Source organism: Plecotus auritus (genome assembly GCF_963455305.1).
Source record: "Plecotus auritus genome assembly, chromosome: 6".
Lineage (NCBI taxonomy): Eukaryota > Metazoa > Chordata > Mammalia > Chiroptera > Vespertilionidae > Plecotus > Plecotus auritus.
Window position 1 is genome coordinate 86,076,307 of NC_137773.1, and position 108,120 is coordinate 86,184,426.

The 108,120-nt window shown below is 51.5% G+C and overlaps 7 protein-coding genes across 12 annotated transcripts in view; 4 read left to right on the forward strand and 3 right to left on the reverse strand.

Annotated features, from left to right (window-relative positions):
- The first annotated feature begins 221 nt into the window (after positions 1–221).
- On the forward strand, positions 222–3,589 carry HSD11B1L (hydroxysteroid 11-beta dehydrogenase 1 like). Of its 2 annotated transcripts, none has more exons than XM_080674465.1 (5): positions 222–521; positions 2,045–2,136; positions 2,486–2,563; positions 2,663–2,856; positions 2,939–3,246. In XM_080674465.1, the coding sequence occupies exons 1-5, from the start codon at positions 350–352 to the stop codon at positions 3,114–3,116; spliced, it is 714 nt and encodes a 237-aa protein (XP_080530591.1). In that variant the 5' UTR covers positions 222–349; the 3' UTR covers positions 3,117–3,246. The 2 variants fall into 2 exon arrangements, with proteins under 2 accessions (XP_080530591.1, XP_080530590.1); XM_080674464.1 differs by lacking the exons at positions 222–521; positions 2,486–2,563 and adding exons at positions 631–739; positions 1,393–1,452 and having other exon boundaries at positions 2,771–2,856; positions 3,065–3,589.
- A 471-nt stretch (positions 3,590–4,060) lies between these two features.
- Positions 4,061–6,142, forward strand: RPL36 (ribosomal protein L36). 2 transcript variants are annotated; one of them, XM_080674462.1, is made up of 4 exons: positions 4,061–4,397; positions 4,576–4,670; positions 5,751–5,885; positions 6,010–6,142. In XM_080674462.1, the coding sequence occupies exons 2-4, from the start codon at positions 4,578–4,580 to the stop codon at positions 6,097–6,099; spliced, it is 318 nt and encodes a 105-aa protein (XP_080530588.1). In that variant the 5' UTR covers positions 4,061–4,397; positions 4,576–4,577; the 3' UTR covers positions 6,100–6,142. The 2 variants fall into 2 exon arrangements, with proteins under 2 accessions (XP_080530588.1, XP_080530589.1); XM_080674463.1 differs by having other exon boundaries at positions 4,391–4,453.
- A 62-nt stretch (positions 6,143–6,204) lies between these two features.
- Positions 6,205–26,387, reverse strand: LONP1 (lon peptidase 1, mitochondrial). Its single transcript, XM_080674460.1, has 18 exons — positions 25,923–26,387; positions 23,546–23,634; positions 22,778–22,897; positions 20,848–21,076; positions 18,786–18,847; positions 18,121–18,250; positions 17,568–17,651; positions 17,058–17,278; positions 15,701–15,839; positions 14,723–14,901; positions 12,729–12,816; positions 12,237–12,359; positions 12,048–12,164; positions 9,262–9,402; positions 8,728–8,893; positions 7,651–7,862; positions 7,407–7,571; positions 6,205–6,573 (listed from the first exon to the last, which is right to left on the reverse strand). The coding sequence occupies exons 1-18, from the start codon at positions 26,355–26,357 to the stop codon at positions 6,397–6,399; spliced, it is 2,877 nt and encodes a 958-aa protein (XP_080530586.1). The 5' UTR covers positions 26,358–26,387; the 3' UTR covers positions 6,205–6,396.
- On the forward strand, positions 26,356–77,747 carry CATSPERD (cation channel sperm associated auxiliary subunit delta; the record flags this gene model as incomplete). The annotated part of the gene is made up of 24 exons (XM_080675425.1): positions 26,356–26,372; positions 26,564–26,692; positions 27,135–27,189; positions 30,586–30,662; positions 34,006–34,078; positions 35,381–35,495; positions 37,575–37,642; positions 38,788–38,901; positions 43,529–43,612; positions 48,696–48,846; positions 50,108–50,203; positions 52,314–52,396; positions 56,044–56,220; positions 61,780–61,893; positions 63,042–63,131; positions 63,863–63,921; positions 66,999–67,077; positions 68,642–68,694; positions 71,817–71,891; positions 72,658–72,786; positions 74,609–74,789; positions 76,385–76,542; positions 77,510–77,690; positions 77,736–77,747. The coding sequence occupies 24 exons, from the start codon at positions 26,356–26,358 to the stop codon at positions 77,745–77,747; spliced, it is 2,370 nt and encodes a 789-aa protein (XP_080531551.1).
- A 5,148-nt stretch (positions 77,748–82,895) lies between these two features.
- Positions 82,896–84,933, reverse strand: PRR22 (proline rich 22). 2 transcript variants are annotated; one of them, XM_080671734.1, is made up of 3 exons: positions 84,504–84,933; positions 84,339–84,401; positions 82,896–84,035 (listed from the first exon to the last, which is right to left on the reverse strand). In XM_080671734.1, the coding sequence occupies exons 1-3, from the start codon at positions 84,631–84,633 to the stop codon at positions 82,924–82,926; spliced, it is 1,305 nt and encodes a 434-aa protein (XP_080527860.1). In that variant the 5' UTR covers positions 84,634–84,933; the 3' UTR covers positions 82,896–82,923. The 2 variants fall into 2 exon arrangements, with proteins under 2 accessions (XP_080527860.1, XP_080527859.1); XM_080671733.1 differs by having other exon boundaries at positions 84,339–84,756.
- A 240-nt stretch (positions 84,934–85,173) lies between these two features.
- On the reverse strand, positions 85,174–90,443 carry DUS3L (dihydrouridine synthase 3 like). The gene is made up of 13 exons (XM_080671732.1): positions 90,234–90,443; positions 88,987–89,275; positions 88,230–88,742; positions 87,839–87,880; positions 87,518–87,670; positions 87,130–87,246; positions 86,868–86,933; positions 86,688–86,798; positions 86,363–86,459; positions 86,159–86,234; positions 85,619–85,807; positions 85,413–85,541; positions 85,174–85,327 (listed from the first exon to the last, which is right to left on the reverse strand). The coding sequence occupies exons 1-13, from the start codon at positions 90,404–90,406 to the stop codon at positions 85,255–85,257; spliced, it is 2,028 nt and encodes a 675-aa protein (XP_080527858.1). The 5' UTR covers positions 90,407–90,443; the 3' UTR covers positions 85,174–85,254.
- Positions 90,444–98,334: 7,891 nt separating this feature from the next.
- NRTN (neurturin) overlaps positions 98,335–108,120 on the forward strand; it is a 12,996-nt gene continuing 3,210 nt past the window's right edge. Inside the window, exons 1-3 of one of the 3 annotated variants that reach the window (XM_080672356.1) lie at positions 98,335–98,422; positions 98,687–98,725; positions 107,868–108,043. In XM_080672356.1, the coding sequence (XP_080528482.1) occupies positions 107,875–108,043 (169 nt within the window). In that variant the 5' untranslated portion in view covers positions 98,335–98,422; positions 98,687–98,725; positions 107,868–107,874. Of the gene's footprint in view, positions 98,423–98,600; positions 98,726–104,187; positions 104,370–107,831; positions 108,044–108,120 lie in introns of those variants that run through there. The other 2 variants (XM_080672355.1, XM_080672357.1) reach the window with 2 other exon arrangements.

Below are 108,120 nucleotides of genomic sequence, written 5' to 3' on the forward strand. Positions count from 1 at the left end.
GGATTATCTGCAAAGAGCATTTAGGACAGAGGGAACAGCCAGTGCAAAGGCCCTGAGACAGATAGTGACTGGCTGGTTCTCAGGAACAGCAAAGAGGCTGGTGTGGCAAAAAGCAGAGTGAGCAAGAGGGGCTGGTGTGTGAAGGGCCTTTTTGGTCATCAAGGAGTGTGACTTTTGTCCTAAATGAATCTGGGAAAATTTTCAGCCTAGGGAGGCAAGATGTGATTCTGCTGTTGCCTGGAAGGAGAAAGCCCCAAAGACTGGTAGAGTGGTTCAGGTGACCTGTATGGTGACCTGGACCAAGTGGTAGCTGTTGTGATGGAGAAGAGGCGCAAGTCTAGGGGCCAAGATGATCTTCAAACAAAGGAGCAGTTGGGGAAACAGGTGTGGCTGTGGCCCAGGACCCTGCTGGCCACCCTTCTCTCTCACTGCAGACCCAGGGCAAGCCATGAAGGTACTGCTCCTCACTGGGCTGGGATCCCTATTCTTCGCCTATTATTGGACTGACAACTTTGACCCAGGTGAGTGCCTGAGGTGAGCCAGGGAGGAATCTGGCCAGCTGCTCTGTACACGCTCTGTCTAGGCTGACCACCCCTGCTCGCAGCCAGCTAGCCTCCAGGGAGCCCGTGTGCTGCTGACAGGAGCCAGTGCTGGCGTTGGGGAGGAACTGGCATATCACTATGCCTGCCTGGGCTCCCACCTGGTGCTCACTGCCCACACGGAGGCTTTCCTGTAGAAGGTGAGACACCCATTTCCAGTGTAATGGTGGGGGTGCGAGTGGGGTGGAAAATGGGGCCTGGGTTTGAATCTCTGCAAAGATCCCAGGTTTCCCATGTGACCTTGGGCAAGTTGCTTAACCTCTGTGAGCCTTAATTTCCTCATTTGCAAAACGGAAAACAAAGTACCTTCTTGTGGGCTGTGGTATTGGGTGGATGCAGTCAGACAGTGAGTGGAAAGCAGGAGTGTTCCTCAATAAATGGCAGTATTGGTCGGGTCCAAAGGCTGTGATGATAGACAGGGTTCCCAAACTGAAAAGGGGGTGGGTGGACTTTTCTTAGCAACAGAACATTCCGAGGAAATGCACAGCTCTTGGACACAAACCTTCCAGAATTTCAAGGGGGGCCAGAAACCTTGAGATTTATTTGATATCCCCTGAGTTTTAAATCGTGATGATTGATCAAATGAAACAGATGCCAGTTTACGACCCGGTGGTAAAGCTTTGGGAACTGAACAGGAGGCTCAGAGTAGGGGAGGGGCCTTCAGGTTGGGGCCCCAATGCGTCTGGCAGGTAGAGGGAGCCTACGGGGTAGAGGGGCCCACGGGCAGCTCTGGCCCCCCAGGTGGTAGGGAACTGCCGGAAGCTGGGCGCTCCCAAGGTCTTCTTCATTGCAGCGGACATGGCCTCCCTCGAGGTGCCCGAGCGCGTGGTGCAGTTTGCGTTGGACAAGCTGGGTGAGGGGCGGGGCCTGGAGTCTGGGACCTTGGCTTAGACTTTAGGGGCAGGACCCCAGTTGGCGTGGGGGTGTGGTAGTAATGGGTGTCTGTGGGAAGAAATTTATAAGGTTTTGGAGCGTAACTAGGGGTGGAGCCTTATTGCATCCAGGGAGCTCCATTGGATTAGGGACGTAGCCTAGCCTGTCAGGATCCGGGGAGTAGGGCTGGGTCTCTTTCATCTCAGGGTAGAAGGGGCTCTACCCAGGGCGGAACTCATTGGTTCTACGCTCTGGGTCAGTGGTCGGCAAACTCATTAGTCAACAGAACCAAATATCAACAGTACAACGATTGAAATTTCTTTTGAGAGCCAAATTTTTTAAACTTAAACTTCTTCTAACGCCACTTCTTCAAAATAGACTCGCCCAGGCCATGGTATTTTGTGGAAGAGCCACACTCAAGGGGCCAAAGAGCCACATGTGGCTCGCGAGCCTCAGTTTGCCAACCACAGCTCCGGGTGAAGTTTGAGAGTTTAAGAGGCGGGGCTAGGGAGGAGTCCAGGGGGGTGGAGCCTCAAGGACTAGCTCCTCGCTGATGGGCTTCTCCTGGACAGGTGGGCTGGACTACCTCGTGCTGAACCACCTTGGTGCTGCCCCAGCAGGCACACGGGCCCACAGTGCCCAAGGAACTAGCTGGCTCATGCAGGTGCTCTGCCCCTTCTCGACCCAGCCTCCCGGGCGGGTGCTCCATCCCTCCTATCCCCAGGTCCCACCTCTAAGTTTGCTAGATTTCACCCCGTTTTCCGACTGTGGCTCCTCACACTGCTGGCACTCCAGCCCTTCCTTCCCAGGCTCCATCCTCTCCCCCATCCCTCTTTGGGCTCCTGCCCCAGCCCCTGCCCTCCTGCTTCTAGGCCCCACCTCTCCAGGCCTTGGCTCTGCCCTGGTCCTAGTTTCTGCCCATCCCTAACCAGCCCCTCCCCCAAGATTTATAGGTTCCGCCCCCTGCCTCTACCCTCTGGGCCTGCTGCTTGACTCCCAGTCACCGCCTCCAGGTGAACTTCCTGAGTTACCTGCAACTGACTTCATTGGCCCTGCCCAGTCTGACTGACAGCAAGGGCTCCCTGGTGGTGGTGTCCTCGCCGGGAGTGGGGAAGCCACAGGCCTGATGCAGGAGAGCCTGGATGGGGCTAGAAGGTTACCTCAAGGAGGGGGAGAGCAGCGTGTGGCAGCTCAGCTGCTACCCTCCTGCACCCCCAGGCCGTGTGCCCACATCCTTCTCCAGCCCCTATTCTGCGGCCAAGTTCGCACTGGACAGTTTCTTTGGTTTCCTGCAGCAGGAGCTGGATGTGCAGGATGTGAATGTGGCCATCACCATATGCGTTCTGGGCCTCCAGGATCGGGCCTCAGCTAAGGAGGGAGTCAGGTAAGACCAGGGGCAAGAACCAGGGGTAGTGGGGGGCCACCCAGCCCCAGCCACAGTCCACACCAAGCACTGCTGTCCCCAGGGGTGTCACAAGGCCCAAGGCAGCCCTGGCTGTGATTCGGGGCGGTGCCATGCGGGTCTCCCACATCTTCTACCCATGGCACTTCCACGTACTCTGCCTTCTTCGGGCCTGGCTGCCTCACCCAAGGGCCTGGTTCACCCGCCAGGAGCTCAATGTCACTGCCACTGCTGCTGCCTGAGCTCCTTCATCTTCTCAGAGAGGACCCTCATCCAGCCATCCTGAAGGTGGGACACAGAGGGTGGCCATGACCCAAGATAGCATCATCAATACAGGAAAGGAAAACCGAAAAACTATTAGCACCTGGAAACAATGAAATCTCTGGGTGTGAGAGCAGTGTCTGTGTGCTAGTACCTTGTCAGGGGCCTGGAAGGCATTACCTCAGTCTTCTCCTTCGTCATTGTTGACGTGATTGCTGCTTCTATTTCGCTGATGGGGAAACTAAGGCTAGAGAGGTAATGTGGAAAGCCAGCTCTAGGGGCTCCCTTGGATCCTTCTGTCTCGCAAGTGGAACCACCTGATTGGTTCTTTCCACTCCTTGCCCTAAGCAAAGGAGAGCCACAAATGGCAGGGTCCAAGGAGGGGAGAAGGAAAGGAATGTGTTTTGCTCTGTACCCAGCCTCCCTTTTCATAATAAAAATCCTTTTTCCCTTGCACATCTGTTGTTCAAATTTCTTGGTCCTTCCAGCAGGCAGGGAAGAGTGTGTGTACTAGAGCTCTCAGCCCCATTTCACAGGCTGGGAGAGAGGTGGGCTCACCCAGCAAGTCCGGGACAGAAAGAAGGATACTGATTGTAGACCAAAGGTATTATTTGCCACACAGAATACATGGTTTGTGCATGGATAATACTAATGTGCATCAAGGACTACACACTTGACCTTAGGATTGAAAGAGAAAAAACAGAAAAAAATTATTTTTGTTCTTATACTTCTCATTTCTGCATCACCTAAAATAAAATTGATTCACACCAAATGCCACCAACGGGCACTATACCACATCGCCTTCCTTAGCCCTAACTCAGAGGTTGGCCTCATATAAAATGCCTCCGTTTATGGAAGTTTTATTTTGCGTCAGGTACCATTATATCTGTTCAAAGAGTTTGGAATATGTCCTATTATTGCCCTTATTTTATAAATGGAGAAATTCAGGTATTGAGGTTGAAGTCCCTGGCGCCAGCTAGCGGCTGAGATGGGATTTCACCCAGCAGAGGTGAGATTCGAACTTTTCCATCCCCCAGGAATAGGGAGACACCATAACCATAAGCATGCCCACCAACTCCGACCCCTCGCTAGGGCCGGCTAGGATAAATGCGCATGCTTACGAGACCGCAGGAAATCCTCCAGCCGCCAGGGGGGGCTCGCAGCATCCTTGTCTCTGGACCGCGCAACCCGTGAGGAATAGATATCCCAGAGTTCCGCGCTGCACCAGCCCTTCCGCCGCGGCAGCCATTGAGGAGCAGCAGGTTAGTTCATCTCGGCGTTGGTGGGATCTACCGCCATCCGTACCCCAGGGCCTCCGGTGCGGCTTGGGGTCATGGCTGGGTGTGGTGAACGACTGCGAGGGGGTCGGGACGCTGCGTTCTGGGCAGCAATGGCCGAGCCGGGACTTACTCTCCCCCCTCTCCCCACCCTTGTCCGCAGCCATGGCTCTGCGCTACCCCATGGCCGTGGGCCTCAACAAGGGCCACAAGGTGACCAAGAACGTGAGCAAGCCGAGGCACAGCCGCCGCCGCGGGGTGAGTTCCGAGTCGCGCGCTCGGGTTGCTTCTGGTAGGGCGGTGGGAAGGGCTTTCCGGGCGGAGGGCATGGCCAGGGCACAGGCTCCAGGCTACCGAGAGTAGTGGGGAGTCCTGCGGTGGGCTGAGCGGCAGAAAGTGGGTGCCGGGCCGGCCAGAGCAGTGAGTGAAATACCTAATATGTCTGCCCGGCGAACGCCCAGCCGGGCCATACACCACCACCCTCCCGCCCGCGGGATGGAAGCAGGGCAGGTGGAGCGAGTTTGGGAGTGGGTTTTGACAAGCATTTTGCCCACTAGAATAGGCGTCGGGTGGAGGTTGGCCAGCTGATTCTTTTGAGTATCAGATTGAGGCGTTTCAGGCAGGTCAGGATTTATGGGCTTCTGATTACCTAAGAAACGTCCACACCTGTAGAGAATTTTCATTAGTTTATTTGAGCCAAACTGACAATTGCCTGGAAGCAAGATCTAAAATTTTCCCCGAGGTTAACAGTTCTGCAGCTTCTTAATGCATTTGAAATTAAGGAGTGAATTTAAGGAAGAAAGCAAGGCGGGGATTGGATTGCAGGATAGTTAAGATTATGTGCTCTTGAGGGTGGTCACACCCTCGAGGGGAGGGGTATGGATTACTCTGGCATTATCATCAAAGGTGTTAACCTAGATCCCCAAGAACAGGGGGCAGGGTTTGCTTTTTTTTTTTTTTTTTTTTTGGGGGGGGGGCAGGGTTTGCTTGAAAACCTTTCACCAAAGCAGTTACAGGCCTGGATCATGACTACCCACAAAGACTTGCTCATAATTAAAGACTTTGCTGAGCAAGACGTGTTACAAGACCCCTTTTTTATCCACTTTATTAAGTAGCCCCAACTCTGCATGGCAGCCTGTGTCCGATGGGAAGAGATTCCTGGCCCAGCCACAGCCTGTGGAAAGTACCAGGCATGACTTGCTGTGTTGCCACTGGGGGGATTGGGAGGATTCCTGCTTCCATTGTACCAGACAGAATACTCCCCCCGGAGGCCCAGACATGACCCTAAGGGTCTGGGTTTGGAGCTCTTCATCTTGATGGCCTCCCTTCACCCCCCAGCGCCTCACCAAGCACACCAAGTTCGTGCGGGACATGATCCGAGAGGTGTGTGGCTTTGCCCCCTATGAGCGTCGTGCCATGGAGCTGCTCAAGGTCTCTAAGGACAAAAGGGCCCTGAAATTCATCAAGAAAAGGGTAGGTGGGCAGCTGGTGGGGTGGGATTGGGTGGAAGCATTTGGCCTCTTGCCAGGCAGGTGGAAACACATCTGTGCCCAGAGGGTGGGATGGGGCCCAGGCTGATGGCCCGCCTTGATTGCAGGTGGGGACACACATTCGCGCCAAGAGGAAGAGAGAGGAGCTGAGCAATGTCCTTGCAGCCATGAGGAAGGCAGCAGCCAAGAAGGACTGAGCCCCACCCCCTGTCTGTATAATAAAACCTGTTCAGAAACCTGGGGCTCCTGTGCTGGCATTGCAGCTGGTCCATATGGTAGGCACAGAAAGACGACACAGGTAGTACTAGAAATGGTCTTTAATCATAATTAAATAGTTCATATGTGTCAGATTCCGTGATTAAGCCGTAATTTGAGGTCCTTGGGTTCCGGGCCACTTGCCGAGTCCTGGTGTCTCAACTGCCCAGAGCCCCTTCCCCCCAGTGCAGTTTCAGCTCAGAATGGGCCTATCAGCACCAGCAGTGCCTAGGCCAGCATCACCGCTCCACAGCCAGGGCCTCTGCCTGCTCCTTGGGGAAGGCAATGTCAAAGATCTCACAATAGTGCTCCACAAAGTGGACCTCCAGACCTTCAGTGATGAAAGCAGCTAGATCCCAGAAGTCCTTCTTGTTTTCTGCTGGCAGGATGATGCATGTCACTCCAGCACGCTTAGCCTAAGATGGGTTAGTCATGAGTTAGTCCAGGAAGGCTGCAGGAACCCAGTATGCTCCAGGAGGGGGAAGACTTGGTGGGGCTCCTGTTTGTAGTGACCCAGAGCCAGTGCTCAGATAAGGGCACTAGCTTCTGAAGAAGCCTAGGGCTGGTCTTAGGGGAGTGGCTCCTTCAGACTCCACCACAAATTACTGCCTAGCACCGGTGTGTGAATCAATCAGCATCCATTGCTTTACCTTTAGAACGGGTGGGGAATGTGAGGCCAAGGCCCAAGAAATCATGTGGTCTGGCCCTGCCAAGGCATTAGGGTTGAATTAATTAGATGTTTGACCAAGTGTAGCAGGTTAATTTTTAAGTTGATAATTTTATATGGCCCACAAAGGAAGCTATAAATAGCCAAATGAACCTTGCCAGAACAAAGGTTCCCCACCTCTGCTTTAGAGGTGGGGCACCTAAAAAGGCAATGAAAGAAAAACATCATTTTGAAAATGTAGCCAACACTTCAAATTTCTTGAGTCTTACTGACCATCCTGCCCAATCTGAGTATACTAGTCAGAGGGCAGTGGAGGCTCAGGAGACAGTGGGGTTCTGCCAGGAGTTGGACACATAGGGGAGCAGATCAAGGATCTACTCAGTGCCAGGCCAAGTGGGCAATGAAGCTGAAGACCTCATTCCTCAAGGAGCCCACAAAGCCACAGAGGAGTTCATTTTGGGGAGGGTGGGGTTCCAGGTCCAAATCCCATGCTCACTAAAGTGGGCCATTAGATGGTCTGCTGTGCCTTACCTGTCAGAGGACTATATGGCAGTGGAGGGTGGGGAAGGGAACAGCACTCACCGCAATGGTCTTCTCTTTGATGCCGCCCACTGGCAGGATCTTGCCTGTGAGGGAGACCTCACCCGTCATGGCCAGGTTCTGCCGCACCGGCCTGTCCATGGCCAGTGATAGCAGCGCTGTGACGATGGTGCAGCCAGCGCTGGGCCCATCCTTGGGAGTGGCACCCTGGTGGGGAAAGGCAGGTGGGTGGTAGACAGGCCCAATGCAAGGCTGCTTGGGTGGGTGGGTGGGCACTGTGACTCACCTCTGGCACATGCAGGTGGATGTGTGAAGTCACCAGGTACTCATTAGTGGGGTCATGCCGCATCAGGAAGGCCCTAGCAAAAGTGTAGGCAATGCGGGCACTCTCCTTCATCACCTCCCCCAGCTGGCCTGTCACCTCCAGGCTCCCGTCCTTGTCCTTGCTGTGCTCCTGAGGCCGCCTTGGGGATGTCTCGACAAACAGCGTGGAGCCTCCTGGAAGACACCAGTGTGTAGGGCTTGTGAGCTCTGAGACAGTTCAGATTCCCAGGGTAGCCACTCTCCTCAATGCTGGGCCACCGTCTGCAACACTTCCTCACCCTCCTCAGCCTAGCACCTTCTCTTTCACGTGTCAGCGCCCATGCCACCTAAGGGAGCCACTGTGCACTGGCCCTACATTGTGTACCTTCACACAGGCTGCCAACACCAAGTTCTTACACAATAGCTTTAAATATAATCCAAATAAGCAAACTTTTTGTCAACCAGAGCTCACTTCCTTTACAAACACCCCAAAACCGTACACAACCCCTGCCAACCACTGACAGAGCAACCCCTGGGTTCTAAAAGACGCTGAACCCCGCCGAAACCGGTTTGGCTCAGTGGATAGAGTGTCAGCCTGTGGACTGAAGGGTCCCGGGTTCGATTCCGGTCAATGGCATGTACCTTGGTTGCGGGCACATCCCCAGTGGGAGGTGTGCAGGAGGCAGCTGATCGATGTTTCTCTCTCACCGATGTTTCTAGCTCTCTATCCCTCTCCCTTCCTCTCTGTGAAATATCAATAAAATATATTTTTAAAAAATAAAAGACCCTGAACCCCAATCGGAGCAAAGTCACCTAGACAGTCCCTCTCACTCCTCCCCCTGCTGGGTGGTGTCCCAGGGTCTCATGCTGTGAAGGACTGTCCCACATGCAAACCTTTTAAAGCATCACCTAAATAAAGCTCAGGGAGTACACCGGACACCTCTCCAACAGCCCCATTCCCTTGGCCTCATTGTGCGCCACCAGTCAGCCAGAGGGCGGTTCAGAGCAACGAAGTACAAACTTGTCCCAGAGGACAAACGGAAGGACATGTAGCACTCACCCATGGCGGTCCAGGCCAGCCCCATGACCACACCAGGCGGCGTCACTTCATACATGCGTTCCACAGTGAACACCGGCTTCCCCACAAAGTCCTGCAGGTTCTCAGGTGTCACCTCCACGGACTCAGCCTGACCACTGACAATCTTGTAGGCGGACTTCCTTAAGACCTGGGGCAGGTGTGGTAGGATGATGGGACAGCAGGGCCACAGGCCCCCACTCACCACCTCCATCTCCTCCTTTTGCTTTAATTTTTAAATTGTGTAAAATGCACATCACATAAAAAATGTACCATTGTAGCCATTTCTAATAGTGCAGCTCAGTGGCATTAAGTACATTCACGCTGCTGTGCAACCATCCCCACTGTCCATCTCCAGAACTTTCTCAGCTTTCCAAACAAAAACTCCCCAGCCCCTGGCACCCACCATTCTAGTTTTATATCTGTGAGTCTGACTGCTCGGGACCTCACAGGAGTGGGGTCAAACAGCATCTGCCCTGTGTCTGGCTCCCTTCTGTCACATCACACCCTCTAGCTCACCTTCTCCACCTGCTTCTGCAGGTTGCGCACTCCGCTCTCCCGGCAGTACTGCTTAATAAGGACAGTCAGCACGTCCGAGGACAGCTTGGCCTTGCTTTCATCCAGGCCGCACAGGGCACGGGCTTGAGGCACCAGGTACCGCTGGCAGAGAGAACTCTGTCAGGACCCTCCTGGGACCCTGCCAACCCCCAGGTCTCAGGATCCAGGGCCCACCACCCAGCCACAGATCCCTAGCTGGTAAAGACAGGACTGAGGTGGACCCTGCCTTCATGGAACTCTGGTCCCTGAGGAAGCTGGGGTCGTCCAATGAACACAGGGTGTCACTGATGGTGAAAGTAACCAGTAAGCTTGGAGGGATGGTAACAGAGTATCTGGGCAGAGCTCAGCGGGTGCCAGGACCCACAGCCTACAGACCCCCAGCCAGCCACCCCTGCTCCTACTACATCCTCTGCCCAGATCCAATTGCTATCCTCTCTCCAGATGTCATCTTAGATGTCACTTCCTTCAGGAAGGCCTCGCTGATTCCTGGGCTCACCCCACATGCAGACAAGGTTATGTAGCTGCTGCCTTGAACAGACAGAGGCTCCATGGTCACCCATAGCCCAGCACAACTCCTGCCGTACAGCAGTCTCTGGACAGACAGTCTTGAGCACTAGGTAGGGGACAGAGCCGACTGACACTGCAAGTTGGTCCTGGAGCTCCCAGAAGTCCTTGTGTCCCTTCTGTCATCCCTTCAGGAGTTTGAAGGAAGCCCCCACCCAGACCCTGAATCAGCCCATCCTTCACCAGGTTGAGTCCTGTGGCTGGAGGACAGACATGGCAGGGAGTCCCAGCACCCCTGCCACCCAAGCTCCTTGTTCCCTCCCTCCCCCTGGGCCCTGAAATCTGGGGCCCAGTGCCCCTCTCCAGGCTGCAAAGGCAGGGAGGGGGAGAAACCCCTTTCCAAATAGTAAACACTGTGATGGAAAATAAAAGACTCCCCTCTGCAGCCCTTCCCTACGCCTCATCCTGTGTCACTCTTTTTGGGCTGTTCCCAAGGTTTCCTATCTAATAAAAGAGTAATATGCAAATTAACCATCATTCCGCTACACCCACAAGCCACGCCCACAAGCCATTCAGGAGCGAGTATGCAAATTAACCCAACCAAGATGGCTGTGACCATGGAGTGAGCAAGCGGCTTGGGTTTCCCCGGCAATGGAGGAAGCCAAGCTTTCGGCACACCCTGGCAGGCCTAGACCTCCACTCAAGGCTACAAAGTTTCAATTATGGAAGATAAAAAAATCCCAACAGAAATGGCTGCGGCCACAGAGCAAGCAGGAAGCTTGGCTCTGTTCAAGGCTACAAAGTTTCAATTATAGAAGATAAATAAATCCGAGATACCAGGACCTCCGCTTGGGTCACCGGGGGGCGTGGCCAGCCTGCAAACTACCACAGGCCCCTCGCCCAGGACGCCCCATGCCCCAAGGGAACCCCCACCCTGATCCGGGACACCCTTCAGTGCAAACCAGCTGGCCCCCACCTGTGCACCAGGCCTCTATCCTATCTAATAAAAGAGTAATACACAAACTGACCATCACTCCAACACACAAGATGGCTGCCCCCCATGTGGACACAAGATGGCCGCCACAAGATGGCCAGCAGGGAAGGGCAGTTGGGAGGGACCAGGTCTGCAAGGGAGGGCAGTTATGGGTGATAAGGCCAGCAGGGGAGGCCTGCAAGGGAGGGCAGTTGGGAGTGATCAAGCCTGCAGGGGAGGGCAGTTATGGGTGACTAGGCTGGCAGAGGAGGTAAGTTGGGGGCAACCGAGCCTGCAGGGAAGGGCAGTTGCGGGGGCGGGGGGGGGGACAACCCAGGCCTGCAGGAGAGAGCAGTTGGGAGGGACCAGGCCTGCAGGGGAGGGCAGTTAGGGGTGACCAGGCCTGCAGGGGAGGGCAGTTAGGGGCAAACAGGCTGGCAGGGGAGCAGTTAGGCATCAATCAGGCTGGCAGGGGAGTAGTTAGGGGGTGATCAGGCTGGCAGGCAGAATCGGTTAGGGGCAATCAGGTGAGCAGTTGGGAGCCAGCAGTCCTGGATTGAGAGGGATGTCCGACTGCCCGTTTAGGCCCGGTCTTACCGGGATCGGGCCTAAACGGGCAGCTGGACATCCCTCAAGGGGTCCCAGATTGGAGAGGGTCCAGGCTGGACTGAGGGACACCCCCTACCCCCCGTTCACGAATTTCATGCACCGGGCCTCTAGTATCCTATATAATAAACCAGTAAACTAAACTGTTTTCCTGAGTTCTGTAAGCTGCTCTAGTCAACTATGAAACCTGAAGAAGAGGTTGTAAGAACCCAGCTTATAGCTGGTCAGTCAGAGGAGAGGTCGGGACTTGTGAGTGGCTCCTGAAGTTGGGGCAGTTCTGTGGGATGAGCCCGGAACCTGTAAGTTCTGCTGCTAACCCTGGATAGTGTCACTGAAATGCAGGACACCCAGCCAGAAAACTGGCTGGTGGGGGCAAACACTCCACACCTGGTGTCAGAGGTGTGACATTATACAGTTTACAACATGCCTCATGTTTCTTTTGGTCATACATACATGACACAAGGGATCAAGTATCCTGTCTCCCTCCTCCTCAGGTTTAATAGTTGACTAGAACAGGACTGGGACCTCCGAGAGCAGGGGCACTGTGGACTGTACCCCCAACTCTAAGTGCCCAGTACTTAGTGTGCACTCAGATGTTCCTTAAGCCTGAACACAGTGGGGCACCCCCTCCCTAGGGCTTGACAGATGGGATACCTAGCCTCACCTCTGCAATGGCAAGCTTCTCCTGGGCCACATAGCCCGACACGTTGATCATCTCCATCCGGTCCCTCAGCGGCTCTGGGATGGTCTCAATGACGTTGGCCGTGCAGATGAACAGCACCTAGGCGAGCTAGTGTGAGGTGCTGGAGGACTGGCCACCCTACCTCTCCCAGCCCCCAGGCAGGACACACACCTTGGATAAGTCCACGGGCACATCCAGGTAGTGGTCCAGGAAGTTGGCATTCTGCTCAGGATCCAGCAACTCAAGCAACGCTGACGAGGGGTCCCCCTGGTAACCCCGGCCAATCTTATCCACCTGGAAGGGCATCAGAGGGCAGATGGTGTTGGCACCTTGTCCTGCCCCTTGCACCTGTTCACCAGATACTAAGGCAGGGGAACCAAGAACTGGGGAAGCCCTGAGAAGGGACAAGAGGTGCCAGCGTGACTGGGCAGACATGGGTGCTCTGGGGCAGGAGAGGGGTCATGTCATGAGATGGCCTTGCTGCAGTGAGGCCGCCCATGGTGACTCAGGGACCATCAAATCCACAGGGGCCATGGGTGTCATTTTGAACACAGACTGCCTGGTTAGGGTTGCCCGGAGCTCTGGGTTAGGAGGGCCCAGGAGATGGGGTTTGAACCTCAGGGAAGCACAGCCACAGCTCAGCCCTCCGGGGCCCACACACACCTCGTCTATCAGGATCAGGGGATTCTCGGTCTTGGTCTTCTTCAGGCACTGTATGATCTTTCCTGGCATGGCACCCACGTATGTCCGCCTGGGGAAGAGGGCACGCTGGGCGGTCAGTGCCTGCTTCATCCACTGGGGGCCACATGAGCACTCACAGGCCCAGCTCCCTTGGAGATCCAGGACCTCAGTGTGCCATGTGCCCTCTGGGGGGAAATGCTGGCCGCTTCTGGCCAGGCCAATCTGCAGAGCACTCAGTCACCCCAACCTCCTTTCCCAGCTCAGATTCAGGGCAGGGACAGATTCATAGCCAGGTCTCACTCAGACCCATCCCCCCAGTCAGCACCTCATATCCAGTGAAACCCAACAGAACCAGAAGGCTGGGAGCAGCCAGAAACCGGCACCAGGAACATCCCCAACACCTGGGGCAGGAACAGAGTGAGAGCTGGGAGAGGAAGAAGGTGAGGGCAGCGAGAGGACAGGGGTGGGCCATGTGGGCCGAGGGGAGCTTGGCAGTTTTCAATATGACAACAGCAGTCAGTTAGTTCCCTGTCCTTGTCCTTGTTTGGAACCCCCAACTAGCATCAGTAAAGAGCGCCCACCTGCCCATCCTGGGCACCTCTACCCAATGACCTCCCAACGTCAGACTGCACTTGTGCAGAAACTCAGCCAATGCTTCTCACCCTGGGGAGTGGTCCTTGCCGCAGCTCCTAGGCAGTTCCCAACTAGGGCACAGGGGGTGCTAGGGTCCCCTCTGCCTTCCTTCAGGTCCATCCCTAACTTTCAGCCTCCTGCTCACCCAGCTCAGAGGTCAGTACTCAGGCAAGAACCTTCCCAGCCTCTCAGGTCAGCTCCCTGTACCCCTCCACCCTCAGAGTAGGTCTCCCAGGAATATCTGCACCATCTCAGCCTGGAGGCCTCCAATACTGTATGGGCCCTGTCCCTTCTTGACCCGTCCTGGAGCTCACACGAGGCTCTGTGCCAGGAAGCGGAGAGACTGCCCACCTCCCTACAGGTTCGAGACAGTGAAGGGTGGAGGGTACACCCAACTTGCTCTGCCCAGTGGGCGGCCAAAATATCCATGTTTTTAGAGACAACAAAAAAGGAACTTTTAATATGGACTCAAATCATCCTTGAACACTAGTTTGCCAGAGCTTGGGGGCAGGTAGAAGGTCATGTGGCCAGGTACAAGGGAAAAGAGGAAAACCTGTGGGTGGTCCACAGAGATCACCCATCTATTAGTCATTAGGGAGAAGCACCAAGAATAGCATATGACAGTGCTACCTTCTCCCCAACCGGCCTCCCCACCCCACCTTTGAACACTGTGGCAAACTGAAAACAGATACTAGTAGTGTATCTGCTACACTTGTGTCTCAAGCAGTTTACACTTTTCCAAGAACCAACCTGTGTGGAGGGCAGAATGGCAGGAAGCCCCAGGAGAACGCAATATCCTGACTGCTCCCCGGAAGGGTGCCAGGCACAGGACCAGGTAGCTTTAACCAGTTAACTGCCACGATGTTTTGAATTTAATTAAAGAAGGTCCCCTGCTTGCGTCTATAGACGCTTATGGTGTACAAATGGTTAAGACCCAGGACACAGAAGATACCAGCCCCTGCTCTGGGTCTAATGAGGGAGGAAAGAATCAAGACAGGTGCTCAGGCCTCACAGGTGTGGGCTGGCCCATTCTCACTGGGGAGACCACCTTGCCCCTCACTCTAGTTCAGTCACTAGTCAGACGGCCCAGGCAGAATGGCAAGCACCAGCCCTGGAACTCTGGTGGGGCTGCGGGGGAGTTGCTGGTGGGAACTAAGCTGGAAATGCTGACAAAGCCCTCCCTAAGAGGTCAAGATTTGGATCCAATGTTTAAGCACCTGGATTCAGCCAGGCCTAGACACCTGAACTTTTCAGTTACTACCTCCAGTGTGAGTGGAGTTTACTCCTTTGCCACCCCATTCACTTTAACCAAGGCAGGAGCAGATCCAGGAGGCTGGGCCTACCTGTGCCCCTTTATCTCGGCCACATCCGTCATGCCACCAACACTGAAGCGGAAGTACTCTCGGTTCAGGGCTCGAGCGATGGAACGGGCGATGCTGGTCTTGCCCACACCAGGGGGGCCATAGAAGCAGAGGATCTTGCCCTGGGTTGAGCCTCGGAGCTGGCTGACGGCAATGAACTCCTATGGGCAGAGGTAGGCTCCCATGAGACAATCAATCACTCGCCACTCATGGCCTTTGTGCAGAGTAAGGGCTGTGCCTGACATGAGTCTGGCCACCTTCTGGTACTTTCTAGGTTTCTGGGTGGTGGGAAGGGACAAGGCCTGTCCTGGAGGAGCCAATCTGACTGCAGGTGTCACCTGCCACAGGGTGGGACAGCCTGTGGCACCAATGGGACAAGTAGATGCCAGGAGAACATGTGTGACTGACAATCAACTATGGATGACCACAGTACAGGCCCGTCAGCCAGCTCCCCCACTTAACAGGCTTTCTTCCATATCGTGGGTCACAATGGCCTCCTCCTTTCTCCTGGTCTGTCCACGCCCCAATGCCCTCAGCCAGGCCTGTTTTCTTCCCCTTGTAAATCTGTGAGCCCCTTGAGCACGGCAGGCTAGCTCTGGCAGCCCCTGACATTTCTGAGCCAATCCAACACCTCTGGCCAGGGCCCTCTACCCCTTACCTTCCTGAACCCCTCCGTACCCCTCCAGACCCCCACATTCACCAGGGGGCTCCTCTGGGTCTCCCCAACAGCACAGAGGCCCGGGGGAGGGGGGACAGGGGGAGGAGATCCTGGGCCCCAGACCCTGAGGCATCCAGACCCACATATGCAAATCCAGACCATTACAGACCATGCCTCTCAGCATCCACCCTAGGTGCAACGACTAAGTGCATGGGATGTGGGAGTATGGTGCCCAGCGGAGGGTCAGGCTGGTCTGTGCCCAGGACCCCGGGGCCCACAGAAGAGGGTACAGGCGGCCTCACCAGGATGCGCTTCTTGACGTCCTCCATCCCATAGTGGTCCTCCTCCAGCACTGCCTGGGCACGGGCCAGATCCAGGTTCTCGTCACTGTACTTGCCCCATGGGATGGACGTCAGCCAGTCCAGATAGTTGCGGGTGACGCTGCCACAGGACAGACCAGAGTGGTGAGTGGGGCCCAGAGAGGCACCTGATCCCTGCTGTTGCAAATCCACATGGCTGGTACCCATGAGCCCAAAGCGTGAACTACACCATCGGCTTCCAGCACTATGGAAAGCGATCTCAGTGAGGGCCACACCTGGGAAGTATCCTGGTTCCCGCCACAAGTGCCAGGCCCCTTTCCCAGACCAGAGACACAGCGAGCATGGGGACTGCTTAGGGTCTAACACCATGGAAAGGACAGTGGTTAGAATGGAGGGGACAACCTAACCCAGGGCTAGTGAGGAGACTGAAGCCTGAATGGTGGCAGATCAGCATTACCAAGAGAGTAACCTGTGCCTGGGAGTTGTGTGTCATTGACAGGGGCCTAGAAGAGGCCCCCTCACTAGGGTCCTAATAAGAGACTGTATCATTAGTTCATGTTTTAAGGCTCTAGTTTATGAACACTTGCGACAGCAGCATGAAAGCTCATTAGCTGCCTGAAGAAGAAAAGCTGGGGCGCCTCTAGAATGGAGGCATCAGCATCTTCCAGGGTCCTGTGGAAAGAGTGCTGCCTCCCCAGACATCTTGAGCCAGGGAGGGGCCTGGTGCTTGGGTCCTCCCTTCAGAAGGGCCGTTCCAGGACCAGCCATTCCACAAACTGCCCAGGAGCAACACCCAAGTCCCTGGAATCTGACACCACAGGCTCTGAGCCTCCCTGCCCAAACCCTGGGCAGCCATCCTGACTCACAGCCAGTGTGGGAGGGACAAAGACCACTGGTCAAGGCTGAGTCCCCAACAAAATACGCTTACTTCCTGGCTGACTCTCAAAGCAGCAAGAGGGAGGTCAGAGGACCGAAGCCAGGGGAAGATGGTGACCTCAGGGTGATGGCTCAGGGACTCCTGGTTCCGGCTGGAAGCACTGGCTTAGAGCCATATGTCCTTGGGTTCAAATCCCTGTCCCCAACCATCAGCTTAGAGGCCCTGGTCACTGACTTGACTTTCCTGAACCCTGATTTCTTCATCTGAGAAATGGGGGTGACAAAGGCAGGTCCCGCACAGGGTGGTATGAGAGGACCGATGCATGTCACGGCTGTTTAAGACAAGTGCCTGTGCCCGTGCCGGTGGCTTTCTGGGTCAACATCCCAGACCCTGCCAGCTCACAGGCTTTTCTGAGAGCCAGATGGGACCGAGGAACCAGCACCACTGCCCCCAGGCACTCACTTGAACTCCGAGGAGTGGTTGTCTAACAGGCCCAGCTTGCTCAGCTCCTCATCCACAACATCCATGACGTGCTTGGGGACGACAAGCTCCTTCAGCCGCTCACGGAACTTCTCCTCAATGGCGTCCTTGTCCTCCTTCTCCAGACCTAGTTCCTTCTTGATGATCTTCAGCTGCTCTTGCAGGAGGTACTTGCGATGTGTCTGCTTGATTTTCTCCTCCACCTGCAGGGCCGAGAAGCTGCCCTCAGACCCGAGAGTACATAGTCCAGTCTTGGAAAAAAGCTTTGCAACTTTCCCAATCTGGTTCCCATTTTGAACATTTTCCCCAGGACTCTGAATGCAGAGAGCTCCTCCCCCTCAAAGGGGGATGGTCAGATGGAGACCTCTTTCTCTGGGTTCAGGCACTAGGATCAGTTGTAAGTTTTAACCTAATGAGTTTCACAGCCCAAGTGCACGCAGCCCTCGGAGCACAGAAGCCTTCTCAGCTCAAGGCTGTCCCCACCCCACTTACTTCCCGCCCCAGGCGCTGCTGCAGCTTGCTCAACTCAAACTCCTTCTTGAGGAGGGACAGGGCCTTATACAGTCGCTTGGGAATCTGCCAAAAAAGGAGAGATCAATCAGAATGGTTGTCCATTTCTGCAGAGATTGGGGGGGAGGGGAACTCAGCAAGCTGTTGCTAGAGGGAGCCTAAACTGTGACAGACCACCAACCACACTTTAACAAAAAGAGGCATGCACCCGTTTCAACAAGCCAGGTTCTGGAAACACCTTCTACAGATAAATTCCAGCAGGTCTACAAGCTGTGTGGATCAGGATGTTTGTACAGATGTTGGTTGTTTGTAACAGCAAAAGACTGGTGACAACTCAAATATGCCACCACTAAATCATGGACACCACCTGATGGAATACTATGCAGCAGTTAAAAAGAATGAGGGAGCTGGATGTGCATGAAGGACATGTGTTGGTGTGAAATCATCTCATAAGGGAGCTGAGGACACCAGCCAGCCTGGGAAGCGGCCCAGCACGCAGAACAGGACCAGCACAGGGCATGTGCGGACAACTCACATTGGTCTCCTCCAGGACATCCTGCAGCTCGTGGGACTCTGCTCCAGTCAGTGCAGCACCCATGTCGCTCAGGTAGATGGGGTTGTCCACCACCCTCTGTCCGGCCTGCATCATCTGCAGCACAGACTCTCTGGAAGGGACAGAGGGACACTGTCATGGGACATGAGGACCATGGCAGCAGCTGGGACTTCACTCCTGCTGGCCCTCAGTCTCATGGTCCCTAGCAGCACTGAGAGCCAGCATTGCATATGGGCCTCCCCAGCTTCAGGACCAGTAGGGCTTCCTTGTCCTAGAGTCATGAGAGTAACACCTCCAGCCCAGATAGAGCCCCCTCCAGCAGCCACATGGTAACCTCATGAGATCCCCCTTCACCCCAGCTAATGACAACAAAGGCTTCCAGGCAAATCCAGATCCTTGTTAGCAGGAAGAAGGCAAAGAACCTGGGCCAGGTCAGCCATCCCACCCCAAGATGTCCCTGTTAGAAGGGAAGAGGCTCCACCTGCACAGGACTGGGCCTAGGTGTCAAATTCCTGCCCCCAAAAGGTTTTCTACCAGGACACTCTTGAGAAAAATTTCTGCCAACCCAGGTGCCACAGAGAGAGCCCACCCTGGCCTCAGGAAGGGCTAGCCACACATTCCGGTTGGGGAGGGTGCAGGACACCAACCTGTAGAGTGGGTTCAAGGCAATGATGTCCCGGATGGTCTTCACAATCTCAGCTGTCAGGGCCTGGCAAGTGAGAAGACTAGCATGGAACCCATGGAGCCAGTGTGTGTGTGGGGGGGGGGGGCACTGCGGCCCTAGGGAGCCCCTCCCACCTGGTCCTGGCCAAGGATGGCCTTAGAGACCCAGGAGCAGAGTCAGAATTCACCAGTCATGGGGACACCGAACCAACTGAGCAAATACTAAAACCAACTCCGTCTCTTTACACCATTCTAATCTTAGAATGAGGCGTTTGGGGGGGGGGGGGATGGATTTTTTTTTTTTAATATATTTTATTGATTTTTTACAGAGAGGGAGAGGGAGAGAGAGTTAGAAACATCGATGAGAGAGAAACATCGATCAGCTGCCTCCTGTACACCCTCTACTGGGGATGTGCCCACAACCAAGGTACATGCCCTTGACTGGAATCGAACCTGGAACACTTGAGTCCACAGGCCAACGCTCTATCCATTGAGCCAAATCGGTTAGGGCTCCTTTTATTGATATTACAGAGGGAGTGGAGGTTTTCTTTACTCTTTTATCATTATCCTCACAACTGATACTCCTCAACCTTGGCCACAAAACATACAGGCTGTGACTTCTTTGTCTGAAATCTGCCTGAGTCACTAAGGCTCTCAGCCTGTTCCGCCTGGAACCTTGCCACCAGTCCCTTTAGAGGTGGGGCCCCAGGCTGTGGACCCATGGGTACTGCGTTCCTTCTTCCCTCTGTTCCCTGCCACAGTGAAGCTAGTCTTGTTCTGGCAGGACCACCAAGCAGTTTATGACACACATACCCACACCTCATTTGTTTCCAGAAGGCCCGGTTTGCAGCATATTGTACTCCAATGAGGGCACCAGTGGGCACAAAGCAAGCAGCCACAATGGCTGGGGTTTTCTAGTGTACTCTCGTGCTATCTAGTTATTGGATTTGTCCCTGAATTGCCCAAGTTGATCTTTATAGAAGGAAGCCAGCTGAAGGTCCATCACCCTTGCGTGAACAAGGATGAGTGCGCTGTCTTCTCCAAGGTCCTCGATTCTTTTTTCTTTTCCTTTTTTATTCAAGTCCTTGTGTTGAGGGCTGACTTTCAATAAATCGCAATGTGGGAGCTGCTCTACTACATACAGGTCGTCTACAAATGGTTTAGCACCAGGTTTCCCATGAACGTGCACTGCATGACAGGCGAAGGGGCGGCCCCCCTTTCCAGCCCACTCTGTTTGCCAACACAAGGGGCTCTCCGCACCAGACCCCCAGCCTGGTCCTTGATTCTTTTCATAACACCATCTATGTCTTTGCCTTTCCTCCACCCACTACACAATCCTCGTAGGAAATTCTGAAGCTGTGCTGTTTATGACATACAAACCCACACCTCAGTTCGGCAGCCACTGGTAGCTATCACTTAAGTAAAACGGGCGTTCCGTTGCTCAGTCACAGCAGCCATAGGTAGAGTGCTTAATAGCCACAGGTGGGTAACGGCACCAAATTGCAGAATATTTCCACCACCATGGAAGGTTCTCCCAAACAGCGCTGCTCTCAAGGGCCTGGGCGGCCCTGGACTGCTGGTACAGGCCAGTGGCAAATGCAGCCAAGCCCCTTCCAGCACCCAAGGCTGACATCGCCAACCAATCATAGCACTCTTTCCCTCGGAACTCAGAAGCTGCCCCAGAATCCTTCTCAACACAGTGCCTGGGGGACCTGGCTGGGTAGCTCAATTGGTTAGACCAGTGGTCGGCAAACTGTGGCTCGCGAGCCACGGTTTGCTGCTCTGTTGACTAATGAGTTTGCCGACCACTGGGTTAGACTCATTAGTCAACAGAGCCAAATATCAACAGTACAACAACTTAAATTTCTTTTGAGAGCAAAATTTTTTAAACTTAAACTTCTAACACCACTTCTTCAAAATAGACTCTCCCAGGCCGTGGTATTTTGTGGAAGTGCCACACTCAAGGGGCCAAAGAGCCGCATGTGGCTCGCGAGCCGCAGTTTGCCGACCACGGGGCTAGCCCCTTACTCAGGAGTGCTGACTCACCTTCACTTCCTCTGTGACCTGGAAGTCCTCATGGACAACATTCTCGACTTCCACCATGAGCACCTCACTGGGGGTGCCTGAGTTAGGCTCCACCACCACCTCTATCTGGCGCCTGACACCCAGATCCTCCTCCGCCTCCTTCTTGCTCCGCTTGGGCTTCCGGCGGGGCTTCTGCTTCTCAGCCTCGGCCTCCTCCGGCTCCACCTCCAGCTGTCTGCTGATGTGAATCCTGCAGCCGGGAGCAAGGCAGAGATGGAGCCGCTGAGGTTGGGAGGGGCCCTGCCCTAATGAGGCCCCCAGAGCAGGGTAACTACAAACTCTGGAGCTGAAGACTGAGCTACTTTCTCAGAACCCCAAGACCAGTGTCCCCCTCTGCCCTTAGACTCATCCATTCCATTCCCACACCAATACCCTACTGTCCTCCACAAACTCATGGATGAGCCAGTGAAAACCAGTTTTGGGGACCATTATGAGCTGCCACCTCGGCAGAGCCCATCTCTGGGACTCTGCCTGCCTCTCTCACCCTGGAGCTCACTCCTTCGTGTTGTTCAGGTCTCGATTCAAGGGCACCTCCTCAAGGAGGCCAGATCCCGTCACCCTGCCCATTTTCATCTTCCCTCCTCCCTAAAGCACCCACACCACCATTTGATTTCAGCTTGTGACCTGTTTTCATGCCTCTGGTGTCCTCCCACTATGGGTGCTCCCCAAGGTGGCCCCGTCCTGTCTCTCCATCCAGGTGTTAAATGACGTGTTCCATTTCCCCTCTGTCACACAGGTAACTAACAATGGTGCCTTCCTCAGAGGAAGGGCCTGTCAACCACCACAGATGCCGACTCGGTGCCCAGCTCTCATCAGCAAGGTGCACAGAGAAAAGGAGGCTGGGCCTCGGTAAGTCCTAGGTAGGCCTGGCCTCAGGAGAGCGGGCTCATTCTATAGGGCACCTCATTCTGTAAGGCAGGGCAGTTAGCAACCACCACTGTTTATTAATTCTGACTGAATCTTATTCTCTTCCCTCTGGCTCATGAGTCCTTTCAGGACGGAGAGGAACAGCCTCTTCCCTAAAACAGACTAGCGGGAACAGGTGGAGGCTCAGTGCAGGGAGTGCCACCACGACTTTCACAGAATCAGGGCCCGGCATAGGCCCTTTCCCCAGAGTGTATTCTGGGATGCTGCCCAACTGACACAAGAAAAAGGCTAGATCAGAAAAACGGATGGAAGACTCTGAATTCAATAAATGCTGTCAAGTGTCTCCTATGAGGGGCTTTTCAGAACATTCACTATATCTTCACTACATGTTAACAGCTTGTACTCTGACATGTTCTCATGTGTATTTGGTCACAGGACTCTTGTGAAGCATCTCACAGGACCAATGTTCCTTGGAACACATGTGAAAAGCTGGTTAGTTCCTCTATTGAGAGCTTCAACCCTAAGCTGACCTTGCAGATTTTTTAAATCGTGATATTTACAAGGGCTTAAACTGGACTTATAAACATATGCAGTCCTTTCACAGTTAAAAATTCCATGGACTGACAAAGAAGTGTGTCTGAGTGAAAAACTGCAAACTGCAGAATGACAATACAGCATTATCTGCAGGCAGATGCCGACACAAGTCCTTGGAGGAAAAGCAAGCCCAGCTGTGAACAGCGGACACCTAGACATGAGGCAACTTGCTACTTTCTGTTTTTGTGATGCTTTTTTAAATAACGTGCATTAAAGAAACGACTTCTCACTGACCACCCATGCTGCCACTTTAACAAAGGAACTCTGAGAAGGGAGATTCCAGAGGGGACGTGTCTTAGCCTCCATCTCCAGCTTTGGTGTGGTCACTGTAGTGAACAGGCTGCAGGGATGACTGAGAAGGGTGGGTCAGTGCTGGGACCTGGGGGTACTCAGAACCACCCTCCCCACAGTGTCCCACAGACCCCCGAACCTTCTGTGTCCCATGACAATCATGCGCAGCTTGTCCCCAAGGTCCTGCATCTCATGGATCTGGACAAATGTTCCTGTGTGGTAGATCTCGTCCAAGCTCTCGACCACGTCGGACTCGTTACTGAGGGAGAGAGACACAAAGGAACATCGGCACAGGCTCTCTTAATTCCCATGGAGTGTCTCAGGCTAGGTTGGAGGAAGGAGAGACGAAAAACTCAACTGGCCTGGACTGAAAACCAACAGTGACCTCCTTGCTCCCACAGGGGCTCTGGAGCCCAGTAAGTACCTGCCAGCTAAGGAATACCAGCGGTAACTGCACAGGCGAGTAGCTCCTGGCCATGAGGCATCCTGGGTTTCATTCCATTCCAAAATCCCAGGACAGAGCCTACTCAGGACACCCTAGACTTCTCACTTGGAAGTGGAACTAATTTCTGCCTGGAGTCAAGGTGGAAATATCCAAAGCAGTGATATCTGCCCCCTTCGCTCTGTGCTGAAGCGGCCTTGCAGGTGTGCGTGTTTTAACACCAAGGGTCCTCGAGGTTAATCCCCCCACCCCCATATCTTGACAAGGCATGAAGCCCAGCGCTGCAAGCCGAGCCTTCAGTCCAGGCTATACAGGAATGCTTGGCTCTTCGCTGAGTACCCTGCAGGCTCTACTTGGTTTCTTTCAGGTCAAGGGTCAGAGGTCCAGGCTACTTTAGGGAGAACTGGTGGTGAGCTACACTCCAGGGCAACTTCAGCAAAGGAGTGAAGGAAAAATTACACTTACGTGTCATCTCTCTTTAGAAAGACGCCGGCATATGGCTGGGCAAGACGGACTTTCCTTCTTAGCAGCTCAACCAACTTCTTATTTTTAACCTAGCATGACAATGACCCCAAAGTGAAATGCAGGGTAGGTTTTCTAGCTAACATTTTGATAGCAGCTCTAACATTTTCTATATTATTCTCTGGGGACATGCTAATCTGATCCAGGTCACTAACCAACTTAGTCCAGGAACCCCTGAACAAAAAACAAACAAAAGACAGATATATGAAGAAGAGAGTGGTACAGGGTTGAACAACTGCACTCCTCAGTGGTTCTCCCCCTTTTTAAAGAAAATTCAAAGTAGACAAATGGCCAGAACTAAGCAACTGATTCAATTTCAAGAGCTGTTTCAGTCTAAACTTTACTGATTTCATCAGTGTTAGAAGAACTACACTAGATGTGTGTAATTCAAATGTGGCCCACCCCATAGGATGATAACTTCCTCTAATTTTCACTGAAAGTATTTCCCAATCATATCTTTACCCTATTTATTGATCATTGAAACCCCCAAGATCACAGCACATTCTCTTGATGTCATTTCGGCAACAGGTAGAGGGCTAATGATGTCTCCTAGGAACAGTTGATGGGGGGTGGTGCACAAATGTCTTTTATGGTTCAAATGATTTCTTTCAAGCCTGCGTTAATTCCCAGACCAGAATGCCTAAACTTAATGGCTCTCAATCTTTAGTATACATAGTTTCTGATGCAGGAAATCTAAAGAGGACCTGAGAATTTGCATTCTAAACAAGCTCCCAGGTGATGCTGCTGGTCCAAGCACCAAAATTTGAGAACAAATGTTTTAACTCTAACAGCAGCTCTTAACTTAGGGTCCTGGCCCCAAAGGCCTGGTAGGGTGGAGAGGACTGCTGATGGTGGGTCAAAGACGGGAAAGAGGTCTCCAAGGCAGGCTTCTGAAATGTCTGAAGAGCCCCAGAAAAACAACAACAGGTAAAGCTGCTTACTATTGAGGCATACTAAGCACCAGGCACCATTCTGGATCCTTTACATGACCTCACTTATTTCTCACAACATCTCTAAGACAGAAGATACTATTATGTCCATTTCACAGATGAGAAAATGAAGGCCCAGAGGAACCACTTGCCCAATGTTACAGAACTAGGGATGGTGGTCAGCTACAGGGTCTTACCCTGGGACCTCCAAATAACCACTACTCAACATCAAGGAAGGCCCTTGGGAGAGCAGCTCAGGCAAACATTATCAGCAGTGCAAAACAGGAGGTGGAGGGGGCCTCTTCTGTCCCCTCCTCGCTGGCTGGCTGCTGCCCCTGTTTTGTTCCTTTCCAAGGCATCCCTGAGATTTACTTAGCAGAAACTGGGGTGAGGGGGCGAAGTTGGAGGGTGAATACAGAGGTTGACTCATTGTATGACCTTGCTTAGACAGTTAAAGATAACCTTTCTCCTCCATGGACTCGTTTCCACATCATTAAAAAAGGGTGGGGTGGGGGAGGGAGGTATTTGTGTCCTTCCTACTCTAAAAATGCATGTTCCTTGCACTCACAATGTTTTCTCTCTATTACATCACCCTAGTTCCCCACCCAACCCTCCGTTTAGGTTTCTTAGTCTGAAACGACCTTGTTTCCTGCCTCTTTCCATTACAACCTCAGTTCCTTAGGCACAGGGACTGTTTGATTTGTTTGCTGCTGTACCTCAGTGCTGGCGACATGGTAGGGGGTTAAGAAGACTCTGCTGAGTGAAAAAAACCATAGCTGTACCCCTCGGAGATTCCTCTCCCACCTTCCTCCTCAGCCCCTTGCTCTATTACTCCCTGTAGGACTTATTATCTTCCAGCATATAACTTTACTTAATAATCTTGTTAATTACTTCTTGCTTCTCACTAAAATGTGAGCTCCAAAGGCAGGAATTTTTGTCTTGTTCACTGCTGTACCCCTAACAGCTAGAACTGATCTTGGCACATATCTAGAAATACTTGTTTAAGAAAGGAATTAATCCTGATCCCAAAGGGGCTCATAACCAGAAAGGAGGCCACTCTGGGGAGACAGGGTTACAAAACATTTACCAACACCTGCAAAGAAACTGGTCGCAAGACTGCTTTTCTGGTTATTCTCGAAGCCGGATTTCTATGATTACACGCTAAGTGCACAGTCCTAAGCTCGTTGGGTTCAACTCCCCTTAAGAGATCCTAGAGGAGGAATTTGGCTCCAGTTCACCAAGCTAGTGATAAGCAGACAAAATTCCAACTCCTGCCTTTGATAAACTTCGTGTCTGAAAAACTTTCGAGAAATGAGGGTGCTAAACTTTCTCTCGGCCCAACTCGCTGCTTGCAGAGGTGGGGAAACGGAGGTCAACGTAGAAGATCTTACCTCGATAATCTTGATAAAGCGCGGGAACACCGGATTGCGGGTGACGGCGATGAGTGGCAAGTGAGGGAACACGTCCGGGATGGTCATAGGTGTCAGCGCCGTTATAACGGGGCCTTCCCCGCCGCCCGCGCTGCCCCCCGCGCCCGCGGCGCCATCCTCCACGCCGCCCTCAGGGGCATCCTCGCCACCCGAGAATCCGCTGCTGCCGCTGCCGCGGCTGTTAGCCTCCCAAAGCCCCCGCCACTGGCCCGCAGCCGTGGGGCCACGGCCCCAAAGCGCCCATGGAGGAGAAGTGTCGCAGGCCCGCCGACCTCTGGGCAACCACGCTCCGGCCGCAGTTTGGACCCGCCCCCCGGCGACAGCCAGCAGTGGCCGCCGTAGCGCCCAACACCGCGCAGCGCCCCACAGCCGCACGTATCCTGTGCCCGCCGCCATGGCCCGGCCATCCTGGTGGCGCACAGGGCTTGCGTCATTTCCGCTCACAGGACTGCAGTACACGTGACGTCGGGAGCGTGCTCCGGTGCCTGCGGGGCGGAGTCCCGGAAAGAAGAATTGAGGGGACTGAGGCTTGGAAGAAAGTGGAGGCGGGGCCTGAAGAGGGGGCGTGGTTCAAGCTCCCTCAACAAATCCACCTCTTCCAGCCAACCAGCTGGCACCTCCCAGGCCTCTTCGGGTCACGTGGAGGTGAGCACGCGCTTTAACCCGCAGGAAAATGACCAGCTGTTGCTGAAAGTGAACCTTCGGGAACGTGTGGAGAGCCTTGTGCACACGTGGGCGCTTAGGGCGTGCGAGTGATAGGCGCATGCTCAGGCTCCTGGTTGGTGAATTTGAACTTCCTCGGGAGAAACTGCGCTCAAGCTGAAGTTGTCAACGCGCACCAGCAACCCCGTGCTCGTGCTCATGCCCAAGCTCTAGGGGCCGGTTCGGGGGACAACGCGCGCATACTCAGACTCCAGTGAGAGCATGCGCGTGTCCAGGTTCTGGAAGGGGGCGTGTTGAGATGGGTGAATTTAGACTTCCCAGGAGCCGAGGCGCGCATGCTCAGGATCCGTGGCGACACCAGACGCGGTGCTCAGGCTCTCTTCTGCGCATGCCCAGACTGTGAAGCAACACTGCGGCGGTTGAGGACAGTGGTGGTGGTAGCGGCGGCTGAGGACGGTGGTGGTGGTAGCGGCGGCGGTGCCTCTAACTAGATGCTGGTGTTGATGCTAGTCGCCATAGCGTCCTTGCGGCTATGCTCGCTGGCCAGAGCTCAGCCGCTGTGCCGGTGCGGCCGCCCTTCCGGGTTTGGGGTGCTGCCAGGGGTCGGGAAGGAAGGTTGGCTCCTCTGAGTGGAGGCCTGGGCGGAATCCCGGAAAGATTGAGGTTTCCCAGTTTACTCTTCTAGAAATCAAACGTGATACCTCCCCTTCTCTTACCCCATTCTAACCGATCCAGTCCATCACCAAGTCCTCTTGTTGCCACTTCAAAACTTTGGACTGTTCCAACCCTTCAAGCCACTTCCACTGCCACCACCCTAGGCTGTGCCTTCCTATCCATCCCTCACGCAGGCAGCCAGAGGAATTGATAAACTAATTTGATCTCGTCATTCCCCTTCTCTGGTTCTCTGTGGCACCCAGAACAGAATAAAACCCGAGTTCCTTGAGCAGCCTGCATTTCCTCGCATGATCTGGTCCCAGGTTTCTCAACAGCAGCGCAGCTGACATGTAGGGCCTGATCATTCTCTGGGGTGGGGCCGTCCTGTGCACTGTTGGATGTTGAGCAGCATCCCTGGCCTCCGCCCACTAGATGCCAGGTGTACCTACTTCCCCAGGCTTTACCCATCAATAAAAAATGTCTCTAGGTATTGCCAAGTGTTCCTAGGGATTTTACAACCACCAATCTGGTCCCTGCCCATGAAGTCACTGCTCTGGGCACACTGTCCCTGAATACGCCAAACCAGATCCAGCTTTGGGGATGGGAGAGACTTGGTGCATACTATTTCCTCCGATGGTACGCTTTGCTTCCAGGTTTCTCCATGGCTTTTTTCTCATCAATCAGATCTCAATCCTGACTTAAATAATACTTCCTCATTTAAGACCCCCCCTCCTCATATCTGCCTTTTACTATCAATCACTAACTTGTTATTTTCTGTTGACAATTTTTTCTTCTGTTGCTGTCACTAGAAATAATAGCTCCATGAGAGTGTAGAATGTTTATTTTATTCGCTCAATACCTAGAACATTATTAGATTTCAGTAACTGTTATATTAGTGAAGGCTATGCAAGGTGCCATACGAGCTAGACAGAAGCTATAAAGCCCAGTTCCTGTCCTCAGGGAGCTCTTGCCAGAAGTGAGCTGTCACATTTAGCAGGGCCTTGTTTGATGATGAAATACTGAATGTGTGCTTTGATGCTTGGCCTCATTTCATCTTTACTAATGATTCATTAACCTTGTAGGGTTGTGAAAACAGACCCAGCAAAATGAAAGACACACAGGTCTAAAGACACATAGCTAGTCCATGTGGAGTAGGGTTTTCCAGTAAGATTTACTAGGAGGATTTGTTTCAAAGTCTGTAAAGATTTCATCTAATTCTCCCATTTCCCCATACGAGTTCTCAAAATGTGGTCCTGGGTCAGCAGGAACAGCATGACCTGGGAATTCGTTACAACTGCAGTTCCCTGGATCTACAGGTGAGGCCTAGCCTTATAAAGTTTATCAAGCCCTCCAGGTGCTTCTGGCGCACATCCAAGATTGAGAACCTCTGCTGTAAACTATACCAACATACTTCCAGCCACCAACACTCCACATACACAAAAAGAAGAAAAAGAAAACGTTGAAGTAGGAATTCTTAATCTTCCTAAACTGGGGTCTGCAAATGGACCTTTATGAGCACTTGGAAATATCTCCATTTTGGGGTATCCATGTCTCTCTTTGTGGGAGAGGAGGACCCCCAGTTTAATTAAATTTTCCAGAGGCTCCATAACCTGAAACGCATCAAGAATAGGTACTTCAGAGTTAACCCAGAGACAATCTGGTGGGAGTCATGCTGAACATTCAATAAACATTGACAGAAGGTCTCTCTTGTTGCTTACCTCTAGTGTTCACACAGTGAGGACAGGAAAGATAATTCATGGTGGCCATGAAACTCGAGGGGTATGTGACTCCATATTTAATATTCATTCTTTGCTTTTATCTAATAACTAGATCAGAATATTTCCCAGTATTTTTTGTGGTGCCCGTGTTGTGTTAGATATACAACATTAATCTTTACCATTGCACTTTGAAATAAAGGATTTATCTTTCCCATTTCACTAAAAAAAGTAGAGATCAAGTAACCTGGACAAAGCCAGGAGACAGAAGTGGGTTTAGAAATCAGATCACCAGTGTTCTTCTATTTGATAGGAGATCTGCAATAACATGGGAAGCAAATTTGTTTATATTTGTTTATATGATACTAGAGGCCCGATGCACAAAATTCGTGCATGGGGCGGGGTCCCCTCAGCCCAGCCTGCACCCTCTTCAATCCGGAACCCCTCAGGGGATGTCCGACTGCTGGTTTAGGCCCAATCCCGGGGATTGGTTATTGGGCCTAAACCGGCAGTCGGACATCCCTCTCACAATCTGGGACCACTGGCTCCTAACTGCTCACTTGCCTGCCTGCCTGATCACCCTTAACTGTCGCCCCACCAGCCTGATCACCCCTAACTGCCTCTGCCTGCCAGCCTGATTGCCCCTAACTGCCCCTGCCCCGCCAGCCTGATCACTCCTAACTTCCCCACCACCACCAGCCTGGTCGTCCCTAATTGCCCCACCGCCTGCCAGCCTGGTCACCCCTTACTTCCCCCCTCTGCCGGCCTAGTCACCCCCAACTGTCCCCCTGCAGGCCCAGTCACCTCACACAGCCTGCTGTTTAGTCATTTGATCATCCCTCACTAACCCCCCTGCCGGCCTGGTTGCCCCATGCAGGCTGCTGTTCAGTTGTTACTGTGACAGCATCTGGGACAATTTGCATATTCTTCTATTATTAGTATAGATAGTACAACAGGAAACTTCCTTTCCCCCCACGTGTACCTAAAACGCATGAAGAAATTGGGGTAATGAGATCACAATGCAATATACAGATGATGTATTATAGAATTACACATCTGAAAGCTATAAATTTTATTAACCAATGTCATCCTAATAAATTCATTTAAAAAATAAAATGTATGAAGAAAAAAATATTTCACTTGTTAAAATAAATTACCTATTGACATTACATCATTTGTGAAGAGGTGACAGCATTTCTAAATAATCTCAAAGTGGCTGGTTTCTAACCTGTTAGCTTTACAATTCTTTGTCCTCTCGCCTCTCTAATAACTAACAATCTGGACATAAAAAAATAACATGTGGAATGAGATGTGTTATGAATTAGCTTAAGAATCTTTTTTCACTCTTTATTTTGAAATAATAGATTCATCGTAGGTTGCAGAAATAGTTTTAAAATATCCCAGGCACCCTATACTCAGTGGTGACATCTGACATAACCAGAGTTTAATATCAAAACAGGAAAATGATATTGATACAGTGCACCTGCTTAATTCAGAGTTCACCTTTACATTTTCAATATTGCACATTAGGACACTGTTTTCATGAAGTGTTTATTATTATTGATATTAAGATTTTGCAACTATCTGCCCAGGATATCCTGTATTTTTCATCTATGACAACACGCTTGATTAAACATCCTTGCAAGAAAAACATAGCCCTGTATCTAGGGTAAGTAACCATTTTATGGATTGTTACCATCATTTTTATTAAAATGTTTTCCCTCGTTGATTCATTCAACGAAGGTTAAGGAAGATGGGTCTGTCCTGTGTTGCTAGTTACTAGCCTTCAAGGAGTCCACAGTTGGGGTGGAAGTCAGAGGAAGAGAGATGAAGAGACCAGAAAGTACTTAATTCCAGGGCACTTTGCCCAATAAAAGTCATGTTTAGCCTGGCTGGCATGGCTCAGTGGTTGAACATTGACTTATGAACCAGGAGGTTGAGGTCAGGGCACATGCCCAGTTTGCGGGCCCAATCCCCAGTTTGGGGGGGTGCAGGAGGCAGCCGGTCAATGATTCTCTCTCATCATTGATGTTTCTATCTCTCTCTCTCCCTCTCCCTTCCTCTCTGAAATCAATTAAAAAATACATATATTTTTAAAGTCATGTTTACCATCTGAACATTTTCTTGTCCCTGTGGGTCAGCGTCAGTGTGCTTTCAATAGGCCAGATAGATCCTTTCTAAAAACTCAGAATAGTCTTCATTTGTTCTCTACTGAATGGCCAGTATCCTAATCAGATTCTTGTGTTTAGGCACTCTTTCTTAAGCCCTTTCAATGGTCCCTGCCATTTGGGTCCCAGTTGGGCTCTGTAAAGGGAATTGCCCCAGTGTTATCTATAACTAACCACTTTTCATTGGCAATTAGCAGGATGTTCAAGATAGCCTGTAAGTATGCCCAGTTTGGATGGTGAATGGAAAAAATGGAGGTGATAAGATCTGCCATTTTCTGAGGATCCTACCCATATGAGGGGTTGGAATTCTTCAAATTCAGTACATCTGAAGTGGAAAATTGAGTATGGGACAGCAGTGGCCAACAGGCTTGCCTCCCTAGTTTATTCTTCTTCAAAGGGAATTGTCCTGCTCCAGATAGGGATGCTCCCTGGCCACATTGGGTGCCCTGCCTGGTCTTCCAGGGGAGACCATTCCTTCATCAGACACGGTTGGAGCTGTTGCTCCTCTGGGCTCTATTTCAGCGGTATCTAGCAGCAGTGATGGTGGTGGGGGAAATCTTCCTGCTGCTATTCCAAGGTCCCCCAGGTTCAGGGCATTAAAGAGGCTCATCTCATTTTCTTTTTATTCCTGTGTCTTACTATTAGGGGGAAGTTTTGAAGCCAGTTCTCTTCTCTGCACCATTAGTTTGGTTCCCTTTTCTTTTTTCTTTTTGCTGAATCCTCATTGTATAAAGGTATAAACACCTGGACATTTCCCTGGCCATTGGCAAAACAATTCCAACTGTATGATGGTGTAGTAATTTAAGGAACCATTTAGAAGTCATTTATTTTTTCCTTGCACAGGCCAAGCAGTGTTACAATAGAAAACCAATCCCTTCTTAGTCATTGGATCATAGCTGTACATAGATCAATCTACTAAAATCTGGCCCAGTGGGCTCCCTTCAGGAGACAACAAAAGAACATCCTCTGGTGGCACAAAAGTACAAACCCAAAACCATAAACATAGAAAGACTCCAGACAAAGTGGGAACATGTGAAAAAAACTTGGATCTATAATTCTATTCGTTCAAATGAGCACTCACAAGCAGGTCCTCGCTGCTTATCTCCTGCCAACCAATACGACAAGTGGTTCTAACTGGATCCAAGTGGCATGAAGCCCAAGCACAGGGAAAGAGGACCCCCCTGCCCCGGTATGCATGCCAGTTCAACTTACTCAGTCGTGGAGTCCATCTGCTTAGACACCCATTACATTTCACTAGCCAAACATTTCAGGCAGCTGATGCCTTGAAAAGGAGTGCAGCAAACTTCCATGAGAAAAACTCTTGGCAGCTGCTGGGAAGCCCCCACAGTCCTGCTCCCAGGGTCAGCCTACCACAGGCAGCTGGGACCTTAGCCCAGGCCCTCCAGGACTTACTGAGGTCCATGCTACCCCATCTGGGTCACCAAAACTATAACTGAAACACAGGTTTGGTTGCCTGCCACAATGAAAGACAACCTCATGAGACAGGTGCTGTTGCAAAAGGAAAGAGGTTTATTCAGGTGCTATGATCTGGAAGAATGATTGACTCCCATCTCAAAGATGATCCCCCCTACCTGTTCAAGCCCACTATTTTTGTAGGAAGAGGGAGGGGAAGGCTTTTTCCCCCCTATCCAATTATCTTCCTAGCTTTTGGCACACTCGGGTCCTATCCATTCATCTTTCTAGCTTTTTTTGTTGTTAATCCTCACCCGAGAATATTTCTTCCATTGATTTTTTTAGAGAGACTGGAAAAGAAGGGAGAGACACAGAGAAACATCAATGTGAGAGAGACACATTGACCGGTTTCCTCCCCCATGCGCCCCAACTGGGGTCCTGGGTTGAGCCTGCAACTAAGGCATGTGCCCTTGACTGGAATTGAACCCGTGAATCATCAGTCCACAGGCTGACGCTCTAACCACTGAGTAAACAAGCTAGGGCCATCTTTCTATCTTTTGGTGCATTCGGGCCCTGTCTTTCTAGCTTTTGGCATGTTCAGGCCCTATCCATTTATCTTTATAGATCTTGGCGCATTAGTGCGCCATCTTGACCAATGGGGAAGACTCCCTGGCACTCTCTGTCTATAGTATCAGAGTTAGTGGAGAGTGGAGTGGGGGAGGGGCTGCAGGACCCACCATTAGGCCCATCTCCCTACACTGGACACAGCATTTTCACATCACAGGGAGCCCACTGGAGTCCACAGGGTGCCCCTGGATGCCAGCATGCCTGCATCCTCCACACAGCCCCCATACAGCCTGGCCCTCCAAAGTGGCCAGTCAACCCACACTCACCCTGCCACTGGCTGCCTGTACTTTGACTAACTGTCTATGGTAACAATGTGGTCACATTTATTTATTAATTCTCACATGAGGATATTTTTACAATGATTTTTAGAGAGAGTAGAAGGGAGGGGGAGAGACAGAGAGAGAGAAACATTGATGTGAGAGGGACACATCAATCCGTTGCCTCCCACAACGCCCTGACCAGGGCCAGAGATCAAGCATGCAACGTAGCTATGTGTCCTTGACCAGAATCAAACCCGGGAAAGCCAAACCGGTAGGGCTGGTCACACTTTTAAAATATTGTTATTTCAAGAAGTTCAATACCCAGGTTTTACAAATTTACTCATGCAAAAATAGATAGATGGATGGATGGATGGATAGATAGATAGATAGATAGATAGATAGATAGATAGATGGGCAGAATCTAAATTGTTCCTTATTTTTAAAGGAATTTTGGTATGTGTAACATTTTTAGAGTGACTGCCATTGTCTTTTTTTTCCCTTGTGTAAAATTCTCCTAATTTAACTGTTTTATTATTTATTTCAGACGACAACTTTTTTTCACGAGAAATAACTTTCAGAGTAGTCTTCCTCCATTTTCCATCCCTCCATCAATGCAGGTAGTTATTATATGGAACAATCTGAAGGATGCTTGAAATACATAATACTCAGGGTAAAGGTATAATTTGGAAGTGTCACATTAGTTTGTTTTTGTTCATTTGAAGTTTATTTTATTAAAAAAATGTATCTCTTTAAGACATTGAGAGTAGTTTCTAAGCCAAAAAAGAGGGTTGATTCCATTCTGTCCTTACTACCAAAATGGTACCCTTTTTTCCTGAAAAAGGAAGCAGAATTGTTGCCAATGCTTCCTACAATTGGTTGTGTGTTGGGAATAGATAGATTACATGCACTAATTCCAGGGCCTCCCTAAATTGTCCTAAACCAAAACAGAAAAACCTTTACCCTCTTAGTAACTATCTTGAGAAATTCTACCATTAGCACCTATGCTAAAGAAGTTTTGCCATCTATCAAGATACAGAGCAATAGTTATGCTCATCATTTATGCTCCTCATTTATCATTTATCTTTAGGCTTTATCCTTGGAGAAGGGTTTGTTGTTGTTATTTTGTTTTTATTTTTCCGGAGAGAGAAACATGGATTTGTTGTTCCACTTATATGCATTCATTGGTTGATTCCTGTATGTGCCCTGACTGGGATCTAATGTGCAACCTTGGCATATTGGGATGATCGCTCTAACCAAGTGAGCTACCTGGCCAGGGCCTCCTCAGAAAAGGTTTGTTTTTTGTATTTTGGGGTTTTTGTTTTGTCATTAATTCTCACCCAAGGATATTTTTTTCCATTGATTTTTTTAAGAGAGAGTAGAAGGAAGAGAGGAAGGAAGGGAGGGAAGGAGGGAGGGAGGGAGGGAGGGAGGAAGGGAGGGAGGGAGGGAGGGAGGGAGGGGAGAGAGAGAGAGAGAGAGAGAGAGAGAGAGAGAGAGAGAGAGAGAGAGAGAGAGAGAAACATCTATGTGAGACACATCAATTGGTTGTCTTCTGCACACTCCCCAACTAGGGCCGGGGACCGAACCTGCAACCCAGGTATGTGCACTTGACTGGGAATCGAACGTCTCATGACCCCTTGAGGTGCAGACTGACACTCTAACCCCTGAGCTATACCAGCCAGGGCTCAGAGAAGGTTTTGATGAGGGAGTGAATTTAGCTGTCTGAGGCCACCAAACACCGATTTCAACCTCCCAGTTTTGGTTCCAGCTTACCCCAGGATACATAGTCCCCAATATCTAGGAACCGAACAGCTCCTATTGGCACAAATGTTTCTTGGATGTGTGTCTAGAAGTATTGCTTCCCAAATTGATATCCAAAAAGAGGTGTTTATTGATGTTATGTATGTCATTATTTATAGGTTGGCATACCAGAAGTAACATCAGCACATTTTGCTGGTTCAGTATTGCTGTTAGTAGTGAATAAAAAAGTCTATATTTATAATATTAAAACCAGTTCCTGGACTGCATCGACAGGTATATATTCTTTTTATGTGTTTTTTTGTTTTTTTGTTTTGTTTTGTTTTGTTTTTTTACTTAAATGATTTGAGAGAGAGGGGGGAAGGGAGGGAGAGAGGAGGAAAAAAACATCAATCGGTGGCCTCCACATGCGGGGATCAAACCCGCAACCTGGGTATGTGCCCTGACCAGGAATTGAACCCACCAACTCTTGGTGTATGAGATGACACCCCAACTAGCTGAGCCACCCTAGCCAGGGCCTTTTTGTATTTTTTTATTTCATTTGAGTTCAGCCAACCTCAGAGAAATGGTTATTAATTTCGGAAGGACAAACCATACCGTTATGTGGATGTCTGTCCCTGAATGTCACCTTGTCCTTTAAAATTCAAACGGAAGCTGGGCTGAACCCCCATCCACTGCAGATTGCAGTTATAAGCCAGAGAACCCTTCTCTGGACAAGAACGACTTCTAGGTGCTTGGTGACAACATTCCATGGTACAGATAGACCACATTTTGTTTATACAGTCATCGGCCAGCGGACACTCGGGTTGCTTCCGTGTTTTAGCTATTGTGCACAACACTGTTTGAACGTGTGTGTGTGTGTGTGTGTGTGTGTGTGTGTGTACAAATATCTTCCTGAGTCCATGCTTTTAATTTTTAAATTTTTTTGTATTCCCAGAAGTGGCATTGGATTGGCTCTGATTCCTGGCAACACTCTGAATGAGTGATGTCCACACTGCCCTTCCCCCAGCAGCCCTGCCCGGCTCTTGTGGACTCATGTCTGTGGCTTCTATTACGGAATCAATCCATCTTACAGTTTGTCTTCCTCTTTTCCTGCTGCCTTTCCTTTCCCCGGCATGACTGTGGTGTCCAAAGAGTCCTGCCTTCGCATGATGTGCCCGAAGTAGGACAGCTTCAGTTGGGTCACTTTTGCCTCCAGCGATGTGTCTGGCTTAATTTACACCAGGACCCACTTGTCTGTCTTCCTGGCCGTCCCGCGTACCTGCAGCGCTCTCCTCCAGCTCCATGTTTCAAATGAACCAATGTTCCTATCAGCCTTCTCCACTGCCCAACTTTCACATCCGGGCACAGTAATTGGGAACACCAGGGTGTGGATAATCTTGGAGACCTTGGTCTCTAATGACACAGCTTTGCTCTTGGTGATCTTTCCTAATTCTTCTATTGCTGCCCTTCGGAGTCGCAGCCTTCTCCCGAGTTCTTGGCAGCAGTCTCCATTTGGATTGGTGACTGAACCAAAGGAAGCTAAATCTTCAGCAATGTCTTTCTTCATTGTCTGTGTGAAAGTTGCATATCTCTTCTGTAGTCATCATATGGTCATTCCATTTTCAGATTCTTTGAGGAAACTCCATGCTGTTTGCCAGTCTTGCACCATTCCCATTCCCAACAGGGTACAAAAGTTCCGTTTTCTTCACATTCTCACCAACACTGGTGGTTTTTTGTTTCATTTCAAGCCAAAGTTTCTGCACTTAAAATGAAATCAAAGAACACCTCGGTAAGAGAAGGGAGTTCTTCCTGCAGTTTTGGCATAGTCCTAAAAGAGTGTGTGCTTCTCAACTAGGGACAGTTCTGCCCCCCGGGTGACACTTTGGCAATGTGGGGAGGTATTTTTGGTTGTCCAGACTGGAAGAAAGTGCTACATTGAGTCATTAAAGGCAGGGGTGCTGCAAAATGTCCCACAGGCACAGGACGACCCCCACAACCAGGAACCGTCCGGCCCCACAAGTCAATAGCAGGTTACTTAGCCTTGTCCTGATTTCTTGGCTGCAGTCTCCATTTGTTTTTTGTTTTTTGTTTTTTGTTTGTTTGTTTGTTTGAATAAATCTTTATTGTTGAAAGTATTACATATGTCCCCATTTTTCTCCCATTGACCCCCTCCAGCCTGCCCCCACCCCCCCATCCCCCAGCCCTTCAGCACCCTATTGTCTGTGTCCATGGGTTATGTATATGTGCATACAAGGTCAGTCTCCATTTAAATTAGTGACTGAACCAAAGTAAGCAAAATCTTTAACAGTGTCTAAACCTTTTCCCTGACCTTCAGGTAACTCATATAGTTTCCAAATGATCTTTTCCTTTCAGGCATAAAACACCCTGTTTCACATATTTCTGGTGACAACTGTTGCTATAGTAAGCATCCCTTTTGCTTGGTGAGTACAGGGTATCATTTTTTTACTCTGCTCTGAGCACAGATGGAAATAAGGACAGGCGAATCCTTGGGGGTTGGGCCTTTGGACTTGGGGCAATGTCATTCCCCAGGGCTCACACGACAACCCAAGACGCAGGAGGGGCTCTGGAGCTACTTTCAGATCACCTGGCTAGTACACTAAGAATATATCCATATACCTTCCTTTTTTTTTTTTTTTTGAACTTGTTATTTTAAAATAATTATAGACTCTCCAGTAAGTTGAAAAGATCATATAGTTTCCCATGTACCCTTCCCACATCTACCATCTTACATAACTGTAGTAGCATACTAAAACTAGTATTGACATAGATACAATGTATCTAGCATTTTATCACATTGCCACATCACAGAACCATTACTGCCATTGAAATACCAGACTGTCTATTCTGTCATCCCAAAGCTCCCTACCTCCCTGCCCCCATCTCACCCCAACCCCTGTCAACCACTAATCTGTTCCCCACTTCTATAATTTTACCACTTCACGGATGTTATATAAACGGAACCGTACAATATGGGACTTTTGAGGACCAGCTTTTGTCAGCTAAATTCTCTGGAGACTCATCCAATTTGTTGTACATATCTCTAGTCTTTCCCTTTTCATTGTCAAGTAATATTCCGTGGTCTGAATGTACCAGGATTTGGTTGCCTCCACTTTTGGGCTATTGCAAAAAAAAAGTTGCTATAACCACTTATGTACAGGTTTTTGTATGTGCGTATGTTTTAATTTTTCTGGGGTAATTGCCCAGGAGTTTTACCCTTGGCATTGATCTCCCTTTTTTACTGAGATATAATTGACATAACATTGTAAGTGTACAATGTGATGATTTGATACATTTACATATCGCAATATGATGACCACTGTAGGGTTACCTGCATCATGATACATCATTGCCATTTCTTTTTTTGTGGTGGGAACCATTAATATCTAGTTTCTTAGCAACTTTGAAGCTTACAGTATAGCATTGCTGTCTATAATCACTCTCCTGGGCATTAGATCTGCAGGAGTATGTAGCTACTGTGTGCAAGTTTGTGACCTTCAACAGCGTCTCCCCACCCCCACCCCCCAAACCTCCTTTTAAAGTGACTGTTCTGTGTATGTTCTTCCAGGATATAAGTAATTTCATTTTTGCCTATTCGCATGGAGAACAGATATCTCAGACCAATATATATTTCTCAGATAACTGGGGATACACATTTCAGAATTATATCCATGAAGGACAGGTACGTGCATTTGCATAAAAAAGTGAACCAAAAAAGATAAATGTCTCGTGTGTGATTGGAGTAATTAGCGCGCAGTGGGTAAACCAGAGCTTCTGTCTCTCGGGAGGGTAGGGAAAATTCCAGGTCATGGGACCTGGCTAGGGAGATTAGGAAGTTAGGAAAGGAGACGAGGTTGTAGATGATAGCACATTAATGGAGTGCTTATGAAAACTAGTGCCAAAGTAAAGGCTGCACATTAATTATGATATTTAACCCCATGCCCACCCGAAGATCAGTACTCTTATGACCCTGATTTTATAGATGAGAACGGTATTGGGTTGAATTTGCGCCCCCCCCCCCCCCCCCCCGCTGCAAATTTATGTTCACCCACAACCTCAGAATGTCATCTTACTTGGGCATAGGGTCTCTACAGATGTAATTTGTTAAGTCAAGATGGAGTCATAGTGGATTAGATTGGGCCCTAAATCCAATGACTGGTGTCATTATAAGAGGAGAGGGCACAAAGATGCTCACAGAAGAGAAGGCCGTGTGACCGGGCTGACACTGAAGAGATGGATACAGTTGCAAGCCAAGGAATGCAAGGACTGCTGGCAGTCACCACACGCCCTAAGTGATGTATGGCCCAGCTTCTTCCTCAGAACTTCAGAAGGAACCAACCCTGCCAACACTTTGATTCCAGACTGCCTTCCAGAACGGTGACATTAAGTTTTTGCTGTTTTAAGCCCCCCGGTATGTGGTGTTTTTTGTTTGTTTGGTTGGTTGGTTTGGTTTGTGGCAGCCCTAGGAAACTAATAGCGGGATGAAGGCTCAGAGAAGCTCAGGGCCTTTACCAAGGCCAGCGGCTTGGCACAGCTGAAGTGATCAGGACATTGGGTAGCTAAGAGAATGAGGACGTTTTATTCTGACTCAGAGAATGGCTTTACCCCCAAGCACTTAGGAAGGATGTCCAAAGGAGGGCAGACAGAGTCTACTCCACACCCAAGTTCTGATCATGTCTCAGATCTGGTTTCTCAGTCCTGCCTAAAAGCCCCAAAGAAGCCTAGAACCTAACCAGCCACATGTTTTCATTTGAAATTAGACCTGGAAGGACCCAGGGGCTGCTGATGTAAGTCCCAGAACCCAAAAACTGGAAAACCAGGAAGAGGACAGGAGAAGATGGAGGCCCCAGGTCAAAAAGAGAGAGTGGATTTGCCCTTCCTCCAACATTTTTTTAAAAATATATCTTATTGGGGAGAAACCAAGATGGCAGCATAGGTAAACACCTAAACTGCTGCCTCGCACAACAATTTCAAAACTACAACTAAAGGACAAAATGGACATCATCCAGAACCACAGGAAAGCTGGCTGAGTGGAAATTCTACAATTAAAAGGAAAGAGAAAAGCACACTGAGACTCAGAGGAGCTGCAGGAGGCAGAGGTACTGAGACGTGCATGCAGAGAGGACTGGCGGCTAAGTGAGCGGCTGGCTTTCTCAAGCAGGAGGGAGACAAAAGCTCCCGACTGCTCTGAACTCCAGTTCCGGGCGAGACTCTGGGGACCCAGACTCATTCGCGAGAGAAACTGGACTGTCTGGCAGCGGGCAGAACTCGAGGGCGGCTTTCTCTCAGAGGTGCTTGCAGCGATTACCACGGGACACTGAGACACAGGGGCCTATTAGGGCAGGGCTGACGGGAAACCGATGCTGTCTGCTCCACCCTGAGACTCTGCCCCATTCAAGCTGAGCACAAAGGCTTTTGCAAGTCTTCTCCCATAAGGGTGTCTCCAGCACAGAAGTTCTCCCAGCATAGACACAGCTGATCCTCACAGCCAATTGGCCTGGAGGTCAATTCCTCCCAGTGATACCAACAACAATCAAGACTTAACTACAACAAGGCTGTACACACAGTCCACAAAGGGGTGCACCAAGAGTGTCCACATCAGGTAACTGGGTCCTATAGGACACCTAGCACACAAAGGCACTCTATCTAAACTCAGGGAAGCAGACAAAATGCGGACACAAAGAAATAGATCACAAATAAAGGAAATGGAGAAAAGCAAACGACTGGATAGAGAGTTCAAAACCACGGTTCTAAGGTTTTTCAAGAATTTTCTAGAAAAGGCCGATAAATTTAGTGAGACCCTTGAGGATATGAAAAAGGACCAACTAGAAATTAAGCATACACTGACTGAAATTAAAAAATGTTATACAGAGATCTAACAGCAGACTAGAGGATTGCAAGAATCAAGTCAAAGATTTGAAATAAAAGAAGCAAAAAACACTCAACCGGAAAAGCAAAAAGAAAAAAAGAACCCAAAAATATGAAGATAGTGTAAGGAACCTCTGGGACAACTTCAAGCGTACCAACATCCGAATTATGGGGGTGCCAGAAGAAGAGAGAGAACAAAATACTGAAAACCTATTTGAAGAAATAATGACCGAAAACCTCCCCCACCTGGTGAAAGAAATAGACTTACAAGTCCAGGAAGTGCACAGAACCCCAAACAAAAGGAATCCAAAGAGGACCACACCAAGACACATTATAATTAAAATGCCAAGAGCAAAAGACAAAGAGAGAATATTAAAAGCAGCAAGAGAAAAACAGTTAGTTACCTACCAGGGAGCACCCATACGACTGTCAGCGGATTTCTCAACAGAAACTATGCAGGCCAGATGGGAGTGGCAAGAAATATTCAAAGTGATGAATAGCAAGAACCTACAACCAAGATTACTCTACCCAGCAAAGCTATCATTCAGAATTGAAGGTCAGATAAAGATCTTCACAGATAAGAAAAAGCTAAAGGAGTTCATCACCACCAAACCAATATTATATGAAATGCTGAAAGGTATTCTTTAAGAAGAGGATGAAGAAGAAAAAGGTAAAGATAAAAGTTATGAACAACAAATACATATCTATCAACAAGTGAATCTAAAAAGTGAATAAAAAAATCTGATGAACAGAATAAACTGGTGAATATAATAGAATCAGGGGCATAGAATGGGAGTGGACTGACAATCTTCGGGGGGAAAGGGGTGTGGGGGGTGTGGGAAAAGACTGGACAAAAATCGTACACCTATGGATGAGGACAGTGCGGGGGAGATGAGGGCAGAGGGTGGGGTGGGAACTGGTGTAGGGGAACTATGGGGGAAAAAAGAGGAACAATTGTAATAATCTGAACAATAAAGATTTATTAAATTAATATATATATATATATATATATATATATATATTATTGATTTTTTACAGAGAGGAAGGAGAGGGATAGAGAGTTAGAAACATCAATCAGCTGCCTCCTGAACACCCCCTACTGGGGATGTGCCCACAACCAAAGTATATGCCCTTGACCGGAATCAAACCTGGGACCCTTCAGTCTGCAGGCCAACGCTCTATCCACTGAGCCAAACTGGTCAGGGCCAATTTTTGTTCTTTTGGGCCCCCGAAGAATTGGGTGATGCCCACCCACACTGGTTAGAGTGGGTTTCCTTTACTCATCTACTGAATCAAATGCTAAGCTCTTCCAGAAACACTTTGTGGACACACTCAGGAACAATGTTTTACCAGTTCTCTCGGCACCCCTCAGTGCAGCCAAGTGGACACGTGGAATTAACCATCGCAAGTCCATTCTTGTCAATTTGACATCCATATACATCTCCTTCAACCAGAAACTCCAAATAAAGACACTAACAAGGACAAAAGTCTGCCCAACACAATACAGCCATTCTGTGTACAACAAAAAAATGCACTACCCCTCCCCAGGAGAGAAGATAAAGTCCTAGAACAATGTTTGCTCTTTGTAATGTCCCATCACTTCAATACCAATGATTAATTCAAGAGTCTTTCTGCAGTGTGTGTGTGTGTGTGTGTGTGTGTGTGTGTGCGCGCGCGCGCGCGCGCGTGTGTGTGATTATTGGTGGTGGTGGAACCCTTGGGAGTGCTTAGGTCATAAGGGTAAAGCCCTCAGGAATGGGATAAGTGCTCTTACACCAGAGGCCCCAGAGAGCTTGCTGGCCCCCTTTGCCTTGTGAGGGCAGAGCGAGAAGTCTGTGACCCAGAGGAGGGCCCTCGCTTGACCATGCTGGCACCTTGATCTTAGATTTCCAGCCTCCAGAGCTGTGAGGAATAAATTTCTATTGTTTATAAGCCACCCAGTCTGTGGTATTTTGTCACAGCAGCCTGACTGGACTAATACAAAGGGTTAGGGTTTTGACCAATGGATTTGGAAGGGGGCGGAGGGGGGGGGCACACAATTCAGTCCAAAGCACTGTATGTTATATAGCACCTCCCAAAAACACAGAGGCTTAATGAAGACAGTCGTCTCTCTCTTACCTGGAAGATGTCAGCGTGGCCTTGTGCTCCAGTGTGGCTGCTGCGCACTCTGCTGACCAGCCAAACAACAGGCATGGGGAACCTAGGCAGGAAGGAAGGATCTAGGCATGCCTCTAGCAGCTGGTAACACCACTTTCTCCAACTCCCAACACAAAGCTGTCTTCACTCGAGGTTCTACTGAGGATGCTACATTCCATTGAGAATAAATAGATCATAATTTTTAAAGATTTGTCTTCATTTTAGCTTATTGGATACCCTAAAGTTAAATTTAGGATTAAACACATGTTTGCCATTTATTCATATACCACATTTTTGTTTCACAGGAACAACTAGTCGGATCTTTGGGGGGGATCTTCTACCTTTACTCCTTGTCACAGATTGGGGTGCTTCTCATTGATCAAAAGAAGGTGAGTCACTTGGCCTGGGAAGAATGACTCTAAGTGACCTTTGTCCCAATCCAGGGTTTTATTAAATGTTACCCATTTGGATTTTCATATCTTAAATCTGTCTAGCTTTTTTTTTTAATCTTTATTCAGATTATTACAATTGTTTCTCCTTTTTCCCCCCATAGCTCCCCTCCACCCAGTTCCCACCCCACCTTCTGCCCTTACCACCCCCACACTGTCCTCATCCATAGGTGTATGATTTTTGTCCAGTCTCTTCCTGAACACCCCCCCATACACTTTTCCCCCTGAGAATTATCAGTCCACTCCCTTTCTATGCCCCTGATTCTATTATATTCACCAGATTATTCTGTTCCTCAGGTTTTTAATTCACTTGATTTTTAGGTTCACTTGTTGATAGATATGTATTTGTTGTTCATAATTTTTATCTTTACTTTTTTCTTCTTCCTCTTCTTTAAGAATACCTTTCAGCATTTCATATAATACTGGTTTGGTGGTGATGAACTCCTTTAGCTTTTTCTTATCTGTGAAGATCTTTATCTGCCCTTCAATTCTGAATGATAGCTTTGCTGGGTAGAGTAATCTTGGTTGTAGGTTCTTGCTATTCATCACTTTGAAAATTTCTTGCCACTCCCGTCTGGCCTGCATAGTTTCTGTTGAGAAATCCGCTGACAATCGTATGGGTGCTCCCTTGTAGGTAATTAACTGTTTTTCTCTTGCTGCTTTTAAGATTCTCTCTTTGTCTTTTGCTCTTGGCATTTTAATTATAATGTGTCTTGCTGTGGTCCTCTTTGGATTCCTTTTGTTTGGGGTTCTGTGCGCTTCCTGGACTTGTAAGTCTATTTCTTTCACCAGGTGGGGGAAGTTTCAGTCATTATTTCTTTTTTTTTTTTTTTTTTAAATAAATTTTATTGATTTTTCACAGAGAGGAAGGGAGAGGGACAAAGAGCTAGAAACATCGATGAGAGAGAAACATCGATCAGCTGCCTCTTGCACACCCCCCACTGGGGACGTGCCCGCAACCAAGGTACATGCCCTTGACCGGAATCGAACCCGGGACCCCTCAGTCCGCAGGCCGACGCTCCATCCACTGAGCCAAACCGGTTTCGGCAGTCATTATTTCTTCAAATAGGTTTTCAGTATCTTGCTCTCTCTCTTCTTCTGGCACCCCCATAATTCTGATGTTGGTATGCTTGAAGTTGTCCCAGAGGCTTCTTACACTATCTTCAACTTTTTGGATTTTTTTTTTCTTTTTGCTTTTTCAGTTGAGTGTTTTTTGCTTCTTTGTATTTCAATTCTTTGACTTGATTCTTGTGTTCCTCTAGTGTGTTGTTGGGTCTCTGTATAATATTTTTTATTTCAGTCAGTGTATGCTTAATTTCTATTTGGTCCTTTTTCATATCTTCGAGGGTCTCATTATATTTATCGGCCTTTTCTAGGATATTCGTGAAAAGCCTTATAACCATGGTTTTGAATTCTATATTCAGTCGTTTGTTTTCCTCCATTTCTTTCGTTTGTGATCTGTTTCTTTGACGCCGCATTTTCACTGCTTCCCTGAGTTGGTAGGGTAGATTTGTGTGCTAGGTTTCCTATATGGCCCAGTGGGTCGGCCTCCCCAGTTAACCTGAGGTAGACACTCTTGGTGCACCCCTTTGTGGACTGTGTGTACAGCCTTGTTGTAGTTAAGTCTTGATTGTTGTTGGTATCACTGGGAGGAATTGACCTCCAGTCCAGTTGGCTGTAAGGATCAGCTGTGTCTATGCTGGGAGAAGTTCGGTGCTGAAGACAGCCTTACAGGATTAGACTTGCCAAATTGCAATAGCCTCTGTGCTCAGCTTGGATGGGGTGGAGTCTCGGGGTGGAGCAGACAGTCTTGGCTTCCAGTCAGCCTTGCCCTTGCGCGTGCGCGCCTCCAGACATCTGCCTTCCCCGGCTCCCGAGTCTCTGCCTGAGAGTCCAGATTCCCCCCACAAGAGCGTGGGTCCCCAGGGGCTCACCTGGAACTGGGGTTCAGTGCAGTCAGAACTGGGGCTCAGTGCAGTCAGTAGCTTCTGACTCCCTTCCACTAGGGAAAGCCTATGGCAACCTCCGCAGCCTTTGTGCACACTGGAACGCGCGCGCCTCCAGACATCTGCCTTCCCCGGCTCTCGAGTCTCCACCCTTGAGTCCAGATTCCCCCCACAAGAGTGTGGGTCCCCAGGGGCTCGCCTGGAACTGGGGTTCAGTGCAGTCAGGAGCTTCCGACTCCCTTCCACTAGGGAAAGCCTGTGGCAACCTCCGCAGCCTTTGTGCACACTGGCACGTGCGCCTTCAGACCCCTGCCTGCCGGGGCTCCCCTGGGTCTCCCCCGGGTCTCCGAGTCTCCGGGTGCCTTTCTCTCTACCTGACAGTCCAGACTCACCCTGTATGAGCCTGGGTCCACGGGGTTTCGCCCGGGACTGGGGTTCAGTGCAGTCAGAACTGGGGTTCAGTACGGTCGGGGGCTTCCTTCCCCCTTCCGCCAGAGAAAGTCAGCCAGGCTCTCAGCCGCCCTTCCTCTCTGCGCGCACAAAGACCTTTTGCCGTACCTCCAATTCTCTGTGAGCTTTTCTCTTTCCTTCTAGTTGTAGAATTTTCACTCAGCCAGCTTTCCTGTGGTTCTGGATGGTGTCCGTTCTGTCTTTTAGTTGTAGTTTTGAAATTGTTGTGCGAGGCAGCAGTTTAGGTGCTTACCTATGCCGCCATCTTGGTTTCTCCTCTGTCTAGCTTTTTAAAAAAATCCTCACCTGCGGATATTTTCAATTGATTTTGAAAATATATATTTTATTGATTTTTTACAGAGAGGAATAGAGAGTTAGAAACATTGATGAGAGAGAAACATTGATCAGCTGCCTCCTGCATGCTCCCTACTGGGTATGTGCCCGCAACCAAGGTACATGCCTTTGACTGGAATCGAACCTGGGATCCTTGAGTCCGCAGGCCGATGCTCTATCCACTGAGCCAAACCAGTTAGGGCTCAATTGATTTTTACAGAGAGAGTGGAAGAGAGAGGGAAAGACAGAGGAATATCGCTGTAAGAGAAACACATCGATTGGTTGTCTCCTGCATTTAGCCCTGGAGGAGCCTGAACCAAGGTACATGCCCTTGACCAGAATTGAACCAGGACCCCTCAGTCCACCAACGCTCTATCCACTGAGCCAAACTGGCTAGGGCTGAAATTCATCTAGTTTTTCATTCACCTATCCATCTACCTAGCAGTGCATCTATTCACATATATATCCATCCATCCATCCATCCATCCATCCATCCATTTACCTACTTATCAGTCCATCTACCCACCCACCCACCTACCTACCTTTCATCCAGATACCCATTCATCCACGCACCCACCCTCCCTCCCTCTCCCCATTTAAACTGCATCAGAAGATAAAATATCAAATCGGAAAGGGATTAAGTACAGTCAGGACCTGGTATTGCAAAAATTGTGAACAGGGTGTGCAGCTCTGAAGTTTGAGGGAGACCCACTCTCAGTAAGCCTCAGGAGCTTGGGTTGATGTTGGATAGCTGAAAGCCTCACCCTCTAACACGAGATTGGTCCAGCTCCACCCAGAGTCCCCTCATTAGCATAAGGAGCTGCCTGATTTACAGAAACACTCCCACACCCAGAAAATCCCAAGAATTTAGTGGCTGAGGAGTCCAGCTCCTGGTTGCCGCCTATGCATGATTCTCAGGCCTGACCACAGGCTATCAGGAAGCGTCACCTGGCAGGCCCCCCAGGGATGCTCCCTTTCTAGTCCAGACTTAGGACAGGATGATGCTCTGCAGGCTCTGAAGGACTTGCAATTGTCCCAGGCCCCTGTGGGCGGCCTTCATTCCTAGGACTTTAGCTTCAGGAGCCTCCCTATGGAGGAAAGAGGAGAAAACCTCGCTGACACTTTTCTCTACTCTGACTCAGCACTCAGTACCTCTCCATTGGCTGCCAGCCCTAGGCCCTCTCCCCTCCCTGCCCTGGGCGCATAAGTCTTCAGGGGCCTTTTGTGGGGTTCCTAGCAGAGGCAGTGAGAGAAGCCCCTCACCTGCGCTGATCCAGCAGACCCTCCCCTGGCTGCCCTTCTGCGGGAAGAGGGACCGAGGGCTGATTGTTTCCTCTGGCCTGTTCTCTGGTTGACCCCACCGCAGGAAGCAATTAGAACTCGTCAAGGCTTGCCTTGTTGCCTTAATTGGCTTCGCCTATACCGGCAGCTCAGCTGAGTAATTCTAATACCTGGGGACTGAGGCCAGCCAGTTCACACACAGGGATGAGCTGGGAGATGAGAACTCACACTCACTGTCCCTTAGGCACCTCCTGCAGACGGGCCTGGCGGGTGTCCACAGTGGGGGTAGGGGGTGCACCATGAAGTTCAGCAGCCTGTGCACCTGGGTCCTCACCCTGAGCACTTAGTTCTCTCCCCAGGAGGCACTTAGAAAACAAGCCAGGAGTCTCCCCTCCTCTCCACCGACATCTGGGAGGGCCGCAGCTGTGTGGTGGGACTCACTTATGAACCAGTGACAGTATTTTTTAAAAACTGCATCCTTGCACAGTGCTGTAGTGCTTTCATAAAGAGCAAATAGGAGAGAACTTGGACAACCATGCCAAACAATTCAGACCCGACGCCGGAGCCGGCCCTAGAGGGTCGCAAGGTGCGAGTGTCTTGATGGAGGAGGCTGTTAGGAAAAGAATCTGGGGTGTGCACACAGGTGGGTTGAGGAGAGAAAGGAACTTGAATAATAACTCAGGAGCAAGGGCGCCAACTGGGCCTGCCAGAGACTAAGGGAGAGCAGGCACCTCATCTTGCACTGTGGACATTTCCGGTGAAGAGTTCTTTGTTGTGAGAATCTGTCCTGTGCACTGTGGGGTGTTGGGCCCCCATTCACTATGCCAGGAGCACCCCCAGTGTGACAACCACAGGCATCCCCAGACATGCCAGGTGCCCTCCGGGGGCAGAACCATCCCCTGCTGAGAGCTGCTGGGACAGTTAAGCAAGTTTGAAGAAAGTTTGAATAATGAAGCAGGAGGACCTACACCTGCTGCTGCTCTGTAATCACAGATTTGGAATGTCTTTCTCAGGCCAAGTTTGAGTATTTGGAACACCCTCTGAACCACAGTTTTGGGCTGCCCTTTGACTACAATGGCACCCTTGACATCATCATCGCCCCCGGCCAGAAAGGCATTCTGATCTTCTGGTTTGAGAAGAGCCTGCTAGTTTCCCGAAATTCAGGTGAGCGGCAGGCTCAGGGCTGCCACTCAGGGTCCCCCTCCAGGTGGGGGAAGCACACGCCATTATTTTTTCTCTCCCCTGACTTGAGTGGAACCCATTCTCACTTTGCCACCTGTTATGCAAAGTGCTGAGGTCCCAGAACACCTCAAGGTATGGTTCTTGGATTCTCACATAACCCAGAGGGCAGGCTGTGGAAGAGATGGGTTTATTAGGTCTTGCATGTGGTCCAGTGAACGCCACACCACCTGCCACCGGTGGAGTTGAACGGCTAAGTCCCATCCGGCCTGCAGATGGGCTACTACCTATTGTTTCGCAGCCACCCAGACTTTCCCAACACAAGGTTTTATAAAGAACAGAAAGCAGAGGAAACCGGGGCATGCAGGGGAAGGGGGGTGTTTTTTAGCATTAGCTGTGTGAACTCAAAACTGCTAGCTGTTTCCTTGACTGAGGAGCTGGCCAGGTCCCCAAAGCCTCATGTCCACTTACTGATGGTCTTGCCACAGGGCGGGAGGGGAGCCGGAGCCTGGGAAGGGGCCGTGTTCCCATTTACCACACACCTCCTAACTGCATTTCGCCCTCCCCATCCCCTGCCTCGTGGGACCTTCAGGGACACATAGGCAGCAGGTTCTGAAAGTCACCAGATCCGAGGGCAGAGGTCCACACCTTCAGTCCAGGAACTGCAGACCTTGTTTTGGGGCTGAGGTTAGGGACTCCAGGAGATGTGTCAGGACCACTCACTGGAGCTTCCCTCGGGCGAGAACGGAATCTGGAAGTGGCACAGCACCTGTAGGTGGCCTAGGCGAGGGATCCTGGAAGTGCCCAGGCCCTGGAGCTCCAGCCCGCCAGCTGGCACAGCCGAGGAGCAAAAGGCAGCCCTCCCTGAAGAGGTGCTGTCAGGAGCCTCTGGGCACAGGTGTGGTTGCAAGAGGGCCCACAATCAGCCAGCTACCCAGCGCCAGTCAGCCTACCTGAACCCCGCGTTCCCCAGCATGCAAGAGAGGGGCTCGGGCTGCCCGCCTGAGAGCCCATTCCAGAAAGAAAGCGCTCCTTTTCCTAATACTTGTTACCTGACTACGCGCGTTCTGTGGTGGGCAAGCTTCCAGGCGGTGAAGCAGCTTCCTTAAACCCAAGTCCGTCCGGAGGGTGTTTTACAACATTGCACCTCAGGATTGTATTTTTGTTGAATCTTTATCATTTCACCAGTGGACTCCCCCTTCCAACACGTGCCCAGGTCTCATGATTCTGCCCTGTTGTCTCGTAGGTCAGCTCGTCTTCCCTGTCCAGGTACAAGAAGGACATGGCACCTTGTATTCTTCCGTTTTTGATGCCGGCATCACCATCCACACTGTGGCTGCGAGTGCGTGTCCAGCCTGCGGGTAGCTTTCTAGCTGAACTGTCCCTTTAGGTCCTTGGTCATTTTTTAATTGGGCTGTTTGCCTTTTTATTGTTGAGTTGCAAGTGTTTTTTATATATTCTAGATGCAAGTCCCTTATCAAAAATAGGCTCTGCCAATATTTTCTCCCAGTCAATGGCTTGTCTTCCCACTCCTTTAAAAAAATTATTAAGTACACATCATTTTCCATGTCTAGAATCTTTCATATTTTCTAAAGAATAATATTCAAATTCGCAAAAATGACATTCAGGTCTGTATATCTTGTATCTCATCTGACTGCCCACCACTGCCCTAAGGGATCCCTTTTGTCCACCTAACCCCATGGTTCTCAACCTGGGGACACTGGCCGATGTATGGAGATGGTTGTCATGACTTGGGGGTGGTTATGCCTGGTATCTTCTGGGTAGAGGGCAGGGATGCTACCCAACATCATACAATGCACAGGACAGGCCCCACCACAAAAAAACAATGGAGCTTAGGTTGAGAAACCCTCAGTAACATTAGTCTGGTCCTTCCCCTACAGACACCTCACTTTTCTACATCAGAAGCTTTTTTCAAGGCTCAGCTTAAGACTTGCTTCTTCTGAAAACTTCCTCTGTTGTTTTATTGTTATTATTGTTGTTGTTAATCCTCACCCAAGGATATATTTTCCATTGACTTTTGAAGAGAGTGAAAGGGAGGGAAGGAGAGAGGGAGAGAGGGAAACAGAGAGAAAGAGAGAGAGAGAGAAAGAGAAACTTGGATGTGAGAGAGACACATCGACTGGCTGCCTCCTGCATGTGCCCTGATCAGGGCCAGGGCTCGAACCTGCAAGCCAGGTACATGGCCTTGACTGAGAATCAAACCTGTAACCCTTCAGTGTGGGGCCGACTCTCTAACCACTTAGCAACACTGGCCAGGGCTCCTTGGTTGCTTTTTTTCAATTAGCAATAATCAGATAAACTTCATTGGCTACGATACTGCCACTGTGCAAAACTCCTTGGTTGCTTTTTTTTTAAAAAAAAAAAAAGAATAAAAATATACATTGGGTCTTATTACCCCCTTTCATAAAATCTCTTCATGGTGTCCTGTGTTTCCTTGGAACTTTGTACATGCAAAAGATCAGAAACAGCCTCAATGTCCATCAGTGGAGGACTGGTTAAGTAACTTAGAGTTCACTGAGGCACCAGAATATCAACCAGCCAACTACATCCGTGTACACAAAAGAAAAGGAAAAAATTAAGTTACAAAGCAGCTTGGAGGGCTCCAGAATATGATCCCAGTATATGCAACTATCAGAAAAGATGTCTACTAAAATGTTAACAGTGGTTACCTTTGTCAGGGCTCAGTAACCCTAGCCTGCGGGTCAAATCTGGCCCATAGCTTGTTTTATTGGAACAGTCATTTCACTTACGATTTGTCCAGATCTACTTTCAGAGTTGAATACTTTTTTTTTAAACCCTCACCTGAGTATATGTTTATTGATTTTTGAGAGAGAGATATATAAAAGAGAAACAGTGATTGGTTGCCTCTCATACGTGTCCCAACCAGGGACCAAACCCACAACCTAGGTATGTACCCTGACCAGGAATCGAACCTGCAACCTGTTGGTGCACTGGACAATGCTTCAATCAATTGAGCCACCGGCCAGGGCAGAGTTGAATACTTTTAATAGACATGACATGACCAGCAAAGCAGAAACTATTTGCTATCTGGTTCTTTACAGAAGTTTGTTGAGCCCAGTCTAGATGATGGAATTCGGGGTAATTAAAAAAAAAAACATCTCTTTATATTTTAAATATTTTTGTCTATTAAAACAAGCTTCATTTCTTTTTTTTTTAATATACTTTATTGATTTCAGAGAGGAAAGGAGAGGGAGAGAGAGAGAAACATCAATGATGAGAGAGAATCATTGATTGGCTGCCTCCTGCACACCCCCCACCAGGGATCGAGACCACAACCTGGGCATGTGCCCTTGGCTGGAATCGAACCCGGGACCCTTCAGTCCGCAGGCCAACACTCTGTCCACTGAGCCAAACCGACAAGTCGAAAAGAGCCTCATTTCAGTGTTCTGTCTTATTTGCTTTTTTTCTAGATGAAAACGCACTGGCAGTTTTAACTCAGGAGGATGGTTTGTATTATGGCAGCCTGGGAATCCTGACAAGTTCCATAATCAAAGTAGGTAAAATCAAAGTTAGGGTTATTTCCGGCTTTGTTCTCAAACTTCCAATATTCTTTTTTGTTGTTTTGTTAATCTTCGCCCGAAGATATTTTTCCATTGATTTTTAGAGAGAGTGGAAGAGAGAGGGAAAGACAGAAACATTGGTGTGAGAGACACCGATTGGTTGCCTCCTGCATGAGCCAGACCAGGGCCGGGGAGGAGCCTGCAACCAAGGTATGTGCCCTTGACCGGAATCAAACCCATGACCCTTTGGTCGGCAGGCCAATGCTCTGCCCTCTCAGCCAAACTGGCTAGGGCTCCAATACTCTTACTGGAGGCTAGGAATTGCTCTAATTATTAAAATAGTAACAATATGAGAGAAACCAAGATGGCGGCATAGGTAAACACCTAAACTGCTGCCTCGCACAACAATTTCAAAACTACAACTAAAAGACAGAACGGACACCATCCAGAACCACAGGAAAGCAGGCTGAGTGAAAATTCTACAACTAGAAGGAAGGAGAAAAGCTCACAGAGAATTGGAGGTACGGCAAAGGGGCTTTGTGCGTGCAGAGAGGAAGGGCGGCTGAGAGCCTGGCTGACTTCCTCTGGCGGAAGGGGGAAGGAAGCCTCCGACCGCACTGAACCCCAGTTCTGACTGCACTGAACCCCAGTTCCGGGCGAACCCCTGGGGACCCACGCTCTTACGGGGGGAGTCTGGACTCTCGGGCGGAGACTCGAGCTGGGAAAGGCAGAAGTCTGAAGGCGCACGCGGGCCAGTGCGCACAAAGGCTGCGGGGGTTGCCACAGGCTTTCCCTAGTGGAGGGGAGTCAGAGGATTCTGACTGCACTGAGCCCCAGTTCTGACTGCAGTGAACCCCGGTCCCAGGCGAGCCCCTGGGGACCCACGCTCTTGTGGGGGGAGTCTGGACTCTCGGGCAGAGACTCGGGAGCCGGGGAAGGCGGAGGACTGAAAGTGCACACGCGCACGCGCACGCGCGCGCACCGGTGCGCACAAGGGCTGCGGAGGTTGCCGCGGGCTTTCCCTGGTGGAGGGGAGTCAGAGTCTCCTGACGGCACTGTGCCCCAGTTCTGACTGCAGTGAACCCCGGTTCCAGGCGAGCCCCTGGGGACCCATGCTCTTGTGGGGGGAGTCTGGACTCTCAGGCGGAGACTCGAGCTGGGGAAGGCGGAGGACTGAAAGCGCACGTGCGCGCAGGGGCGGGGCTGACAGGAAGCCAAGACTGAGGCTCCACCCCATCCAAGCTGAGCACAGAGGCTATTGCAATTTGGCAAGTCTAATCCTATAGGGCTGTCTCCAGCACCGGGCTTCTCCCAGCATAGACACAGGTGATCCTTACAGCCAACTGACCCGGAGGTCAATTCTTCCCAGTGATACCAACAACAATAAAGACTTAATTACAACAAGGCTGTACACACAGTCCACAAAGGGGTGCACCAAGAGTGTCCACCTCAGGTTAACTGGGGAAGCAGACCCACTGGGCCATATTGGAAACCTAGCACAAATATCTACCATACCAACTCAGGGAATCAGTGAAAATGCTCAGTCAAAGAATCAGATCACAAACGAAAGAAATGGAGGAAAACAAACGACTGGATATAGAATTCAAAACCACCGTTATAAGACTTTTTAATAATATCCTAGAAAAGGCCGATAAATATAACGAGACCCTCGAAGATATGAAAAAGGACCAACAAGAAATTAAACATACACTGACTGAAATAAAAAATATCATACAGAGACCCAGAAACAGAATAGAGGAACACAAGAATCAAGTCAAAGAATTGAAATACAAAGAAGCAAAAAACACTCAACCGAAAAAGCAAAAAGCAAAAAATAAAATCAAAAAAGTTGAAGATAATGTAAGAAGACTCTGGGACAACTTCAAGCGTACCAACATCAGAATTATGGGGGTGCCAGAAGAAGAGAGAGAGCAAGATACTAAAAACCTATTTGAAGAAATAATGACCGAAAACTTCCCCCACTTGGTGAAAGAAATAGACTTACAAGTCCAGGAAGCCCACAGAACCCCAAACAAAAGGAATCCAAAGAGGACCACACCAAGACACATCATAATTAAAATGCCAAGAGCAAAAGACAAAGAGAGAATATTAAAAGCAGCAAGAGAAAAACAGTTAATTACCTACAAGGGAGCACCCATACGACTGTCAGCTGACTTCTCAACAGAAACTATGCAGGCCAGACGGGAGTGGCAAGAAATTTTCAATGTGATGAATAGCAAGAACCTACAACCAAGATTACTCTACCCAGCAAAGCTATCATTCAGAATTGAAGGGCAGATAAAGAGCTTCACAGATAAGAAAAAGCTGAAGGAGTTCATCACCACCAAACCAGTATTATATGAAATGCTGAAAGGTATTCTTAAAGAAGAGGAAGAAGAAAAAAGTAAAGATAAAAATTATGAACAACAAATACATATCTATCAACAAGCGAACCTAAAAATCAAGTGAATTAAAAACCTGAGGAGCAGAATAATCTGGTGAATATAATAGAATCAGGGGCATAGAAAGGGAGTGGACTGATAATTCTCAGGGGGAAAGGGGTATGGGGGGTTCATGAAGAGAATGGACAAAAATCATACACCTATGGATGAGGACAGTGGGGGGGAGGTAAGGGCAGAAGGTGGGGTGGGAAAGGGGTGGAGGGGAGCTATGGGGGGAAAAAGGAGAAATAATTGTAATAATCTGAATAAAGATTTATTTAAAAAAATAGTAACAATATTTTAATAGCAGAAGTAATAACAATAATTTTAATTAATATCATTATTAACATTAACTTAGTAGTAAATTTTTATAGTTATTAAAATAATAGCAATGACAGCTAAAACTTACTGAGCACTTAGAATATGGCAGGTGCTGGTCTAACCATCTTCTAACTATTAACCGCATTTAACCTTGACCATCATCTTAAATTGTTCCCATTGGATAGATGGTCAAACCGAGGTGCAGAGAGGTAAAGTCATTTATCCAAGGTTACAGAGGTATGGAGTGTAATGCTGGAATATCTCACAGTGTCTTGTACATTTTGCTTATCTAATTTTATTTCATCCTCACAACAACCCTGCGAAAGTGTCAATATCATTCAGCTTTTACAGGGAGAAACTGAAGTTCAAGTCCCTCTCTCTCCGAAGGTCCCGTAACTTCTTCGCAACTGAGCCAGAAAAGTCCCCCAGCTGTGCCGACTGCTACTTCAGTGTTTTTCCTGTTACATCTACAGCCACCCTATTTCCTGAAAGTTGCCTGACAGTGGAGTTAGGACAGGATCACTGGTGTGGGGCATTAGCACCAGAACTGTCTCTTCGAATCCTTAACCCTGACATTCTGATGACCAGCGTTTTCTGGGGAGATATCCTGTGACTTTCCAACTCTCCAAGCAGGTCCATGACCTATTGAGAAATTCCACGGGCAGCCTCTTTGATAGGAAACACAGTTTCCATGATTAATTTAAACACAAGGGATGAGTAAAACTTGAGTAGGTGTCTCAACAAAGCGTACCTATAATTTTGCTGTTGGTTTGTTTGGTCTACCTTCTTTAAACCCAAATCTTAAGACAAAATTTAAATCCTCAAAAAAGAATTAGAATGAACTGATTTCAGAATCACTTTTTTTTTTTTTTTTTCAGTTTGCATACCAAAACATCTGGTCCCAACAGGCAGCCCTGATGTTCACTGGCCTGGGGATACTTGATATCCTGACCCCACTTCCTGACGTGGATTTTCCAGCTTTTGATTTCGAGAAGTGCCCCGTGAATATCCAGGCAGTTCTCATGGACCCTCAACTCCATATTGACGTCTGCAAAGTATGTGATCATAACTGTTTTAGCTCCATATTCAAGACACTTAAAAAAACCCACAAATCCCAGAGACCCAGAGTTGGGCATCTGTGTCCGGCAACCACATGTCGTGCTCCAAGTAGGGTTGGCTGCCTGGACTTCACATGAACAACTAGATTTGACAGTCAGCCACCACTGCCCCAAAGGCTGGCACCCACATCTTGTAGGTAGTTTCCTGTTCGTTCTTTCAAATAGAAACGTATTTCACTTTTAGTAGATGCTCTTTGTAACAAGGAAGTCAACAAACCCTCAAATTGCTCGGAAGAGAAGAAAGTAAGAGATTTGGTTATCAGGACCACAAGCAGTTAAATGAACAGTCTTGGCTCCACAGAAACTTACCTGGAGCCCCCAGGGAGGGAGATACATTTGGGCTTAGGCTATCCATGAGCCATGGGGGTCAGCCTTGACCTCCATCAAGCAGACTAATTAAAGAGAGGAAAATCATAGAAATAGAGAAATATGCACATATCAATTTGGACTCATTATTCTGCAAGTGATGGAAAATCCAAACAAATGGGCTTAAACCAGAAAGGCAATTATTGACTGTAGGACCAAAACATCCAAAGGGGGAAGACTTCAGGTGAGGCTTCATCTGGTGTCTGATATCATGCCACCAGGAGCCGGCTTCTTTCCACCTCTCCATTCTGCCTGCCGGGATGTTTCATGCTTTCTCATATCATGGCAGCAAGCTGCAGCCGACCCTGAAGACCTGGCATCCTCATGCTGTACCCAGGCAAGAAAGGGGGTCTCTAGCCCTAGCTGGTTAGGCTCAGTGGATAGAGCGTTGGCCTGCGGACTGAAGAGTCCCAGGTTCGAATAAGAATATATATTTAAAAAAAGAAAAAGAAAGGAAGGAAGGAAGGGAGGAAGGGAAGAAAGGAGGGAGGGAGGAAGGAAGGAAGGAAGGAAGGAAGGAAGGAAGGAAGGAAGGAAGGAAGGAAGGAAGGAAGGAGAGAAAGAGAGAAAGGAAGAAAGGAAGGGAGGAAGGGAGGAAGAGAGGAAGGAAGGAAGGAAGGAAGGAAGGAAGGAAGGAAGGAAGGAAGAAAGGAAGGAAGAAAGAAAGGTCTCATCAGAGCCATGGAGAAGCCAAGAGAAAGCCCAGCATGTCTCCCACATCTCATTGGCTCATAGAGGATGACATACCCATTCCTGAACCAATCACAAGGTTAGGATGAGCCAATCAGAATTCACTCCTAGAGACAGTGGTGCAGTCAGTTCACCCACCAGGCCACATACCCAAGGATGTGCAAGAGGGTGATTTACCAAAGGAAACTCAGGATAGTCCCAAAAGAAACTGGGGATACGCTCAGGAAGGGGGAGCAGCTACTGGACAGAAATAGTAAAATGTCTTCTTTAGGCTCCCAGAATCTATCTTTGTAGTCCCAAGAAATCACATGGTCAGAAATACAGGAAAGTTTTTTCTAACTTTATTTTTAAAGTTTTTTCCAGTTTTAATGAAATATTTTTAAAATTTTCATTCAATTATTTTAGAGAGAAGGAGAGAGAGAGAGAACTATTGATTTGTTGTTCCACTTATTTTTTTTAAATAAATCTTTATTGTTAGATTATTACAGGTGTTCCTCTTTTTTTCCCCCCCATAGCTCCCTTCCACCTGATTCCCCACCCCACCCCATGCCCTTACCCCCTGCCACTGTCTTCATCCATAGGTGTAAGATTTTTGTCCAATCTCTTCCCGCACCCCTCACACTCCCTTCCCCCTGAGAATTGTCAGTCCACTCCCTTTCTATGTTCCTGATTCTATTATATTCACCAGTCCATTCTGTTCTTCAGATTTTTTATTCACTTGATTTTTAGATTCACTTGTTGGTAGGTATGTATTTGATGTCATTTTGTTGTTCATAATTTTTATCTTTATCTTTTTCTTCTTCTTCCTCTTCTTAAAGAATACCCTTCAGCATTTCATGTAATCCTGGTTTGGTGGTGATGAACTCCTTTAGCTTTTTTTGTCTGTGAAGCTCTTTATCTGACCTTCAACTCTGAATGATAGCTTTGCTGGGTAGAGTAATCTTGGTTGTAGGTTCTTGCTGTTCATCACTTTGAATATTTCTTGCCACTCCCTTCTGGCCTGCATAGTTTCTGCCGAGAAATCAGCTGACAGTCGTATGGGTGCTCCCTTGTAGGTAACGAACCATTTTTCTCTTGCTGCTTTCAAGATTCTCTCTTTGTCTTTTGCCCTTGGCATTTTAATTATGATGTGTCTTGGTGTGGTCCTCTTTGGATTCCTCTTGTACGGGGTTCTGTGCACTTCCTGGACTTGTAAGTCTATTTCTTTCACCAGGTAGGGAAAGTTTTCTGTCATTATTTCTTCTAATAGGTTTTCAATATTTTGCTCTCTGTCTTCTTCTGGCACCCCAAAAATTCGGATGTTGGTACGCTTAAAGTTGTCCCAGAGGTTCCTTACACTATCTTCATATTTTTGGATTCTTTTTTCTTTTTGTTTTTCTGGTTGGGTGTTTTTTGTTTTCTCATATTTCAGATCTTTGGTTTGATTCTTGGGGTATGTTGATCTACAGTTGAGTTTCTGTATATTCTTTATTTCAGACAGTGTATGCTTAATTTCTGACTGGTCCTTTTCCATTTTTTTGGCATTCTTATTAAGATCCTTAAAGGTCTCACTAAGTTCCTCAGTGGTTTTTAGAAGATTCTTGAGTAACCTTGTAAATGTGGTTCTGAACTCTATGTCGTCCAGTAGTTTGCTTTCCTCCATTTCTTTCATTCGTGACATGTTTCTTTGTCTCCGCATTTTGCTGCTTCCCTGTGTTGATGGAATGGCTTTGTGTGGTAGGTGACCTATAGGGGCCAGTAGCTCAGCCTCCCCAATCACCTGAGGTGGATGCTCTTGGTATACCCCTTTGTGGGCTGAGTGCAAAGTCTTGGTGTAGTTAAGCCTTGATTGCTGTTGGTACACTGGGAGGAATTGACCTCCAGGCCAATTGGCTGTGAGGACCCATTGTGTCTATAATGGAAGAACTGCTGCGCTGGAGACACACTTATGGTGCAGGACTTGTTTCAGTGGGGCTTTGGTGCTCACTGAGTCTGCCTCTTGAATGTGTCATTTATGGATCTGAGGAGTTGAAATCTGGTGTATCACACTGACCACTAGGTACACTGGCTTCTGGATCTCCAATGGGGTGCAGGTCAGCTACTGTCTGAGGCCACCCAGCAGGAGCTACAGTGAGAACTACAGTTTTATCCTCTTTGCTTGGGGTTTGGAGGTTTTGGAGCTGTCTGACCCGGGCTGCAAGTTTGCCAGGTTAAGCTGCAATAAGGCAGGCCATTCATATGCTAAAGCCGCTGCTTGGAGCTTGGGTGGGTTTGTAGATTGTGCAGGGCGGGGTCTCAGGGCGTCACTAGACTGTCTGCGTCTCCAATCGTGCCCCAGCGCAGTAAACAATTATTCCTGCGCGCAGCCCTGCAAGCAAGCCTCCCTCACTTTCCGACCCAATGGCAGACAGTCCAGCTTCTCCCCATAGGAGTTTGGGTCCCCCACGTCTCCCCAGAAACTGGAGTTCGGAGTAATCGGGAGCTTATCTTCCTTCGGGTTGAAAAAAAAGCAGTGCTCCCAGTCGCCTGCCGCCAGCCCGATTCGCGCCCCTCCGTACCTCAGCTTTTCCGCGCTTGTGCACCTCTCAATGCTGTTTTCTCTTTCCTTCTAGTTGTAGAACTTCCACTCAGCCAGCTTTCCCGTGGTTCTGGGTGATAGATGTTTTGTCTTTTAGTTGTAGTTTTGAAATTGTTGTGCAAGGCAGCAGTTTAGGTGTTTACCTATGCCGCCATCTTGGATCCTTTCTACTTTGATTCTTTAGAAAAAAGTCTCTTTCTTTTACCCTGCCCACCTTCTGCACCTCCTCCAATTTCTTCATTTTCTTCTTCAAATGTGGGGTCCTCTTCCTCATCCGCCATCCCACGGGCCAGCCCACAGCGCCCTCCACTTATTCATATACTGTATTCATTGGTTGATTTTTGTATGTGCCCAGATCAGGGATTGAACCCACAACCCTGGCATGTTGGAGACAATGCTCTTACCAACTGAGCTACCTAGCCAGGATCAATGAGATATTATTGACATACTATAGAACATTATATTAGTTTCAAGTCTACAACATAATGATTTGATGTATGTTAATGTTGTAAAATGCTCACCACAGTAAACCTAGTTAACATTCATCACCACACATAGTTATAAATTTCTTTTATTTTTATTGATTTCAGTGAGGAAGGGAGAGGGAGAATCATTGATAGGCTGTTTCTGCACACCCCACACTGGGGATCCAGCCCGTAACCTGGGTATGTGCCCTGACCAGGAATCGAACCATGACCTCTTGATTTATAGGTAGATGCTCAACCACTGAGCATGTCAGCCAGGCCAAATTTCTTTTCTGTGATGAGAATTTTTAAGATCTACTCTTAGCAACTTTCAAATATGCAATAACTATTGTTAACTATAGTCTCCGTGCTATATATTACATCCCTAGTATCTTATAACTGGAAGGTTGTTCCTTTTGACCCTCATCACCCATTTTGCCCACCCTCCAGCTCCTGCCTCTGGCAGCCACCAATCTGTTCTCTGGTTCTATGAGTTTGACATTTTTAGATTCCACACTAAGTAAGGTCATATAGCATTTGTCTTTCACTGGCTTATTTCACTCCGCATAATACCCTCAAGGTCTTTCCACCTTGTCACAAATGGCAGGATTTCCTTTTTGAGGCTGGATAACATTTCATTGTGAATATAAATATAGATACACACTGCATCTTCTTATCTGTTTACTCACTGATGGATACACATTGCTTTCATGCCATGGCTATTGGGAATATGCTGTAATGAAGATGGGGGTGCATATATCCATTTGATATAGGGATTTCATTTCCTTCAGCTAAATACCCAGAAGTGGAATTTCCAGGTCAGATGATAGTTCAGTGTTTAATTTTTTGAGGACTTTCCATACTATTTTTTAAAATATATTTTTATTGATTTCAGAGAGGAAGGGAAAGGGAAGAGAGATAGAAACATCAATGATGAGAGAGGACTATTGATTGGCTGCCTCCTGCATGCACCCCTACTGGGGATTGAGCCCACAAGCCGGGCATGTGCCCTTGACTAGAATTAGACCTGGGACCCTTCAGTCTGCAGGCTGATGCTCTATCCCCTGAGCCAAACCAGCTAGGGCTCTACATTATTTTTTATTGTGACCGCACCAATTTACATTCCCAAGGGAATTCCATCTGTGAGCCTGTCTTGTCCAACAACCTCATCCCATCTTTCAATGCTCTAAAATCCACTGAATTTGCCCAGGCAGTGTGGCTCGGTTGGTTGGAGTGTTGTCCTATACACCAAAAGGTTGAGGGTTCGATTTGTGGCCCAGGCTGCTGCACCCACAAGACTAGAAGGTTCCATCCCTCGGGGTGACCGCTGACCTCTCACTTACTTGCCCTTTTCTTTTTGGGGAACAAGGCTTGATTTCATTTCATTTAATTAAATTTTTTTTTTACATTTCTAACTAGGTAGAAATACTGCAAGGAGACTTTGAAAATAAAATGTATACCATTGATATGAACAGCGAATTGGAGTTGACCGCCATGATGATACCCCGGCCAGGCACATCCCCTGTCCCACTCGTAAGGACATCTCCTTATCTGTTGGACATCTCCTTATCTGTTGGACAAGTGTTTCTTCTTTTCCCTTAGATGTGTTTTTATTGATTTTAGAGAGAGAGGGGAAGGAAGAGAGAGAGAAACATTGATCGGTTGTCTCCTGCACAACCCCCCGCCCCCACTGGGGACTGAGCCCACAACCTGGGCATGTGCCCTGATCAGAATGAAGCTGGCGACCTCTCGGTGCATGAGACGATGCTCAGTGCACTGAGCCACACCAGCCCGGCTGAACAAATGTTTCCAACACGTGATGTTCCCAGCGTCCTTGACCTCACGCCCTGTACCCATTGTCCCATTGTTCCCAGACTCCCATGGAGAGAACTCACTCACGAAACTCATAGAATCTGTCTTTTTCTCCTCAACTAGCCTCTACGTGTCTGGGCAGATGGAACCGTGTGCCAGGGCTCCTTTCACCAGATCTCCGTGCCCCATTCGCTACCCTTCAGCTGCCCATGTGCTTTCTACAAGTTCCTTCTCTTATTTTTTTAAAATATATTTTTATTGATTTTTTACAGAGAGGAAGGGGGAGGGATAGAGAGTTAGAAACATCGATGAGAGAGAAACATCAATCAGCTGCCTCCTGTACACCCCCCACTGGGGATGTGCCCGCAACCAAGGTACATGCCCTTGACCAGAATCGAACCTGGGACCCTTCAGTCCCCAGGCCGACGCTCTATCCACTGAGCCAAACTGGCTAGGGCTCCTCTTCTTAGCAGAGCCTTGACTCACAGCCTTCCCTCACGCAGCGGGAGTGCCTGAGAATCACAGGTGTCCTGGGCCTGGAACACAAGTGTCCAAGCCTGGAAATTGGGGGGGTAGATTAGTGTAAGAATATGGGGAGTCCAGCCTGCCAGGACCAGGGCCAGTGAGGGAATGCCAGGCTGGCGCTGGCTCTCATCCAGAGGTCTCTCATCTGGGCCTCCCTCTGCAGATCAGTCTGCGGCTGCTCCTCGCGCGAGGGCCGGGTCTGGGCCCTGCAGCAGCAGCTCAGCAGCTCGAGGCTTAGAGGCCACAGCTAAGGGCTGTGGATGAGGTGGGGGGAACATTTGGGGATAGGACTAGCAGCTGCAATGCTGGTGTCACCCCTGATGTCCCTTCTGTCTCCACCCCAGGCCATGGTGAGCAATCCCCACTCTTTGGGGCTTAATGTCTTCAACTACGAAGATGGCTACACCTATGATGGGAACACCAAGCACAGGCTGGTGAGCTGCGCCCACGCCCCACACCAGGATCCATGAGGTGAAGGGCATGACTTAGACCGCCCCGGCCGAGCCCAGCACCCATGGTCATTTCTGGGCCTGACCCTCCCTCCTCCCCTCCTTCCTTGCACGCACCTGCCTTAGGTGCTGCAGGATTTGGAGGAAACATTCCTAGCTCATCCCCAACTCATCCAGGCAGGACTCTTTGTTGTTGTTTTTTTAAACATATTTTATTGATATTTCACAGAGAGGAAGGGAGAGAGATAGAGAGCTAGAAACATCGATGAGCTAGAAACATCGATGAGAGAGAAACATCGATCAGCTGCCTCCTGCACACCCCCCACTGGGGATGTGCCCGCAACCAGTGTACATGCCCTTGACCGGAATCGAACCCGGGACCTTTCAGTCCGCAGGCCGACGCTCTATCCACTGAGCCAAACCGGTTTCGGCAAGGCAGGACTCTTTGGACCAGTTCTTGTCACTTCCTGGAGAAATGAGACGTGGAACAAAGTTACACCTCACGCTATGTCCAGGGCAAAGGCAACAGGGGACGAAGGAGCTTGGGGTGGCCATTTCCATGAGCTTCCAGAAGCCTTTCATGGGAGAATTAGAACCAGGAGAGGCCTGGACTCCTCCTCCCGGTGCCCCTCCCCCCCACTCCTTCCCAAACCCTGACCTTGGGACTGGCCCAGGCTGGCCCACTGTGGCACAGTGTTTTCTCTCTCATCCCACAGAACATTTCCCTGAAGCAGCAGCATCACTGGGGCAGGGCTGACCCCAACTTCACCTCCAGGTATGTCATAACTCAGACTGTGGCGGGCGGCCCCAGGATGTCTATGGGGTTCTCTTAACAGGAGCCAGGAAAACAAAACCAAGTTTGAGACGCCCCCTTTCATGGAGGATGGTAAGGCAAGAATGATTAAAATAGGGAGGGCTGCCGGGCCGGTGTGGTTCAGCCATTGAGCATCGACCTAAGAACCAGGAGGTCATAGTTTGATTCCTGTCAGGGCATGTGCCTGAGTTGTGGGCTCAATCCCCAGTGGGGGGCATGCAGGAGGCAGCTGATCAATGATTCTCATCATCGATGTTTCTATCTTTCCCTCTCCCTTCCTCTCTGAAATCAATAAAAATATATATATTTTTTTAAATAGGGGGGATAAATGATGATGGAAGAAGACTGGACTGGGGGTGGTGAACAGATAATACTATAGGGGATGTATTATAGAATTATATACCTAAAACCTATATAATTTTATTAACCAATGTCACCCCAATACATTCAATTTTTTAAAGAAGAATGAGGGGCCCAGCCATATGTGGCTCAGTGATTGAGCATCAACCTATGAACCAGAAGGTCACAGTTCGATTTCCCATTAGGCTATATGCCCGGGTTGCGGGCTCCGTCCCCAGTATGAGGCGTGCAGGAGGCAGCAGATCAATGATTCTCTCTCATCATTGATGTTTCTGTCTCTCTCCTTTCTTCCTCTATGAAATCAATACAAATATATTTTTTTAAACAAAATATTTTTTAAAGAATGATGAAAACACTTTACAAATGGCAGTTCCACAAAAATTAAACATAGAATTACCACATGATCCAGCAACCCCACTTTTTGGTACATACCCAAACGAGTTGAAAGTAGGGTTCCAAACAGATACCTGCACCCCCACATTCATAGCAGCATTATCCACAAAGGCCAAAAGGTGGGAGCAACCTAAATATCCATTAACAGATGAGTAGATAAACAGAATGTGGTCCTTTTACACAAGGGAAGCTTATTCAGCCTTGAAGAGAAAGGACATTCTGACACCTGTTACAGTGTGGATGGACCTTGACCTTATGCCCAGTGAAACAGGCCACACACGAAAGGACAAATATGTATGATTCTGCTTGTAGGATGTCGCTAGAGTAATATACTTCAACACAGTATGTCTTAATTCTATCTATAGACCTTTGTAACACTATATTATACAATTGAAACTTACCAAGAGAGTATAATTAAATGTTCTTGCCAAATAATAATAATATGCAAGGTAATGGATGTGTTAACTTTTACAATGTGTACATGTATCAGCCAATCATCACACTCTACATTCTATACTTTAAATATCTCCCATTATATTTGTTAATTACACCTCAATAGAACTGAAAAAAATATAAGTATAAAGTAAAAAATAGAACTTTGTGCGCTCTAACATAGATTTATGTTTCTCTTGTGCTTGTGGTAAATTCATTGAAAAGCCACCTTATAATTTATGTATTTAGCCATAAAAAATCAGTTCTCCCAGTAGAAATGTTCAGATCACACCCTCAGACCTTAATCCAACAGAACTAGAACTCAACAACAACAAAAAGCAACAACAATACCAAAATCTCCTTTACTTGGAATTAAGAAGCACCCTTACAAATAATTTCTGAGTCAAAGAACTCATGAAATACAGCTAAAATATACTCAGAGGAAAGTTTACACCTCAAGCACTTTTGTCATTAGGAAAAGATATAACTAAAGATAAATGAGCTAAATATTTAACTTAAGGAACCAGGGGAGCAAAAAAAAAAGGAAATTATGAGAAGGAGATTAATAATTATATGATCTGAAATGAATTAAATAGAGGGCAAAAAGACAATATAAAGTTAAAATGAAACATAAAGTTGGCTCTTCAGAAGACTGGTGTAATAAATAAGGCCCTATAATCCTGATGAAGAAAAGACAATTAAGATGAGCAATCGGAATAGAAAATGAAGATAAAAGTATGAATACAGAAGCTACTTTTAAAATGAGAAAACATTATATGAAGCTAAGTGATAATAAAACTGAATGTCAGATGTTCTTTTTTCTGTTAAACCTCACCTGAGGATATTTTTTCCATTGATTTTTTTTTTTTTTTTTTAGTAAGAGTGGAAGGAAGGGGAGAGACAGAGAGAAACATTGATGTGAGACACATTGATTGGTTGCCTTCAACACATACCTTGACCAGAGCCGGGGATCAAGCCTGCAACTGAGGTACATGCCCTTGACCGGAATCAAGACCATAACCCTTCAGTCCACAGGCCGACTATCGAGAAAAAACTGGCTGGGCCAGATGTTCTTTTCAACAAGTCATCTATATATATGAAAGTCTAAGTGACTGGTCGACAGGTCAACCAGTCGCTATGACATGCACTGACCACCAGGGGCAATCTCAACACAGGAGCTGCCCCCTGGTGGTCAGTGTACTCCCGCAGCAGGAGCACTGCTCAGCTGGCTGGGATGAGCAGGGCAGGGATGAGCAGGAGAGGCTCCTCCCTGGCTGCCTGCCACTTGGCACACTTCTACATCCCTCAGGGGATGTTAGATGCCAGCTTCAGCCTGATCCCACAGACCAAGCCGAGGGACCCCACGGGTGCACGAAATGGTGCACCAGGCCTCTAGTTTAAAAATAAATGTTGACTCACACACGCGTGATACATATGAAGCTCTCACTGGCACCAATCACACGCATGTGTTTCAATCTGTCATTGTCAATCATGAATTTGGTTGACACTTCTATTACAGAGAAATGGCGAATAGTGATATTAAAATATTTCTTCTAATTAATTTCCTTTCAATGTGCACAGGTTCATGCCCCGGGCCACTAGTTATAAATAAGTGAACAAAACTGATTCAAGAAGAGGTAGACACTCAAGGGAAGGTGGGGTCACCATATGTGAGCAGAGGTCCTCAGTCAATATTCTGGTGTGCCAGAATGGATGGACAGATGGACGGACGGACGGATGATAGATAGATAGATAGATAGATGATAGATAGATAAACAAATAGATGGATGGGTCGGCAATTCTTTCTACTGCGACACCAGTGTGCAATAACCAACACTCCTTTTGCCTTACAGCATAAAGAAACCCACATTATCCACCATCACTGTGGATATAGCCAACAAGGAAATTTCGTGCGTGGACCTCAAGCCGCTGGTATGTCCCAAACCTTTGCCATCCCTATCCTTTGTCATTAGTGTTACGAATAATGGCAGCAGGCCTCGATTGACTTTTCCCTGAGGGACTGGCCAAGCCCACATTCAGGATGTGGAAAGGCAGGTGATCCTCTCCCCATTGCTGGGTCACTGCCCCTCCTCAGTTATCCCCCAGGGCTGCCACTCGTGACAGACGACCCTCGGAGAGGTGTATTAATCCTGGTCCTTGTTGGTCATGTACCGTCAGCCCCTGTGACTCAGGTAACAGCTCCTAAGAGAAAAAACTGTGGTTCTGGATTGGTTGTTTTGCAATGGAGGACTGTGTTCTCCGGGGAATATTTGCCGTCTTTATGAACTAGCCAGCCCTGGGGCGGCGGGGGCGGGGGGGCGGTCCTGTCAGCAAGGCCCCAGGTGCCAGAGCATCACGATGACAAAGAGAAGAAAATATAGTTACTGCAGTGGGTGAGGGCACTAAGAAGATGGACCCGAGGAACAGGACACCCTCCTTGGCTCAGTGGATAGAGCGTCCGCCTGTGGACTTAAGGGTTCTGGGTTTGATTCCGGTCAAGGACAAATGCCTGGGTTGGAGACTGAATCCCCAGTAGGGGGCGTGCAGGAGGCAGCCGGTCAATGATTCTCTCTCATCATTGATGTTTCTCTCTCTCTCTCTTCCTCTCTGAAATTAATAGAAATATATATTTTAAAAGATGCTAAAGTTTATATTGTCTATTTACCACAATTTTTTAAAAATTGATACAAATCTTGCATTCCGTTTTACGGTTAAGCCCATGTTTGTCTTAAAATAAAGGTCCCTTTTCAAATAACACTCTCCCTGTCCTGTGGATTTAGATTCCCTAGTACAGTAGTCGGCAAACTACGGCTCGCGAGCCACATGTGAGCTGCGATTTGCCACTCTGTTGACTGAGTTTGCCGACCACTGACCTAGACTCTCGATTCCAATAATTACAGGCTATTGTTGTTCCTTGTGATTAAGCCCCTATCCCAGTGGTTGGCAAACTCATTAGTCAACAGAGCGGCAAACCGCGGCTCGCGAGCCGCATGTGGCAGTTTGCCGACCACTGCCTTAGTAGATCACTGAGGGTGCCTCCACACCTCAGTTTCAGAAGCACATCACTAAGGCTGTCAGGCTAACCCCATATTGGTCTTTCTCTTTTCTCCTTTCTGTTTATTCATTGTAACCTCTTCCTCCCTCCCTCCTTTCCTCCCTCCCTCCTTTCCTCCCTCCCTCCTTTCCTCCCTCCCTTCCTTCCTTCTTTCCTCCCTCTCTCCCTTCCTTCCTTCCCTCCCTACTTCCCTTGTGCTCTGTATCCCAAACATTGTGCTGAGTTTATAAATTGGGTTCTGGGCTCTTCAAAACTCCTAAGAGGTAGGTCAGCAGTGGGGGGACCTCAGCTGTGCCCCAGTGCTCAGCAGGCTCTTAGGGCCTGACCTCCGTGGGGCCAGTCATAGTCACAGTGAGTTCCCGTGCCAGTGTGTCCCTGACTGGTCTTCAGTGTGGCTGGGCTATTCCTGGCCCTCACTGATCCGGCTCTCTCTCTCTCCAGACAGCGCTCATTTCCATTGGCTGTGACTTGAAGAAAAAGATCATTGTTCAGAAGTAAGTGTGTTACTGATATTGGGTTGGTGGAGGAATGGGGTATAGGGATGGGGTGGGATTGGTCACCGTGGCTCCACAGTTGCTGAAGTTGCTGCTGCATCCTGTGTACCTGTGTCTCTGCTCACCATTTCCACCATAAACAGGCGCTAGTCTATACTATTAGGTTAGGTTTGAGTGTCTTGCCCAGTGGTCCTCCTCCTTCACCAACTCGGTGACATTCACATTTTCTCCCTCCTCCCTAGTCATTTTGCTCATCCTAGTCCTTCCTTTGAATTCCTTAATTCCTCATTTTAATCAAAATCATGCCAGGTTTTTTAATTGCCTGATGAATAATTTGGGAACTTTGCCTCCAGTATCCATCATTACCCCAGGGAATGAGGCCATGAGAATCCAAGAAAAAAATAAAGTCTGGCCTGGCCAGCATGGCTCCGTGATTGAGCATCAACCTGTGAACCAGGGGGTCGTGGTACAATTCCAGGTCAGGGCACATGCCCAGGTTGCAGGCTCCATCCCCAGAGGGGAGTGTGCAGGAGGCAGTCAATCAATGGTTCTCTCTCATCATTGATGTTTCTATCTCTCTCTCCCTCTCCCTTCCTCTCAGAAATCAATAAAAATATTAAAAAAACAACACCAAAGTCTGAAGATCAGCCAAATTACCAGCCTTTTGCCCTTCAGGTAGGGTCTGGGTAGAGAGGGAGCCCTAATTTGCAGCACTGCCAACCCCTGCCTCTGGTATAAATACTCCCAGGGCACTGATGTCCGGCTGCCCCATGAGCCATCCAAAGGGCTCCTGATCCTGCAACTTTGCAGTCCGCTCCAGGGCCCAACAGGACCGGACTTGAGTGCTCCCTGCACAAGGCAATCATACACTCAGGTGTTGACTCCCCGCTCCATGGAAATACTTTATTGAAGCAATAAATTACTTATTTAGAATATGTGTGCAGGAAAGGTTCTTAACACAATATTTAAAAACTTTTGGCCGAGACCGGTTTGGCTCAGTGGATAGAGCGTTGGCCTGCGGACTGAAAGGTCCAAGGTTTGATTCCGGTCAAGGGCATGTACCTTGGTTGCGGGCACATCCCCAGTGGGAGGTGTGCAGGAGGCAGCTGATCAATGTTTCTCTCTCATTGATGTTTCTAACTCTCTATCCCTCTCCCTTCCTCTCTGTAAAATATCAATAAAAATGTATTAAAAACTTTTGCCTTAGAGCAGTGGTCGGCAAACTGCGGCTCGTGAGCCGCGGTTTGCCACTCTGTTGACTAATGAGTTTGCCAACCACTGCCTTAGAGAGTGGGAAGATATTTGCCACATATGTAACCAGCAAAGGACTTGTAACCAGAATTTATAAAGGATTCCTACAAATCAATTTAAAAAAGGAGAGAGAAAGCCCTGGCAGGGTAGTTCAGCTGGTTAGAGCGTTGTCCCGATATGCCAAAGTTGTGGGTTCGATCCTGGTCAGGACACATACAAGAAACACCCAATGAACGCATAAATAAGTGGGACAGCAAATCAGTGTTTCTTTGTCTCTCGCTCCCTTCCTCTACCTGAAAATCAATAAATTAAAAGAGAGAGAGAGAAATGAACAGACAAAAATGGGCAACGGCACGTCTAAACGAGAAAAGGAAAAAAGGCTGATGAGCATTGACACGATGCTGAGAAGGTGGTCAGCCTTGCTTAACAGGGAAATGAAAATGAGAACTTGTGTCGGAGACCTCACTCACCCACCGCGGAGGGGCTGGCAAAGCCTAGCCAGTGGCGAGTCCTGGGAAGCGGGGGGACCCCTCCGGCAGCTTCCAGAACTCACAGGAACTGCTGGTGGTTGTGCACACGTTTCCGCTGCTTTGGAACGCACACCCATCAGTCGGCACTTTGCTCATGCACACTGCACTGGTGTAGGTTCCGGACTGTTCCCTGCAGCATTCTTCTTTTAAATCCTCACCTGAGGATACGCTTACTGATTTTACAAAGGCGGGGAGCAGGGAGGACATCGATTGGTTGCCTTGCCTTCTGTATATGCCTGGACTGGGGACCAAACCCACAACCTTCAGTGTAAGGGGCAATGCTCCAGACAACTGAGCCACACTGGCCAGGGCTGCAGCATTCTTTTTTTTTTTTAAAAAAAAACACCATTTATTTATTTTTTACACAGAGAGATATGATTGATTTGTTGTTCTACTTAAGCATTCATGGGTTCATTTTTGTATGTGCCCTGACTGGGGATTGAACCCCAACTTTGGTGTATCTACCTCCCTGCACTACCAGGCCAGGGCCTGTAGCATTATTCCTAATAGCACCAAGCTGGAAGCATGCCAACTCAAATGTCCATCGATTAGAGCAAGCATGTCAAACTCTCGGCCCCGCGGGCGTATGCCACGTTTATTATGCCGGCCGCGAGTTTGACATGCTTGGACTAGAGGATGGCAGGCCAGGTAGGATGTTTTGATACAATGGACAAACGTGGCAATGAAAACAAATGAGGCAGAATTCGCTGGATGGATCTTACTGAAGTGGAGGTGGATTGAAAGACATAAGAGAACACACACAGCATGCGTCTAGTCTTAAGAAGCTAAAACCAGGCAAAAATCAACGAAGGTGAATGCCCAGGTGGCGTGGTACATAGACGAACGAGGAAATGATAGTCTCCAATGTCCAGTGCCACGATGGTGGCATTAGGGCTCCTTGGAGAAAGGGCTGATTCTGGGCTGGGCAGGGAAGATGCAAGGTAAGCCTGGAGTGCCCCGGCCTGCGTGGACCCGTGGTTAGAGCACTGGCTCGTACACGCAAGGGTCTCCAGTTTGATTCCCAGTCAAGGGCACATACCTGGCCTGCAAGTTCGATCCTAGGCCCATGCAGGAGGCTACCAATCAATGTGTCTCTCTCACATCAGTGTTTCTCCGCCCCGTCCCCTGTCTCCCCTGTCCCTCTCCCTCTGTTCCACTCTCTATGAAAATCAGTGGGAAAATATCCTTGGGTGAGATAAGCCTGGAACATCTCGGAGAACCAGAAAGTAAGAAAGGGCTCGAATATCAAACCAATGGGGCATATATGTCAAAGGGAAGAATTCATGCTGCTTCAGTTCAGTGTGGGGTCAGCAGCTTCTCACCCCTTTTTGTTGCTTTCAGCGAAATCTCAGCCTGTTACAAAGGCAACCTTGACCCCGTGGCCCTTCAGGACAATTACAGCTACGTCATTGAGAAGTGAGCCGGAGCTCTTCCTTCACCCCTCCCTCCTGTGACCACCCCATCTTACAGACCCTTCCCAGCCCACTGCCGGCTCAGGGGGCCCGGCCACCTGCTCATATGAGCTGGGAGAGTTGGCCAGACACTGTCAGCCCGAGCAGGAGGGGGTGGCGAGCCAAGGTGCACCCCTAAGGCGGCATGGAAGGGGCTCAGCCTCCTTAGCCCCAGGCTCGGGGAGCCCCTCTATGCTGGTGCAGGTCCCCCGCTGTGAGAAGACATCGCCTTGGGTGCAAGCCAAAGTCGGCCAGCTGTCCAGGGCCACAGCCAAGGCCAAAACTGGCGCGGTTGGGCTTACTGACCAGTGTGGCTACAGTCAGACCTCATGTGTGAGTCAGGGGTCCCCACGGGAAGAGAAGCGACAGGATGTGTGAGAGAGACACAGAGAAACAGTGTGAGAGACAGAAAGACAGGAAGGAAGGAGCCGGGAGAGAAAGCACACTTTTTTCTATTAAGGCCTTTGACTGCACCTGCATTGGGGAGGGCACTCTACTGAGTCCAACTGATTTAAATGCTAATTTCATCCCCCAAAACACTCTCATGGAAACATCAGAATAACGTCTGACCACACATCCAGGTTCTGGGGCACAGCCAAGTGGACCCATAAAGTTAACCGCTGACCCCCTCCTCAGACTCCCCTCCACTGGAAGCAGCTAAGCCTGGGAGGAGGGGGTGGGGGCATCGGGGCTGCCTGGAGGGGCCTCACCCCTGCCCCCTCTCTGCTCAGGGAGGCCTACGACCCCAACTTCCAGGGCCAGAGGGCCACCGAGGACCTGGTGGTGCACTACCCTTACGAGAAGCTGGGCTGCCCCCTCCTCATCCACTACGACAGCCCCTGGAAGCCCGTGGTGGAACTGTGAGCTCCCCGTGCGGCCCGCTCCCTGCCCCCCGCCCCGCTCCCTGCCCCCCGCCCCTCCCCCTGCCCCCCGCCCCCCGCCCCGCTCCCTGCTCCCCGTGCGGCCCGCTCCCTGCTCCCCGTGCGGCCCGCTCCCTGCTCCCCGCCCCTCCCCCTGCTCCCCGCCCCGCCCCCTGCTCCCCGCCCCGCTCCCTGCCCCCCGCCCCGCCCCCTGCCCCCCGCCCCCCGCCCCTCCCCCTGCCCCCCGCCCCGCTCCCTGCTCCCCGTGCGGCCCGCTCCCTGCTCCCCGTGCGGCCCGCTCCCTGCTCCCCGCCCCTCCCCCTGCTCCCCGCCCCGCTCCCTGCTTCCCGCCCCGCCTGGCCCTCCAGGTGCCCCCATCGCCCTTGGATGAAGCTCAGTCTCCCCCTCAGCCCTCTCCACCCTCTCTCCACACCACCTCCCCCTGCCCCCCCCCGCCCCTCCAGCCCCACCGGCCCTTTGCCCAGCTGGGCCCTCTCCCTGCCCTGTTCTTGCCTTTCCCCTTAGCTCTCAGCTCAGGCAGCCCCTACGTGCCCACTGTCTTACCTCCCACGGCCATGACAACATTCCAGGGACTGGGGGGCTTAGACATCCGACGTGACTGTCTCACAGTCCTGGGGCCCGAAGTCCAAGAGCAAGGCATCGGCAGGGCGGGTTCCCCGAGGCTCCTGCGCCCCACGGCCTCCTCGTGTGTCCTCAGGCGGCGGGAGCCAGTGAGCCCTGCGTCTCCTCTTCCTCCGGGTCAGGGCCCACCTCCAGATAGTCACCCTGGGGGTTAGGGCTCCAACATCAGAATTTGGGGGGACACACTTCCGTGTCATTTCTACATTTTTACGGTGATGGATGGTCCAGTAAGGTCACTTCAGCACAGGCCCGCGGGGGCTGGCGCAGGACTCTCTGCGGTGGTGGAAATGCCCCATAACCCTGGGCCACCCATTGGGCAGCCAGGAGCTCCGTGCGGCCACTGGGCACTGGGCATGCAGGCTGAGCACCGGGGCCACTGGGCACTGGGCATGCAGGCTGAGCACCGGGCGTGCATGTTGCTTAGTGGGAACTAATTGAAAGAAGCACTTCTGCCGGCACGTCCCCTGACTGCGTGGCGGCCGCCAGACGGAACAGCGCGCACCTGTAAGCCTTAGGCTCCTTAGCCCATCACGTCTTAGTTCCACCTGGTCTCAGTCCACGCCCAGGTAAAGGCCCAGGCCAGGCACACAGGCCTGAGCCCCTGGCCTAGGGACCAGCCCCGACTCAGAGCTGCCACGTGGGGATGTGTGAGCGGGGGTGAGGGCAGGAAGGGTCCTGTCGGAGGAGGTGAGCTCCATGCTGGCGGGAGACAACAGGACAGGTGTCCGAGCAACAGCGGCTTAGCACAGCCCTCATTACCAGCCTAGATGGCTCCCTGCTGCACGCTGGCAGGAGACGACCCGAGCGCTGGTGTGAAGGGTGTCACTCATGGTTTACTTATTAATTAATCGATGTCTTTAACAAGTGACATCATTCAGTGATAGGACATCACACCCGTTTCTCCCAGGCTCTGCTCATTTGTCTCCTCCCCAGAGGTGCCTTTTGTGTCCACCCATGGAACACCTCAATGCCTGCCCCCCGGCCCTCCCCCCTCCCCCCCGCTCTGTCCTACCTGCCTCTGCTGCGTCCACCTGTTGACCATCCATGAGTGTCAGCAGGGGGGGGGGGGGCGGGGGGGAGCTCCTCTTTGCTCTGCTGCTCACCCCCTAGAAGGGTCTCCTAATCCACGGGGCTGCCTGCCTCCCTGCGTGCCCCCAGCCGCTCTGTGCATGCGTCCTAGGTGGCAGGCAGGAAAGTTCCAGGAGATTGTGGAGGCCGAGTACGTCTTGCTGGAGGTGAACGGGCTGTTCACATACACGTACTCCCTGACAGCGGACACCGCGCTCTGCAGTTCCCAGCCGCAGAACTGGACCACCATCCGGGTGGACACCAAGGGCTTGCCCTTCACCTGGGACCGAGAGGTAGCAGTTACTCCTCCGTCTTTCCACACAGGTCACCAGTCCGATGGTGACCACAGAGCGCACCCCGTTAGGGTTATCTGGGTCCGTCTGGCTGCTGTCACAGAATACCAGAGCCGGGGGCTATGGACAGCAACATTTATTCTCTCCATCCTGGGGGCTGGAGGTCAAGGTCAAGGTGCTGCAGACCTGGTGTCTGGTGAGAGGACACCTCCTGGTTCCTAAGTGACTGTCTTCTCCCTGTGTCTCACGTGGCCGAGGGGCGAGGGAGCTCTCGGGAGGTCCTTTCGTAGGGGCACATCTTTAGGATCTAATCACCTCTCAAAGTCCCCATCTCCTTGTACCATCCCCTTGGGGGTTGGGTTTTAACATGTGAATTTGGGGGGGGGGGGCGGGATACCAATATTCAGTCCACAGCAGATGGGGAGCACAATGGGAATGTAAGACCTGTGACTCCTTTGGGAATCTCTCCCAAGGGCTTCGGCCAAACATTCAGAGCTGTGGGCATTGCTGATCATGTTCTAGAACCCTCCAAATGCCCATTTCTAAGGAGCTGACTAAATTTGCCATCTGTTCTGCTCAGCGAGCATTTCTATCATGCGCATTGGTTTGTACACAACTGACACACAAGGAAACAATGTCAGGAAACGGAAGAAATGGCATTAGTCCTTTTGGGATGCACATTAACAATTTCCATCTACGGAGTCCCTCAACTCCAAAGGCATAGACACAGCGCAATGCAGCAACACTACCAACGGTGATGCTGGCTCCCCACACCTGGGCCCATTCCTGTCTGCGGATTCTTGGCTCCTTTTTAAAATCCTCACTGGAGGACATGGGGTTTTGTTTCAATGATTTTTTAGAGAGAGAGAAACATTGATGTGAGAAACATCCATTGGTTGCCTCCCCTACGTGCCACCTAGGTATGCTGGCCTGATTGGGAATCGAACCCACAACCTTTTGGTGCATGGGACGATGCTCCAACCAACTCAGTCACCCAGCCAGGGCGTGGCTCCTTTCTTTATACTCCCTTCTGTCATGTGAATTTGGTCATCTGTTTTGTTGGTGACATTGGTTTTACTTGTGTGGGGTTTTTTGTTGGTTTTAAATATATTTTATTGATTTTTTACAAAGAGGATGGGAGAGGGATAGAGAGTTAGAAACATCGATGAGAGAGAAACATTGATCAGCTGCCTCCTGCACACTCCTTACTGAGGATGTGCCCACAACCAAGGTATATGCCCTTGACCGGAATCGAACCTGGGACCCTTGAGTCTGCAGGCCGACGCTCTCTCCTCTGAGCCAAACCGATTCAGGCTGTGTGGGGTTTTTTTTGCCGATGTGAAATTCACAGAACTCAGTGAGGTTTTAGAGCACACACTCATTTGCCTTGTACATTCACAATGATGCACAAATGCCGGGAAAGCAGAGGGAGGGGTGAAGCTGAGCAGCGTACATAGTCACCTCCACAGGGATCGGGAGCACAGGGCCCACCCAGCAAGCACGGGGCCCTGGCCTGCACCCTGGGTGGTTGGTGAGCAAGGGGGACTGACTGTGGTGCCAGCAGGACAGTGGGCACACCCCTGTCCTCCTCCTAGAACTACGTGAGCTGCCACGACCCCAACAATGACGCTCCCTTGCAATGGCCAAAGGTCCCCTATCAGATCCTGGGAGGCCCAACAAAAAACAAGATCATTTTCGACCAAAGGAATGGAATCTATGTCTTTCTCATTTCTATCGTGGATCCATACTACAGGTGAGTAGGGCGGGGTGGAGGAAACCACCCTGTGCCCGGGGCCTCTGGGAACGGCTGAGCGCATCTGTGGGAGACCCATTCTCCCAACAGGGGCCAGAGTCGCCCTCTCATGCCATGTCTGGTGATGTGAAGGAGCCGACTCAGAAATGTTCGGGATTCTGCAAGCCAGTGGACTTGAAATTGGCCATGGTGGGAGTATTTACACCAGGGGAATCAGCACACACTATCAACCAGCACTCTCCCACCCCAGAGCTGGTGGTTGAACACTTACCACCCATGAGGACTGAGAACCTCCTAAGTTATATCTGGTGTGCTTATTTGGATCATCAGTGTCTCCCACTGAGAAGGGAATTATGGAGGCCCATTCTCTCCCTCCATCATCTATCCCTTTAAGACAGGTACAAACTCCACCCCCCAAAGCATGTGGAGACCCTGACTTCCCTAGAGGCCCCACACCCTGGACCAGAGGGACTAGCTCTGAGATGACACTGGGCAAAAGGCACAGGGGTGGGGACACCCAGAGGAGAGAGGGGGCTACCTGTGAGATGTGTCACCTCCTCCTCCTTCACCTGCTTCCAGTAGAGCCCTCAGCGAGTTCTCCCATCCCCTGGGCCCCCTCCTGGGGCACCCTTCCTGCCCATCCTGCTGGCCACCAGCCTTATGGATGTCTGTGGCTGTCGTCCTGCCCCCTCTCTGCTTCCATGCTGTGATGGAACCTGGGCATGGAGCAGGGGGCCCTTTGTCCCAGAGCAGGGGACTCCAGGGGTCCTGGGGCGAGGGGAGGACATGACCTCTGCCAAAATACACAAGAGGAAGGCAGACTCAGGATGGATAAAGTTGAGTGGATATATATGGGACTTGCTGTCCTGGTGCCGGTCCAGGGCCCTCATCTCGGTGTTGTTTTCTGGGTAAAGGCAAGGCCTCTGAAGGCAGTGCCCCGTGGTCTCTCCCCACCCACCCCTTGCAGCTACTGTCACCTGACAACCACCTTCAGCGTCTACGTGTACGGGGCCTTCCCACTGCGCTTCCTCGTGCCTGAGATCACCATTTTCCTGCTCATGATTTCCATCCTGCTGTCTGTGTGGCTGGCCTACATGATCCCCAAACTGCTGCACACGGAGCTGGGCCGCAGGTTGACGGGGTACTGGGTCAGTCTGTGCAACAGGTGCAAAAGGTCTTGTGCGTGTTTCCAGTGTAGGCACTGAGCGTGCACTGGAGGCTCAGAGTTGTCATAATAAAGTGCATGCAAAACAAGCAGGTGGTGTGAGCATCAGTCATGGGTGGTGGTTTCCTGACACCTATTTGCACTGCTCTGCCTTCCTCAATATGCTACTGTCGGGGTTCCTCTCAATGGCAGCACCTCCATCGGCTGTAACAGTCAGGAGGGGGCGGCCCAAGCACTAATCAAGAGGAGCGGGTGACGCAGACCAGCAGGCACACGTGGAGTGACAGGCGGGCCTCAGCAGAGGGTGAGACAGTGACATGTTCTGTTAGAGAAGGTTAAGACCCAGGAAAAAGCAGTGGAGTCCGTAGACTGATCAATGAAATTCCATATCTGTGTTTATAAACCCTAACACATGTACAAACACAAACAGGCATGTTTTGTATGAACATGAATAAAATTTAAAAGCATGTTGTTTATACATATGCATGCATGTGGTGTGCACATATGTATACATGCATATATATACACACGTGTATGTATATGATATATAGGGATGTGTGTGTACATGCATACATAGGTATATATAATAGGTACTAGTGCATATAGTATGTATACATATGCATGTGCATGTCTATGTAATATGTATACACTTATGTATACATATATATAGTATGCACACACAAGTATGTGTGTGTGTGTAGAGAGGTAAGCATATAGGTTTACATATATATACTTTATTATGGCTGTGTATATACATAAGCATGGGTATATACCTACAGGTAATGTAAACGCATGTGCATACATATACACACATTAAAATACATGTGTGTATAGATAATATTCTACATACATATATATCCATGTATATGTAAACATGTATGCATACGTATATATGCATGTGTATGGTTTGCATGTGTGCATATATACATGTGCATACATATATGCATGGAGACAATACATATATGTGTATGTGCATACACATGTATACAGAACATGCATGTATTCATGTGGTGTGTACGTATTCGCATGTATACATATATGTACACGTATAATGTGTATGTATAAAACGTGTATGTGCATGCAACATGTGTGCACGTGTATATATATATGCATGTGTGTAGATAATGTGTACATAAAGAGGGTGGGGCAAAAGTAGGTTTATAGTTGTTTGTATGGAAAATAATCTTTCTATATAAAACCCTAATATATAAAAAGACCGAATGGTGGAACCAAACAACCGGTTGCTATGATGTGTGCCAAACACTAGGGGGTGCGCACGGAACATGGTGGGCATCAGCAGCAGGTGGCAGAATGTGGAACATGGTGGGCATTGGCCGCGGTGGGATGGTAGAGCATGTAAGCGGGGGTGCCAGACCAAGGCAGGTCATCAGTCACTGTCATCAGGGTGAGCCTCTGGTGGTTACTGAAAATTCTTTGCTCCCGTGCGCCACAGTCCCGCCAGGCACTCGCACCCACAGCCAGCACCTGCCCCAATCGCCCCTGAGGGCTTCTCCACCTCCCCCTGCTCCTGAGGGGCGATCCAGGGCAGCAGCCGATTTGCTCCCACGTGCCTCGGTCCCGCCAGGCACTCACACCCGCTGCTGGCGCGCTGGCCCCAATTGCTCTGTGCCGTCAGTGTGTGGGACCAGCAGCGGTGGCAGGGCTGCCGGGAGACAGGGGACTGGGAGCTACGGCGGGAGGGGTCGGGTAGGGGCGCAGAAGATGGGCCGAGACCCGCCCCTGTGCCCACTGCAGCCTTGCGGCCCACAGTTCCTTTCAAGGTGCATGAATTCCTGCACTGGGCCCTAGTATAATAATAATAAAAAAAAGCAATACACTGTGTTTTGCAAATTCACAGCTGTAAACCTAATTTTGCCCCACCCTGTACACATAAAATGTACATATATACTCTTTCCATCCATCTATCCATCAGTGGGAGGTCACCACTTCGTCATAAACCCAGGTGGCATGGGGCAGCTACCTCATTGTCAGTGGAAACGTGGGTGGTCCCACGACTTTTCCTGTTTACTCTTAAGTTAAAAAATGTATTTGTGGTAATCTGAATTGCCCACTGCAGCCTCAATCCAGTCGTCGAAACCTCCACTGCCAAACACAGTGAAGTAACCACTTGCTCTGCCCTCCGGGGCTGAGCAGGATGGCTCCCACCACCTACCCCTGTAGCCTCTCTGGAGGGGACGTGTTTGGTTGTCAGGTGACACTGGCTTCCTGTCCCTGGTCTGCATTCATCATCAGAAAAACAAGCTCATCCTCTTACAAGCTCATCATCCACCACCTCCATTGCCAGGGCCTTCCCTTCGTCGGGGACACTTGATCTTCATCCCAAAACACCCCACATGCTACTTCAGGGCTCAGAAGGAAGCCCAGGGAAGTGGGCTCCGGACTTCTCTAGGCCCATGTTCAGTCCAGAACAGAGATGGTACCGACACAGTGGGGACAAACGTAAATGATGCCAGTACCTGTGCAAGTCCAGGCGTGGAGGGGACAGTGCCCACATGGCATAGCTGTCTCCACTTCTTCCTTTTTAAAATGTATTTTTATCGATTTCAGAGAGGAAGGGAGAGGGAGAGAAGATATCAATGATGAGCGAGAACCATTGATCAGCTGCCTCCTGCATGCCCCTGACTGGGGACCGAGCCTGAGATTGGAATCGAACCTGGGACCCTTCAGTCCACAGGCTGACTCTATCCACTGAGCCAAACCAGCCAGAGCATAACTGTCTCCATTTTGCTGAGCTTTGAAATAAGGTTCAGGGAGATGAGCCATGTAGGCCCACGGCACCTCAGGCTTGGGTGTGGTGCTGGGCATGGGAGAGGCACCAGGTTTCAGCTCCCCATCTGCCCTCCCTGGACCTAGCCACTTCCTTATTCTAGTCAAGAATCACCACCCAGCTGAAACCGGTTTGGCTCAGTGGATAGAGCGTCAGCCTGCGGACTGTAAGGTCCCAGGTTCGATTCCGGTCAAGGGCATGTACCTTGGTTGCGGGCACATCCCCAGTAGGAGGTGTGCAGGAGGCAACTGATCCGATGTTTCTAGCTCTCTATCCCTCTCCCTTCCTCTCTGTAAAAAGTCAATAAAATATATTAAAAAAACAAAACAAAAAAAAGAACACATATACTTAAAAAAAAAATCACCACCCAGCCCAGGGCCTCTCTGTAGGGGGAGGGGAGCAGGCCTCCATCTCCCTGTTTCCTGATCCCTTATATCAGCCGTGGGCAGACTACGGCCCGCGGACCGGATCCGGCCCGTGGAGCCGAAAGAGTGGAGGGTTCTCTTGCTCTCCCCTCCGCTCCTTTACTTTGAATTTATATTAGTTCACACAAACACTCCATCCATGCTTTTGTTCCGGCCCTCCGGTCCGGTTTAAGAACCCATTGTGGCCCTTGAGTCAAAAAGTTTGCCCACCCCTACCTTATATCAAGCATGTCAAACTCGTGGCCCACAAGGAATATTTCTGCGGCCCAGCCAATATAAAGGTATATAAGAAATCTTTTAATAAAAATTTCATAATTTTTACAATATCCTGTTACACATCATTAATAATGAACTACAACATCCACTAATGACTGAACACTATAATCGTGTTGCATTCATTTCCCTTACACGCCGGCGCACCATTTCTCTCCACTAATACTAGCAGTGAATATTTTAGCAGCCGACTGCCACATCATTAGTCTTGTACTGACTTGTTTGGTGTGCGCAACAGGAATTATTTCACTTTTGGAGAACAAGAAAAATAGGTTTATTTGCGTTATGCTTATTTGTTTTTTTTTAATTTTTTTAAAATATATTTTATTGATTTTTTTTACAGAGAAGAAGGGAGAGGGATAGAGAGTTAGAAACATCGATGAGAGAGAAACATTGATCAGCTGCCTCCTGCACACTCCCTACTGGGGATGTGCCCGCAACCAAGGTACATGCCCTTGTCCGGAATCGAACCTGGGACCCTTGAGTCCGCAGGCCGACGCTCTATCCACTGAGCCAAACCGGTTAGGGCGCGTTACGCTTATTAATTTGTGCAGTTATTCAGTGTCTGGTAAGTTAATGTTCAAGAAAAAATATTAATTTTTATTAAAATGTTCTCTTACGTTAATTACTCATTTATTTCAGCCCTTTGTATTCAGCATGTCTCTACCGAAATAAACCTACGTTTCTATGAAAATTGAAGCTTTTGTTTTTTTGTGGCCCACATAAACTTAAACTTGTTTATTTGACCCGTGTTAGCCTTTGTGTTTGACATGCTTGCCTCATATGTTACCTGGGAAACCAAGTTGGCCCCTTCAGGCTCACCTCGAGGGTTTCAGAGGCGGCAGCTGTGGCTGGCAGCTGCCCCTGGAAAGGCCGAGGAGAGCCTGGACCAGACAAGGGAAAGAGGAGCTCCATGGGCCCGAGGAGGAGACGGGGTGGGAAGGAGCAGGGGTGAGATACGGACACCCAAACTCGGGGCTCTCCCGTGCCTGCTGCTTGGGATATAGAACCTGAGTAGGACCCAATGGGGGCGCCCAGCATACGAGGCCTGGCTGGATGCCTTCCTGGGGCAGACTTGCTCACCCTGGTCTCTGGCTGTCACCCGGGTGCACTCTGCTGGTCCCCATCACAGGTGGCTTGTTTCGGGGTACCACCTCCCACCTCCCTGCCCAGCCGCCACCCTCCGACCACCAGGTGCCTTCACCTCCATCTAGCACTTGCCTCCACATGTCGGCCTGGACCAGCGCGGGGTCCTTCACAGGCACCACGGCCCCTTCCCATGCCTCTCACCCACCCCTTGGGAGGTGGGCTGAGGCGGAGCCCAGCTGAAACCCCCTCAAAGGTCCCCTCCATTGACTATGGCTTCACGGGGACAGAGGAGGGCAGGGGGCCCCGCTTGCTGTGTGTCTCCCTCCAGGCAGGTTCCTGCCCATCTCTGAGCAGCCTTGACTTTCCTCACCAAACATGGGGGTGAGGACTCCTTACAGCGCAGGCGTCTGGGTGGCAAAGCCCCCTTCCTTCTCCAGGGCCTGCACAGAAGGGATTTAGAATCCCGAGCCCAGGGCTCCTCGCTCAGTCTGGAAGCCTGGCACCAGGAGGCGCGGGGTCCTGCAGGGCCTCCCCTCCTCGTTTGGGGCCACTGGGCACTGGAGCAGGTGAGAGGCAAGCCCTCCACGTCCGCCCCTGGCCTACTGCCCCCATCGCCACTGAGCAGACATTGGGCTGAGAGATCAAATCCGCTTTAATGGGGGGTGGCTCCCAGGTCCTGCCTGGGTCCCGGGGGATGGGGCGCTGGCCAGGCCCATGGCCTGCTTACTCTTGCCTCCTTGTCTCCCCTTTTTGGTGGCTGAGGCACCAGACTTTCTCTTGCTGGGAGGCTCGGCCCGAAGCGCAGGGGCCGCAATGGCGGGGGGCCCTGGGCAGGGTGGTGGCTCCTCATCAAGCGCCTTGAAGTTGAAAAAGTAGTCCACGTTGGACACGGTGTCCAGGATCTCGGGCACGCTGTAGTCGAAGGACAGCAGCTCATCCGGCAGGTGCAGCGAGCGGATGTCGCTGGAGGAGTCATCCCCACCGCCCCCGCTGTCGGGCAGGGCTGGCCCCGGGACCTTGCGCAGGGACCCCTCGGGCTCGGCACCCCCTGGCAGGCAGTCGAAGAGCTTCATGGCATCTTCCAGCAGCACCTTCTCAGGCAGCACGAAGGCCCTGGCGGCCTCGGGGGACCTGGTCTCCCCTGCCTCCAACGGGGCTGCCTCTGCTGGGGAAGCCTTGGAGCCCCCAGGGCCTGGGGGGTACAGCAGGCCCGGCCCAGTGCCACTGCCCTGCAGCTCCTTGGCAGGAAAGGCTAGGGACTCCCCAGGCATGTGGAACTGGCTCAGGCGCCCTTTGAGGTGGCCACAGCCCCCGGGGGGCAGCGCGGCCTCAGGAGGCCGTGTGAGGACGACAGGCGGCAGCTTGTTCTCCTTGGCGGGCAGCGGCGGTGGCAGGGGCACCAGGCCTTCCTTGAGCAGGGTTGGGGGCAGCTCCACAAAGGCGGGGGCCCCTCCATCCCCCATAAAGCCCAGGGCCTCAGGCCCGGGCCCCTCAGGGGGGAAGTAGGGCATGAGGTACTGGGGGCCCCCAGGCACTGGCTGGAAATGGGGGTATGGCAGAGGTGGCACCGGGGCCTTGAGATAGTGCTGGGGCTCTAGGAGGTAGGTGCTGGGTGAATTGGGGCCCCCGGCTGGCACCCCACCACCCGCTGCTGCCAGCTTGTACAGGGACGACTGGCCGAAGTCGGTGGTGGCCCACTCGATTCGGTAAATGCGGGGGTCAAAGAAGCAGCCGCAGGGCGCCATCTGGAAACCTGCGGGCCCAGGAGGGTGGCCCTGAGAGGGCAGGGCTACAACCCGCCTGCAGGGGAGGGGGTGAGGTGGGGGCCCTAAGCCCGGGGGCCTGTGGACATAAGCCTGGGCTTGAGGGACCCGTTGGGGCCAAGAGCCAACAGGCCTTGTCTAGATGGGGCACACAGACCTTGGTCTGGGAGCCCTTTTGGGAAACGGGCATGAACCTTGCTTCGGGGAGCCTCGGAGGCCAGGGTGGAGGCAAGATGGCCCTGCCTCCTCCAACCCACGCCCAGGGTGCAATCAGGGTTGGGAGGAGGCAGTACCTGCTGGAGGGCCTGGAAACACCTCTTTCTCCAGGTTTGGGGGGTGATACAGGTTGGAGGAACCTGTGAACAAAGGCAGGCTGGTAGTGGGGTCCTGAAGCTGGTGGGCAGAGCCCAGGCCCCCCAACCCTGTTGACCCCGCCCCCACCGCTCCCTGATGCGTACCCACAGTGGGAAGAGGCTCTGTGCAGGCAGGAGTGGGCTGGCTGCCTGGCCCCTCGGTGCCATCCAGGCCCCGAGGGCTGAAACCTTCTTGGGGGGCTGCAGGAGTGTAGAAGGGCTTCGGGTGCTGCATGGGGGGGTGGGGGCCCAGCCTGGACAGGCCCAGAGGGTGGCAGGCGGGAGCACAGGCAGCCCACCCAGAGAACAGGCTCAGAGGTCATGCGGAGTTCTGTTTGCCTGGTTACTCCGGGCAGCAGGTTCCAGCCCGCTGGTCAGGATTCCGGGTACTGGAGGTGGGGGAGGGTGGACAGGGATAGAAGGGGAAACCAAGGCAGCCACAGACACGTGTCACAGCGTGGGGCAAATCCTGGGCCTAGCACACTGCCTTCTGCCTTTATCGGCAATGCCATTCTAATAGCTCTGAGGCCCCTTCCTCCAGGCAGCCCGTCTTGATCCACACCCCCACAGGCCAAGGGTCCCCCTTCATGGTCCCCCCGCCCCATAAGCCCAGTGGCTTCTTTATGTTCAAGGCCTCTCTGGGTATCAGCAGCGGCCTGCCGGGCGACTTTGGTGAATGAGTGAGGGAGGAGAAAGGGAGCTGCCAGGGACAGGGATGGGCAGGTGTCCAGGGAGAGCTCCCAGGAGTGGAAGGGGCAGCCTCAGGGTCACAGAAAGGCCCGAGTTTTAAAAGAAGAAAGTTTATTGTCTTCTCACACGCCACGGGGACCCTCCGATGCCCCTCCCACCCCTGCAGCTACTTGTATGCATTGGCCTTGTGTTTTGGCACGAAGACGAAATTGGACGGCACAGGTCCCAGCAGCATCTCACTGTGAGGGCAGGCGGAGGGAGGGTCAGGCTGGGCCACACCCCCCCACAGGACGCCCCCAACCCAGCTCCTCGGTTCCCAGGCACCTAATGCGGATCCAGTCGGTTGCCCTCTGGCTGGCCATGAGTGTCTCCAGGTAGTCTCGGCCCAGGTAGTAGGGGGGCCGCTCATTGATCCTCTGTGGGAGCCGCTCCAGCAGACCCACAGGCACATACCTGCAGGCAGGTGGGGACAGGATTGGGCCAGGCTGGCCTCACCAACACCCGCCCCCCCTCAGCAGCTCCATGCCCACCTGCACAGGAAGGAGAGCCATTCGAGGAGGAAGCGGCGGGTCTTCTCCACGCCCTGCGTGTCCGAGCCCCAGTGTTCCAGGCCGTAGTTCGTGAAGTCCCGCAAGATGTCTAGGCGCTCGGATGAGGAAATGTCCCAGTGTCGCTGCTCCTTGATCTCCGTGAATAGCCACGGCTTGAGCAGGGCACCACTGCGGGGCGGGGAATGGTCAGAGGCCCCAAAACCACAGTCCCTGTCCCTCTAGCTGTGCAGACAGACTTTCCAGCTGTTCTAGAAGCCTTGAAGCCCAAGAGTCCCAACCCGTACCCCAAGCCAACAACTGCAGAAATTTCTAGTCCCTCTGGCCCCTGCCAGCTGCAGCCATGCCATCTCTCCACTCAGACAGAGCCACCCGCTGGGGATAAATGGACCAGGAGGTCAAGCAGTTGGGCTGAGGCACTGTGACAAAGGGACAAAGCTCAGACATGCCCTCAGCCTTCCGGAGCTGCAGGCCAGGCCCAGAGGCAGCTCCAGATAGCCCCCAGGCACCGGGCCCACCTACCGGGCAATCATGATTCCAGTGACACCGGTCTGCATGGCGCAGTTAGCGTCCTCATAGGATAAGATGTCCCCGTTTCCTGAGGGGCAGAGACAGGGCCTCGGGGAGCTGCCTACAGGCAGGAAAGCCAGCTCCTGGGGAGTTCTTGCCAGCCCAGCAGCCCCCACTGGGGCAGGGAGGGGTCTCCGGTGAGGGACGGGGACCCACCGAACAGGGGCATGGGACTGGCTGCCGCCACGCACTGCCTGATGTACTGCCAGTCGGCCAGCTTGGTGTAGCGCTGCTCCCGAGAGCGGCCGTGCAGCTAGAGGAGGAGTGGCCACACAGGGAGGGAGGGAAGGTCCATCCGGGGAGGCGGAACATCAGAGAGAGGAAAGAGAGAGAGAGACCCAGGCTGAGACAGACAGAGAGACAGACAGACACAGACATGGAGGGAGAGCAGAGATGAAGAGGGAAGTGGGGAAAAGAGACCATTAGAAAGGGTTGCTGGAGTGTCCCCAAGGCCTGATACCCGCTACACCCCGAGACCCACCGTGACCAGGGCTGCCCCCCAATCCCGCAGCTTGGGCAGCAGCCTGTGTGCCAGGTTCACACGCTCCTGGACGCCCGTGCGGATCTTCACTGTCAGCGGCACGTCCAGCACCTGTGGGGATGAGTGTGTCAGCAGGGCCCGGAGTCGGGTGGGGGAAGGTGGGGACATCTCAGGGCATACCTGGTCCATTCCACGCACGATCTGCTGGAACTTGGCCGAGCGGTTCATGAGGGCGCAGCCCCCACCCTGGGAGAGATGGGCGGTTGGAGCAAAGGAGGGCAAGACCCAAGTGGGCCTAACACCCCTCACTGCCCTTGCTGTGAAAAGGGAAAGTGAGGCACAGGGACCCCGTAGGTTCCCAGAGACTCAGGCAGGAGTGAGGCTGGGTCCGCCTTATCTACAACCTGCCCGCTCTGGGGATCCAGGGCTGAATGGTCGCTACCTTCTTGTACACAAGGTCGATGGGGCAGCCAACGTTGATGTCCACGAAATCCACGTCGATGGTGCGGTTCAGCAGCTCTGCGCACTTGGTCATGGTGTCCGGGAAAGCACCCTCCAGCTAGGGCAGGTGTTGGAGCAAAGGGGGTGAGGGGCAAGGGCCAGTTCAGACCATCCCTGCCTGGCCCCACCCCGGCCCTATCATCCCAAGGCATCAGCCACTGGAGATGCATCAGGCTGGCGCCCTGGCCCATGGCTGAGGCGAGAGGATCTGGGAAGTGACTGAGCTAGGCCTGGGATCCAGGAGAGGACCCTGAACCTTGCTCCAAATCTTGGCAGTCGAAAGCCCCTCCTCCCTCTCTTCCTCCCCTCTCCCTGGTGGCAGCACCAACCTGGACACCAAAGATGTCCTCGCACTGGTGGCGTTTGAGCAGGGCCCACTCGGACGTCTGGCCCTGCAGCAGGTTGGTGCAAACAGCCATCTCCCCACACGTAACGTCAGCCCCGTAGCGCTTACAGATTCGCCGGAAAGGCAGGTTCCCACACTGGTGTTGGGGGTCACAAACAGGTAAGGGTGTGACAAGCAGGGACCCCAAACTCCTGCCCCCACTCCACTGCTAGTGTCCTCAACAGGAATACTCAAGACTGGCAGGCACTGGGCACTGTTGGAGTGACCACACTGCCACCACCCAGCCTGCCCACATGGGTCCTACCGTGGTAAGGGGGGCCAGGTACAGTTTGCCACTGATGTCAAGCTGGAAGGAAAGAAAACACGCAGTGAGGCTCCACCCTCCAATCTGGATTTTGAGGCCTCCCTTCTCCCCGGACATGCTTAGCTTTGCCCCACGGGCCTAGCACTCTTTTACCTCTTAATCTCTGCATATGTCAACCAATCCATCAATGAGAAATGGTCTTTTCTTCATGCTCTCTTCTGGATAATTTCCAGTCAACCGTCAAAACCCCAGTCCCAATGCCCCCACTTCCATGAAGCCTTCCCCACTGCCTCCCTCTGCTTCAGCCCTGACTCTCTGGGGCTGAGAGGTATGTCCAGCTCTTTCTGCTCCCCACTACTAGTGTTCTCAACAGGAAGCCCGTGACACGTACCTGCCTCTTCTCACAAGACCGAAGCCTGACTATGTCCTCATCCGTCAGGGGCCCGCAGGTCTGCAAGGGGCTGCTGGGAGGGGTACCAGTGCAGGGCACCAGGGGGGCCTGCTGGGCATCACAGTTGTCCTGCCCTGGGGCACTCTCAGCCCCTGGGATCTCAGGGACAGTGGCAGAAGGGGTGGGGCTTGGCAGGTGGCCCTTGCCTAGCTGGTGCAGGGCCTGCTCGGCACGCTCGAAATGGATCTTGCGCTTTCGCAGCTGCTGCTGCAGAGCTTTGTCCAAGCCGTTGCGAACAGGAGGGGCCGGGACCACCTCCTCCCTCACCAGATTCTGGCCCTCAGGCCCCAGATGGGCCCCGGCAAAGCGGCAGGTCACACCATAGGGGCACCTGCCATAGTTCTCGAATAGTACACAGCGGGGGCCCAGGTCAGCTGGCTTCGTCTCCAGGTAGCAACTCACATCGTGTAGGAAACGACAGCGATCACCAAAAAAGCACTTTGCAGCTGATCCCTGCAGGGAAGGGGGTGCAGTGAAGGAGGACAGGGAGGGGCTGGGGCAGCCACGCTTTGAACCATAGATCCTTCCCCTCCTGGCTGTGTCATTGGGCTAGTCAGTAACCTCCCTGTGCCTCAGTTTCTTTATCTGGGAAATGGGAACAATAATGACATTTACATTACAACACCACGAGGACTGAATGGGGGACAGAGGCTCAAACTGAAGGCTTCTGGGACTTTATGGTGACAATGACACTAACCTGCACAACAGAGGGACAGAGCCTGTTCTTGTCATAGTGGGTGGGTTTTATGTGAGGCCTGCCCTTGTTCTGACCCCGAGCTCTCTTCTGAGCCTGAGGTTGCTCGAGGAGCTCAGCTGCCTCCTCCGTGGCACCCTCTCCTGCCTGTCCATGCTCCAGTCGGATCCGCTTGGCCTCAGGTTCAGTCAGGTCACGGTCATAATGGTTTCCTCCCGTGGTTTCCTGGCTGGGCTTCTCCTGCCCTCCAGCTTCCAGGAATTCGTGGAACTGCTCCTTGGTGGTGAGGTATCTGCCACCAGAGGAGGAGGAAAAAGGAGAGCTTGTTGAGGGAGACCCCCCCCACAACCCCCCCAGAGTTCTACTCAGTGAAAACTGGGGAAACGGGCTGAGAATATTTGTCTCTGTTTCCATGCTCTGCTGATGGGAACTCACTATTTAAAACTGGACATTTGCCAGCCTGGGAGCACCTCAAGGCTACAGGAACGCCCTATTTTGTCTCTGGGTCCCCCCCAGCCGGAGTGTTAAGCCAAATTACAGGTATCAGGCACGAACGTCCTAGGGACCTAGGCCACGTTAGGCTTAAAAAGAAACTACATGTCCCAGCATGCCTTACAACGGGGACCACAGCTGCCACGCTTCCCAGCACACCTTTCAGCCCTACAAGCCCCAAGCTGCCCCGCGAATCTCTTCAGACAGAAATTTCAGGCCCAGCAGGGTGGCTCAGTGGTTGAGCGTGGACCTATGAACCAGGAGGTCGCAGGTTCGAGTGCCGGTGTGTGTGTGTGTGTGGGGGGGGGGGGGTGGGCTCGATCCCCAATAGGGGGAATGCAGGAGGCAGCCAAACGATGATTCTCTCTCATCATTGATGTTTCTATCTCTCCCTCTCCCTTCCTCTCTGAAATTAATAAAAACATATTTTAAAAAAGAAAAAACTCAGCCTAAGTAATTACGGCTGCCTGGAGATGACATGCACCATTCCCGACATGCGCTGGAACTACAGTCCCCAGCCTGCATTGCGGCCCTCGCCTCAAACCCAGCCCACGCTAGCACGCCCCGTGGTGTCCTTAGTGTAAGTGACAGCCCCGAACGTGTACTATCTCAGGTACTGCCGCGGAGGAACAGCCCAGACTGAAAAAGCCTGCGAACTTCCCGCCCAGGGCTGCCCTCTCTCCCGGCATGCACCACTCGAGCCGCCCTACGGGTCCCGAAAGGCCCCGTGAGGTAGTCTGTCAGTCCCGGCGACTCACCGAGGTTTAATAGGCGCTACTCCCCGTTCCAGCGCGCCGGCTCCTAAGTCGCCACCGCCACCACTCTCTGCTGGGGCCTCCGCCGCACCCTCCGCCATCCGCCCCCTTATCTCTTTGGAGTGTAGCGAGGCCTTCCGCGTGTGTCCTGGCCGCTCGTGCTGGGAAGTGCGCATGCCCGGGTCGCTCCAAGAGACGCCACTGTACGCACGTCGACCTAACAGGGGCGGAGCGTGCGTGGGGGTGGGGCCTCTGTGGTAGCACGTGGGAAATGTTCAGTGTCCTCGAGGAGCTCGCAAACTGCCCTCCTGCGGACGGCAGTTTGCCCACAGAAATATTTTGTTTTCTTGCTGGGTTTTTAAAAAAGTGTTTCAGGTGGAGGGAACAGCCAATGCAAAGCCCTGAGGTCGGACCCCGCCTGGGGTGTTGGAGAAACGGCTAGCCCTACGTGTCTGGACCTGAGTGAGCGACGGGGAGGAGGGGAGGGCAGGGAGCGGTCGTGCAGGGTCTTGCGGCCTGCTGGGAGGACTTGGTTTGTACCCCCAGAGAAGTGGAAGGGCTGTCAGCAAGGAAGGCAGAATCCGTCACTATTTGTGACAGCCCCCCTGTGCCCTGTTGTGCCCGCCTAAAGCTCCCAGTTTCTGGCGGAGGCTTGCTGCTGAGCTCTCTGTACTCTGCCTGCAAGGGTCGAATAGCAGCCCTTCCACTTACCAGCTGGGAACTTTGTTGTTTAATTTCTCTGTGCCTCCATCTCCTCATCAGAAAAATGGGGCTGGTAAAAACATCTCTTTTAGAAGACAAGAATTTAATAAATAACAGTCAATAAATGTTAGTGACTACTGTTCTTATTTATTTCTGTTATTTGCCCTGAATTACGTGAACCCAGTGCAGGGTGGGAACAACCAATCCCTTCGATTCTCTTGCATTTCGTTGCTAAACTCAACAAAGCTTTCCCTGGGGAGGGACGGGACGCGGGGAGTGTGCACCCAGCTTAACAGATGAAGAAAATGAGGACCTGAGAGAAAAAGGATTTGCCTGAGGCCACAACTAGCTTTTCCAAGAACTGGGAGAAAATGGAGTGGGCGGGGGAGCAGTTTGTCTTCCATCACTGGCCTCGGCTGCCCTCTGTAGGACAATCGGAATAAAACCGTGGAGTCGGGGAATCTAAAACTGGAAGAAACTTCTGCAGTCCTTGGGAGATTTCTTGCCCAGCCCCTCTTACCCACCTCCAGGGACAGGAGCTCATTCCTTCCCAAGGGGCCTGAGGTTCTACCAGTAGTCTCCCCCTGTCCTCCCACAGGCACCCATGACCAGTCCGGTGTGGGGAAACTGAGCCCATAGCACAGGACCTCAGGAATATGGCCTCCCTCTCTGGGCCTCGGCCTCCAAGGAAAGCTTTCCCAGGGTTCCGTGGCTCTGCGTGAAGGTGGTCTGTCCCCTCTGGGGGAGGGGGGGTCAGGAAGGTTCCCTGTAGGAGGGGGGCTGTGGACTGGCCATTGATAACCATGGCATTAATATTAATGACATAATATTAATTACCCACTATTACTTATATTGTTTAACAATATAATATTACTTTTTTTTACCAGTAGCTAAACCATTATTGAGCATTAACTGTGTGCCCTTTTCATGCATTAACTCACTTATTCCCTCTGACTGTGAGTGGGAGTAACTGGAATTTATTCTACATCTACCTGAACTCACAGGCTGCAGTGGTCCCTTGCTCAGGGGCTGCCACACTGTCCTGAGCCAGAGACCAGGACATCAGCCTCCCCCTACTGCCTCTCTTCCACCCACAGCCTCCTGCCAACTTTTCCTCCAGGGTGCCTCTCCAGTCAGTCTCCTCTCCCATTTCAGGCCTCAGTGTCTTCTCATCCTACCCCAACAGCCTATCCTCCCACAGCTCTTTCTTTTTATTTTTCTTCATTGATTTCAGATATACACTGAGTGCCCAGATTATTATGATCTCTGAACGCATAATAATCTGGCCACTCAGTGTATATCCTATATAATAAAAGGTTAATATGCAAATTGTCCCCTCAACCAGGAGTTCGACCAGCAGGCAGGCCAGCCAACCGCCCATGTCCCCTCCCCCTGGCCAGGCTGGCCGGACCCCACCCATGCACGAATTCATGCACCAGGCCTCACACACACACACACACACACACACACACACTGAGTGGCTAGATTATTATGCATTCAGAGATCGTAATAATCTGGCCACTCAGTGTATATATGTATATATATAGAGAGAGAGATACATCAATTTGTTGTTCCACTTATTTATGCAATCATTGGTTGCTTTTTTAAAAATGTTTTTATTGATTTCAGAGAGGGAGAGAGAAACATCAATGACGAGAGAGAATCACTGATTGGCCGCCTCTTGCACTAGTGATAGAGCCTACAACCTGGGCATGTGCCCTGACCAGGAATCAAACCCGTGAACTTCTGGTCCATAGGTTCATGCTCAACCACTGAGCCACACTGGTTGGGCCACTGATATGTGCCCTGACCAGAGATTGAACCCTCAACCTTGGCATATTGGGACAATGCTCTAACCAACAGAGCTACCTGGCCAGAGCCCACAGCACTTTCTAATACATATCTGACCATGGCCCCCGAGTTCCTACATGACCCAGCCTCTGCTGCCTTCCCCGCTTCATCCCTTATGACCTCCTCACTCCCTAAACTCAAGCACCAAGTTCATCTCAGACTTCCCATGAGCCAGTCTTACCCCCTAGTCTTTGTATATGCTCTTCCAGGAAGTCTATTCCCTGCTCCTAGTCACCTTGCTCACTATACTCACATTTTCTCACCTCCTTTTCCTCTGGAAGCCTCTCTGATGGCCCCCTGCTCGAGCGGCAGCGAGGGTACAGCATCCCTTGAAGGCTCTGCAGCTGCCTGAGTGTCCCCTCCCCTCCCCCCATCACCGTTCTGATTACTCTGGAGGCTACCTGGCCACTTCCCTACTGGACTGTGAGCCTAGAGAGTATGGAAGTTGGGTCTACCTTGGTCACCCTGTGACCCGGGCACCCAACACAGGGCCTGGCTCACAGTAGGTGCTCAGTTAATACTTCCTGAGTGAACACATCTTACCATGGCTGGGGAAACAGACACGGGGTAGGACCTGCTCTAGGGGTCCCACCTTCACTGAGGTTGTGGCAGGGGGCTGAGGCCTTCCCAGGTGTCACCCTGGAGAGTGTGGGGACATTGAGGAAGGTGAACCAGGCTTGGGTCATTATCCAAAGCAAGAAGGAGGCAGGTGGGGAGACTGAGGCACCCAGGAGGGGGTAGTGCGGGGCCTGGGGAAGGCAACCGGCACTCCTCTCAAGTCCCTAGTGCACTCTCTGCCTACCTCTATTATTCCTCCTGTTTCTGTCCCAGTTTTTTTTGGTCCTCTTTTTGTATTTCGTTCTGTGTGTCCCTCGCTCTCTTCCTTTCTCTGCATTTCTCTTTCCCTCCATGTTTGTCTCATCTCTCTTCACATTTCGTTATTTCTCTGTGTGTCTCTCTCTGCATTTCTCTGTCTCTCTCCCTCCCCCCATCCCTCTCCTCTGTCTCCCCCTTGCCCTATAGTCCATCCGGTCCCTTTCTGCCAGGCCGGATGGGGTTGCCAGCAGCAAGGCAGGTGCGGCTGGGCTTGGTGCCCACCTCTGCTGGGGCTGCCCTGGATTTGTGGCTGCGCCTTCTTTATCTGGGGCTGCAGCTGCCCCTTATCTTCTGGCTTCGGGACACGAGACCGGGATTAGGGCAGCCTGGGGCCAAGGACATGAGACAGCAGGGCAGGCAGGTGACCAAGAGCCAGATGCCAGGATGGATGTGCTGCTAGGGCTGCTGTGTGTGTATGAGTGTGTGGGGGGAGGCTGATGGTGTATACACATTTACAGCTGTGACTGCCGAGTATGAATGACTTTGGGGGTATCTGTGTGTGTGTCTATGAGCATGTTTATGTGTCTGAGTGCATGTGTGTCCTTTGTATGTGTGAAGTGTACACATTTGTGGCTTTTGTGTGTGTCTGAGTGGTTAATGGTGTAGCACATTTGTGACTTGAATTTGTGTCTCTGTGTGTGACGGTGTGTATATATTTGCAGCTGTCGTTGCTGAGTAAGAGTTACTTTGGGGTGTGTCTGTGTGTCTGTTGTATGTCTTTCTGTGTGTGACTACACATTTATGGCTTTTGAGGGGGAAGGTCTGTGCCTCTGTGCGCCTAGAAAGCTTCTCACTCCAGCCCCACCCTGCAGTGCCCGCACAACCTCAGACCCGGCCCCCACCCAGCTCCCTCTGGCCACCCTGATGGCTTTCCCACCTTGCCGACCCAGAGCCTCCAGGGACAGGACTCTTTTTTTTTTTTTATTTAGGGACAGGACTCTTGACCTATGACCTGTGGCTGTAAATGGCCCTGTGGGGACAGCCACCATCCCTGCTTTTCCCATCCTCGCCTGGAACCAGCCGGCTCCTTCCTGCCGCCCACAAGCCTCAAAGGCCTCATCTGCTCTGACCCTAGGTTTGCGTGCGCATCCAGCTCTGTCCCAGTCGGCGCACTGCGGCCTTTCTTCCCCTCTCAGCATCAATTAGCTCAGGGTGAGGATGACTTTGCCACAACAAGAGCCTGAAGCCTAGTTTTGGGGAGCCTCTTGGAAAGTGACACCACTCATCACCAAGGGCCTGTGCTGGGCGCAAAACAAACCTGGTCATCAGCACGTTGGGGGATGAGGCAATGCTTAGCGTGTGGAGATGACCAACGCTCCAGCTGGGGACAACTGCAGGGAGAGAGGGTACAGAGGGCACCGCCCCCCACCCCCACCCCCATAGGGCTGGTCCCTGGGGGTCCTGAGGTACAGTCCTGGGCCTTTGGGGCCTGGACCAGCTCCTGACGCTAAGATGGAAATTTCTCCACCAGCCAAGTCCAAATCTTGGCCAGTGGCCGCCAGACTCCCACAACCTCTGCCTGGGCCTCCACCCTTGAACAGAAAACTCCCTTTGGGAGCAGTGACTGCCCAGGGAGGGCAGGGGGCCAACCCTGGCAGACACTGGAGTGGCTGGAGGCAGTGACTGAACGTTCTAGAGTCATCCAACCCCAGGTTTGAGCTTCTTCCTTACTGTGTGACTTTGGGCCAGCATCTTGACCTTTCTGATCCTTGAGTTTCAAAACTGCCAGGTGGGCACAGAGCAGGCTGGGGAGGAAAAAGTGTTGCCTGGGGTACCTGGGAGAGACATCCTAGGAGACTGGGAAGGAGCAGAACTAATTCCTGGGCAAATACTTCAGGCAGGTGAAGGTGTCTTAGTTCCAGTGCCCTAGCACTGTCCCATGCCTGCCTCAGCTTTGACCCTGGAGCCAGCAGGCTCAAAACAGCCATAGGGGCCAGGTGCCCACGGGTGCTCCCTGCTCCTGGCCAAGCCTCAGTTTCCACGTATCTGTGCCCTGAGGAGACCACAGTCCTGACCCATGGCTTCACTGTTAGTGTAGGAGGTTCAAGGCTCAGTTCCACCCACTCTGCCTCGCAGGGTCCCCAGTGTGGGACAAGGACGGTTTAAAAATAAGCATTGTAAACACCCGTGTTTCCTGCTCATAGGACCAGCCTCCGAGTCCCCCTGGCCTCCCGGGCAGCCAGGCCCAGGCATCTCCTTTGAGGGGGGTGAGGGCTCGAGGGAGAGGTGCCCTCATGCACCCCGGTCCAGTTGCACTGTGAGTCAGCTAGTGTGATGAGGTGTCTGTGTCCAGGGGTTAAAAAGTGTGTGGGTTGGTGACAGAGTGGCTGGGGTGCTGGGTTGTGTGAAGTGGCACACTGGTGTGTGAGGGTGTCACACTGGTGTCTCATGTGACCACGTGGGGCTGGCCCTGAACAGAGTTGGGTCTCTGGGGGTGTGAATGTGATAGGGTGTCCTCCACATGTGTCTGTATCAGTGTGCGTATCCTTGAGTGTGACACATGCCCGTGGTGGAAGGTGGGTGGGGATCCTGGTGTCCCCACCTCCTGTCTTCCGTTCCGCCTACCCCAGAGGAAGAACCAAGTCTTTCAAGTTGCTGTTGCCAGGGCAACCATTTTATGAGCGTCCACATGGTAGGCACATGTGCATGTCCTGCTCTCCATGTGCCTGCACGCCCCTCCCCCAAGGTCCCCCACCTCAGTGGGGAGGGGGACACAGGCTGTGTGGGGTGAGCAGGAGGTGGCTAGGAGGCAGCTGGTGACAGCTTAATGTGGCTGGAGGGGTGGGGTGGGTTCCTGGCAGGGCTTTGTGTGTGCAGGGAAGCTGTGCCTCCCAAACTGACCCAGTATGTGTGTGCGCACGAGACAGTATCTCCACGCTTCCTCTGTGTGTGCGGCTGTGGGGTAGGCAACCTGTGCTGAGGATGGCATGTGAGTGTCTCAGGTTTCCTGTGAGCTCTGTGTGTGTGCTAGCGTGTGTACCAGCACCTGGTAGCATGGGAGCATGCAACAATATGCCAAGTGTGTGTGCATGTGCTCCGGCAACCCTGCTCTGCCCCCCTGCAGCTACTCTGGAGGCCAGTGGGGTGATGATAAGTGTATGAATGTCATGTGTGTCTGTGTCTCTATGGGGAACTATGTGTGTGTGCATGTGCTGGGGCAGTGTGAGCTTTGTGTGTGTCCCAACGGGAGTGAAGTAGGAATACCTGTGTGAGTGTAAGCATCAGCACATGTCCACATGGGAGGATGTAGGTGGCTGTGACCGCTGTGTGTGTTAAGGATGGCGTGTAGGTGTGAGAATGGGCATGGCGGTGGGCGTGACCCTGCCTGGAACAAAGGTTTGAGGAATCTCTGTGTGAATGGCCAACAGTGCCATGCCCTTCCCTCCTGAGTGTGTGGGTGTCTCTGAGAGTGAGCAACGCTAATAATGGACACTTGGATGCTGCTCACCACGCGCCTGGCACAGGTCTTTTCTACAACCCAACCCTATGAGAATCTGCTAATAATACAGATGGGGAAACTGAGGCACTGAGCCCAAAGCCACAGATCCTGCACTTTCCATTCTGGACGGGGAGACGGCTGCCGCAGAATGGTCACTACTCTGCTCCACGCTCACTCTCATGCCCCACCAAGTCACATTCCCGCCTACTTCCCCCGTGTACTTGCACCGCGCTGTGCGCACGCGCTGTGCACACACCCAGCCGTCCCAAACTCCTTTAAACTCGTGTACAATGGGTGAGGCTGGCCAAGTGTCCACGTGTGTGTGTTGGCGATGGGGAGTGGGGTCCTACGAGAGCCTAATGCTCATAAACCTGGGCTGCTGGGATCGGAGGAATGCAGGCGACCTGAGCCAGAGTGAGGAGGACCCAAGAAATCAGGAGTGAGAAACCAGAGCACCGGCCGGAAGAATGCAGGTGCCGGCCTGGACGGCGCGGGGAGGAGCCTGAGTGCTGGGGGCCAGGGCGGGACTGCAGGGAGGTGTTTCCCTGTAAGTAGGCCGGGGTGGGGCGGGGCCACCGCGGCAGGAGGGCGGCTCAGTCCCGCCCCCCGCCCCCCGCCCCTTCATCCACGCCCTCTAGTCAGCTGGGGCCGCCAGGGGGCGCTTGGGGAACTCGGAGCCGTCGGGGACGGCACCCGGTGGTTTTGGGCTTTCTGGCTGTTGGGGAACAGCGCTGGGTCTTGGTGCCCAGGAAGGATCCCCCGCAGGGCTCTGAGGCCAGATTGGAGGGAACTGCCACTTGATGGGGCCTCCGTGGACAGCGGTCGTCAGTCTTAGGGTGTCACTTGCTGTCTTAGGGAGAAAGTTTGGATCTCAGGTCTCTGGAATAGCTTACTGTCAGGACCCGGGAGTCTGACAGTAGGGCCAGATCCTCAGTATAGGGGGATGGGGAGCGCTGAGAGCGCGGGCACTGGCGTCGGGGCGCTGTGGCTTCTATCCCAGGAGGGGCCCGTGGGACCCCCTTTCCCACAGGAGCGCTGCCGGGGTCTCCAGGGCCCAGGGACATCACCGTCTATGGGGGCGCTGTGGCCCCTGCACCCCTGCCACCTGCGCTCCTCTGGCCCCATCGGGCGGGGGCGGGACGAGGGCGGCTCACGTCCCGGGAAACCCGAGCCGCCGCCCTTGGTCCCGCCCCCAGCTCCGCCCCCGGCACCCGCGCCGGCCGAGCCGTCCGCGGCGGAGGTGGCGGGAGAGCGCGCCTTGAAGCGGCTCGGAGCGCCCGGGCCCCTGGTTCTGCCGCCCCGGAGCCCCGTGCCGCGCACCGAGGCCGCCCGCGCCGTCCGTGCGCCCTCCGCGTCCTCCGAGTCGCCCGCCGTCCAGGGCATCCCCCAGCCCCAGCCCCCGCCTAACCGGGATGGCCGCAGCCCGCGGCTGAGCGAGCCCGGAGGGGGGGCCCATGGACCGGCCCGCGCCGCGCCCCCCCCGCGGCCGCCCCCTCAGGCCCGGGCCCCTCCAGCCGCCGCGGGCCCAGGCGGCCCTGATGGCGGTCGCGGCGGCAGGGGTAGGGGCTGGGGCCGGCGCGGGCGGCAGGCGCGGCCACCACTGACGGGTAGTCGGGCGCCCCAGCAGGTAAGCAAGGGCGAGCGGGGGACCAAAGTGCGGGGACGACCGGCTCCATATACGGGGATCTGGGGGGCTTCTAGGACTCGGGATAGACAAGTAGCTTCCCCCCTGGCGTTTGTGTGAGGATGGGGTCAAGGGGCAACAGGTCCGCGCGTGGTGGAGGGGCGGGGTGGGGAGGGCGATCTTAAGCGCCTCTCCAAGTCAGGATCTGGGAGGGGGGCGGCTCCCTGTCCGACGGGGCAGACGCACCGCTGTCTCCTCCAACCCCATGTGCGTCTGAAGAGGAGTGGGAGCGGGGGCAGCTGGAATGCCCTCCACAGCCTTTAGGAAAGCGAGCTCCAGACACCCCTTCTGCCTTTTGGTCTACAACGGGCCGTGGGGGGGCATCCAGATCCCGCAGACCTTGGACAGGGGGTTGCCGTCGCGGCCCAGCTGCGCTCAGAAGTAAACATCTGTCAGTGGCGCGTTCCAGCCGCCTTCCCTGCGCGCCGCCGCCGCCGCCGGGGACACGGTGTCCTCCGGTAAGGGCCCGGCTCTCTTGGCTCCTGGAGCCGCTTGTTCAGCCACAAGAGGGCGCGAAATCTTTTTTGGGGGGAGGGGGTGTCCTTAAGGGCAAAAACCGGATTTGAAGGAGAGGGGGCTGTACCTTGCTCTCTTGCTTTTTAAAAGAGACATTATCTTCTTGTTCAGAATAGTCTCAAAATTCTCCCAGGAGGAGCGGTTTGGGGGTTAGGATTCATCGGGCCAAGGGGGCTGCAGGGGGTGGGCAGATTTGGGGTGGGGCTAGAGGGGAAACCGGCCCTTCCCAGGGGTTGCCGTCACCACTGCCCCCTCCGCAGGAAGCCACAGCATGTATGGTGGTGACACTGGTCCTGTTTAGCGGGCTTGTGGTTACCTGCAAGGCTGGGCCACCAGTCTAGATCCAGGGAGCAGGGCCAGGGGCCTGGAAGGGGGCATGGGAGGCTGGACTGATTTTCCTCACTCCTGCCGGCCCACCCGCCCTGCCCTCTCCCGGCCCAACATCCTTCTCTCTGTGTTCCATGACACTCTTTGTCTGTCTTTAAGTGCCCCAGGCTGAGGAAGCCCCAATGGGGCGTGACTGGTCTAGGCTGATGTCAGTGGAGGGAAGACTCCCAACTTTACCAGCTTCTCCCCACCTTTCAGCCCCTTGCCTTGGGGCCCTTCTCCAAACTCCCTTCATCCCAGGACTCCCGATGATTGGAATTTTGAAGCCACTCCTGGGCCTTCCAGCCTATCCACAGCCAGTTGCAAAGAGCTGGTTGCAGGAAAGGAAACCAAGCATCCCCCCTCTGCAGCTGGGCACAGTGTTTGAAATTCCCCCGTGAGCGCTTGTCCCTCAAGTTTCAGGCCTCAGTTTTCAGGGGTGGAGGGCGGGGAGCAGAGGATATGAAGAGCCTAAAGCAAGAGAAGGAACCAAACAGTTTGTAGCCCAACCCTCTGTGTAAGGCACAATCAAGAGATTGTTTCAACAAATGTTTGTTGGACAGAAATGGTATGGCTGCCTGTTTGGTAAAAGGGCTCCTTAGCTCTGCCCTTCAAGGGCAACACACTTAGACCAAGGGTGGAGCCCAAAGTGGGGAACGAAGACTCTATCTTAGGGTAGGGCAGTCTCTGGAGCAGGAGCACGAGCTAGGGCTGTGACGGATGAATAGGAGTTTTCTAAGTGGGAAAACAAAGGGCATTCCAGGTGGTGGGAAACACACAGGCAAAGATCTAGAGGCAGGAAAGAACAGGCTGGTTGGTGGCGGCAAGTCCAGGGTGCCTGGGTGAATGTGGGGAGGAGACTTTCTGAAAGGCTGGCAGAGGGAGCAAAGGGCTGGGGCATTCAAAGGTGGATTACTGCAGGTGGAGGTTGGGAATACTGAAGAGAGAAGAATGGGTCTTTAACACATGTGGTATCAGTGGGCCCAGCCATCTCTGCTGAGGGGCTGCGGGATTCCCCTGCAGATGTATCTTTCCTGGTCTCAAGGCGGGCAGAGGAGCGCAGGGGCAGGAAGAAATTAGGGGAGGGGCCTCTGCCGGCAGCAGGTGGATCTCACTTCCCAGAGAGAGGGCACCATTCATGCCTAAATCTTGGTGTGTTGGGGACCTGAGGCAACATTTGAACTTGGGGAGATGGAAGAAATGACTCAGGTACCCTGATTCCCAGGAAGGTAGAGTTAGGGTTTGAGCTGTGCCTGGGGCCTGTGCCTCAGTTTCCATTTCTGTCTGTTGACGAGCTTTGTGTGATATCCTGGCCACTCAGACAACCCACATCCCTCATACCACCCACTGGGCCCCATGCCAGCTGCTCAGCTATGTGCTATGCCAGGCCTCATTAGGCTGATCCTGTTATCCTACCCTGGGGAGCCCCCTCCTGCCCACCCCAGCTGCCTGCAGGGCCAGCCCCAGACTAGCCTCATATGGTCAAGGTGGGTGGGAACTTTATGGTCTAGCCACAGAGGACTGGGCTAGAAATGGTAGGTCCGTGGATCGGAAAAGCTGTGGCCCCACGCCACACACACACTCGCCAGCCCTGTCTCCCTGAGAACACAGCAGTGGGTGCAGGAAGAGGGCTGGACACAGTGGAGAATGGAGGACTGGCCCTGTAGGCAGGTCACAGGGGCCCTGTGACCTCTCCTACCTCATCTCCCCACACTGTCCTTGGTTCCATTGCTCCAGTGACACTGGTCACCTTGAACAGGCACAGCCCTACCTCGGGGCCTTTGCTCCTCACCAGATCTTCACTTGGTCCTAGCTCAGATGCTGCCTCCTCTGAGAAGAACTTTTTTTTTGAGAAGCACTTCTTGATCCCTCAACCTCAAAGCAGCCCTTCCACCGTTGGTACCATTGCTTCACCTCGTTTTATTTGTTGTTGTTGTTGTACTGTCAACATCCAGATTACCATATATATTTCTCATTTATCATCCATGGGCCTGATTGGACAGTGAGTTGGCACGGGTGGGGCCCAGGTTGGCCTTGTGTGTATTTGAGGAAACCTCTTACTTCCCTGAAACTTAGCCCTACTTTTCCCCTCAAAAGCAGGGCCTATCATATCCTCCCCATGTCTCTTCTCACCCTCAGCATTACCTCTGTTACCCAGAGCCCAGGGATTGTGGAGGCATCGAGAAAATAAGTTGGGAATCAGACCCAGGTTCAACCACAGCTCAACCACTTATTTGACCAAATCACTCTACCTCTCCAAGCCTCAGTTTCCCTTTGTGGAAAATGGGGCTAATAATAATAACACCTTTTTCCAGGGACTGTGGGGAGAATTAAACATGTAGAAAGCCCTTAGCATAGTGCTTGGCACTAAATAAATGAAGTAGCCAATACTGCTGGGTGTTATTGTTGTTGTTAGAGAGGCCATATGGTACAGTGGTTAAGAATGTGGAGACTAGGGTGTTGGGGCTGGGGCTTTGAGGGATGAGTAGGAGTTTGCCCAACCACGAAGTTCAAATCTCACTTACACTCTGCTTGAACCTTAGCAAGTCACTTCACTTCTTTGGACCTCAGTTTTCCCATCTACACAATGGGGATAAAAGAGTTCATACCTTGCTACGAGTCATTATGTGTGAAGTGCTTACCCCAGTAGTGTTGTTTGCTAGGGTTACTATTAGCTATTATTACTAGTATTTTACTTGTATTATTATCACAAAGCAACCAGCACAGTCCTCCCCAGAAGTCACTCTCTCTGTCCACCTCTCAGCTACACTTTGGCCAAGACAAACCCAGAGCCCCTTAAGATAAGCTCAAGGGCTGACACTTTATTCTCAGAGTAGCAGGGAGCCAGCAATGATGCTTGCAGTTGGGCAGCAGGAAGCTCATGGGTTGGGGGAAGAAGATGAGAGGCTACGCCCCCACCTCTGGCCAGGCCTGGAAGGGTCTGCTTGGGGTGTCTGTGAAAGTGCCAGCCATGAGGCTGTCCCACAGGCTGGCCCCCGACCCCTGCAGACCCAGCATCGGAACCAGCTGTGCTAGCCAGATGTTCCTGGTTTACCCCCAGATGTGTGTTGCCAACTTGAGGCTGCCCTGGCCTCCCCATCCCCACTATGGGGTGGGGCTGGGCCCTGGGGCCCTCTGAGGGAGGGGACACATTTTTGTGGGCTGCAGAATTTGTTTCTTGTTTTGCAGAACCTTTGAGTCTTGCCTTGAGAGAGGCCCAAGTTCCGCCTGTCATAGGGCCTCAGTTTCCCCATCAGTGGGCCCCCCAGGGAACCTCCAGGGGCCATCTGGGAGAAAGGAGACAAGCAGGGCTGTCCTAGGAACAGGCCCAGCTGCCAGCCCAGGAGCCGTCAGCACTGATGGGGGAAACAGAGGCACGGGCATGCAAGCATGTGTGTCTGAGTGTTGGGCCCAGCTGTTGCTGTCGGCTGGTTCTGCAGAACTTCTAGAACTTAAATGACCCTCCAGGTGGGGGAGGGTGTCCTGGGCAGTCTGTTGTACAGATGGGGAAACTGAGGCTCAGTCAGAAAGAGGCAGAGCAGGGATCCGAACTCGGCTGCCTGGAGTCCATGTGCTGCAGTATTCAGACACACGCCCTTCCCCAGTGAGCAGGCCGTGCCCACATCTGCCCATGTGACTTCACAGCATGGCTCGCTCTGCTTGTGGACAATGACAGCCCTACTAGCCACCCCATCAAGCTCTCCCCTGGCATTCCTGTGGTGCTGGGTGGCCCCCTTTGGACACTTTCTGAAGATGGGGAAACTGGGTTACAGTAGGACCAGGGACATGTTCAGAAGTGAGGGAGAAAGGAAGAAGGGTGCACATGGAGGGAGGCACCGAAAGTGTGGAGACTGAGGCCTCTGTGAACAGAACGATTGAGATAACCCAGGCCAGACTGCCCCTCCAGAAACCCCTACTCCAGAAAAGACTGGCATGGACATAGCTATGCTGCAGGGCTGACAAAGAGGGATGGACCTGTGGCCAGGGTGCCAAGATGGGGAGCAGAGAAGGCTCCCGGAGGAGGGGCTTTAGTAGCTAGGGCTTTGAAGGATAAGTAGGAGTTTGCCCACTGGGGACAAGCCTCAATTCCAGACTTCCCCCAGACTAGAGGGATGAGTGGATTGAGGGAGGGGTCGGTCACCTCTTGACCTTCCTGTCCCTGGGTGCAAGCATGAAGCAGGTGCCTCCCTGAGGCCAGGAGCTCTGCAGGATGGAGGCTGTTAACCTGGGAACAGGTAGGTCCCTGGAAAACTCTGTGAAAAGGCGGAGCCCCGGGGCGTTGCCTGGACACCAGGATAATGAGCAGCATTTCCTGGCACCACCAAGGAAACTGCCAGAAACACCCACACACCCTCACCCTGTTTGTCTGTTCCTTGGATGCTTAGAGGGACCTACCTGGTTGTGTGACTTTGGGCTATTCATCACCCCTCTGAGCCCGATTCCCCTCCCTCCCCACCCAGCCCTGGGGATTCTGTGGCCTCCAGCTAGAGGTGGAGGTCCAGCCTCGATCCCTCTTGCTGCAGTTCAGACTGGCCTGGCCCCCAAGAAGAGAGGGTGCTCCCTTCCCTCGACAGTGAGGACTCTCCAGGATCTGGACATGCCCGAGGGCTGGGAAGGGAACCGGCCAGCCCCTGTCTGGGCAGAGTGAGTGGCACCTGAGATGCTAGCGGGTGTGAACCTTGGCCGGTACCAGTGGTTCTGGCAGGTCAGTTCTCGCCTGGGTCATTTTGCCTCCTCCACTGCCACGTGCCTTGCTCACAGCCCACCGTGTGTGCTGTTCACTATTCCCCTGGGAACTTTGCAGTTCAGGACCCAACAGCACTGAGGGTGTGTTCATGTGTGTGTCCCTATGTATGTGAGCATGTAGCCAGAATGCAGAACATGGTTGTGTTCAAGTGTGATCATGTTCAAATGCCATGTAAAATGCCCACGTGTGAACGTGCATGAGAGTGAAACACACTAGCATGTGCATGTGGTAGTGTGCAAATGTCATAATGCACAAGTCTAAAAATGCCTAGGTGTGTGTGTGAGACATTAGTGTGAGTGTGAAACATTAGTGTGTGAGTGTGGTAATGCTTAAGTGTATGTATGTGATCATGTTCAAGTATGTGAGTATGAAAACATGTGTGTGACTATTCGAAGATTAAGGGTAAACACATCCACGAATGTGATAATGTTTGAGTAGGAATATGAAAACACCCTAGTGTGTGAGTGTGGTAGTGTTTGGGTGTAAGTGTGAGAACTCTTAAATGTGTGTGTGACAGTGCTCAAGTGTGTGAATGTGAGGGTTTCAGTGTGTGTGAAAATGTCCAAATGCATGGTTGTATGAAAACGCTGAGTGTGTAAATGGGATAGTGTCCTGAGTGTGTGAAAACATCATGTGTGAGCGGGATACAGTGTGTGCAAGAATAAGAATGCTGAGTGTGAGTGTGAGGGCATCCACCTCCCCAGATCTCCAGGCCTCCATTACACAAGCACACCTGGCCCCTCCCCTGTGCCCTCCACCACACCCACATCACCCCCTCCCGGGCAGGTCCCTGCCAGAGACAAACCAGTTGGGTGACCCCCTTACAGAAAGATCCATTGTTAACCAATGCTTATCAGCTGGCTTGCTGGGCCCCCTCCATTGTCAGCCCCCCTGCTTTCCTGTCCCCCATCAGAGCTTTGGTGGGGTCTAGCGTTTCAAGGCCACAGGGACGGGGGTGCTTAGGGAGGGGGACTCCTGTGGCCAGGCCATCTCTTGGCTGGTGTTTCATCCATCCTTCCAGCCCCCACTTAAGCCCTTAGCAGAGACGAGGACCACAGTCTGGTGCTGTGGCCCGCCTTGTTCCAGCCTAACAGGGAAACTGAGGCACACTATTCCAAGAATTGGGTGTGAGAGCAAGCAGGAAGTTGGGGTCAAGAGAAAGCCATGCCCAGCGGAGGACTTTTTTTTTTTAATCCTCACCCAAGGATATATTTTTCCCCACTGATTTTTAGGGAGAGTGGAAGAGAGAGGGGAAGACAGAGAGAAACATCGATGTGAGAGAAACACATTGATTGGTTGCCTCTTGCATGTGCCCATCCAGGGCCGGGGCCAGGGAGGAGCCTACAACCATGGTACATGCCCTTGATTGGAATCGAACCCGGGACCCTTCAGTCCACAGGCCAACGCTCTATCCACCCGGAGGTCTTGAGTCTGGGTGGGTTTCCCTGCTGTCTCCCCCTGCCAACTCTGTGACCTTGGGTAAATCATGTGACTACTCTAGGCCTCAGTTTCCCCATCTGTGAAATGGGGATAAAGACTCTTTGTGAGGTTGAAATGACTTAATATGCATTGATTGTAGAACAGGATCTGGCATAAAAGGGGGTGGTTTGGGCACCTGACAAATGGGCTGACCTCTGTTTGCTGCACAACCTTGAGAATGAAATATTCTCTCTGCAGCCCACAAGTTCCTGCAGGATCTACCCTGTCACCGCGCCACCCCTCCCCCCGCCCCCACCCTTCCACCTCATTCTGCTACAGCCATAGGGGGCCCTCTCCTGTTCCTTCAACGAGCCAGGCCTGGTCCTGCCCCAGGGCCTTTGCAAGTGGTGTGCCCTCTGGTATCCAGGTTTGTTCATATGCCCCCATGTCTAGAAGCTCATCCTCTACCACCACCATCAACAGCAATAAAAATTGTGATATAAAATAGTGGCAAGCCCTTGGGGTGACTCCATGACATTTGTTCCCAAGCCCAGCTCAGCCCGTATAATGTGTGTTGTGTCTGCCTTCGAATTTCAGGTCCTTTTCTAGCCAAATGCCCTTGAACAAGCCCCTCTATCTGTTTTGTGCCTCAGTTTCCTCAGCTGCAAAATGGAAATAATAGTGCTCTCGTGGGCTCAGCACCCGACTTGGTATCGAGCAGGAGCTTAGTAAGTGCCCACTGTTACTGTCCAGTGGGTGTAGGTCCTGTGCCTTTGCATCCATGTGAAGGGGGAGAGCTCTGCGCTCTGCCTAACCAAGCACGGACAGGCCTACGCAAATCACATGCAAATGAAATACAAACACACAAATGAAATGCATATTGCCCGCAAATTGCTCTCTGGGTGAGCAGCCTGCGCTCTGAGGTGTGCGCTTGGGGGCGCCCGGCACCCCAAGGCCGAGCCCAGGCGCTGACCCGCGTCCAGCCCGGCTTTCAGCGCTCTGTGTAAATGTTTACACCAGGCCCGTTGCCAGACCCCGTGCGGGGCCGGCACAGGCAGCCGGGTGGGGGAATGTAAACGCAGGCTTGGGGCCGCCAGGCAGCAGGGAGCTGCTCAGACATGGGGGGGGGGGGGGGGGACGGGGATAGGGGTGTAGGAGGGTTATTAAACACCTGTATGCACTAAGCCCGAAGCTCCTGGTAGTCACAGCACTGAGTAATGGGTGTTCTAACAGGGGACGCTTAGGGCTTGGGGTGTGGGGAGCAGTCAGGGAAGGCTTCCTGGAGGAGGCACCGGTCCAAGGTGAGACTGAAAGGGGAAGGGGAGGGCAGGGGAGAGAAAGTGTTCTGGGTCGAAGGACTGGCTGTGCAATAGCCTGGAAGTGGGTGGAGAACAGCTTTGGTTCATCGCAGCCCCTTTCTGGGCATCAGTTTATCTGTCTGGAGGGTAAACCCAGGCTCTGAAAGGACAGCAAGTCACTCCCAAGAACATCATATGTAGGGAACAAAGTGTCAACCCCATGGTTCCTGCCCCCAGACTGTATTCTAATACCGGGTCTCCTGGCCACCCTTGTCCCACAATGCCCTCTGTTGGGAATGGCTTCACCTTTCAATCTTTCCCTAAACACACTGGGCTCCAGCTACCCCAGCCTCCTGGCTGGATTGGCCAAGCTTGGTTCAGCCTCAGTTCCTTTGCACTGGCTGTTCCTCCTGCCTAAGATGCCACTCCCTTCTGCCTGGCCAACTCCTACTTTTGTTCAAATCTCAACTTTCCTCAACCCTTAAGAAAGCACTCTGGGACCCCCAGATGGGGTGGTCCCCTGGTATCCCTGGCACAGCGCCCACACCCTCCTTAGCAGCAGTTTTTCACAACCATGTTCTGTGGTTCCTTGCTGAATCATGTCTGTTATCATTGAGCAGTAAGCAGTAGTGGTTCAAAATCATGGGCCCACTGTGTCCCCAGTGCCAGGCCCAGTGCCCTGTACCTGTTTGTTGCCTGGCAGACTGAGGCCGTTTGGCTGACCATCCCGTGCCCGCAGGCCGAGGATGCAGCGCTGGAAGGCAGCAGCCTTGGCCTCGGTGCTCTGCAGCTCTGTGCTCTCCATCTGGATGTGTCGGGACGGCCTACTCCTCAGCCACCGCCTCGGACCCGCGCTAGCCCCGCTGCGCCGGCCACCTCGAACCCTGGACGCCCGGATCGCCCGCCTGGCCCAGTGTAAGCCCTTCCCCTGACATAGGGACGGCCATACTGGTGGACTGTGAGGCAGTGGAACCAGGCCACAGAAGCTTTTT

Excerpts from the sequence above, each read along its gene's own strand:
- HSD11B1L (XM_080674465.1), top strand. The coding sequence starts at position 350 with ATGATCTTCAAACAAAGGAGCAGTTGGGGAAACAGGTGTGGCTGTGGC. Across the intron at positions 2,564-2,662 it reads GCAAGGGCTCCCTGGTGGTG|CTCAGCTGCTACCCTCCTGC; the intron begins GTGTCCTCGCCG and ends AGCGTGTGGCAG. Across the intron at positions 2,857-2,938 it reads TCAGCTAAGGAGGGAGTCAG|GGGTGTCACAAGGCCCAAGG; the intron begins GTAAGACCAGGG and ends TGCTGTCCCCAG.
- RPL36 (XM_080674462.1), top strand. The coding sequence starts at position 4,578 with ATGGCTCTGCGCTACCCCATGGCCGTGGGCCTCAACAAGGGCCACAAG. Across the intron at positions 4,671-5,750 it reads GGCACAGCCGCCGCCGCGGG|CGCCTCACCAAGCACACCAA; the intron begins GTGAGTTCCGAG and ends TTCACCCCCCAG. Across the intron at positions 5,886-6,009 it reads TGAAATTCATCAAGAAAAGG|GTGGGGACACACATTCGCGC; the intron begins GTAGGTGGGCAG and ends CCTTGATTGCAG.
- LONP1 (XM_080674460.1), bottom strand. The coding sequence starts at position 26,357 with ATGGCGGCGGGCACAGGATACGTGCGGCTGTGGGGCGCTGCGCGGTGT. Across the intron at positions 18,251-18,785 it reads GCCTTGAACCCACTCTACAG|AGAGTCTGTGCTGCAGATGA; the intron begins GTTGGTGTCCTG and ends TGTCCCTTCCAG. Across the intron at positions 9,403-12,047 it reads AGAAGCTTGCCATTGCAGAG|CGGTACCTGGTGCCTCAAGC; the intron begins GTGAGGCTAGGT and ends TCTCTCTGCCAG.
- PRR22 (XM_080671733.1), bottom strand. The coding sequence starts at position 84,633 with ATGCAGCACCCGAAGCCCTTCTACACTCCTGCAGCCCCCCAAGAAGGT. Across the intron at positions 84,036-84,338 it reads GTTTCCAGGCCCTCCAGCAG|GTTTCCAGATGGCGCCCTGC; the intron begins GTACTGCCTCCT and ends CTGGGCCCGCAG.
- DUS3L (XM_080671732.1), bottom strand. The coding sequence starts at position 90,406 with ATGCGCACTTCCCAGCACGAGCGGCCAGGACACACGCGGAAGGCCTCG. Across the intron at positions 89,276-90,233 it reads GTAGCGCCTATTAAACCTCG|ATACCTCACCACCAAGGAGC; the intron begins GTGAGTCGCCGG and ends CTCTGGTGGCAG. Across the intron at positions 86,235-86,362 it reads CAGTCCCATGCCCCTGTTCG|GAAACGGGGACATCTTATCC; the intron begins GTGGGTCCCCGT and ends TCTGCCCCTCAG.